The sequence below is a fragment of the Thalia democratica genome, chromosome 2 (genome assembly GCF_965202585.1).
Source record: "Thalia democratica chromosome 2, ktThaDemo2.hap1.1, whole genome shotgun sequence".
NCBI lineage: Eukaryota > Metazoa > Chordata > Thaliacea > Salpida > Salpidae > Thalia > Thalia democratica.
The window spans coordinates 31,053,348-31,196,899 of NC_139166.1; the positions used below are offsets into that span (position 1 = coordinate 31,053,348).

A 143,552-nucleotide genomic window follows, 5' to 3' on the forward strand; every position below is an offset into this window, starting at 1 on the left:
AATCTTGAGCGTTATAAAATCAAGTTTTTCAATAGAATCTTGAGTTTAAACTAACTCAAGTTTTAAATAGTAGCTACTTTTATGGATGAAAAAAGTTATTGGTGTGCTTTAAATTCGATGGTTTATTTTTAATCCTACGCAAAAAAATAAATTTTTCTGTATATAAAAACATTAAGTTCAGTACACAAGAAAAGTTCAAATATCAATTTTTTGATTTTTAGTTTAGCATGACTATTCAGATATTTATTTAATAAAAACTGTATTTTGTCATAACATAAAAGTTTTTTTTAGTAATAAAATTAAATATTTTATTTAAACAATTAGTACGTTTTATTTTATTCTAATATAAACTATATAGAAAAATTATAAATCGAACCGTTTTAATACAAATTTTTTTTTTATTATAATGTTTTGGCGATTGCTTTTAAGTATTACAATCCTAGTTTTAGAATGTAGTTATTATTGATGTAAACTTTACAAATTATTTCAATTTAAAACTATAAAAATTTTTATACTTGTCTTGCAAAATATTTTAAAATTTGTCTTGCAAAACAATTTAACGTTAAATTTTTCATTGACGCAAAGTTTTTACTATTGTTTCAATTAAAAACAGCTTTTCATAACTTTTTTAATTCTTTAAAAAAGTTACTTACATTACATGTATCTTTACTTTAAACATTTACCTACTTATCATTGAAATATAACTACTATGGTTTCCAAATTTGTATTCATATCTATGTACCAAAACTTTTTTTCTTTAAAAAACATCAATAAATAAAGTCTTTATATGTACTATTGTAAAAAAACATGCATTGATGAATACAGCTCATTTAGTACAACTGTTATTAAATACCTTGTAAAATGTACAAAAAATACCGGTATTCTAAATTGGTGTAGTTTTTAGATTATTTATAGTCTAAAACCAAAAACAAAAATACAAAAAAAATATTACTTGTAAAAGTTGATTTCTTATTTTTAATACCTTTTTATTTTTTAATTTAAAGTAATGAGTAAATAGTGTTAAGCAAAGCTGTTTAAAAGAACAATTAAAGTATACAAACTTTATAACTTTAAAATATAAAAAGTAAACAAAAACTTTCTGTTGCAATATTTTATCGTGTTTTAAAAATACTTGACAAAATTTCAATTTCAACTTTAGGTTGTAAAGAAAACATTATGTTAAATAAAATTATAATAATTTTAGCCATTTTTTCAAAAGCTCACCAGCTTGACACAGATGGTTTTTATTCAGAACAAGACAGCAACGTAGGAACTAGAAGGATTAGTACGAAAATATCCTATCGACCTACTGCAAATGCTTCAGAAGGTATCAGTCCCGACATTCAACAAGCCATCGTTGATGCTCATAACAAGTTTAGAGCTGAGGTACTTTGTAGCTTATGTTAAGGCCATATAAAGCTGTTAATAAGTTGAACGACTTTTTAAAATATTCATAAAATTTTATAATTTAAAGAGCTACTTTTTATTGTCATAATAACAAAAAAGTTGTTTTTTAGATGAAAAATACAAAACTAAGTTGTTATTTAATTAGAAAAAAACTTGAAACATTCTTAAGTAACATTCAAGCAGAAGTTCATGTTCAACATTCTAAACCAAAAAATACAAGCTAAATATCTAAATAAAATTATTTCTATTTATGTTTATTTCTGGTGTTTAACAACCAGGTGAAACCAGAAGCGGCAAATATTATCAAGATGAAATATGACAAAGAGCTTGAAGGTCTTGCAAGTTTGCGCGCAAGTACATGCTTGTATGGTGTCGACAAACAGAAAGAAACTCCTAAATACAAAACTCAAGGTGAAAACATCTTCTTCAGCAATAACTTCCTGACTGGAAAAGTAATTACAAAGCACCTGTTTTTAAGAACGTAAAAATGACAATACTTTTTTACAATGTACAATTATATCTTATAATTTAATACTTAACTATACAATGTATATTCAAAGTTAGCTGTTTTTTATTAACTTTATAAAATATATAAAATCATGAGTCAATAGCTTAATTTATTTATTACTGTAGATGAGCATTAAAAAAGCTATTCAGGTTTGGGGTGATGAAAATAAATACTATAATTACTACAATATGAAATGCAAACCTGGAAAAAAGTGTTGTCACTATACACAAGTTTGTAAAAAATCTTACTTACTTTTTTTGAACAATGAAAAACAGAGACGTTTTTTTTACAATTTTAAAAACGAGATTTGTTTACTTTTGAATATTCAAATTTGTCATACAATTCTTTAAAACAAATTAAGGTGATTTTTTTTTACATCGAATATAAATATTTTGCCACTTTGAAGTAACGTTAAAACTTAATTTAAAACATACAAGTATATGTAGAAAAAATAGAAATTATTTAATAAAACTGACGTGTATTTTTTTACTTGGCAGATTGTATGGAGTTCTACTGTTGCAGTAGGATGTGCCGTCAAAATGTGCCCAAAGTTGAGAAGTGAAGATGGTGGAATGAATTATAACAATGCCACATACGTCGTTTGTAAGTACGGACCTGCAGGTAACTACGTTGGTCATCGTCCTTATACTTTAGGCATGTCTGGTAGTAAATGTCCCAAGGGTCAGGTCTGTGTCGGCAAATTCGTCAAAAACACAACTCAAGCAACGGTAATTAATAGTCAGATAAACAATGTCAAAAAAAATCAACAAAAAGCTAAATTTCTGCAAAAAAAAGATGAAAAGATAATAAAAGATAAACTATCAAAGGATAAAAAACTAGTAAAAAAATTTAGATTTACGTTGAGCCGTCTGAAAAAGCTCTTAAAGAAAGTCGATTTGAAGCACATATGAGTCTTAATTGGCTTTTACATCAATTTACTCTATTTAAAAAACCTTTATTTTGTTTAAAACTCAAAACTTTTACTTAAAGTCAATTATTTCTTACTGTTAATGTTTAAATAAAATGTTTAAGCAAAAAATTATTGAAAATTTCAAAATAAATTTTGTATAAAAGTAGTTCCGCTAAGGGACGTAGTGTAATTTAAATGTTCAAGAATCTGCGGTTTAATAATAAAATTAAACATACTAAACTACTTAAATTCAATTCTAACATTTTTAGTAAATTTTGAATAGTAAAACACTTGATATATATGCAAATATAGAAATAAGCTGATAAACTTAATAAATTATTTTTTTCAACACGGAGCCCACCTTAGGGGCTTTTTTAATAAAAAAAGTTTATTAAAAGATGAAAAAACTTGCAGAACTCGAGTTTCGTGCCTACGCATTCCTCAACTGCAAAACAAGTTCTAAATAAAGCACAAAACAAAAAACTCATACACATAATTTTAAACTTTCATTTGACTGTTTTGTTTTGTGCTTTATTTAGAACTTGTTTTGCAGTTAAGGAGTGCGTAGGCACGAAACTCGAGTTCTGCAAGTTTTTTGGTTGTGTTTTAATTTTGATGATATACCAGCTGATTCTTATTAATTTCGTGAAAACACTTTCAACAAATGTTAGCTAGATTTGTGCAATTGAAACTAGTAAGAAGTAGCTTTATGACACATCAAAAAAAACTATTGTAATTTAATTCTTACTTTTATTTTTTGGTGTTTTTAAAAACATTTTAAATATAGTCTTGTATTTATACCATACTAAATCATAGTCAAGTTGTTATAAAAAGGTTTGATCATGCCAATTCGATCATCAGACCACAAGTTTCGGTAGACTGAGACCGGTTTCGTCCTTATTAGGACTCATCAGTCAGTCACAACCGAAAAACTTGTAGTCGTCAATCTACATGCTTAAATTTAGTGGTCTGATGATCGAATTGGCATGATCAACCCTTTTATTAAATTTGAGCTTGTCTCACGGCAAACGAAAGTCCGGACTTGTTCTGCAGACTTTCGCCGATTTTGTTCAAGTTGTTATACAGTTTTTATCGAACTTTAGATTGTTAATTCAGTTTGAATTTTGTTTAGCTGTTTTCCACCAACAGCAATGTATTTGTAATATTTTACACTCAAAGTTAAAAAAACAAACTAATAAAAATCGGTTAGCTTTTTTTAATTTGAAAATAAACTTATTTAAACTTACAGATAAAATATATGCTACTATTAAAAAAAATAACTTGTACAAGTTACACTTGTTTTTAAAACCATGCTTTGAAAAGTTTTTAATTTCTTAACTGTTAAAGAATATATTATCTTCAAATTTTGAAAAATTCTTTAACTGAAGAAAAACGAGTTACTAAGTTACCGTTACGTAAAAACACAAGTTTTTTAATAATTATATTTTTGTTTTGCTAGAAATATGTACTTTTTAAACTTAAAATTTAAGATTTGACTGTATAGTTTTATTCACAAATAAACACTTTGTATATTATTCCTCATTTAAAACTAAAAACAGACCTTTATAAAAAATTATTTTAAGCAAACTATTCGTAACCGTGGCCCTAATTTTCTTTAAATAAATTTGTTAACATGTTGGTGAAAGCAAAATTTATGAAGATTTAGTTATATTACTCATAGTTTATTAATTTTTTTTATAATATCTTATAAAAGACACTAAGTTTTAACTTCTAAAATACTAACTAAGATATATAATCAAAGATATTAACCACTGTCAATAGAAAAAATGTATACTAGATAGCTGATATAAATAATATGTTTTGTAAACAAAATTTGTTAATGAGGTTGTTAGTGTACTAACACGACAAAAATAATCTAAAAAAGTGGGTGTCAAAAAAATAAAAGCGCAAAAAGAAGTAACTATACTATGCAGTATTAACGTAATAATTAAAATGTTTACTATTTAAAGAACGTTTTACTTAAAATAAACAGTCCTATACATATAAAAAGAAAAATGCCGCGCTAAAAGTTATGATTTGATCAAAAGTATCGAAAAAACTCTTGATTAATAACATACAGGTATTTTACTAATTGAGATTTTAATTGCTAAAGATTATTTCAAAAATTTTCAAACAACTTCTACCAGCCATACCTTCCAATTTTTATTAAGTATTTCATAAGAGTTAGGTTAAAAAAAACAACAGTTTTCTACTAATGTAAAAGTATACAAATATTTGTTTACCTATATTTTAAAACAATTAAAGAAATGTTGTGTATGAAATTAATACCCTATTTTTAAAAGCTATGGATTGGGTTGCAATAAAGCTTTTAAGAATAGTTTTTTATTGAAAAATATAAAAGATGTAAAAAAGTTTAACTCTTAACTTGATAAAGGAAAAAAAGAAGATTAAATAGATAAAATAATTATGTTTTTCAGTATCACTTTTGGTAACCATACATTTTTTTTTACAGAAGTAAAAAAGTGTTAACTATTTACATAGAATTTTGAGGACATAAACTTATTTTCATTATCACTCAAAAAAACTAAAGTTGCATAGGTTGCTTTATCTAATTGAATAATAATGTGCAAATTAAATGTTTTAATTACTTTTAGGTTTCGATGGCAAAATAATACGATCTTTTCAACTATAATAAAATATTAAACTGCACATAACAACGTTGCTTATCTATAATGTTATTTTGAAACTTATTTATATAGGTTGCTTTATACAGACAAAGTTTATTCAATTTCTTTCACTAGCTTCGAAAGAGTTTGTATTTTTAAGTTTTATGTTTTGAAAAAAAGGAAATTTCAAGACTTTTTCTTAAGTTATTCGTTTATCAGCATCAATTTCTGACATTTTAAAGGTGACTTTTAATAATGAATGAACTTCTTCACAGTTTTTGTTAAAATAAAGTTTTAGTAAGTCGTTTTAATGTTTTACACTAGGGTAGTTTAGTCTGTAGATTTCATGTTCTGATGTTTGAACTTTGCGTAAGTCATCTAACACTTCACTTTTATTTTAATTTAACCATCATAATTCTTCTTCGTAATAAATTCCTTTAAGTAGCTTTTTTTCCAGTGAACAGTTCAAAAAGAGGGCATCCTATCGACCAAAAGTCGCTTGAATAGCTATTCTTAGCCCCCATAATCATTTCAGGTGCTCTATAATAAAGAGTTGTTTTCATTTAGTAGTTAAAATTCTCATCTAAACTAGCTGTCCCAAAGTTTGTAAGAAAAATATGCACATTTTGAAACTTTTTGCTTTTATTATTGAAAAAGTTCCTTTTAAACAAAACGTTTGCTAGTTTGATATCTTTGTGAGTTATTCTGTGGCAGTGAAGATATTTTACAGTTTTAATGAGGTGGTAGCTTATCATTCTAACGTCTTCAATATTAAACTATAATTTTTTTTTATCTTTGTTGCTTTCTCGATGGCAGGCCAAGAATTTCGTTCACAATGCAAAAATAAAAGTCGCTGTCTCTAAAATATTTTAACATGTTTACAAAATTGTTATGAGCAGCACAATTTCGGTCATTGATACTTTTTAGCTTTAAATATTATTTTAATTCACCGGGAAATTTCTTTAAAACTTTTATTGCCACTTTTCTTTTAATTTTGTCAAAACATCTAAAAACATTAGAAAAACCGCCGCTACCCAGCTTTTTTTCTTAATTTTGTACCGGTCTACTATTATTTCTCCTACTTTGTAAGCTGATTTAATTGATGTTGTGTGGAAAGTTCTATTTAAATAGTCAACAATAGAACATTTAGCTGCTTGCTTTTTCGTTTCACTTAATAAAACTTTTTTGAAAATAAAAAGTAGACTTGAAGTATGCTTTAACATTACAATTCGTAATATTCATTCGTATAATCGCAAAACGTAAAAACGATCTGTAATAATTTTTTTTTAAGTTCATTTTATTACAACTAAGTTTTATACATTTAACTCAATTGCAAAGAAACAGTTTTTTTAAACTTTTGGTTTTATAATTAATATCTAAATTAATACCTGGTTTAATCTAAACCTGTATAACATGTCTACTTTTTTAAGTTTCTTTCAAAATCTAAACATAAAATCTGTTCAAAAGTTATTAATATAAGGTCTAATAATACAAGCATTGTTGTTTTTGATAGGACTAACGAAATAGCTTGATTTATGCAACAAAGAAAAGTTTTATAAATTTAGCTTTGAGTCACATTTTATACTTTACTAAGTTTTATCATATCTCAATTTTTTTAAATAACATAAATATTAATTGTTAAATGGTGGTTCAAAGTACATCAACAATTGATTATATAAGTTCATAATTTGACGCAAATTATTACATTTAAGTTAACATAAAAATTACAAAGTACAAAATACATGTAGGTTACAAATTTATACTTTCTACAAACAGTCTGGATTAAGTTAATTAAAAAAAAAATTTTGACCAACCAATATTCTATCAATAAGTTGACAAGAAATGTTTAAGATATGTACTAAAATTAAGGTTACGTTTTATAGCAAAAAAGCTCAACAAACTTTGATTGGTCAAAAAAAAATCCTATTCTATCAGCCGCTGATTTAACAAGGGTTATTCATATTTATTCTTCATCCAATTTAGTATCGTTCAAACATAGCTTAAATCTTTCCACACAAAATGACTATTCTAAAGTTCGTGTAGTTGTTGGAAAATAAAAACTGCATTGAAATATTTTACAAACACAACCTATTAAATATTATCAGGGTGGTCACTGGTTTTTAAAAAAAATTCTTTAAGGTTTTTAACAGTATACTTTTCTGCGTCTATTTTAATTTTAAAATTATTTTAAACTTAAAAACTGTTTTATATACATAGTATAATAACACTAAAAAGATACAGTAAAGCTAATTTAAATGAGTTTTTTTGATGATGACAACTCTTTTTATTTATAAAATAGATTTTTCGTGTCAAATCAAAATTTTACTACTTAACATGTAAAAATAGTTTAAAATTCCAGGTTTTTTAGTGGTTTTAAAATTTCTCAAACTCCAGTTTTTTCCAGATTTCTTTAGCTTAATTTGACAAATTCCAGGATTCCAGGTTTAGTTGGCACCCTGTATTATCTATTCATTTGAGTTTTTATTTCAAAAAATTGAAAGTTAAAAAAATCAGACTAGCAATTTTTTAGGAACATATATCAATTTACAAAATAGATTTACTCAGGTATACCGGGTATTTTTACTTAAGAACAGACTCTTTAGCAAAGCTAAATATTTATTACATTGAGAACGCAGTTATTATTTTACTGTAACTTTAAAACAATATCAAAGTATGTACTTAGAACATAAGATGATTTCTTTTAAGTTTTCCATTACAAGCTAAAAGAAAGTTTTTAATTACATGCTTGTAAGTATTTAAATATAATTCAGAGTTTCAAAAGCAATAAAAATCAAACTCATGCTAATTATCTTTTTTTCTCAATAAAAAAAATTAAAAACTATAATTCAACTAAAATTTACTTTTGATATAAATGAAATATTATATACTGAAATGCTAAAACCTGTTGTTTTATTATCCAGTAGTTTATTATTTATTTCTATATAAAATTAAACACATTTTTGTTTATTTAAAAAAATTGTTTTATTACACACAACAACAATATCACAAAATTTTTCAAAAGCACAGTGTTTAAAATAAAAGGTAAAACTGTAAAATATTGCGTAACAAAATTAAGTTCACAGTCAATAAATAAACTTCAAGTTTAAGCTATACTTATAGAGGCACATTTATTACACAATAATTCTTATAAAAACTATAACGTTTTAATAAAACATAAAACCAATAAAAGCTGTGATAATTTACTAAAGACAATCGCCACTCGTTTGTAAGAACTCTGGAAATTTAACAGCTTGATATACTTAAAACTATTTAAGTGAATCTAATATTTAAATTAATATCATTTAACTTGCTCAAAACACAAAACGTTTGCTTTTTACATACATAAAATCAAAACCAGATAAGTTTTAAAACTTAACAGAAATATTATAATGAAGTATTCATCAAAACTAATAGTTATATTTACTTCTTCTTTTTACCTTTGCTTTTTCTCCTTCCGTCAAGTTTGTCTTCATCGAGCAATTGAGCTTCCTTCTTTTCGAGTTCGTACCTGGCATCATCGATCATCTGCTGCCTGTACTCGTTCCTTGATTGAAGCAGATGCGTCCTATACATGTCCGTTTCCAACTAGAAACATTAAGGTTAGTTAGGAAGTAGTACTTCTGACATTACTGTAACTTAGACCGATTCAGTTAGTAAATACTGCTATGACAAAAGAGATACGAAATCATCTCACTTACTAGTTGTAGCTTTACATTTTTAGTTTCAGCTAAAGTGTTTTTAAAAAATATAATTCGAGGCTAGGAAAACGCAGCAAGAAAAAACTAAAAAACATCTTAAATATCAGTCAACAAATTTACAATCAAATAAGAGCAAAGTAATAAAATAGTTTAAAAAAACAGTTTTAAGCATTTCAATCTAGTCATAACTCCCTAGGAGTATAATTGAATTTTTTGGACCTAAAGCTTGTTTCTACACCAGGAGTTACTTTCGATAAGTAAACGAACAACTTCTCTAGAATAAGAAGGTCGCGGGCCGCTCTCACAAAAAAAATCTTCGGGGGAAAGTTGTTAAATATAGCTGTAGGAATCGATAGAAAAACCTTTAAGCCATAAATGTGATTAAAAATGCAATAACAAAGCACTAGTAATCATTAATTACTAAACTTTTTTCAACTTTACTCACAAACGGTCGTTTCAGTACTTTGTAATTTAAGAAAGATCATACAGCGCTTTATCGCGACTATGCCTGCCGTAGGCTGTTAGTCGTGTGAAGTTTATATTTACTCAGGGTTCGTGCTCAAAATTTTTTTCATTCAGCCTGACTGAGACCAATTTAGCCTGACATTTTTTCAAAGTAAGGAAAATCCTCTTTAGAAGTCATTTTAGGTATTGGGGGTCTTGATTAGTACTATTGTAGTCTCCGAGTTCAACCAGCTTTATCTCGAAAATATTTTGAGCTTTGAAAATCTGCAAAAAGCAACTCATAGCTTAGTTACAACTCAATAAAATAAAACTAAATTGTCAAAAAGGTGGTTGACTCCCCTATGCCCTTAACATAACAAGTTCAGTGATAAGTTTTAAAATAAGTGTTATATCTAATCTATTACTAGTGTAAAAATTTTATATATATTACACAATTGTTCAATTTAATTAGACACTAAGTAAAAATATTATAATCAGAAGATTTACAATAAAACGACGTGCATTGTCGTGTTTTGTTAAAATTTAAAATGAAAGGCTTACACAAGTATGAAATTCAAACAAACAGCTAAGTTGTTGAACTAAACTGTAATACTTAAACTGTATTTTATTTATGTATTTTCATAACTATGATGTATATAAACTACTCATAACAAAATATTGAAGATTCTTAAATTTTTTTTAGAGATTCAACAAAAGGTTTTTTGCATTTATTTTTACAAATAGTGACTGATTTTCCAAGATTTTTTACAAAAGTCCGGTTTTTTTTGCTTAAGTTGTCAAATTCCAGGTTTTTTCAGGATTCCAGATTTTTTGGTCACGCTGTAATAAGCCGCATCTTTAAGATTCTTTAATTCGTAAAAAGATGTAAAAAATTTATAATTTTTTGACTAACAGTTTATCTGAAATGAAATACATCACAAAGAATTGTATAATGGTACACATAAGCAACACATTGTACTTATTTCACAGAAATACAATGCTTTTTAACTCATTTTAACTAATCAAATTAAAACTTTTAAATATTGAAAGAAAAAAAACTTTTAAATCAAAATATTCACAAAAACTGCTTTACGACCGAGCTTTAAATCAATTCAAACACACATATTCTGAATTGAAAAACATACTTGCAACTGCTGAATTTCTTCCATGAGTTTCTCCTTCATCACTTTCCGCTTCTTCTGATCTTCGGCCAGGAACCTTTTCAGTTCGTTGCGATTTTTTTCATCTTGCAACTTCCTCATCTCGTATCTTTCCAGTTCCGCCTGGTTAAGTTCGTCTGGCGTCAGGTAAACTGGTTCCTTTTTCTCAGGTTCAGCTCTGTTGAAAACAACAATTTCAAGTATTGGAACGTATATGAAAGAATAGCGGAAGATAAGAAGGTGTTATAGTTGTTTAGTGTGAGTATATGAGGTTAAAGGGCATTGGGAAGATAAATCCTTTTTTGTCTTACTTTTTACGTAAATAATTAAGCTACCAGTTACTTTTAGTCGTGTATCTCAAGTTTAAGTAGCTTTTGAGATATAAGCAGTCAAATATTGAGAGTTTCATAAATTTCTTTAGGAAGGAGAAAACTGAAAGGCGAAAAATGAGCGATTTTAAAGCAATTTTTAACAATATGTTTTATCTTTAGAAAATTTAGATAATTTTGTTAGAAAAAAAATCTAAATTTTTAACTAAAAATAAATTTTTAACTAAATATTGTTTAATAAACAAAAGAAAACGTGTTTTCTTGGTCCTAATATACTTATTTTTAGTTTGAAAAATAAACTATTTGTTCTAAACATTGTTAGAAACACTACATGGAAATTTAAGATCTTTAACTTAAAGCAGTTATACTTTAAGTGAATTATTAAGCTTCTAAGAAAACTGACAGTGAAAATGCTGTGGTCCAAAAGTTTGTACATCAAAAGTTATTTGAAACTTTTATATTTAGTAAAAATGACATAACTGCAACAAAAATTGACAAATATTTTAAGGTTAAAATAATAATTTTAAAAGTGATTTAAGCATAAATAATTTTTAAATACATTTTATACTCAAATATACTTGTTATGCGTTGTTAAAATGTTTTAATAGATAAACTTAAATCGTTTACTACAATACAGATTAAAAAATTAAACTACTCAAAAATCTGTTCATTGTTTTTTTCACTGTAAAGAAGATGTAATACTTGCGGTTTTAAACTATAGTCACTTATATAGGCTACACATTAACAGTTGATTTTAAGTTTCTTTTATTTAAAAAATAAGCTACACATACATAGAAACTGTATTGTACAAAGTTTTAGCAATCATTAAAGAAAAGATTTAAAATTTTATATTATTAAAAAAAAAATAATTGAAACAAACTAACTCGAAAGGATTTTTAATTCCTAGTGAGGATTCAGGAACTGGTTCCTTTTGACCTAAATACAGATTACTTTACTTTATTATTATAAAGCTTGTCTAAAATTTACATAATTCTCTTTAGATCGTTCAGTACAAGTTTTATTAACTAATGTACTAAATAGATTTATGCAAATTTTATATTTTATTCGCGACCGGTTTCGGTGGCAAGAGATTGCGACCTTTTCAAGCAAAAATAAAATATGAAACTGCATGTTTCATATTTCATTTTTGCTTGAAAGGTCGCAATCTCTTGCCACCGAAACCGGTCGCGAATAAAATATAAAATTTGCATAAATCTATTTATATAAGCTCTTTACATCCCAGTAAATTGAGCATTCTTTTTTAGTTAAGGCAAATAACTATATAACTAATGTACTAAAAATTTTCAATACTTTTTGTTAACTGAAATTTTAGTTAAAATGAACTAAAGTATTGAAAAATAACTTACTACTTTCCTTTTCTTTTTCCTTTGCTTTCACAGAATCTAAATACCTTTGTCTTATTTCTTTTGCCTATAATTTTTATAATAATCTAAATACTGTCCAAAACGTTTAATAAAAATTGTTACAAATTAAAAATTACAAAGATAAACACTAAAAATAAATATATAAACATAGAAGTCAATAAAACAAAACACATTTATTATACAAATCATTAGGTGACTCTGGTAGCCACCGTCTATCAAAAGTCACGAATATCAAAAATATTTGTATTTAAGCATTTTTTTATTATTATACCTTTGTTCCAAAATCTTTGCTTATTTAAGAAAGCAGTGAAGCGTGTAATGCTCCAAATTAACTAATTCTAATGCTATTTTTAAGTTCTTTTTTTCTTGATTCAGAAAAAACAGTTTAGCAATTTTCCAAAATGCTATAAACAACAAGCTTATTTTGAAAACCCTGAGAGCTCTGCCTTCATCCAGTGCCTCCCACGCCATCTTCATCGCTTTCACCTGCTTCTGCCGCGTCGTGTCCCGCTCAACCACGATGTCCTCTCCCCTTTCCTGGTCCACAACCACCCTCATCTGCCACGACGGCTTCGATGGGTCGATCATCACGTTCTGCCACAAAAAAATAGCTTGTATGACAAGCTTAAATAGTATGTTTTTTAAATGTGTTGATATAAACCAGGCAAACACCAAAATTGTAAGACAACTTAAATTATAACAAAAAGTCAACAAATTGTTTTTAATAACTTTTAATAATTTGAATGAGCTATAAGTTTATTTTCCGTACACAGTTGCATAGTTAACCTTCCTCTTAAGTTCGCACTTTGAACAAAACTAAAACACTAGAACCCAAGAAATCATTATAATTTATTTTTATAAAGTGGCTTATTTCAGTATGTTAAAATCCAATAATGTTATTAGGAAATATAAAATGAAATAAAAAACAAAAAATAAATATAAAAAAAAATTCTATTGAAGCTAACAACTAAATATGTTTGAATATTAAACTACATATAAAAAATAAAAGTTTTAAATCTATAAACAAGTTGTAATACATTTTGTAACTGCTAAATTTAAGTTTAGTTAATGACTGTTTGAATAACTAAAAAAAATATACTAGCTATTGATCTATAATAGTAAAGCTTTAAGAACAAGAAAATATCAGTTTAATTCTGAGAAATGCTTAATTTTTTTAACTAATTTATTGAAGACATACTATTAATTATTCATAGTAAACTTATCCTTAATGACTAAGTTATTTTTGATTGCTTAATCACCCTTGATAGCCATTTACATATCAACTATTTAACTCACCCTTGATTTTAAGTTAAATTTTAAAAATACGAATTTGCTCTTTAAACACAACCTTTTTTGGGTAAAATGAGCGAACTCAAGACGAAGATGTCTGTACTTAAAAAAGATAATTACAATAAAATTTGCGCTTAAAAGCCTTAAAAATAGTTTACAATTTACAAAAGTTACGCAGCCAGCCAACATTTACTTTCGAGCATCCTGGCCCGCAAAAGAATTTGTTGTAAAATTTGCGTACAACTAAAAAATTTTCCCATCCCTATGATGAATGTTAAAAAAAGGTTTAGAATTGTAGTTTAACAAATAAGCTTTGAATACTTTTCACTAATATACGGATCCGACCGGATCCTAATTTAGTGGATCCGATAGATTACTAGAAAAGATACAATGATTTTGAGAAAGTTTTAAAGTATGTTATGATAAGATTATAAATAAAACTATTTTATAAATCACCAGAAAAAATTCATGGAATGTTTTATGATATTATACAATTTAAGCTTTATTTTCTAATTAATTTAAATTACATAAGTAGATACCGTAGCCAGAAGAAATATTTTACACAAAAGAGATAAAATTTACTGCCAATAAAAATTTCTAAAGAAATATAAAAATATCAATTAAAGACCACAGTTATCAGAAAAAAAAATAAATTGATTTTCTATTTTATCTTAAATTATTCATAATACTAAGCTTTAAACTTGAGAATAAAATAAAACAAACAAAAACATGCTTGATTGGACAACTACAGTTGGTGCAGTTATATGTCTGGCAAGTATGTCACAAATTTTAATTTTTAGATATTTTTAAAACTAAAAGATTGGGTAAAGTGTAAAAGATTTAAAAAAAACTATTAGGTTATTAAAAAATTTAAATTTAAGCTACTTTTACAGTTGTAAGGTAGATAAAAGATAGCTTAAGATTTTCTATCTAGAAGAAATAGGTCCTAAAAAGAAAAACCAAAAAATAGTTTAAATAATGGAAAACTGACCGAATATATATTCTATTAAATAACCAAATTCGCAACAATATTATCTCTCACCTAGAAAATTAAAGTTATTTCATTTATCTTTTTATACCTCAGTAATACTGGTCTTGCTGTTGGTGTAATTGTCGTAAACTTCTCCCTTCTTCTTATTAGCCGTCTTGCTTCTCCTGTTACTTACTCCTCGTGGAGTGTGAAGAGTGTGCTTCGAAACATTCCCTTCATACGCCGGTGCTGTGTATATAATTCCTTTTTATGTTAAATTTTTGGTTTGAAATAAAAAATATAAAATGTAATTAACAAACATCCAAGTTCTTGTTTAGGCACGAGTCTGAACTCCTCAAGCTCCTGTTCTTTCAGCTTTTCAACGAATTGCTGTTCATCTGCGTTCAACCTCCACGAATAATTGAGAAGTGTCACTTTGATGTAGTACATTCTATTCTCCTGCGTAAAATAAAAGCTGAATATTTTGTCACACGTTGAAAACTTTCATTGGGAGTTTTTCATTTATTTATTTTAAAGGTCTGTAGTTTTTGAATGTTTCGGTTAAAAAAAATATATTTAACTTCAACATAATTGCTTAATATTTAACATAAAACTAAAAACTAGAAACCGTTTACCCTTTACAATAGATATATTTCACTTAAAATATAAATACTGCTAAGTTATTTTATTATGCTTGAAAGGGTTGGCAATAGTTCATTAAAACTAGATAAATAACAAAAAAAGCTTTTATTCAAATATACTTATTACTTGCTTTAAAACTTCTAATAAAAATTTACACAAATGTGCAATAACTTTTAATTTTCATGAGATGAACAAGTAGCCTAAAAATACACAATTAAACAAACAATATCTTCTTCTTCAGTTTCGTGCTTGCTGTCTTTCCTTTTATCGTCTTTCGGTGTTTCCTCTTTTTTTACTTCCTTCTTATTCCTACCTCCCTCTAAAATTTATTTTTAAAAATCTTGTTTAGTCAGCTTCTGTCTTTTAAGTATTCGGTAACAAAAAAAAAACTCAAAGTGTTAATGGTCAGAACCAATTATAAACAGTTTAAATTTTCAATATGAGACAACTGTTTAACAAAGAAGTTGACTTGGAAGTTTTTCTAAACTTGTACTCTTTGATCTTTACAAAAAATTCAAACAGATTTAAGAGCATCTACTTCTTTATTAACATTGAACTATTTTCTGAAATATAACATTTAGAAGGAAATTAAAACAGATTTATTAGACGTAAAACTAACCTTTCATTGTTTAAGATGGGTCAGCAAACTATGGCTGTAAACAACTTGTGAACACCACCTTATTAACTAAGTTTTTCTGATAACATAAATTCAAAAGCATATTTTAAATCAATTTTGAGAAAGCCTTGTTGTTAATTTAACAATATTTTTATTAAACTTTGCTGTTTCGTTTTTTTTTTTAATTTACTGCAAAATTATAGACACCGCGATCCTAGAAGTACTTTGTCTTTATATTCAGTTCATTATTTTTTAAAAAGGCTGCTCATTTTTTTTCTAAACTGTTTAAGTATTTTAATTTTTTATAAATAACGGGTTTTACAATATAATATTATTATATTACAAATACACTATCAATTAATAATAAACTTTTTCAGCCCGTTGTATTATAATATGAAGTCATATTCACAAAATCTAATTTCAAAATTTTATTAAAATTTATTGAAAGCTTACTGTTCTTTCCCTTTTCAGTATCTTTGGTTTCTTTTTCCTGTTCGACTTTTGCGGTAGTTTTTCCCACGAAAAAGCAGTATGGCAAGAACATTTGTCCTCTAGATATCCTACTTGCAACAATTTGCCCTTTGTTGAATATCTGAGGCAAACTGTGTGTTAGTTGACAATAATAGAATTTTTTAAGTGAACTACTAAATATTATAGCAGTAAAACTTAAATCTTAGTTGTACTGAAATTATAAAATCATAAAAGGTAAACACTAATTTCAAAAATTACAAACCTCTAGTTTGAACTGAGCTTGCTTGTTTGACGTTTGTATTTGAATGCTGACCACCTGACTCACTTTACAATGTGCTGTGTATCTGAATTTATAACAATATGGTATTTTTATTATTATTTTATTATATTAGTAGATTTTGTTCATTAAATTTAAAAAGAAAAATTAACAAACATTTCTTAACAACTAAAGTGAAAAATTAAACAATTGAATTACTTTTCTAAAAGAAAAAAAAAACTCACTTAAAAATAGTAAACTTTTCATTGGGTATATAGTAACCCTTGAACTCCTTGATGACAAAGTTTGATTCGATGTGCGTGATTGGCTGCAGCTGAGGAGGCTGTTGTCCAATCAGCTTCAACTTCCATCTACCACCGACCAATGGTATCTCTCCTGTTTTCATCTCGCACACCATTGTGTAACCGTTCTGAAAATGCATAATGTCAGTATAACATTGTAAAGTTAAACAAGCTCAGAGTTTATTTGTTTTTAGCAATCTAAAAGATAAAGATAGACATAATACAGATAAAAGAACATTTTGTAAATATAAACAAGCAATAAACTTTCAATCTAAAAACTTTTTGATTTTGTATAAACAGAAAACAAATATTCAGTTGAACGACTTAAAATATATAAAAATTAATTTCTATATCATAATTGATCTTTGAATTAAAATTATGAGGTATAATAATTGTAAATAAAGCCCTAAAATCTTAAATTAATGTAGTTTTTTAATAGAAACCAAAATTTTAAACCAAGAGATGTATATTAATCAATTATCTTTATATTAACAGTTTATTTAATGACACAAGAATAATTAATAACTGTAAAAAAAATAAATACAACAGTTAACATATTTCTGTAATATTTGTCAAGAATTGTTAAAGGACAGAATCTTCAATATAGTTATTGTTTTTTCAGCTCTACACAAAATTTTTTGCCAATTAGTCACAGATACTACAAATAATTCTACCACTTGGGTTTTTATGGATTTTTTTTAATGATGAGGTAACTGATGCGTTGACACTAGGTTGCGTCATTGCAACCCGGCCATCTCCTTTGTCACAACAAAACCAACTGCCCCGTTTATACTTCTATCCTTTACAATCCTAAAAATTCCTTCAAAATATCCTCATCTGCTAGTCCATACATCGTTTACAATAATTTATGTGAAGTTTACAGCAACCTTTTGGACAAGTACGAGCATGTATCGGCTTTTCTCTTAACACGGGCAGCAAATTATTGAGTATTTTAAGTCAAATTATGTCGTATACTGAGGAAGTCTGAACGTCGGACAATAACCAAAACAGAAATTACTTCAAGCTGCTTTATTCAGCATAAAAAGTCTTGCTCACTAAAATTTACATGCCTGAATGTCCCTTTAGGATATTATCACCCAAATCGGTAGTCTTAAAGCTGATCAAAATATGTGCACCCCGAATAGTAATTTAGTGAGGCGCTAATTTTAGGACAACGTGAATTTTTTTTTTACTTTTCGTTACAAAACCCCAGAATATCTGATGTGAATTTCAAAAATTCAAAACACGAAGATATATAGCAGGGTTTCCCAAAATTATTTTTATAAAACCCTCTGTAAAAAATAGAAAAAACTATGGTCAATTTTTAATTCATATATTCCATACCACTCCATTATAAGCTCTCCCTATTTAAAGTAGATTAATTTTTAAATGTTTTGTTTTGAAAAACTAAAACTTGCATTTATATTGATTTTATTTCAGAGGATAATCAGAGATGCAGCTACATCTGGTGTTGAATATGTAGAACTATTAAATGGCCATTTATTAAGAGACACCGTCAATATGATTCTCTCCAAATATACTAATAGGTTTCTTTCTTAATAACAGTTTATTTAACTAATAAAAGAATGATTAGTACCGTAAACAAAATAACTACAACCAAAAACCTTATGTATAAACGTAACATTAAACGTAAACATAAAAGTATATACAGCTAGGCTAATACTCATTTTATTATATTTACTCAAACTATAAATATATTTTTTCAAGTAAATACAACATATTAAAAACAAAACAAATTGAAAACACATAAAACTACGTATTCAAATTGACTAGTACTTTAGTTTATTTAAACCTGGTTCTTTGTGTAGAGATGCGGTATATTTTTATTGAAAATTCTTCTGACTTCTTTACCAGTATCATTGTCAACAACGTGCAACAAGTAGTTAGTTGGGGTGATCCCCTGAACTGTGGGAACCAGCCACGTATTTTCTTCGCAGCTAAAAACTCCCCTGGCGCAAAATATTAATGTGAATAATTTTCAAAATAAATATAGCAGTACGGTAAGAACTAAATACGTGTTTTAATTATTTTAGCTAGCAGTTTATATACATATAAAAATAGAAATAGTAACATTAAAACTAATTAGAAAAAAATGTTTATCATTATTTAGCTTTTTTTTTATAAATAACAAAATCTGTTATTAAACTTAATTAAACCGAAGTGTCCAAAGTAATTTAGACTGTTAATTAAATTTAAGAATAGGAAATATTTATAGTCAGTAGTGCAAGTATTTACTTGATATATACATATTTACAAGATTTTAAAATTGTGTAAAAGGTTTACTATTCTTATCAACTTAAAAACAATTTAAAAACACAAAAACAATACATTTTTACAAACCTAAACACAAGGAACCAGTGATGGCTGGGTTGTTCAGGAAAGTTTTCCTGATGTTCCGCGTAACAGCACTTCTTCAATTCATCGTCTTTGAAATCGTACTTGTCTATCAATGACGGCTCTAACTTCAAAATTTTCCTGAAATTGTCAAGTATTAGGAATTGTATTATATTTCTACTGTCGTTACCTCAAAAGCACTGTGTTGAATCAACTAGGTATATAAAAAATAACTTCAACCCATTTACATGTTATACATTTAATGTTTTTCAGAACATCGTAATAGTATTTAATTTTTATAGTTATCTAACTCACAAAACTATGTGAGAACATTTACTTAAGATACGATATTTTGAAAATATGTTTCATATAAATAAAATTAAATTAAATTTTGAGGAAGGATAACGGAAAACTTGACATCTGTTTCTGTGATCAGGTAGTTATCAAACTTTAGAAAAATTGTTTATAGCAAGTGCTGATATTTTATTTATTACTTGTCTGTTTAAAATGATCTTTAAACTTTAGTATTTTACTATTAACAGCGAATTTATAACAAAAAATCTTAAGAAGAAATTGTATAACAGTAACAGTTTAGTATAGTTTAAAACTACCTTATTAAGAATATTCCATGTGAAAGTTGATTTATTTTCAATGCAGATTTGAGTTGGGCCATTAGTGGTGACTCTCTGAACTGCACACTAAAAAAATCTTTCATTGTTTTTCTAACAATGTAACCTCTAAGAAACTTCTGAATTACGACGCTTGATTCCAACTGTGTATCGCTAACTTCTGTTATTAAAATGAATATAGTCATGCTTTAACTATTAATTAAATTAAAATTGTAGCAAAAGTTTCTGTATTTTTATAAACCTATTTATAAAAATGTTTTTTCTTATTAAAAATAAAGTATATTTATTAACTTAGATAATATAATTTCCGAAGAGATTTTGTAGGTGTTATGACAAAGCTTAAACTTGTTTTAAAAAATATTCTGTCGTCATTTAAAAATAATTATTTACAATTTACTATTAAAAAGTCATTATTAATAGTTACATAAAAATATTTAGATATATAAACTAGCTGAGTGATTTAAATAAAAAATAAATTATAAAGGTAATTTTTACGCAGAAAACTAATTTGAAAACTACACTGACCGATAGATTTAAGTTGAGTTTTTCTGTTGTCCACTAAACCCTTCATAGGTGTAAAATTTCCCGTTAAAACTCTACAAATATGTTTCACGTCTGTTGTGCTAGTGTCTATCAGTAATCTTTCAATTAAAGCAAAAAATGCCTTTTGAAATGCCTAAAATTTACGTTTCAATAAAATTTTTATGCTTCAAAATAAACTACTGGTGTTAACATTTGTTAGTGTTACAATGCACAAAAATTGAATTATTTGTTTCCCTTACAACCTTAATTAAAAAAAATAAATAAAATACAATTTTATGCAGCTGGAAAGTTTCTTCATCTTCAGTAGTTCTGATATATGCTTTAGTGAGATTTTTCATGCATTTTTTCCAACTTCTGATGTTACCAACCGAACTCACTAACTGATCAATGCAACTAGTAACTTCTCGAGCGACCAATTTGAACCTTTCACTCTCCTGCAAATCAAATAAACATTGTATTGATGTAAACTTTTTAGCATACTCAATAAATACAAACACAATTAGTGTTTCTTTTTTGTGATTAAGTTAATAACTCATAAAAAACATATTAAATATTTTTGTCGTTTAACTACGTACAACTTAAATTTTTTAAGTATAACAATTTTACACGACAATTCAAATTCATATAGAAATGTTTTAGAGGTCACATCTAAAAAAGTAGCTTAAAATTCAAGAAAACAAAAACTTTTCTAAAGGTCTAATCAATAAGATTATGATGTTATAAAAGAAAAAAATAACTATCTATTACAAGATAAAACTCATAATTACTAAAAATAGCAATATTAAATAAAAACACCGTTTAGCCACATCCCAAAAAATAGCTTAAATATTGAAAAATAAAAATTTTTCATGTAAGTTTAGTTATTTAGATTATAATATTATATTTTTAAAATATTAATTAAAATAGATAATTCACAACAGATCAGAGTTTTTATAAACAAAAACGTGGGAACTTGAATAGTCGTGCACCCTAAACATTCGACAATAAAAACTTAAAAAAATAATTTTGATTATGTATCAATATAGGTAAACCGCAACGACTATCAAAAATTATCTTTTACAATACTTAACTTTCTAGTAAAAGTAATTTTAGTATGATTGACAATACATGTACGAGTAAACAATCGTCAAAAAAGTAAAGTTAAAACTTAAAATTGAAGAAGCAAAATATTTATTAACTGTTTTAAGCTAAGTAGTATTCCAAAAGGATAGTACTACTCTTAATAAATTTTAATTTGAATAAAACTATTTTAAAAACATAAGGATGTTGTTAGCGTCGCTTAAAAATCTACACTGTAAGTTATATATAAATGTGAACAAACTTCTTTAAGAGGATTCATGACTACATTTTCATCACCATAAGTAAAAGGTGTAGTTGAACACAAATGCATGTAATGACCGAAATTCCAGTTTATGTTCAGCTTCAACAAATTTCTTCCGGCCGGAAGCTGCAAGCACAACGCTTTTGTACCTGTTATAACGTCAATAAACTAAAATTAAATGTTTTACCGTTAAGACTGAAAACATTGAATTACAATATCGAACCTCATTGGAATAAAAATTAAAACTATTTATTTAACATAGTGAAAACATATATTTTATTGTTATAATATTGGTACTTTAATGCTAAAAAAAATAAAAAACTAATTTGTTTTTATAATTGTTAATCGAGAAAAAACTGATAAATAAGTAAGAAAACAACTCGAACCACAAGTATCTATGTGCATGCAAGTTTGATAAACTTTGTAGTCCAGCCAAGAAAATGGTTCCACTACAACAGAACTTTTATAATTTCTCCCATTTAATGTTAATCTGCTGTCTTTCTTCTCCAGTACTAAGAGTAATTAAAATTACAAATTAACTGTATTTTAGGTGTGCGTGAAATAGCTTCTACTAAAAAGTAGTACTTTTACTATAACGAAATAAACTAAAATCAACAAAAAATCAGTAAAAACTTACTGAAAAAGATTTTCTGAAACATAAAAAAACTAATAAAGCTTTTTTATAAATAACAATGGAAGCTCTATTAGTATCATTAATAGTTTACAATAAATAAAGCTTCTATGCTCTTTACTTGGCTTTGTACTTCCAACCCAAACATAATTTTCGAATGTATATAGGTTTTAAATTTCTAACACAATACTTAGCGAATCCAAACATTCTCTATTTTAAAAATCCCAACTTGCAACAACAAATCAAAGCGACCAACCGTCTGAATTAGACTCTCCGGGAGAAGTTTGGTCCTGTTTAACGGATGACAAGTATTTGATGTCGGTACCAGGCCAGTACGTGAGAGCTGACAGGCAAACTACAACTTCGCTGGCTTCTGTGCTGTCCACCATCAAGTAAGTTGTCGAGTGGCTCTCCTCCGACTGCTTGTCACACGCCTGTTGTGTTTCGTCTTATTTTGAAAAATTTCAACAATGCAACTCCAACTGCTTTTTAGTGATTAATAGAAATTCCCATAAAGTAAGAAAAGTAATTCAAAAAAGTATATACAGTATTAAAATATTTATTACAAAAGTTTAAATACTGTAACAGTTCTTTTATAACTTTAGAGTAATTCACTATTTGAGCAACTTATTAGCATTAAAAAAATAAGAGTTTACAACTAGCCCCATATAAATTTTTATGATGACTTAGAACAAGCATTCTCATGACACTTTTAATACTTGTAAAATGTAGGAACATATAACAATAGTAATAATTTTTTTACCTCAGGGTTGTAGTTGTTTATGCTGGTCACTGTGTTCTTTTCTGCGTGTTTCGGGTGAATGTTAGTGTTTGATGACTGAATGTTGCTATTTAAATTTTAATAATCTTGAATGCTTTTTAAGCTATTTATATATTAACAGAGATGTCAAAAATAGTTTAAGCAAAACATTTATCCGTATGTGAAAAGGTTGTTAAGATATATTTCTACTTAAGTTAGAAATGATCGTGAAGTATCAGATCAAACTGTTCTGAAATATAAAAGAATCTAATAACTAAAATTGCTTCTAGAAAAAAAGAAATTAGTTTTAAAACTTTTCAATTAATCTATACAGTGTTGTATGGGGTGAACTAACCTCTTTTTACCACTGCTGTTGCCACTACCGGGTACTGGTGTTTGTGATAAAATGACTGTATTGTTGGTTACAGACGGTTTGAATTCGAACGAAGTAGCGTTGTACTTGTAAGTATGGGGTTTGTGAAATATAACTATGTGTCTGTTTTGAAACAATTGATTTTTGCAATATACTTTTCTTTTCTATCAATGCTTACAAATTTAGAAATTATAATATGAACTTTGGAAGTAAATTAAGCTATCTCAATATACAAATGTAAACTGAAAACAGTACAACAAAGTTGTAATACAACTATCCAAATTATTTTTTGTAAAGGTATGTGATAAATAATTTAATTAAATCCGAAAGTAATAAAATTTAATAAAAGCAAGCTTACTTGAAAGTTTTACAGAAATCGTCGAAGTCGATCCAGATATTTTTAATGAAATTGGCATCTTCTTGCATTTTCTGTTATAAGTATTAAATATATTTAAACAAGTGAAACTACTAAATTTTATAAAAACATTCAGTATAAATCAAATTTTTTTCACTGTCATAAATACTTATTTAAAGTATGTTGAACATTTTTCAATCTATACATTAAAATATACAGTTTACTAAAGGAAATTTTACAAATATGATAAATATTCTCATTTTATTAAAAATCAATTCGTTTCTACGATAATTTGCAACTAGAACTTTTTTTAGCTCTATCAAAAACATTAACATAGACACAAGGAAAATGTTCAAGATAATTATAAACAAACAAAAACATACATATTCATTAGATACTCTGTGGACCGCAGGTGCTGCCTGGCTGAAATTAACTTCGCTCTTCTCGCTTTTCTTTCCATCGGCGACACTTTGCAGCAAGAAGTTGCTTTCCTGCCCTCTCTTCTTCAGCGAGACGACGGACGACGGTTTCAGCGACCCCTTCTTCAAATTGTCACCGCCCGCCGACGGTCTCATGCTCGACGGCTGCTTGACGGGAGAAACAGCCGGTGTCATGTCGGCTGTCAGCTGTGCAAATTAGTATTGTTTATTTATGTAAAAAATATTTTCATTTGTGTGTTGTTTAGCTTAATGTTATTGTTATTCATGTGAGCCTTCTACTGCTGCCAATCCTAAAGTCTAAAAGACAATACAAACCGCATATAGGTAACTTTATAACTGGGTAAAGTTGTATATTTATTTTTATAGTTCATGAATATATTATCCAAAATACAAATTGGTTGTTTTTTCATTATACTTTTTAGTTTTAAAATATAAGTTCACCTATAGGCATGAAGTTATATCCAAAAAATACGTTAGTAGTATGTATTTAAAATAAACTTATCAAAATATTTACGTTTTTTTAAATGTATTGTTTGTAAGTATATTTTGCTTTAGAAATCATATTTTTTATATAGGGTGGGCTAATTACAGTCCGCAGACCGGATAAAGCCTATAGAGCAGAGGTATTCGGTACTCAAGTTATAACTAATTTTCTTTAATTATAGCTGTTAAGCAATTAAATAAGATTTTATACTACAGCATGTATATATGCGAAAGCTTTGTCTATAGGTAATTAATATAGAGAGAAAATGGGCAGTGTTTGTAAACAACTAAATTAGATTTTGTGATCTGAAGCGATTTCTATAAAATTCATTGCTTCTCTTTACCTGATTTAAACAACCTAAAACATTATACTAAAAGACTTTAGATCTAATTTTATTAAAATCTGCAAACGTTCTAATAGTTTATTAGATATTAAAATAAAAATAAAAATTTTAGTTTAAAAAAACAAAAAAAAATAATTGGTTTTTTTTTCAAAACTTTAAAAAATCCTGCAATCAATCATTTTAAAATTTAATAATAGATTTTTTGTGAAAATTTGAAGAAATTTGGTTAAAAAATGAAGGAGGAGATCGATTTTAAGTCAAATGGTCTTTTTTCGCGTTTTTGGTTAGCGCCTTCCATAAGGAACCCTATTGACGTCACCGACTTTGATCGCTTATATCTCAAAAAATACTTTGAATTTTTTCAAGCAGTTATATATGTCTGATAGCTCAGACAAAACTCTATAAAATAAGACCATCTTGTAAAAATCAAGGCCTATGCCATTAATAACTTTATTATACTGGGTTGCCAAATGTTTTTGGTAATTTCTTTCGAGTTATCTGAATTTCTTTTAGGTTTTTAAATACCAAGTTATTTGGTTCATTTTTAGTATAAAATTAAACTTAAGTTAAAAAACTGTCTTAAATATTATAAATATACTTTTAAGCTACTTTAAATGTGTATTTTAATGAAAAAAATTAAACCATGTATTTTTTTTAATAATCTTTATGATAGAGTTTCATATCATATCGAAACTTTACTTTACATGTGAAAGTAGTTTAAAATTTCAGGTTTTTTTGTGACTTTTGTTCGAAGTTCCATGTTTTTTTAATTTCACAAGTTCCAGGTTTTTTGGTAACCCTGTATTGTAGATTTAATAACAAACTTAAAAATAACTAGTTTTGCCTTGTTAGGCACGTTAATGAGAGTAATGTGGTCCACAAAAACTAAGTTTGTAAAAATTACTTATAGAAGGCTGCTGACTATAAAGCATAAGTGTTCGGGTAAAAAATATTTTGCAAAAACTAGTTCATTTCAGAAACTTTTATCATTTAATAATAATACTTATAAATTTTTTAGCAAACCTACGAAAAATCACTCATTTGCAGTTCATTTGTTGTAAATTAAACAAGCAGAAGCGTTTTTGGTTGTTTTTATGACATAAAAACCTACTAAAATATTAAACTAAGTAAAAAAAAGATCATAATCTACAGTGCAATTATAGCAAGCAGTTGATTTGTTTTTACTTAGTATATTGTTGTTACTTAGATACTTAGATAAAACTTTCACAATCTTTGTAATTGATCAGCTCTAATAAATCAAAAACAATTCAACTGACAGTGCACACAGGACTTTCTGATTGTACAGCTTTAATTGGTTCGTCTTCGTCAACTTCTCTCAACTGCGACACCGAGTGATGAGTGTTGGGAACAGTAATAAACGGCGAACAAACTTCCAGCCACATATCTGGTTTCGATGGTGGTTTTTCCCCTGTAAGTTTAAATTTTTCATGACAAAATCCTACTTCTACAAGTATTTAAATATTTAAGTGTAGCTGTTAACTTGTTTTCGTTCAATTTTGTATAAGCTCTAACACTAAATAGATACATGTGCTAATTTTTTGAACACATGATAAACTACATAGCTAAAGAAAAATACAGCAAAAATTTGGAGTCATGTACCAAAATAAAATCTTAAACTAAGCTAACAAACTTACATGCGTAAAAAAATATTGACAAAGACTTTGTTACATAATGAAAAATCAACGATGAAATTTGTACATATAAGTAAAACACAATAAACTAAAAAAATAAACCTTCAGTTTTGTTAGGACGAGGCCTGATCAGTTTCCACCTAGGTATGGGTGGGACGACCACTGGAGGCATAAGAGGCAGCGACCTGGTTTTTTTGATGAGTATCGGGTGGTACATGCTCGACGCTAACCCCTGGCTTCTTAGCACTTCACTGCCGTCTGACTATTGTGATGCATTAAACATTACTTTATTAATCATCGTAGCAAGTTAGTGCATTAAATTTTCAAAATTACCGCTTCGTACTAAAGAAGCACAATTTTAATTTTTTTATCAGTTCACAAATCACAGAAAAAATTGTATCGCACATAGAATTACTAAAAAACACAAACATACTATGTTAGAGATGATAATGTTTAGAGTTATTCGTTTTAATTCATTTGTTTATTGACTTTTTATCATTCGTAAACGCTAATACAACTGTTACTATGTAAAATAATGATCACAATATTTTTGTTCTATTCAAACTAATATAATCTTTAATAAAAAATAACAAAAACTAGTTTCCAATACTTTTCGAACAAATCAACTGTTTAAAGTGATCAAAAACCTTACAACTATATTAAAATGGTCTAGACTAAAGTAAAACAAGTTATTTTTAATTCAAAACACCAAATTAAAAACATTCAACAACACAACTACTTTTTACAGAAAATTTGTAACAAACCATATCTTTTATGCAGGACAGGGGTGGTGGTTTGGAACAATTTTGATCAAAAGTAGCGAATATCATGGTCTCTGGCTGAGTGTATTCAAAAGTTTCACTCTTTGTATCTTCTACAGTTACATACAAATTTAAAAGTAAATAAAATTTAAATTTTATTTATTTTTATTTATATTAAAACTTTTAATTCTTAATTTTGTAAAAAATATTAAAAAAAAAGAAAAAACCCTGTTATGATACTATTTTTTAAATTTAGATTTAAGTTATATATCGAAAGTATAATTATATTAAAATTAGTCAAATAGCTAGAGGTCAGATTTAACTAACGCATTTCTTTAGACTGCTCAAAGGACTTTACTTTTTCACGTCGAGCATCTATCAAAAATAGACTATTTTGTTGATCAAACGATACTATATATCTATAATACTTAAAGGTTATTTTTGTGTAAACCGTAAAACTTCATCTTTAAAATGAAAATCAGTAAAAAAAAACATTTAAATAGACAAATAAACTTTATACAATTTCACGTATCATTACTAAGAAATGTCTGTTTATTTTTACGCTTAGCTAATTAAAGGACTTGGAAAATTTTTAAAACAACCTTTTCGAATGTTAGAAGTGCTGCTTTCGCCTTCCTTTTTATTTTTCATTTTCAACTGCGACGGGTTAACTTTGCTTGCTGAACGCTCCTTCACTGCCAGTCCCTGTTGTGGCTGGGCAACTATCGTTGCTTCTTCCGATTCTATTCTACAATTGTATTCCAATTAGTTTTGATTTACAGTAATCTTTACTTTGCGTCTTAAACAGAGTTTTATTATGGAGATACTTAGTATTCAAAATTACTGTACTTTTAAACTATACTAACTAAAATGTAAAAATTTAAAATGAAATAGTAAACGACTATTATAGAACGAGGTCAATCTGGTCTTTAAAATGGTCGAGTTTAGTATGATATTTTATAAACTATATAGAGAAAGTAATTTGAAATATTTTACAGCTTAATTTTAATAACTATAATTTGAATGTAAAAAAAAAACCTAAAAGGTTTAAAACATGTAAAAACCCTTATTCCAGTTCATCTGTGAACTTTAAAATTCACGAAAATGTCACATGTGTGTCAAAAATTGTAAATATCTCATACACTGTTGGTAAAATGATTTAAGTTTGGTAGCTGTTTTTTTTTTATTCCTGGATAACAAATAGATAAACAATAAACAAACCCTTCTTCGTGCTTGACTCGAGCAACCGGGTAGTTCCACTTTGGTAAGAAGTTTTTTAAACACTCCCAAGTCTCGGGTATTGGACTGTTGGAGAACAAAGTATTTTTTCATTTCAAAAGTTCAGATAATACAAAGTTGTTTTAAACTACATTAAAACTTTTGAATAATAAATAAATTTAAGAGACTTGTTAAAAAAATTGGTAGCCCTTAAAAAAATTAATACAGTAGCTTTGATAAAATTTATTAAACTTAAGTGAGAGAGCTTGTAAAAGCAAAAGTATGCTTAAGACTATCTAAACAAAAAAAAATTAGCTTATAAACATATTTTGTTTTATTTTATTTTTATATTCTGCAGACTAAATACAAGACATGGAAGAAATTTTCAAACTCACTATAAAGGTGTAATTTCAGGTATCCATCCTGTTAAGCAATGAATGACAGAAAACTCATTTAATTCCATTTCATTGCTGTTTCCTTGTCGATAACTGTAAAAAGTATTCATATCAAAATTAACTGAATGTATAAAATTTTAAATCTTTACAAAAAGAATTGATACTGCAAAAACGAGTTTCAACAATATTTAACTAACACTATCGTTTCATATAAAATCAATATAATACATTTGGCATAAATCTTTTCTAATATAAAACATACGAAATTAATTTAATTAGATTATTTAAAATGTGCTAACAAACAAACTTTACAGATGCAACTTTCAACAAGGCTTTGGTAAGCAGCATCGGCCACAGTTCATTTTTATAACCGCTAGTGGGCAAAAGTAGCTGCCCATCAGCGTTGTAGGGGACAGTGTCGTCAATTGTTATCTTTCTCCAGCACCCCTTCAACGCAAATTAGTTATCAATGCTGAAGATTTGCAAATCAAGAGTAAGCTATTTTGTAAAAAATAGCTGTAATATCAATAAAATATTCAAGCTACAAGCTCTTAATAATACTCTAACACAAAATAAATTACATAATAGTAAAACTGTAACCGCATTCAAGTTTTTTTATCTAAAAAGTCAACCAGCACTTAAACTTAGTGTGCTTCAAATTATATGTTATAAACTTAGTAATGTGAAGTTCAGGATTCGTGCGCGAATTTTTTTTATTTAGCCTGATTGAGACCGATTTAGCCTGACACTTTTTCAAAGTAGAAAAAATCACCTTCAGAAGGCATTTTGGGTATTGGGGGCTTCAAGTTAGCAAATTAACACTATAAAAATATTCACAAAACTACTTTTAAATAAAATAAAAACTTAAATAAATTATTTTTCAACATCTTTCAATCGCTTACCCAGCAACTTGAATATTTTTAACTGGTCATTGTAATTTCTGCTTCCATGAATTCATATCTTTATCAAATTTTGGGGCTTAGTTGCATCCACCACTTATCACCCATATACAGGGTTCATGTAATAAAACTTGTAAAATATGGTTCTACTACTTATATCTTCAAGCTAAATTTTAGTCTTGTGAATATCTCTAATAACTTTAAATAAACAAAAAATTAAATATATGAATAAACTGCTAAGAGTTTTAATCTAAAAAGTAATTTTTTTTTAAAGATTCAACAAAAGGTTATAAGCATTTATTTTTACTAATACTGACTGATTTTGTCTTTAATAACTAAATCTTTATTAAGAAATAAATTCACATCTCAATTAGATCTTAAAGATTTCTCAATTTTTTTTAATCAAAAATTTTCAAGCATTTGAACTGAGAAAAACTAAGATTCTCAATTTTTTAAATAAAATAACTGACTTAGCCTGACGTTTTTCAACTTAAAAAAAAAACTGATTTAGCCTGACGCGCACGAACCCTGGAAGTTATAGAAAAAATAGCTTTTTCTTTTTAAACCATGTAAAACAGCCGGCATATATACTTTCCGTTGGGGTTATACAGTGGAATGTGTCCTTTATTTGCTTTGCACAGCGAATAAATATGCTCCCATGGCTTCCACCTGGCTTCGAACCCCAGTTCAGGTCTGTTTAAACTATAGGTCTATCGTTATGATATATAAGTTTTACAAAATCTAAAGTGCTTTAAAAAGCATAAAAGACGAATCAGACTTTGGCATCTTTTAAATAAATTTGAACAAGTGACATACGATGAGCTACTCCTGTTGTTGCTGCTTCTTTTCTGCGTTTCATTGTTCCACAGCAAAGTTATTTGACTCATTATCATTCTCAGCAGCTGTGAATATTTAATTCGTCAGATGCTTTAATAATGCTCTACAATGGCAACATTTGAGCAAGTTAAGTTTTAGTATATATATATATATATATATATTTATTTAATTAATTATATAAAAACTATAATTCAAACAGCTGTTTCACACATTGAAATGTAAAATTTCATGTGATCGTCAGTAAGTTACAGTTTATTATGATAGTGAACAGAAATTTCGATTTTAGAATTTTTTATAATAATTATGACGTAGTAATAGTACAGTTTATTGTACGATTAGTTGAATTTGAAATACGCTGTGAATGTTATTCTATGCTTTTTAGGAAAGTTTAAAAAGGTTATTTTGGAAAAATGTTTTAAGCTATTAGAAAAATTTTTTAGGCTGTTGGGCTTAAAACATTTTTCCAAAATAACCTTTTTAAACTTTCCTAAAAAGCATAGAATAACATTCACAGCGTATTTCAAATTCAACTAATCGTACAATAAACTGTACTATTACTACGTCATAATTATTATAAAAAATTCTAAAATCGAAATTTCTGTTCACTATTATAATAAACTGTAACTTACTGACGATCACATGAAATTTTACATTTCAATGTGTGAAACAGCTGTTTGAATTATAGTTTTTATATAATTAAATAAATATTAAGCTCCAATTTGATTTGTCGAGCACTATCGATCAGAACTTTGTATAAAACCTTTAATATATATATATATATATATATATATTGTTTATTACACAAAAAATGCTTTTGTAGAAATACTGAGTACACGTAAATCAGTTTTATATATAAGAAAAAATTTCATTTTCAGGAAAATTGTATTAAATCTATGACTTTATTGCATTTTTTTTTTAAACAATCATCATAACAACTTTTAACTAAATTATTATTATTTAATTAACTATATAATACTGTTTATTCTATTTTACAAAAATAATATTTTCATTTACTAAGTTGTAATTTTTGTTTGGTATTCTATATTTGTCAAAAATTATTTTAGCAAATTTTTACGAGTCTTAAAAAGTTTATAAATTCAAAAACACTTGGACCAGAATTCAAGTCTTATTTTTTAAATAGATACATTCTTGTTAATACATTGTACATATCTTTTTTTTTTTGTTATGAATAACATAGTGCACGTTTTTATAGAAAAACATGTAAAACAGTTTTAAAATAAAAATTTGAAATACTAACAGGGTAGCAACACAAATGTTTGCTGTAGTTAATGATATCGAAATCTTCTTCATTTTCCACAACTACGAATGTTTTAGGAGGGTTTAATTCCTGTAAGAATTTTGTCAAAATTAAAAGGTGCTTAGTTATTTGAAAAACAAATAGTAAATAATTTTAAATCGAATGTTTAAAAGTATTGCTTGTTAATTATGTTATCTAAGAAAAGAAACGAAACAAGCTCTTAGAACATAACGAAAACATTTTATAAGAAATATATAAGTAATAATAGTGAAGATAATTATCCTATAACTAACAATAAAAAGGCAACAAAAGTATATATAGGTTGTTTATAAGATAGTAATTATGCAAGACAAAATTGTTGTAAGTCTAACATAGCAAATTGCCAATTACTTAGTAACTGTATGATAAAAAGTTTTGTGTATAAAAATAATACAAATTTAGTGTGATGGGAAAGATTTACATTAACATAAAAAAATATTAAGCAGCCAAAACTATAGTATAGTATAACCATTAGTCGCAAAATTATTATTATACTGATGCTTTGGTTTTTATTAACACTTCAATTGATTTTATTTTGCTTTTACTGTAACAAACATGTCATAGAACCATTCTAATTTATACCTTTTATACTATTATGAGTTATTCATTTATATTTAAGTATATTTAAACTGTGATATTCAGTCCTCAACAAACGATCAATAAATTAATAGAACTAAAACACATTTATGCAACTAACTAAAAAAATAGTGAAAAAGTATACTATGACGTAGTAATTAAAAACTGTGTATAAAATTAATTTGTAAAAGCTAGAAGATTTTTAATATATTATAACAAAATTTCTGTATGTTAAATTAAATTTAAATGAAATTAAAATAAAAACCAAAACATTTCGGATATAAACCTTAAATTAAAAACTATCTTAGTAAGAAACTGTAGATTTTTCAAATCTATCATTTGTTTTTTTTTCTAATTATAGATGCCATAGAAAAATCACAAAAAAAAAATAGTTAACTTTATCAATTAGTACGTTGTAAATTGATACTCTATGTAAAACGATTTCTATGTATATTTGTAATGTTTATCATTAGTTATTAAATTGCTTACTGTATATACACAGTAAAAATATTAAAATTAAGCTTATAAATCGTTCTTTAAGTATGTCAATTACTATTTGTGATTTTTTTGACTTTAATTTAAATGCTATAAATATAAAATTATTATACTTCAAAAAAAAAATCAACAAAGCTTATATTTTACACTGATTATTATTGCTTGAAGTACTTTCAAGTTCTTTGTCAGCAAGCAATTAGATTTACTTGTACATATAGCTGATATGTTTTCGTGTTTTTATTTATTTAAGAGAGCAGTGTAGCAAAAGTCATCAGAACCAAAGCCTCAAATTCCTTGTGCCTTGGGACAAACTCAAAACTTGCTAACAACAAGATTTTACCAAACCAATTGGATATCAGACCACAATTACTAGATAGACTGAGACAAAGGTTTTGCTAAAAATCACAAAACACTTTAGTGGTTATTACATTATTTTAAGCCTGTTTGAATTTATTCAAACCAATTATATGGAATTTTATAGGATTTATTGTTAACTTTTACCTTTAATTTAAAAAGTAATTATTTCAAGTGGATTTTTTAGAAATAACTTTTTTATTTTATCAGTATAATATTTATGCAAGGTTTATTTTCTTATAAACTACAGATGTTATGTTTTTTAATTACTTATTTGTTTATTAATGAAAAAGATAAGGATATTAAGTAAAGAGGATATCAGTGAAAATAGTAGTGAGGAGCAATAACTAGTAAGGCCGCAACAACTAACTTATAATAAATATTCTGGGATTTATAATATAAAAAAAAAGTTCTGAGGATTAATTGATAGGAAATTCTAAAGTTTGTAATGAAGAGTTACATGAAAATTCAAATTCTAAAAAATATTTCCAAGACCATGTCTCTATATGTAAAGTATATTTTTTTAAATACATATGTAGGTCTTATAAATATCTACAAGCTTTTTTTTTTTCTTTTTGCTAAACTTTATATATTACTTGAGATATTCAAAAATTACTAAAATTTACTATTTTTTAAGACTTGTTAGCTATATCTCAAAAGCATTAAAAGTTTTGCGAAAAAGAAAAATGGCTTGTAGACATAAATAAGGGGTAGGATCAAATATGCACGAAGGGTCACTTTTGAATAAAGATGCTTTTGCACAAGGGGTCTTTTTGCATAAAGACACTTTTACACTGGTTGATTTTTTTTTCTACTAACTTTTTTTTTTCTTATTATATAATTTTTTTTTTTAATTTGTTTATATTTATTTAATTTTCTTGTTTTATTTTAGTAAAAATTTTAATTAGCATGGTTGCCACTGATCAAGCTGAGAAAAATTTCCTGACTTTTTACCAAAATTTTCCTGACTTTTCTAAATCAAACTCTTAAATTAAACTTATTCTAAAATACATAATATAACACTTGAAACTATATAAAGCTTTCAATATTATTTTAATACACGTTAAAAACAACAGTTTTTTGCTGAATTGTATCATCAAACTTCCAGTACATCACTTAAACCATCTGTGTATGATTGATGTTTGTAATAAACAGCTCTATCAGAAAAGTACTTGTATTATTACCTTATAAACACAGCTTGTCTGAAAAAAGACACATTTTTTTAGCATTTCCTAGCATAAATGTATCTAAATATACAATACAACATATAAGGAACTTTTACAATTAAAACCTTTAATCAATAAGGAACTTTCACAACTCAACCTTGAAACAATAACGAACTTTTACAGTTAAAACATTAAAATAATAAGGAATTTAATCAAATACTGTTTTTTTTAATGTTTGTAGGAAAATTTATTTTCTTCGTTTTTTTTCTTAACTCTTCAACCTATTCATCTAATAAAGATATGGTTTCCTTTATTTGGCAGTTAAAATCATTTGCCTCATTTTATTTAAATCGCTCTCATCTGCTTCCCCTACACTAATTGAAGAGAATCTTTTCTCTAAATCAAGCCACAACTTATTGGCTTCATTTCTTTTCTTTTAGCACTCATTTATTTTTACTTTCATTTATAAAATATTTCCTCTTATCATTTAGTATAAAATTTGTAACAAATAAATATACTCTAATTTACTTTAAAAACTCAAGTTACTATACAAAAAAATACAAATAATAAGTAAACTTAATCTTGGCATATACCTCTCTTATAACTTATTTTAAAATTTAAACAACTTTGAAAAAACTATAAAGAATTAAAGTATACACATTAACTTGTTACATAAAATACTAAACTAACAACTTAGTCATAAAGAACTAAATAGAATAAAGAAATTATTTACTTAAACAAAAAACACTTTGATTCTAAAATTATGCTAGATAAACTTTTGTGTATATATCAGTTTCACTATGGAAGTGTCCTTGCTACAGATCATCAATACTAAAAAGCTTACAAAATCTGCTTGTTCAAGTAGGGTACTTGTTCAATATGTTAATAGAAAATTTTTGCACTTTTGTAAAGGATATTTTACTAATTTATACCAGATGAAGGCATTGGAAATAAAATTAAATATATTTGTAAATTTCTAGGAAAATTTTGGAATTTTTTCTGACTTTAATGGACTTTTAATTAATTTTTACCATTTGAAGGCTTTGGAAAACAAGGAATTTAGTAAATTTTAACTGACAAAATCTGATTTTTTTTTTAATTTTTATCAAATTTCCTGACTTTTCCTGACTTTTGTCATTTTTTTAAATTTTTTCTGACTTTTCCTGATTTCCTGACTTTTCCTGACCAAGTGGCATACCTGAATTAGTTATTTTTTATCAGCATTTTTACTATCACTGTACCCCTAAACCTTATCCTAGGTGGGTAACTTTTTTTTTCTTGTTTTTTTTTTATAATGATTTTTATCTTTTTTTACTCTTGTGCAAAATGACCTTCAGTGCAAAAGTGTCTTTGTGCATATCTGACCTGTTCCCACAAATAAGACCTACATATGTTTTTTTTTTCAATTATACACAACTTTTGATTTTTGACCCTTTAACATTCTTTTTAGGAACTTAAATTGTAAAAATTTGAATTGTCTGAATTTGGATAGTCCTGCACCCTTAATGAACAGACAATCATTTTTTATGATTAAAAAAAGGAGAATTATGAAATAAGTTTAGGAAATCCTACTGTACACTTAGATTGTTAAAGTTTATATATAAAAATTTTATTAACTAGAACTTTAACTAAACATTAGATACATTTAGGGTATAGGGGGGTAAACACCCTTTTTTGGTTTTTGATCTTATTTTATATAGTTTTTACTAAGCTACAAGATGCTTTTTACAAACTTTAAAAATTCAAAATAATTTTTGAGATATAGCCGGTCAAAGTCGGAGGCAACAATAGGATCCTTATGGTAGGCACAAACTAAAACGGCAAATAACTAGAAATTACTAAAAATCTATCTTCTCCTACGTTTTTTGAGATAACTACCTCAAATTTTCAGGAAATGTTCCTTGCAATATATAGAAAATTCTGTCGGAACAGATTTTTAAAAAATTAAAAAATAAAAATTTTATAACAAAAAAACTAAAAAAAAAATGTTTTTTAGTTTTTTACTGAAGTAGTCTATTTTTGCCGTTTTAGTTTGCGCCTCCCATAAAGAACCTATTGTTGCCTCCGACTTTGACCGGCTATATCTCAAAAACTATTTTGAATTTTTTAAATCTGTAAAAATCATACTGTAGCTTAGTAAAAACTATATAAAATAAGATCAAATACCAAAAAAGGGTGTTTACCCCCCCTATGCCCTTAATTTTTCATTTTAATATGCAAAACATTACAAGCTTTCTGTGCACAACAAAAAAAAACCTTAAAATTGTTTTACTAAACTTAAATACAAATTTACAACAAACACGCAAAACTAATTTCAACCTGTGGAATTCTAGACCAAGAGTTGACCTGCATGTTAGATGGCATTTCAACTTTTCCTTCTGGATCATCAAAACATTGTTGGTATCCTGCAGGAGTACTTGGACTCTTTCCCCGCTTGTCTACTTTAATAGTTGCTTCCTAAACATTTTATTTACTTCAAAGTTGTACTGTGTAATTAAAATTGTTTATTTAAATATTTAATTTAAAACCAGTTTACTTATTACAATATAAACTTTTAAAACTAATCTAGAGAGAAAATAATGTTAAACAAAGTTGTTGACTTGCTTGGTAAATAGTCCGATAAAGAAAAATTTGTTATCAAAGACCTAAACAATGTATTTTATTTATTTTAGGTAAGTTTGATCAGCATAGAATACTACTATGCAAAACAAAAAAATATTACATTCAAATACAGTAATATAGAGCTAGCAATTAAGTTTGTTTAAATTTTTGGTAATTATAGCAGTTAAAATTCTGATGACTTAAACAACTTAATAACTTCTTTACTATTAGATCTCAAATATTTAAGTTATAATTAAGGGCTAGTCAACTTTAAATCTTAGTTGTTGAAACAAATAGCAAATCTTCAACAACTTTTTAGGGGGATAAGGAGGTCCAACATTTTTTTTTACAAAAAGAAACATTGGCTTTTATATGAAAGCTTAAAGTATAAACTACAAGCCAGTTTTTATACAAACGTATGTAAATATGTAAAAAAAACATACATTAAGTTATAAAGATGGTGAGGCTATCAATTGAAGTTTTAAACCACTATACAACTTATTCAAAAGCTTAACTCACCCATTTTTCAGCATTTATATCATTTTCATTGAACTCTGGCCACAAAGTGTACAATTTACCTTTGAAAGGTGCTGATACTGAGTTTGTTCTGTTGGAAGTGAGTGCAAAATTGCTGTTTGGGTAGAAAATTACATTACAAAAAATTAAAATACATAATCACATCATTATACATACAATAAATACATAATTACAATAAGCTTTTTATAATTTTTTACTTTACTTCATGCAAATTAAACTGTTTATGTTTATTGAACAAGAAAAAAACTATAGACCTTCTAAAATCAAAGTCATGTATGATTTAACTTTATGTATACTTTAACACTTCACTCTATAAAAATAAGAAATTAAATCAAACATGATAGAAATGACTGACTTATCTGCTTTTTATGACATTTAATTAATTTAAATTTTGTAATAACTATTTCTAAATCCATGAGGCTAACTTTTAAAACTTTAATGGTGTGTTTATACGAATTTATTTCTTAAAATAAACATTAGTCTTTTACAAGCATAATTTTTATTTTTACTTTTATGAATTTTGTAAAAATTAACACGAAACGACCTTTAAGAACATTAGAAAGTACACTTATTTTCAAATAACTTATTTAAAAAACAGTTACCAATAAAACTACAGTTTAATATTTACGTTATTTTATAACATTTTTTATTCAGTGTATCTATAATGAAACTAAAAATTGAAAGTGAAGAAGTTCTAAAAAACTTTTTTTTAACAATAAAAATTGGTTTGTAATAATAAAAGCTCAAAATTACTAGGTACTAGCAAGCTGTACTAAGTTTTTAAATTGATTATATTTAACCATTTTTAAAAATAAACTATATTTATACTTTTTTAAGCACATATTTTAGTTTATGCTAAAATTTCACAAAATTAAAAGAAACATCAAAGTTACTTTTAATAGAACAGTATAATGTTTAAGTGGCAAAACTAGTTAATAAAAACAGCACAAAAAAGTTTTTTTTTTTTTTATTTTAGGAGTAGAGGTCATTTTACAGCTGACAGATCCAGCTTGTGAGGTGCACAGCTTCAAAACGTATAGTACAAATCATGTATTATTGAGCTTTTTATTACAAATATTTTAAATTGTACTCCTAGTTAGTTTTTAAAAATATATTACTGCTGTTTTAAATGACTCAAATATTGTAAGTTTGCTTTTAAATAGCTTTTTTTTAGTACCATTTTTCAAAAAAACATGGCTTTATAATACATTTTTAAACAAGTTACTATTATTTAAAAACCTTACTAACTTATAATCTATTTGTTACAATAGAAAATTGTTTTACCTAATATATGAATATTAGTTTATTATAATGTAGTAAGTATTTTAAGTAAATAAAAGATTGAATCAGTGTAAAAGAAAAAAAATAAGTAGAAGTAAAAATTCTAAAATCATCAAGTTGTTAAGTATTTTATATTACTTTAAAGTTGAACAAATGTTTAATAATTAATATATTTAATATTTATTTTAGCTTTAGTAGTTTTAGATTAGAATATTGTAGATGTTTTTATTATAGATAAAAATAATAATAAAACTTTGCAAACTTAAACAATTTAGAATCTCTTTTAGAAAACCTTCCAGACTGTTTCATCTGATTTATCACTAAATTCTACTGATACAGCTACAAAAATAGCTACTTTATAAGTTATACTTTAAAAATATTTTTGTTTACAAACTAAGTTTAGCTGTTTGTTAGAATGGTTTCTGTTTTAAATTTTCTGAAGCAAGGGTTGTTTTTTCTCTACAAGCCTTTGGATTAAAGATTTCTGAATAACATAGTGTAAACTTTAATTTACTGAAAATTTAAAATAGTTTTTCTTTTTTTAAAGTAATAAACTTTTAAACAAATATTTTCAAAATATTTAATTAATAAATACTTTTAATAAGCTGTGCTCATAAAAAATACTGTATAAAATATAATATGATGTTTTAAATTAAATTAAACATTAAATTAGTCAAAAGTATATAAAAATCTAGAAAATTTTGTTGAGCTTTAAAAGATTCAGATACATGTAACTTTTATTTTGATCTTAGTTATTGCAAAACTCTATTAAGTTTTTAGATTTTTAATAACGATTGTTTAAAGTTTGTAAAATAGGGTAGCTAGAATGCTAAATGTTAAATATAATAAATAAACAATAAACTTAACCATTATAAAAAGGATTGTATTATAAAATGAATATATAAAAGTCATTTTAGCGAGAGTTTAAAACTTTAATGGAATGACTATACTACTTTTTTACTGAAAACAAAATTTAGAGAGCAGTTAAAAAGATTTGCTACAAAAATAATTAACTTTATGTTTTCACAAAAGTATATTTCAATCTAAATTATACCTTGCACACTAATATGTTTTTACACTCTATTTAAACTTTATATTACTGAAAATATTTTAAAGAATATATGTTATGAGTTTTTTTTTATAATATAACAGACTTACGAAGAACTGTCTTTATCAAATCTTCCACTTGATCCACTGCGATGACCCTTTTTACTAGCTCTTGACATAGTTCTTTGGTGTTAAATTAGAATTTTAAAACATTTTTTTTGTACATAATTTTTGATAAAACTAAATAAACTATTTCAATTTAAGTATAACTTATGTTTAAAAGTAACAATAAAGGTTAATTTTGTTTTAAAAGTTTTGTGTTTTTTATGAAAAAATAAAAATTATTGTACAAAACTAAACTTAAAAACTTTTATAGTTAACATAGTAAAGTTATTATAATAGACTAAGAATTAAGTATAAAGTTCAAAATACTAAGTAAAAAGCAAAACTTTTTGGTTAATAGTTATTGGTCAACTTTTTTTAATCTTTAAAAAAGCAACAGGTAGTACAATTTTAGTCCAAATAAAAACACATCTTACTTTTCTACTTATCAGCTCTTTGTATAAAAGAAATATATGCTAATTTTAAGTAATATTTTGAAAATTATAAAAACTAAAACTCTAAATTATTTTATAACTAATCTAGATATTAGGAAAACAAGTAAGCCGTATCCAGGGTCAGAACAAAAGCCGATTTACTACTATTTCAGACAGTTATACAGTTTAAAATATCAAATCTGAAAGGTTATAATATAGCTCATAAATAACTGTATAATGAAGTATAAACCAAACTATCTTTTACAAAGCTTTCATCAATTTATTTGACACTTTCAATGCAATAAGGGCTATTAAAAACACAAAACAAAAATTAAACTAAAAACACAAAGTTTAAAAAATATATAGGCAAAACTAATAAACATACAAAAATTAAATATATTAAGCTTTACTTATCAACACAAATATTTTTTTTTATTAAACAACAAAACATTTCACTTAATACTTAAAATAATAACGCATAGCTTATAAAATTAATTAAAGAACAAATGTACAAACAATAAAATAGATAAAATCTAGATATAAAACTTTTATCTATGCAATTTGTTTCTAATAAGTCGAAAAAACTAAACTAATTTAAATTTAAAAAAATATCAAGTTTAAGCATAAAAATTATTTAACATTAATGACTTATTAAAATTAAATTAACTTTAAAACAGAAATAAAATTGCAAATAAAATTATAAGCTTATTTATGCTAGCAATCGGATTTAAAACATTAAATTTTATAACCAATTAAAATTTTTTTGATAAATTACTATTAATCAAGTAACATAAAAAAACACAATCAATTATACAAAAACGAATAATTAAAAAAATTGTTTAAACTAAGACTTGATAAGTTTCAGATAAGTTAAAGTAGCACTTTGGCAATTATAAAAAACAATACTAGAAAAATTACAAAGTAAAACTAAGATAAGTTTAGAAACTGACACTTTAAATATATATACTGAAAGATTAAATTTTTCTTAAAATTTCTCTCAACTTATCTGATTGGTGTAAAACAAAACTAAATTCTACTTACAACATAAAGTTATAGTTTAGTGTATCAATAAAAATGCTTTAATTTAAAGAAAACTTAGTTTGATATAATTTCAAAATGTGTGCAAAATTTTTTGACGAATTGAAAATTAATTTTTTTATTATTTTAACAAAAGTGCAACCGAGATTTAATTCATTTTAAATACTTCTGTTGTCATAGTAATGTAGTAAAGTAATATGGCCTTTTTTTAAATATTCAAAGTAGACAACAGCACACCAGGTCAGCTGCAGTTGTAAGGTTTTGAAATTTATTTAGTTCATAACATTATGCAAATGAGGTGAAGTGATAATACAGCGATATATTTAAAGCATATATACCCTTATTCTTAACCCACCTTATCCAAATGTTTAAAAAATGAATTGAACCTTGAAATAAAAATAAATAAAATATTAGCTAATCAGAAGCGTCTTATATTTGCAGCTTATTCCACCACACCTACTTAAAAAGGTTTTAAAAAAAGGGTGTACAGATTTGATCAAAACAAGTAGAAGTTCAGAAGTAAAACTGATAAGTCAATTTTAAGCAAGTTATAATAAAAGCTTTTTCTATTCAAATAAAATACTTAACTTAATGAATGTTTGTTTTAAACATATTAAGCTATAATTCAAACTAAATTTAACTGAATAAAATCTTGAAATCTTTTTAAATAAATTTATTTCAGATTAAACAAAATGTGCCGTATTGTTTATAAACTTCAAAATTTGACTTATTTTAAAAGCTTCGTTGTTGTAACGCTTTTAAAATAAAGAATATTTCGAGGATTACTTTTAAATAGGACATGCTCAATTCCAACCGACGCACAACTCCCTCCCAAATCAAGTTCCGATCATAATCAAACCCGATCAATTCTGAGAACCGCTTACCGACCAAGAGTAAGGGTTAAGGTAGGTGTATCAATGCTAGTAAAAAGTAATATAAAAAAAATAAATTGAAAAATAAAATTACCGACTAAGGGTAAGGGTTAGGGGTAACAGTGATAGTATATAAATTAAATAAAAGAAAAATAAAAACAAAAAACATCAAAAGAATTGAAAAATATAAAACAATAAGAAAAAAAATACCGACCGAGGGTAAGGGTTAGGGCCTTAGAGGTAACAGTGATAGCAAAAAAAAAAAGTAAAAAGAATATAACAAATTAAAAAAAAGTAAAAAAGTTTCGGATGGGTTTTGATCGGGTGAGAATTGTATGAGTCAGATCTGTGCGCGGGTTAAAATATTAAGTATACATTTGTAATTATAGTGCGCTATTGTGTTTTGTACTAGTTAAACTTTTAGTTTAATACTGCTTGGAAAAGGTTCAACACTACCGACCGAAATATACTAATGAGTTTAAATAAACTTCTGAAGTATTTTGATAGTTACCTTGACTCAGAGAATATTCATAAATTGGTATGTTGACCGGTTTCTTAAAGCTTTAGATTTTGGTCCAATCTAGTTTGTAGAAATTTGTATAATTTTTTTGCCATAACTTAGACTTTTAGTAAAAAAGAAGAGTTATAATTTTTTCTTTAGTTTAGTCTAAGTATTTTATTAGTATAAAAGATTTTGTTTTATTAGTAAGCTCAAAATAGTAATGTAAATATGTGTTTTGTAGATCTATGACTGAGACTCTCTCAGTCTGAGAGGTCTTTTATACATCAGGTCGTTAAACAATTCTTGAGACTTATGAGTGTCAATTATTTATTTTGTGATCAAAAAACGTAACAAAACTTTAGAGTAATTATTTTGAATTTTTAATACCATTTATAAAGGGTAGATGTCAAATATGCACAAAGGGACACTTTTGCACGAAGATACTTATGCACGGGCTGAACTTGCTTTTTTATTAACTCTTTTTTACTATCACTCTTACCCTTGGTCGATAACTTTTATTATCTTCTTCCTCTTTTTTGAATAAATATTTTTTTCTTTTTTCAACTACCTCTGTTACCCCTAACCCTTACCATTGGTCGACATATTTTTTTACTCTCGTGCAAAAATTATCTTTGGTGCAAAAATGACTCTTCGTACAAAAGTGTCTTTGTGCATATTTTATCCGTCCCCCTTTATAGGATAGTTACAAAACACAATGATATTCACAGTTTGATATTAGCCTTATACTTTTGATTAAAAAATTTTTTTGAAAATTTAAAATTTGTCAACTTACAAGAATAGTATTTAAAGGTTTTAACAAATAAACTACTGATCATAAAACATTAAAGTGAAAACTTATAAATATTCAAGTAACTACTAACTATTTTTAACTTTTCTCTAAATAAATAACTTTTAATCAACACTTTTATCTGATTAAATAATTTGAAATTAAAAGAAACATTATAAACTATAGTATTTTTATCTACTTAAGGGACTTAAATAAACATTAATATCATAGTCTTCTAAAAGTTTACTAGTTAAAAAAAAACCTATAAAATATATATGTTTCTACGATTTTAAATTCAAAGTTTTAATTAACTTTTTAGTCAATCACAGACAGTCTACATTTTTCTAATGATAATATTCTGACTAAATTGGTCAGTCAACAAAACTTTTTGTTTTTATGTTATGATTGATATTTACAAAAATACTCTAGGTACTGTATAAATTAAATCAAATTAAATAATTATAACTTACATACATGTTTTTTTAATTGTTATTGTGTTCGAAAACTATTATTTATATCTGTTTTTTTTTTTAATTTCATGCTTTTGAGTATCATTTACTCTTTATTGTTTTTAAAAGTTAAACCCTATTAAAAATTTTTTTTTTTTTCTTTGCTAGTTTTATTCAGTTTTTTTAAAGTATATAGGGTCGTACGTTTCTTTTTAAGTTTTGAAGAAATAAATACTAACTTAAGTTATATTTGAGCTTTTTTATTTATTTATATAATTATTCAACACACTGAGGTTGCACCTCATTAAATTCGATAAATTTAATTTGTGTGTTTTTATATATATAGCATTTGTTTTAAACTTGTCCTAATAAAGCAATTATATTGGCAAAACAAAAGTTGAGTATTTAAATAAAGATTACTGATAACATTTGAAATTAGTAATAGGTTGACATTTTTTATGATTATTTCTGTTTTTTATTTTATTTTTAGCAAAGAAAACTGATTTACTATTTTAAGTGTTTTTTTTTTTGCTTGTTTACATTGTTATTTTGGTTTAGTTAAACTCTTATATTTAGATATCTATTTACTGTAAACTATTCACTAACACTCTAAAAACTGTTAGTTTTAATAAAAAGGATATATTTATTTTATTCTTTTTATTTGGTTTAAGCAAAGTATTTTTTTCAAATACAGCTTCATTTTACTATACATATAATTTTTAATATTGCAGCTTTATTTTGATTTTTATATTTTTTAATGTCATAGCTTTATTTTATTATTACTTATGTTTGATGAGATAAAATAAGTTCATAGTAGAATCCAAATTCTTAAACATACTTTTCAAAACTAACTTAAAGTTAATTTTATTTGTTTAATTTTTTGTAAATCACAAAAATGTATAAAAAGATTAAATTATTTGCTAATATTATTGAAAAATCTTAAATTAAAATTTTTTAGATTAAAAGTTCACCTTTTAAAACAGAGATTTATATTTCATAAGTGTTTGGTGTTAGATGCTATTATATAAAACACTTTTTTTGGATATCTTTGTTTAGGAAAATATTTAATGTTGTAAAGTTTAATAGTCTCATTTTTCATAGGGTTTTTCGTTTTAGAGTTTAATTTTAAAAGTTAAGTTTTTTTTCATGTTTTAGCTTGTTATAATTTTGATTAAAGTTGGGTATGCAACTTGATGACCGAGAGGTCTTTTTGTATACCCAGGTCTTTGAACCGAAAATTTTTGAGCAATTTCTCGTATAAAAAAGTTTTCTATTTTTTTTTTATAAGGTTTTAGAATATACACAAATATACATAAATCTAAAAACATTTTTATCAAACTCTTAAAACCTTTTATTGTTGTATTTTAAAATATTACTATTTCATATCTTACAAATATTCTTTTGACATATTTGGTTACTACTTAACTTTAAAGATAAAGTTTTAAATTATAGTTTTATTAAACCAAATAGATTTCTCCAGATACTACAAATTAAACAATTTTTTGAAATTTTTTTTCAAATTCTATCTAATTAACGATACAAAATTTCCCTTTTAACTTTTTATATTTTCTAGATAATTAATATATTAACCTGGTAGATAAATAAAACAATAAAATTTAGATACAGAATCTATACAGAAAACATCTTAAACTGTTTTTAATGATAAGTTACTAAATTATAAATGAAGAAGACATATTTTAACTAAATGCTTTCTTTCAAAACCAATCTGTCAGTTTTAAAACGAGGTACTTATATTTTAAACTTGTTTATGTATATAATAAAGTCTACAAAAATATTTTCTTGCAGCTTTTTTCAATCTGTAAATATTCGTGGATTAAACTTATTTTAGATCAAACTAACTAATTTTAATATTTAGTCAATATTCATTAAAATACGGAATAAACAAAAAATAATTAAACAAATGTCGTAAACCACTTTAATTTGTATACCGAAACTTTTATTCAAAGAAATCTAATAACTTATTACTAAAAGCACTTTATAAAAAAATGTATCAAAATTTTGTTATGAAGATTGTCTGCGAATCTTTATTATAACATTTGAAAACATAATGGTCTTTTATTTTACATTTGACAATATATGGACCAGCATAGTATAAACAGTAACCTGTCATTTAGGTACGCGTTTTTTGAGTGCGAAATGCCGGTTTGGTACGCACTTTTTAAGCTGAGAAACACTGTGTTCAAAATTCAATTTTTTTTTACTTTCAAATGAAAAAACAAGCCTAAAAGTAATAACATAAAACTACTTTACTATGAAATGCTTTATACTGCACAAGTTTAATTAAATTATAACTGTACGATCCAGAAAAAAGTTACGAGCTTACAAATTGTTTACTTAATTTAATATTTAAGGCAAACGTGTTACATTTTAGACGAAAATAACCAACAGTTCAAATGTAAATTAAAACATAGGAATAAAAAATATTACAGGTTAATTTCATACAAAACCTAGATAATCAAAAGTAATGAACGTGCAATTAACATTTACATACCTCAAATAAAAACATAAATGTACAAAGCGAATAAAAATCTAAATAAATGTTTTGATAAACAAAAGTAATGAACAGTTCAATTGACATTTACATAAATCATAAGTTAAGCATAAATGTAAAAAATTTAAAATGTGATAATAATGAAAATAAAGAACGTTACTATTGAAGTTTATTTAGAACCAGATACTTTTAAAAACATGTTTGTGCAAGTTGTTGTATAGGTTAAGTAGACAATTTATGTTGCTATCAAGTTCTTTACGAAATATTTAAATCTAAGAGCACCACAAAATTTTATCATTTAGTTTCGCGCTTTCTACAAAAACAACCAATTAAAATGAAAAACATTGCTAAGTAGTAGGTAAGCAGGAGTAAGGTTTTATAACCCTAAATTAGCTTTTTTTATGAAAACATATTAATAAATGTTTTCATATATGTTTATTTATTTTAAATTTATAACTGATATACTATGTAATTTTTAAATGTATAAAAAATAAAAATAGATTAAAAAACTTCGTAATTTGAGTACAATTTTAAATATATAATTAAATAATGACATCCATATAAATAGAACATAAAAAAATAATCTAGAGTTCAAACACTTTCAAAAAATATGTTTTGTTTTGGGTTTGTTTTGGTCTGATAGTTATTTGTATATTTTAGTGGCTTTTAACATGTTTTTTCAATATGTATTAGGTTTAATGTATGTAATTAAAGACCAAAATTTCTTGGGTACGCATTGCCGTTTCGGAAAGCATTTTTGCACTGTCTTCAAAAAGCGTACCTGAATGGTAGGTTCTGTAGTAAAGTTTAAAAAATAACTTTACTTACCCAACAGCATTTCTATAGCTTATTAATAACTTTAAAATTCTTGAAACTTTTTTGTAAATTGATAAGAAAAAAAAAAACTAAGTAAAAATTCTTTTTTTTTGTTTATAAAAACTTCAATGTTTTTTACAGTAAGTTTACTTTTAAAATAAAATATTATACTGCTTTTTTAATTAGAGTTCTAAATATGTTCTGTTGACCTTTTCGAAAACTTTTCAATCAGCTTTTCATAGTATTCTTAGGTAAATAAAGCTAGAAATTACAAAAAAAAATTGCGATGGTTTAGTTATTAAAAACCAAATTTAAAAGAACCTATCGGAAAATTGAAATAAATTATAAAACATACTTTTTGTTTATATAGTTGTTTTGTAACCAGCTTTGTTTAAAACTAATTTATACTAATACAAAATAAAAGCTTTACTGAAATATGCTGTGAATATAAAGCTTAAATTATTTCAAACATTTTGTAGCACTGAGTTTAGTTCTAAATAAACTATAAAAATTACTTTTGAATACTAGAATCTAAACTTAAAAATTACTTAAAAATTACTTAAAAATTATAATCAAATTTTTGCTACTCATAATAAAAGCTTGATCGTGACTTTGTAACTTAAAAAATAGTATTTTTAAAATAAATTAATCAAATAATTGGTCTCAAAAATAATAGTCATTAATTTTAAAACTTATTAATAACTGAATAAACTAATTGTTTACTAGGTCCTAGGACCGAGTAAATTGAACACGGTTTTTTGTTGTTCAATAAACAATGTGATCGACTTTTAACCTGAGTCATTTATGATAAAAAACTTTCGTATCAACGATTGAAGTAATAAAGTTTTATTTATAATGAATTACGTAAATATAGAAATGTAAACAGTTATTAACTTCTCAAAGATCGTACATCCATTGTATAAAAATCGTAAAAAAAATGAAGTTATTTGTTTAGATTACGTGAAGTTCAGTATATATAGAAAAAAATACGATTCTTCTATGGAAGTACAAAGTTTTCAAACCAAAATACGCGTAGCAAAGCTAAAGATTTTCTAGTAGTATGGTTTTTAACTGGAAAAATAGACATAAAACACTTTTTATTTCTATTGCTTTTATTTTGAGTAAAATAAAATGTAGTAAAGGTAATTTTTTTACTGTTTAATTGTATGCTAGATGTTTATTCAATAGTTGTTTAACTTAAAATAATAATTTAAAACTCTCACCAATGTGTAAGCGGGTGATAATTAACTAGTATAAAATATTTAATATTTAGTTAAAACTAAGATTTAAAAAAAGTTTTTTAAAAGCTTGTTTTATACAAGATTTTTATTTTTTTTAAACTCGGTTTAACTTTAAAAATCAAAATAATCAAAAGGTTATTAAGTAGATCAATATACTTTAGCATTCTTATTTTAAAAATACTATTACAAAGCGTCTGATTTAAAACTTGTAAGCTTAACTCATAAAAACACTCTTCAAACTTTTTTTAAGTTTAAAACTAATTTTTACAAAAAATAAAACAAACTATCGATTTTATACCAAGTAAAATTAAGCTTAACTGATGATTATAACTTATTGATTTTTTACATGATACGTCTTTAGTAAAACTCTAATAAAATGATTTTTCACTTTAAAGCAGGAAATCGTTAAAGTTTTATTTTTTTATATAGTTAAATAACTTTTTATTCATATTTATAACTTTAAGATGTTTAATTTTTGATAAAAGCGAATATTTTTATACAGACACTCAGATCGATTACATAGAACCTCGTTACGGAAGTACCGGGGGCGCTGTGAAAATTGCTGTTTTCGGAAAAAGTAAGCTTTTGAATAAACTGAAACTATGAAATAAAAATCATAAAAAGTAGTATACAGTAAATAAGATATATAAATAAATCTAGTTAGTGTGACTATTTAGAATAAACTACTTTTATTTAATGATAGCTTTTTAGTTCTCCTAAATCAGGGTATCCTAAACTCATTTTCATAAACGCCTTCTTTGCAGAAAATTTGAAGATAATTGCTCCCATTTACTTTATCACCGCCTTACTAGTTATTAGCCCTTTGTAGCCAAAATCGCCTCTAATAAAACGGTATGGTTACTTTTGAAAACTGTATTATATAAACTGTAATTTTAATAACTAAGTTTTTTGAAATTAGGGAATACTAAAAACTATTCAATATAAAAGAAAACTTAAAATATTTTGCTTGTTTATTTGAAACTTTGATTGTAAATTGTCTATTGTAATTATGCTAACTTTTCAAGTATTTTGGTTTATGTTAATAAAATGTTATTTCAAAAGATATCGTATGTTACTTAGTACATATTTTGTTTTATTTATTTTTTTAACTTTGACTTTTTCTGCTTCTAAAGTTTCTCTCGAACCCTGAACATAAGTAACGAAATCAATCCAGTTTAGCTATGTTTTAAGCTCTATTTTCTCTTAGAACGCCAATTTTGGTCGAATAAATAATTTTAATCAAAAAAGTATTTAAACTACATCTTTTATTTCATAATAAATGTATACTAATTAAAAGAAAATACAGTGAATAACGTTTACAAGTTTTAGAACTTTTTTTAAGCATGAAATTATTTAGCAAGTTGATGCGATTATTGATAGAACAGTAACTTATCGAATAACTTCTAACTAAAAAACCGAAGGTTTAATTAAAATTTTACTTTTCTAGGTAGTTTTAGTACATATTTAAGAAAAAATTTGTAGATGCTTATAAAATCAAAAATATTACCTTGTTTATGTCTTGATTTTATTTGTTTTTCTGGTAATGCTGCTTATGAAAACATATTTGTTACTACTAAATATTATTCTATAACTAAACTTTCTATCTCATCAAGTTTTAATAGTAAATTTGTATGAACTTAAGCTTTATACACAGTAAATGACAGTCAGGACTATTGAATGTCAGTTTAAACAGGGGTTTTCAAACTCTTTTTCATACCTTCTATTGGTAGAAATTGAAAAAATAATCGCCCTTTACTAGTTAGTTACTCGTTTATCTTTTTGCACCATTAATAGTTATTGCCCCCGTATAACAAAAATCGACCACTTTGGGAAACAATGGTTTAAAGCCAAGGTTAACTTCTACCATGGTTCTCCGCATCTGCAGTATACCTTTGCACTTTTTACGAGGGTTCAACACGCGATTTTACAGCAAGTGAACTTGTTTAATGTGGGCAAAAGTATACTTAGGAATTTATAAACTCAACTTTTAGATACTTATACAATATTGTACAGCTTTTCAAAAAACTCTAAAAATGTACGAAGTTTATAAATATCTAAAAGTTGAATTTATCTTACATTGTGTTTATTCCTAAGTATACTAATCTTAGTATGTATTTTGACTCTTAATTAAATCGAACTAAAAAAATGAGTTTTGCAATGTCATGTTGTTTTCAAATATTAGCTTTACATAACCAAAAAACAACATGTTTACAATAAAAAAGTACGTTTTATAAGGTCGCAAGGTACAACGACCACAAACCGAACAATAAGCTCCTTAAAAGCATACGCGGTTACCGTTCGCATTTTATTGCCTTAAACAAACATCTTTTAAGACACCTCAATTGATTTAGCAGTAGTTTTAATCCGTTATACAAATAAAAAGTCGTAAAATTAAATCTAAACTATATTTAACACATGATAAATGTTTTAAGAGCCATAATTAAAAACAACTTTGACTTTACGAGACCAAGTTTTCTATAGAATTGCTTTCTTATACGAAATACTTATAAAAATTTAAACTGTTTTTTTAACGCTGAAGAAAAAAAAAACGCTTAGTTTGATATAATAGTATAATCTAAAACTGATATACACCTTTAAAACTGCTCGTACTTATTTTTTATTTGATTAATTAAAATTAACAAATTTTACAAAAATTTTTAACAAAAATAAAAAAATAAAACAAAAGCTGTTTTTAGTCATGCTTAAGTCATTATAAAAATTTATAAATCTAAAAATAAGATTATGAGTATTTAAGTTACCACTAATAAACTATAGAAAATTGTAGTCCTTGGCCTAAAAGGTATCCGAGTAGTGTGAGACTCGAAAACCGAAAGGTTTTTATGTGCACCAGGTCCTAGGACCAAATATTTTGTGCGCTCCTTTTTTATTGTCGTTCAATAAACTATATATAGTAAGTAAAGTTTAAAAACCTCATATGTACTCTATATAGCATTTAAGAGAGTAAAACTATGATAATACTTTAAGTTTTGAAATAAAATAGAACAACTTGTGATATAAAATCAAAATAAGTATTGAGTTTATTTATTAAGCAAACTTTAGTTTAAGTTTTGATGTTACAAAGATTTATTATCAAGAAGTTATAACATTTTTTATACTACTATATTCTGTTGAATTCAAAGAGTACTGTTTAAGTGTAAATTCTTTTTTTGAACGTCAAATTTTTTTTAGTAGACACTGTTTAAAATGAGGTAAACAAATGATACCTTGAAGCTTATTTATTGAAGTTTTGTATTTTAAATCCCAATCAGAAAATAAAGCTCATAAAACGTTTGTAAAACATAAATTACTTTTGCTACATTCTTACCTGAAGCTTTAAGGAGATAACATATTAGGGTTTAAGGCAATTTTTTAGAATTAAAGTTTTATAGATTTCGACGTCGAGCTGGATTGGAATACTAAAGTAGAAAGAACCCGGATGTTTCTGGCGTCGAATGTTAGAGAGTACGAATGCGATTTTCATCATGCGGAAAGTGATGAACAGCAAACTGTATGTTACACAAAGTGAGATTTTCGTATTAACTTTATTTTTGTTTTAATTAAATCAAAATGAAAATACAACTGCAGTTGTTCTTAAAATATTTCGCTTAATTAATAAGTTTTCCACTTTTGCATTGGTATCGAGAAAAAAATGTAAAAAAAAAGTATACAAGTTGTTAAAAGTTACAATAGATTTTCTTAATTTCTTTTTAACTTTTCTAATTTTCAAAGTTGTTTCTGAGGATCAAACTAGAATAATCTTATACAGAAAATTACAAAAATGATTTTAAAAAATTGACAGACCGATGGAGCCAGGAACGTATCATATTAGAATGCAGATTGCTGGTGAATGGCTAGAAAAGAAGCAATATTGTTGTGGTACTTGGGATTGTGGATCCTGTAGATTTGTTGTAAGATTTCGTTTTGTTGAATTGTTTATAAATCAAGTTTTATTTTATTTATAACAAAAACATCCTTATTGTGACAAAAATAAAGCATTTTTTTTAAATCGCTAAAACAATATTAGTTTATTAGCAACTGCAACAAGCGGTATTTTTATACTTAATAATGCGTTTACTTAAACTTTTTTAAAAGTTAATTTATTTGTTAAAGCCAGTTTTAAATATTAAAGGTTGATGCAAACCGGTCTCCTTCGATTAAGAAAATGGCGACAATTTCAACAACGCCATTCTCTCTACTTACAATAGAAGGCAAAATATTTACTGATATACTAGCGTCATCAAACGCCACAGCAACTAATGGAAACAGCGCAACAATGCGGAGAGTTTATCTGACTTCTGGTGATTGCAATCTGTACAAAAGTGTTGATGAATTGTAAGTTCTCAAATAAAAGATAAAAATTTTACATTAGTTTTAACTAGCACAAAATAAAAACTATAAAAGTTTCTTTTTTCTTTTACAATGAATAAAAACAGAAGCATGAAAAATATTTTGAAGCTGCTAAAACTTCAATAAATTTCTAAAAAAATAAGGTTTGGTTTGAAAGCAAAACATTATGACTCTCCATTTAAATAAGTTTAAGGAAATAATATTCAAAATGTTTATAGAGTCTAATTTTACACTGGGTCACACTCAAATTTAAAATTATGATATCGAATGTCAATATAAATCAAATTTTTAAACAAATTTAACTTATTAGTTACTTCGTGTTAATCCCGATATTGTATTAATTCACAAAATTATTTGTCTTGAAAAAGTTGAACAAATTAGTAAAACAAAAAAAAAAAGAATACTGTATTTAAAAAATAAAAGTTAATTTTAAAACTCAAAAACATAAAATACAATTATGAGCTGAAAGATATTTTTTAAGGTACGGTGTTAGTTTGGATTCGGAGAACAGCAACGATGGACGAATAACTTGCAACATAACGAGCTCTTTTGTTGGAAATCAAAACGCATCCTTTATTGTGGAAGGTGAATACGGAAGGTCTGTAGCTGGTAAAGACATCAGGCATGTTAGTTGGGACCAGCACATCTACATGTTCCAAACTTATGCAGGTTGTTTTGATGTTAATTTTGATAGAAAAATACAAGATTATAAAGTATATGATATTTCATATTTAAAAGTAAATACTTTTACAAAGGCTTGTTTCTTTTCTGTTGTCGTTTGTAACCTAAAATAATTATACTGGGTAAATATTTCGTTAGTCATAATAAAATATGTTTAAAGATAAAACAAGTGTTTAGTTTAAAGTTAAGCATTTTTATACTAATTTAAATAATACTTGCGTAAAAAAGGTTTAAAAAACAGATTAATACTTTACTTGGATCTTAAATTTTTTCTTTCTGTTTAATTTTAATGAAAATGAAAATTTGTCTAAAAGTTAACGTGGTTAATTTTGACAGTGGTCGAAAGTGTCAGTCCAAATATTGGAAGTAATGAAGGAGGTACTGAACTGACTATCAGTGGAAAATATTTTGACAATGGATCAGGCATACCTGCTAAAGTACGTTAAATTAATCGTAAAAACATGAAAACTAAAACGACAAAATTGTTTTAAAACAAGTTATCAACAACACGCTTATGTTTCTTTCTAAATTTAAAGCAGATTTGTTTTAGTTGCTTGTTTTAAAAAATACTTAAAGTACTGTTAACATTTTTTAGTATAAAACCATTAAAAATAAATTTAACTACAACTATAAATTATAAATCATATCACAAACATTAATAAAAATTTAGATAAACATTGGAGATGTGGATTGCAAAATAACGTCATTTAACGATAACGAAATTAAATGCGAAACTAAACAAAAACAATCTGAAACAAAACTACTGAATGCTGGTGGAAGAGGCTCTATTATTGAACTAATCACAAATTCAAGTGTCCAGTTTAATGATACAACATCTCCAGGTTAAAAAAAAGAATTTAATACCGATCTTAATGAGTTTTCGCAAATATTGTACAAGTTTTATCGTAGTAGATTTGGTTTTTAATGATTAGATGATTGCAAAAATATTTATACCGTAATCTGCTGCCTTCGTATAGGTACACGACAGGTTTCTGCGTATATTTTTATTACTAAATTTTTATTGAAACTTAAAATATTGTAGTTTAACTAATAAAAAATCTATATTGACTTTGATAAGGCTAAATAATATATTGAACAATAGTTTGTCGGCAGAAATATACTAAAAAAAAACTTAATTGTGAAGCTAAAAAACTTGTTCAATAAACAAATGAAAAAATTATATAACACAAAACAAGTTTTAATTATTTTTAAATTGAGTATTACATGAACTAAATTTCAGATATTTGGTCAAAGTTCTTCTAAAATAAAAGAAATTAGATAAAAATTAACCTGAGTTGTATATTTTTATATTTTTTATCTAGTCCTAACAGTTATTAAACTCATACACTTAGAACATGTAAACAGTTGTATAAAATGAAGTAAGGTTTGCATTAAAATATTATCTACTAAATCTGTCGATAATCCTACAAGTTATTTAAACTATTACACTTAAATATCGAAACAAACAGATTACCATCGAATGTTTAGTGATACAGTTAACTTGTGTGGTAACGGCAGTTTAGCATCGTATAAGTCTCGCGCATCTGGTTTCTTTAAACCATCAACTACCAGTAATCATCAATTCTATTTCACATCAGATATTGACTGTCGAACTTGTAAATTGTACATGCAAATAAATGACTCCATGGTTTGTGTAATGTCTTTTGAACATTATATGTAACTATTTTGTTAAAATTTTTAGGTGATAAGTTTCTTACCATTACAAAATATCACTTTAGGATGTCAACAAAATTTTTACTTTAGTTTTATTTTTCAGTTATTGCTTTGCTAATATCATTTTTAACATAGATAATTAGCGATATACTTTAAAAAAGAACACATGTTATACTTAACTTTTTTGTACTTATAGATACTGTTATTTAAATCATAAATATAAATGTTAGTAACCACAATAAATAGAAATATTTATTTTAACATAAAAACATACACAAACTTTATACTTAATTATTTCAATAAGTTTTTTTTGCTGATTTTTCAAAACTAATCTTTTTTTTATATTAGTTGTTTTCAAACTGCCCATTAAGAATGCACTGTTTTTTTCTAAGAAATAAAATTAGACTACAAAACTACTGCTAAAACAAAATTTAAATCTAAAGGAGCTTATAGTAGAGGGTACAGTCTGGTCTTCAGCAATAAATTTAACAAAAGATGAATTATACTTTTATGAAGCTTATTCAGAATTTAAAGGAGTGTCTTGTAATAACGTTGTACTTAACTCTTTTGTTGAAAAGACTTCGTTTACTTCTGATGAACTCGGTAAAACTAAAACAATACATACTAAATTATTGTAAACTCACACATCATTTAACTTAAACAGTAAATGTAAATAAGCTTATCTTGAAAAATGTTAAACTGTTATAAATATTATGTATGTATTTATCATGAGTAAGCAAAAATACTGTACTAAATACTTTAAAGGTTTTAATAATAAAAAAACCTTAAAGCTTTATTTATCAACACTGTACATCTATTTTACAGACATATTTGTAAGAATTTATTTAAATAATTAAAGTACTCTAAAACAATACAAGTTATGGTTTGTATTTGTTTCTTATTTTAAAATATTTAGACTCAGTTTTGAGAGATCGGCAGGAATTTAGCACAACGTCTACAGTAGTGTTAGAAAGTCAGGAAATTCAACTTCAGGATTGGCAACATCAGTCATCTCAGAACACCAAGTTCAATATGAGACTTACCTGCAGCAAACAGTGCGACGAAACACACTTGTTCCGCATTCTCATTGGTGGATATCCGACTGGTTAGTCATTCATACTAAGTTACAAGTAAAATTTTGTTTTTAATGAATGTGCCTTTATATTTTGTTGTACACCATATTCTTATTTTTAAAATACGTTTTTTGACAGCTACAAATTACACAAATACTATTAGTTTCATTGTTAAAGCACATTAAAATTTATTTTAGAATGGAGAAGTGTTTTAATCAGTAAAGTTGATTTACAAGAAAACATACAGAATCTTCAGGTTTTTTTGCCGGATGAAAAAGTAACTTTAAGTAAAGTTTCCGATTCTACTAATCAGATAGAATATCAGATCGTCATAAAATCAGAAAGAGGTGAATTTATCATATATGTAATAAAAGTTAATAAAAAAAATAATACTACCCTACATTTAATTTTTGGCTCTTAGTGTGTAAACTTTTTATTTATTAAATTAAAAAAAAAAGTTCTCAAATTATTTTTAGTTCACAAGTTTTAATATTTACAGGAAACTTTTTTCCGTATGTTAAGCTTGAAAAATTAGGAAGTCTAACAACTAAGCTCACTCTTGTTGAAAAGGGTAGTCCAAACTACGAAACAATTACGTTTGAACAAGCAGGGGTGCTATCCGAGCCGATCAGTGTAGAAGCTGACAAGGATAAGTTTATATCTGCAGTAAGGCAAATCTACGAGCCTAAATGTGACAGAAGATTGTCACGAGACCGTGTTACGGCGAACAACAACGCATTCTTGTATTAGTAAGTATCACTCGTTTCATTCAGAATGTTCGTTAGTTATGAATTTTAAAATATAAAATTTCTTTATAAAAGTCGTATAAAAAGTTTTTGTTACTAAAGTTTTTATGCTTATTTGATTTGTTTAAAATATAAAACAACTTAGTTATTTGATTATTTTATCATGTACTTGAAAGTTTTTTACACAACTTATTTCTAAACTGTCAGTTTGTAACATTTTCTTTTCGTTTAATTGAAATTTTTTCACAAGTGATTTTGAGAGCGTGGAAGCAAGACCAACTCGAACTTACTTACTTGTACACGATGATAGTTTTTGCGGTACTTATTCTTCTTATAATCCGCAAGAAATTTATCGCGATACTAAATCTACAATTAGGCTGGACATTTATAATTATGTAAGTTTTTTTTACCATATTTGCAAATACGAAGCAAGTCATAACTTTTAGGAGTGTTTCGAGATGATAACTTGTAGCAAACTAAACAAATTAGAACGTAATAATTAAATAACAAAATAAGAAAATGGTATACATAACTTATTCAGTTTTGTTTCGCTTACATTGGTGGTATGGGAAAAAATATTCGTGTAAGTTATAACTACAAGCAAAAGTCTAATAACAAAGATAAAAGTGAAGATGTGCCTTTAGATGGCATCGAAACAACAGAAGAATGGACTTTTGTTTGTTTCAATATGGACAATATACTCAAGTCAAGTTAGTTATTCTATTTCTTAAATTTATATTTATTAGCCTAAGATTAAGAACATACTTGTACATAATTAGATTATAACTAATTAAAAATTAATTTTAGTCAGAAAGTACCTTTTTTTACACATTTTGCATTCGTAGAACAATAAAAAAGTTAAATGTTTTTCAATTACTAAAAAAAATACCGAAACACTATACTATTTAAAATATTATAACTTTTTCAGGAAATCCATCAGGACGAGATTTCCGAATAACACGTATAGAGTTTCTAAGAAGTTCTAATATGCATGTAGACAACATCTACTTTGGAAAAACTCTTTTTAATGAGAATGAAATTCAAAGTCTGTCTATAAAACAGAACACTTTATTTGTAGTTTTTTTCATCTTGCTTAAAACTATTTTAACTATTTTAGTACGTAGATTAAACTTTAAAAAGTGCTACATTTCATACTTTAATAAAAAAATTTTTTACACTTTTTATCGATACTATATACTTATTAAACAAAAAATTATTTGCTCTATGGACTGCAAACAAGTTATTGAATTATAAAAGTAGTGTAAAAATGTTTCAATTATTTTTGTTATAGTATATAAAGTTTGTACGCATTTTTTAACATAAAAAACTTCTAATACAAATTAAACTTTATAGATATTTTGTACACAAGACTTCCATCTTCAGTTGCTCATATAAAAGTTGAAGATGTTCTAGTGAATGATACACTTTCCTACAACTACCAAGTAACTTTAAAAAGTTTTGACTGTGGCTATGACTATCCTCTTTTCAGTGAGTAAATTGGGGTTTTAAATACATTTCATAATGTTAAATTCATAATTTTTAAAGCTTAGAATATGTTCAAAGTAATTTTTAATACATTAAATGTAAGACGAAGTAAACTGTTTTTACTTTTATTTATATTGTTTATTGAACGATAAAAAAAGCGCTCAAAAAATTTGGTCTAAGGACATGGTGTGCGAAAAAACCTTTCGGTTATCGAGTTGTACACCACATGCTTTAACAACTTCTTGCGAGCTAAAAAATTAAATCTTTTAATCTGAACTTTCAAACCTTAAGAAATAAAACAGTTAATAAAGTGAAAGAAAAGAAAAGTAAGCTAAAACTAACTAAGTTTGTGTCTACTTAAGAAATTTTATTCATAATATACTATATAATATAAAAACTTGTCTATTAGATAAAAATAATACTATTTTCAAAGCCTATAACTCAAAAGAATAAACATAGAGAAGTAAACAACATTTCTAAACTTAAAAAGTTAATTAAAAATTAATTTATAAAACGAGATAAACAATACTAACAGCAGACATGAAAATACTTGATAAATAGGTCACAACTTTTAAATAATGAAAATAATTTTATCAGTATTACAGCTGAATTTTACCAGTATTTTATGCTCAAAGTTTAATCTATTTTTAGTTGATTACTTAAAGTACTTAAAGAAGTTAATACTTGAATAAAAAAATAAAAGTATTAATTAAATTTTATTAGTTTTTAAAAAGTGAATGTAACCTTAAACTCAATTTGACTTTTATAAATAATAATATAAAAATAGGTACTGTAACATTTATACACTATGCACTTATGAGAAAAACACAACAACAATAACAAAAATTTTCTTCTAAAAAGTTAATATTTTTTGAATTCATTTCTAAACCCAAAAATGTAACTATAAAGAAACAAATATGAGTTGCAAAAAGAAAAAATTATTAGGTTTCCTCAGAAAATTTGATTAATTGATTATAAGTTAATTTGAGATAATAATCTCAGCTTACCATTTATTTATATATTTAACTCTCTGTTGAAAAGTACACATATCACTTAATTTTACATAAGCATACTAGAAATGAAAAAAATATATATGTATATATATTTATCTAATTATATAAAAACTACAATTTAAACAGCTGTTTCACACATTGTAATGAAAAATTTCATGTGATCGTCAGTAAGTTACAGTTTATTATAATAGTGAACAGAAATTTCGTTTTTAAAATTTTTATAATAATTGTGACGTAGTAATGGTACAGTTTATTGTACGATTAGCTGAATTTGAAATACGCTGTGAATGTTATTTTATGCTTTTTAGGAAAGTTTAAAAAGGTTATTATGGAAAAATGTTTTAAGCTATTAGAAAAAAAAATTTAGACTGTTGGGAAAAATGTTATAAATACTCGTGTTTACCGCTTCGATTTTATTTTGTTTTAATATTTAGTTGGTTTTAATTTTGTTAAAAAAGTATTTTTGATAATGGATGCATATGTTTTGTCTTTCGCTTTTCTAGTTTAGTGTTACGTTCTTATCTGATTTTTCGATTTCTATTTTTTCTAAGTTACAAAGTTTGCAGCCGAAATTATAGTTTTTATATAATTAGATAAATCTTTTGCTCCAATTTAATTTGTCGAGCACTATCGATCAGAACTTTTTATAAAACCTTTAATATATGTATATATATATATATATATAAAGAAGTTTGTAAAAATTCTAAAATTAGTTCAAAATAGTAGTCTTATTAAATAATCTAAAGAATAGTCAGATAAATGCTGCAAATTAGACTGAATTACTGTTATTGTAACCATACAAATCAACTTTTGAACTTTTTTTTGTGTAATAGGTAACAATTATCATTAATTCCCTAAACAGAAGTACAGTAACCTCTCGGATCTTTACGCACTCGTGATGTTACGCACTCTCGTTTAGTTACGCATTTCAGAATTCTATAAAATTTAAAAAATAAAAACTTTCATTTTTTTTAATATTGCACAAATTAGGTTTAATGTATATTTTTGAATTAAAATATGTTTTTGAATGCTAACACACCTCTCTATATCTTTAGACTTTGTAAATTTATGTTCCTTGACTAATTGATAAACATTTAGTTATACCTCAGTATATCAGAAATTTTGTTAACAATAAGAGATTAAATCAAAATTCTGAAATAAACATGACTGTGTTTAATAATAAAAGTATAATAAATTAATGAGAGTTTAAAACACAAAGAAATAATACAGCAGTCTTGCCCTATATATTAATAAACACCATTTTATAATTGTAAAGAAATGCTTAATTATAAATTGAATTTGCTAAGTAGAAGAGAATATAAATGTCACATATAAATAAAGATAAATATAATTTCTACTTATTATTAAAATAGTAAAACTATTTCTACTCGTATTATTATTTTATAGAAATTCAAATCCTTTTTTTTAACATATGTATAGTTTTATCTGTTGTTTTCATATTTATAAATTAAGTAAACAAATAGTTAAAAGTGGGAAAGTGCCCAGTCTGCTTTTAACTAGAAGCAATATTAAAAAACAGCCATTATAGATGAGTATATTTGGTACCTCTCGTTTCTTTACGATCTCTCATATCTTTACGCACTTTTTCTGTGGACACAATGTGCGTAAATAAGCGAGAGGTTACTGTAAATAATAAGTAGCAATGATCTATTACGACCTTGATAATCACTGCTTAATAAATAATTTTTAAGTTCATCCTGAAACTTTCAAAAATGACTTGGATTTTTTAAACATACTCAGTCCATAATTTGCTACCTTAGTAAACTCGCAATTTGTAACCACTTTTGTTGTTGAATCTAGGTAGGAAATAATTTGTCTCTGAAGACCTCGTATGATAATTATGGATATTTTAACACTTTTAAAGTAATCATTCAATCTAGCTGGTAACAAGTTATTGTTAAATTTAAACATAGAGAGACCTAACTCGTATAAATACAGACTTTCAATATGTTTTTTTTTCGATTTTTAATTTTCTAATATTATCATCATATTTCTTATAATGTATACAACTAAGTGCTCTATAAAAGTTCTCTATAAAAGTAATTTAACTTAAAAACTGAACAGGTTTTGCCTTTCAAGATGGTGTAAGAAAGAATAGTGAAAATGACGTACTTTATAATAAAAATAAAGCTTTCTCAAAGGTTTTTTGTAATTTAACTTTAATGATTAAACGTTACATATAAAAATAGATAGAGTAAAAACAGTAGTATTTAAAAAATTAAATCGTGTTTTATTAAAAGCTATTTGATTTAGTTATTTTTTAACTATTTAATATAAAATATTTGATAAAGTTAAGGTTTTTTTATTCATAATTTTTTTCGAAAAATAACTAAAACTTTAAATCAACAGATATCAGTTAAAAGAAAGAAATCAGCATCGCCACCAGTAGAAGGAACATTTGATATTGAATTTGAAGATGGAATATACAACACGATATATGATGTCCCAGCAAACATTAGCAACTACAACCTCACTTTACTTTTTGAGAATGTGGATGGAATCACAAAAGTTTCTACTGGTAGATGGGGTAGTTGCTCAAGGTTTGCTAAACATCCGTATTAAGAAACTTAATCAACTACTTTTTAGTATATTATGGTGTAGACTTGCACATTATAACTAAACTATTTTTGTATTTTTGTAAACAACAGTTTTTTGTACCACAAAACTAAATATGTCTTTTTACAACAAGTTTTATTTTTAAAAAGCTTGCATTTGTAATACAAGCTCGTCACAGGTATCGAAGGGCAGTAGAAGTTGTGCGACCCGGAGGAGTTTCACCTAAAATCCATATTAATGACGACAAATTGACAGGTGTTGATGCAGCCGGAGAATTTGATTCTCATAGGGTCGGTGGTCTAAAAATGGAACCGATTCCAGGTGACTTTCTTAGAAGTTCCCATGAAAAACAACAGGTTAATTTAATTTTGATTTCCGAACAAAACTATTTTTCTAGTTTATTTTATGGTTCGATTACCACAAAAATGCTATAACCAAGTTACATATAGCTAGAATTTAATACTTATGTTAGCAAAAACGAAACAAGCTTAAAAATTTAACCAGGTTGAAGTATATATAAACAATGTTCCATCTGTGTGCAATGCTGATAAGTTAGCTGGTAAAAGTTGCGACTTTGATTGGTCACAAGATCACACTGCAAATGTAGACTCCATTAGCCCGAGTGAAGGATCAGAAAACACACTTCTAACTGTTACAGGTTCTATTTGAACTTTTTTACCAAAACACGTGTACTTTTAAGTTTATGTAGCAACTGTAGTAGTTTTTGAATTTTTTGCATGAGTTACACCAAACAAGTAATCTATGCATTTTTTTGTTTACCACGAATATTAGTAAAATAGAAGTTTTTTACAAGTTTATTATGATCAATGGTAAAAATATGTATTTATCGTGATTGTAATTGTTTAGGTAGTGGTTTTGATTCTGCTGTAAAGTCAAATAATAAAGTTTATATTGACGGAGTAATCTGTTCTGTAACTCAAGCAACAAAAACAACAGTGAAGTGTAGACTTGGAAAAACTTCAGCTGGATCTAATAAAAACGTCATTGTTAATGTTTACCCAAAAGGTAAAAATAGAATTTGAGATTTTGTCTACTTTTGCATAAACTGTTTTTCAAATTTTTAGATTAAAGACATTCTAGAGATTAGTACTATTAAATTTTTTTAAGTTGCTTATAAATTTAGGTTTAGCAACAATGTCACCAACGTCGAAAATGTTCACTGTGAACGCTGTTATAAACTCAGTAAAACCTTCAAGTGGTAGTAAATCAGGATGTACAAGTGTCATTATTGAGGGCTCAGGTTAGTTTATTCTAATTGATTATTATTCGTGTATTTTATATACATTACAGTTGTGAATATGAGATTAATTTTTTTTCATAAAAATCAATAAGCTATACTTACTTTTAACAAGTTTCATTATAGTTATTCTATTTTTTTTTAGGATTTGATATGGAAATAAAATCAGTTACATTTGGAACTACGGCATGCACTGTTTCTTCGATAACAAGTAATGAAATTCAGTGCGCAACTGAAGATAGATCATCAACTGGACGTGTTGATGTGAATGTTTTGTTTGAAAGTGGACAAAGAGCAGTGAAAACAAACGCGTTTGAATTTACTTCGGCAGCTTCAGTTGAAATAACCTCTGTTTCACCAAAACAAATTTACACTGCTTTAGGTTAGATTCCTTTCCGAGTTGAGTACCTTAAAATACGCACTTTATAATAACTTTGTTAAAAAAATACTGGTTTATGTATTTAGAAAAACTTAAAACTTAAATAAGTTATTGTTTTTAAATAAGAATCATTTATTTTTTGAAGATTAAGTACTCCATAGTTTTTATTGTATATATGTAACTATTTTTTGTAAAATATTATAAAAATAGTTAAACTCTCTCAAAAATGATGAACAAAAATATTAAATCAAACAGCTACAAACATTACAATACTTGGAAATGGTTTTGGAAATGATTTAGGTAGAGTAACCTTAGGAGATTTAGAAGTTATTGTTTATAAGTGGTCTGAAGCAGAAATTCTTGTACAATCTTTACCAATGCCGCCTAAAAACTACAAACTAAAAGTGTTTGTTGGATCACAGACTTGTGGATTTAGTTCTGAGTCATTATTTTTTGCTTGTAAACCTAACTTAACATAGACAAATTAAAATGCTCACTTTTATAAGTAGTTTTAAAGTAGTATATTTACTTCATTAAAAACTTAGTAAGTTGTAAAATTTTCTGACTTCTTTGTACAAAAACAGTTAAAAGCATATAAGTTAAAAATTTTAAATAAATTAAGTTTTAGAAAAAACGCGATTACTTTTAAAATTAGGATGTTGAAACGTTTCATTAACAATAAAGTATTAATGAATAAATTAACAAACATAGTGATGCAACGGTCAGCTATATTTTCTCAATATCTTCTATTTCTCGTACATCCGGGTCCTTGATGGGAGGAACCAAACTAAATATTGATGGTAATGGTCTTCATAATGACGTAATAGTCATGGTTGGTGATTCTCGTTGTGACGTCACACATGCTGATGGAACGAGTTTAGAATGCATAACGTCGCCAATAACAAAACTTCATCATGTCAACAATTCAGGATTGCATACAAGTCAGTTAAGTTTATAAGTTTAGTGTAGTTAAATAGCTTTAAGCTTTTTAATGTCTTATATTTATCATTTGTTTAGTTAGAATATAAAATTTAGTAGTTTCGTCAAAAAATAACTTTAGTAAACTGGTATTGTTTTTTTAAGTGTTTTTTTTTAAATGCTCATAAATTATAAAAGGTTTGAGTCTTAAATTTATAAAAGTTACCTAAAGCTAACATAACTAATAAAAAAAACAAGAATACGGTGTTGGATACGGCTGGACGCCAGATGTCTTGCACGTTCGTGTTGGTGATGAGGTCAACTTCCTGTGGGCCGCTCCTGTTGGTGTGGTAGGAGTCAAGTTCGCACCATTCACTTGCTCCAGCGCCATCAGTAAAGATTATGACGGAAATGGATTTAATATTCCACCCTCTGCTAACGGTTAGATGTCTAATAGTTTCGTTTTATTGCAAGTATTTTTTATAATAGTAGAATAAAATATAAAAGTTTTAGCTGTTTTGTGAATCTTAAAATTAATTTTAAATGACTTTAATTAACGGTCTGTTTTTCTAATTAATATTAATTATGTCATCTAAATCTTTTGTTTTTATATTTTAATTTTAATTTTATTTTAGTAGCTCTTGAAAAGCTTTTACCTTAGCAGCTGTACTGCTTATGTATATGTACTAAAAGTAGCTAAGTTTTACTAACTTTGTCATATTGTAAAACGTTTTTTGAATATAAAACAATTATTCATGTTTACAATAAATAAATTAAATAATTAACCCTTCTAAACCTATTTAAAATTTTAGGTCAGTTTACATATCGGTTTACAAACTCTGGAACTTTTTACTACAAGAGCATAACAAATAACATTGTCATGCCGGGTCGAGTTATTGTGAGCGAATATGAAGAGACTAAATCAAACGTTGAAGTATATTACAAGGACATTCAAGCAGATCATGCGGTAATTCTTATAACTGATTTTTAATTTTTTATTTTCAATTAATTCATAATCAACAACTATGTTTGCAGTCTGATTTAATCTTCACATCTAACACGAAAAAAACTCCAATCGTTACGAGCATAAGTCCTTCCATTCTAAACGTTGAAACTGACCTAACTGTAGCTGGTTAGTAGGATACTAAAGTATAATAATATTTAAAAAAAATATTTTAGATGAAACTAAACCTTTAATGTATTTTTATAGACTATATTCCTATAAAAATAAAAACAAGACTGATTGTAAATTTGTTTTAATTAATTTTCTTGTTTTAAAACTTATCTAACAATCAAATCTAAATTTATCTTAGAACACAAAAAATGGTTGCTTTAATAATTTAGTTGAAAACTTGTCAAAAACACCAAAAGTATTTGTTGGTGGGAAAGAATGTGCAGTCAATAGCGGAACAACAGGTCCTATAATAAAGTGCAAAGTCAACGTTGATCAAGAACTGGCTATTGGTTTATTTATTTAATTTTTTTTTTGTCTAATTGCTTAATGAGTAAAAAAGTGTTACAAATATCAGAAAAGACTGTTTGGTATTGTGAGTATCATTAACTGTTTGGTAGTGTGATAATTTTGTTTCTTGATTAACTTGTTTTTGTCTTCTTGGATACTTTTATGTCTCAATTGTATTTCAAAAATTTAACCTCGTTTTTCTAACTAAAATAAGTTCTTATTAACAGGAAGGCACGATGTCGAGTTGAAAATTTCAAGTGATGGGTCAGCTTTAATGAAGATCGATTCTTTTGAGATGAGGAGTGTTTCTTTTCTCCCAACTTTAGACCAAATAACACCAAAATTCGGATCTTTACAAGGCCTTACACTACTTTCCGTACAAGTTAGCAAAAGTATAGTGTTTGAAATCCTTAAAAAATTCAACTCATTGAAGAATATAAACATTGCAATATATAACAATTTTTAGTTTCTTTAAAACATTTTGTTCCTTTTTTATAGTTTGTCTATACTTGTTAGACTTTTTTTTTAAATTATAATTTAAAATAGTTTGATAGTAACAAGAAAATAAACTATATATTTTTTTGGTTATATTTTTGTTATTCATCTAATTGAAAATAAATAATAGGGTTCAGGTTTTACCAATGAAACAATAATAATGATCGGACCTTATTATCAATGTGAAGTTGTTGAATACTCATATGATCTTATAAAGTGTCGTACTCCAGCTAGTGCTTATGAAGAAACATTACCAGTCCAAGTGTTTGTGAGGTGTGATTCATTAATTTTTTTTTACTTTACTATAAAATTTTCTCTCACTAAGAATAAAAATAGCTACTTAGCACAAATTTACAATTTTTTTGTTTAAAATGAGCAAAGTCCTTTAATGGTTTTCATACGTTTTACTAAAGAGGCAAACTTTAAAATCAAAAATATTAAAAATCTAATACTAAAAAAATTCAGTTGTAACCTTAAGTTAAAAGGCTTAGATTCAAAACAAGTTTTTCAAGTTTAATCAAATTCAAAGCTATATTTTTTTACAGTGGAACCTATGCTAACACGACAAAAGACATAAGTTTCACTTATTCCCAGTCAAAAACACCTCAAATCGAACAAATGACAAGCTCATATTTAAACGGTGTTGGCAGTACTTACTATGATGTTTTCTTCACTGGAAATGGTGAAATTTTTATATATTTAAAAAACTATTTTTTTTAGTTTTTAAAAACAAGCTTTTATCAAAATTGTAGTTTTCAAACTACTTTAAAACAATGCAAATATTCTTATATTTTCTATTAAAATAAATAAAACATTAAATAAGTTTATAAGTTTACAAAAAACAATAATTACTAGGTTTTGGCAATGATGCTTCAGTAGCAACTGTTAGTGTTGGTAACTCTATGTGCCAAGTTGATGCTTCGTCATTCAAAGATAAGTCATTTAAATGCCAAGTACTAAGCAGGCTACCTGTTGGCCGAAATATTGTTTCTGTAAACATTGAAGGAAAAGGTAATTAGTTTTTATAGTATTCTTTTTTAATTTCTTGCTTTAAAAGAAACGTTAAACTAAGTCAGTTTTTAAACCAAAAAAGTAATTTAATAGATTGCATGAAACATTATTTGACGATTTTATTCTTTCGACCAGCTAAACAAATAAATATAAGCGCTTAGTATTTTTATCAGTTTTTGTAACGATATATTTTCGAAACTTACAGGTTTGTCTAAGTTTGTAAATATTCCTAACTATGTTACGAGTGCAGCAGAAATCTATTCGGTTTCACCCAGCAAAGGGAGCTTAAATGGAGGTACCATTATCACTATAATAGGTTTTTGCCGTTTACTTACAATTGAACTATAAAATTACAAGCATTTTTATCAGCAAAAAAATTATAAACTTTGATACTTTTAAATGCAAAACAAATAAACTGTAAAATAAGTTTTGTGTGACTAATCTTAATTTTATAAAACCTACCATTAAAAAATATAAGGAAACGGATTTTGGCCTGGTGAGACAACAGTCAGACTCGGAGGTACATCGTGCATCGTTAAAAACGTTACCATAGAAATATTAACTTGCATTACCCAAGAAAAAATGGAATCGAGCCCAAAAGTACAGGTGAAGTCCAACCACATCGACTACCCCGAAAACTTGAGATATGAATATGTTGACGAGATAACTCCAAAAGTTTACGATGTAACACCTTTAGAAGGTAAGTTGAGAATGCTAGTTAGTTTTGCATATCTAAAAAAAAATTAAAACCAGCACCTTGTGCACATAAATTTTACATAAAAATACTGATTTACTTAAAAAGTATGAAAAAGTATGTAAGTAAGATAAGTTCATCAAATAATTTTTTCCATGAAGCTTACGGGGGGCAGGAAGTAGTTGTCAATGGAACAAACTTCGGAAACCAATCTTTGACACTGTCAGTGATTTCACTTTCAAGCAACTCAACTTTATGTAGCATCACGTCAATAAGTAACAATGAAATTAAATGTTTGTTAGAAGCTCATGAAGGTGGACCTGTTGAACTGCTGGTATGTGTTCTGTAAATAAGCTTTTATAAAGTACAGTTTACTTCTTCTTGGGCTTGATTTTTTTGAGTTCGCACTTCCCGTTAAGTTTGCATTTTTACTCAAAAAGCGTTGTGTTCAAAGTACAAATTTGTGTTTTTTAAATTTATTTTAAAACACTCACTACTCACTAAGTATAAATCAAAATACAATTTTTTATTAGAAGTTTTTCATTTGTTGTGAAAGTAAACGAAAAACTAAGGGAAAACATTCAAAAACTCTAACAAAAATGTAGAAAATTCTAAATAAAAATTAACGAAATCAAAGAACAGTGCTTTTACATCTTAAATTATTTAACTATATATAAATCAAGTAGACAAAGGCCCTTAATAAAACTTATACATTAAAGAAACGAACACGTAATTTAAATAGACATAATTTATTGTTAAAAAAAAACTGTCTAGAAGGCAATGTTTAACAACAATTCTTTACTGAAATTACAAACAGTGAAATTTACTTTGAAATGGATGCTTTAGAAGTTCTTGAGTTCGTACTTATGGAGTTTTTTCAAAGTGCGAACTTAAGAGGAAGTGACTATACTTTTATTACTTTCAGTTTGCACCAGTTTAATTAATATATTTGATGAGCTTATACAATAAGATAATATATATATGGTTTGAAGAAAGTTTTTATAATATATTACCTGAATTGAAAACAACATATTATTCCAAAATATTTGATCTTAATATATAAAATATATGTTGTAGAAACTTCAACTAAACAAGTATATTTAGGCAGTAATATTTCAACATGTTAAATTTTTATTTTAATTCTAGGTACATAAAGAAAATGTTGGTAATTCAAACACATATAGGAATTTTAACTATACGCTTTCAGTTGACTCTATAACTCCAAACTCAGGTATGTTTGTTGTAAACAATTTGCTATTTTTCACTAAGATTTACTTCTTATTGCCAAATATTAACTAGAAATTGTTTTAAAACTAGGCAGCTTTGGTGGAAAACAACAAATAGTCGTCGAGGGTCAGGGTTTTTCTGAGAACTCAGTTGTAAAAATTGGTAGTGAGGTTTGTGAAATAGTCGAGTTTACTTCAACTCAAGTAACTTGCCTGACTCCAATGCAAGTTGGAGATGATACCGTTTGTAAGTTAAACTTAGTTTCCAATAATTTTTACGTAATTGTTTGATTAATATTACTGCAAGAAAATTTTAAAGTAACGGTATAAAAAAAAGGTGTGTGTCAGCAGCTTTAATCATTTAACTCTTCATATTAAAAAATGTAAAGTAGAGTAAAATAAATCAATAAAAAACTAATAAAATAAAGTAGTGAATGAAAATGATATGTTGCAAAGTACAAGTTTAAATATAAAATAGTTTTTTTAAACTAACATGAACTCTTAGAAAATTTTAACATTTAACAAGCTGAAACTACTATGGAAGTTAGAATATCAAACGAAAAACCTGCTTCATTTTTCAACTATTATATTACATCGGCATTATCATCATTTACTTACAAACTTGACGAGACACCAGTCATTAGTGGTGTTTCTCCCGATAGAGGTGGTACAGGAGGTGGTACTAAGATTACCATAAGTGGTAAAAAATTTAGGTAAATTTTTTTTGTTTATCTTTTCCAGTTTAAATTATAATAGATTATTGAATAAATATTTACAATTTTTGAACAAATTCCTTCAAATACGTACTTTAATAGTATAGAATCAAATACATAATAGTAGGCACTTAATTAGCTTAGAACTGTCTTTTTATACTGTTATATTTGAAAAGTAAATTAAATATTGAATTATGTTTTATAACAGTATCGCAGGAGTAGAGCCAACTGTTACGATCGGTGGAGTTTCGTGCATTGTTTCTTCATATAGCAATAATCAAATTGAATGCGAGACAGAGCCAAGGTACAAAGGATCAATTGAAGCTCAAGTAAGAATATTTTTTTACCTTTTAGCCGATTGTTCTGCACCACGTGCTAACTATTACAACCCACTATTTTTTTAATATATACTTATAAGCTTTATTTAAAAATAAATGTTATTTTTGTAAGTTGAAAAATAATAACTAAATAGCTTCATTAGTGTTTAATATAAACAGCGTATACTAAAAAAATCAACAATCTGCTATGTTTGATACAAATAAAGTATTTAGTTAAAATAACTAGGTTGAAGTTCAAGTCGGAGATTTTGGAATTGCGAGACAAGATTCAGCTGATTTCTATTATGTCGATAGGTGGTCTTCTGTTTTTACGTGGGGTGGAAGTCCTGTGCCAACCACTAAAGATTTTGTAATTATACCAAAGGTAAAGTAAACTTGGAGTTTGAGCTGCAGAGTATAAAAATATTTAAAATACTTATACTAAGACTTAATTTATTATAAATTTAAACCGAATTGTATAAAACTCTTCGATTAAGAAAAAATTGATTAATATATTAGAGTCTTTTGTTTTCTTTCTTATAAAATACTGCTGGAACATTTTCCATTTATTAGTTTTAGCTTTTTAGACGGTAAAAGCAAAATATCATAAGTATAATGATAGAATTTTTAATAAATACCACATATATTTATTATTTCAGTAATTACTATCTTTAAATATAAAATTACTTTAATTCAATTAAAATAAACCAGGGAAAAACAGTTTTGCTGGATTGTCACTCGGAAGTTTTAGTAATGTTGCTAATTGACGGTGGTAAACTAATATTTGATAAAACCCAAGACGTATCTCTGCATGCAGAAAACATACTTATTACTAATGGGGGAGCTTTGGAAGTTTGTTACAGTTAACAGCTTATAAATGGCTATAAGTGTTATAAAGCTTAGATATCTATAAAATGAATTGAAATTAAACAAAATAAGCTAGATTAATGATAACTGTTTTTTATTTTTTTGTTTTAATAATCAAAAGAAATCTAAAAGGTCGGTACGGAAGAAGAACCTTACGACAGAAAAGCGGAAATTGTGTTGTATGGGGAGCTAAGGTCTCCTGAACTTCCAATTTATGGAGCTAAGACTTTAGGTGTTCGGGACGGAACACTAAGTTTGCATGGAACACATGTGCCTTATACTTGGTCTAAACTTAGTGAAACTGCTTATATAGGAAGCGATAAGGTTGAATTTTTATTTGCTTGTTATGTAGAATGAGGAGTATTTTATAAAAAAAATACTGTTCAGAAAAAAATTGTATGTAAAGTATAGAGAGTGTTAAGCAGTTTAAAATATGTATAAGTTTTAAAGAAATCCACATATTTTTATTAAACCGTTCTTAAACATGTATATAAAGTTAAACATTTCGAAATTTCTGTGTAGTACAACTTGGTAGTTGAGGAGTTCCACTTTGTTGCAAGTTATAAAAAAATCTTTTAGATCAAGTTAATGGACTCAGTAAACTGGAAAGTTGGTGACGAAGTAGTAATTGCTTCAACAGGACTTCGGCATTCACAAAATGAAAATGAAAAACGTTCTATCACTGCCGTATCTACAAGTAGTTATTATTATTATTTAAACTAACATTATCTTGTTTTTTAAAAGCTCGCAAGACACTTAACTAGCGGTATTTTATTGAAATTAAGTTTAGTTTTTGGTTTTATAAAAAAATACAATTTAGATGGAAAAACTCTTACTTTACACCAGCCTTTAGAGTACGAGCATCTCGGAATAGATGAAAGCTTTGGAAGTCGAAAAGTAGAGTTTAGAGGTATTTTAGAATTTTAGATAGTATGCACAATTGAAGTAGTAAATTACCAAATTAGTATCGCAATTTAGTAAAATAACAATTTTGAAATTTTTTTTTATAAACTTTGCTTAAAAAAACTTTGAAACTGACCTACTGAGAATAACGTTTTAGCGGAAGTTGGGTTGTTGTCAAGGAACATTATTGTAAGGGGGTCAAACGATCCCCAATGGCATGATGACATACCGAAATGCGACGAAGGATTTGATACGGGGGAGTTTGCAACTCAAACTTGTTTTCAGGTTTTTTAATTTGAAATCTAAATACGTCTGTTTAAATTTAAAAAATTAAATAAAGCTAACATAAACTTATTTTTACTTTTAGATTATCAAACTTATATTTTTTAACTTTTGTTTTAACTTTATCTTTTTGGCAATTTTATAGAAGCCGTACAGTTATTAAAAATTTATATACAAAGCTAGTTCAAAGTTCTTCTAGTCTAAAACGAGTGAATATACATTTCCATTTAAATCTTAAAACTAATACAGGGTAGGTTTGGCGAAGAAGTAGGTTCAGATCAGTTTGGAGCTTCTATAATGATTCACGCGGAAATTCAAAATTCTTATAAAGCCATTGCACATATTGAATACGTCGAAATCACTTACGCTGGTCAAGCTTTCAGAAAAGGAAGGTAGGCTTAAAAACATATACAACGTAACCAACTATTTTATGCTGATTTTATGTTCAATAATCAATAAAAGGTTATAAGTACATATAAAATTTTCTATAGAATCTTGCCAAAAAAAAAAATAAAACTAAAACTTAACGCTAACTTTCCTATTAAAAAAATATCTTTTTGCATTCTTTAAAGTTTTTTAAATTTGATTTAACAGTTGTTTTTTTAAATTTAAAAAACCTAACTCTTTAAGTCATTTCCAACTTAGTAATAGGTAATGGTGACTGTATCCGTGGTCACATGACATTTCTAATTTTGAAAAAAAAAATCTTAAAAATTCAAAATTTTTAAAAGGTCATATCTAAAAAATAAATAAAGATCATTTGGACTAATTTAATATTAAAAATTTTTAGAGTTATTAAAAATCTATCAAAGTAAATTTATCTTAAAATGCCGTGCACCCATATTGGCTTAGTTTATTACATTTTCAACTTAACATTTTTCTCTAACATAATTCATACAATCAGGTACCCAATTCACTGGCATTTGATGGGTAATGTAGAAGGAATGTATGTAAGAGGTTGCGCAATCCATAACACTTTTAATCGAGCTATTGCAATCCATGGTAAATGCAGACTAAATTTAAACGTTTATAATCAAGTCAGCATAAAATATAAAAAAATAAAATTCTGCTTTTATTTACATTGCACAAACTAAATCTTTTAAAAATAAAGTAGTACCAAAAATTGTAACAAATAAAACTGTATATATACTTTTGCTTTCAGTAACGTGATATTAAATATTGAATTTATATGTAACTTACTAAGGCACACATAACTTGATGGTGGAAAGAAACGTTGTTTATGACGTAATGGGTGGTGCAATATTCATAGAAGATGGTATCGAAACTGGCATTACACTGCAGTACAATTTAGCAGTTTTTGTCAAGCAGACAACGTCATTGCTAAACGATGACGTCACTCCTGGTATGCTTTCATTTTTTGAAAATATGCTTTAGTCATGAGTGCAATTTTTTATAAAGTTATTTTGTAATTTTTTTGATATAAATAGTTAGTTTTGTTTTAAATTTATCGGTTTAACTCTTTTAAAATTAACTTGGTCAAAATAAATTTTGAAGTAGTTTTGTAACTTAACTAAAATACATACTTGTTAAACTTTCCTATTTCTAAAAGCTGCGTACTGGGTCACCAACCCCAACAACACCGTGCTTCACAACCACGCTGCGGGTGGTACACATTTCGGCTTTTGGTATCGAATGCATGAGCACCCGGATGGTCCGTCTTTCACGCTTGATATCTGTCAGCAGAAGGTCGAACTGGGAAGGTTTGAAAACAACACCGTCCATTCTCAAGGCTGGTTCGGACTGTGGATATTTCAGACATACCGGCCCGTTGAGGGAAGCAGGTATCTGTCTAAAAATGTTTTTTCAAGTTAAAACCAACTTATTTTACATGAATTTTATTATAAATTCGAACAGTATTTTTATTCAAAAGTTTAAAATTTAAAACAAGAAAATCATCAAGTTTGATATTAATAAAACGCTTAATGTTCTTTAAAAATCAATTAGTTGCGACGGAACCGTGCCGAGTCCTGCAAGGTTCCACACACTGACAACATGGAATTGTGAGAAAGGTGCCGAGTGGGTTGAATGTGGGGCCATTCAGTTCCACGACTTTGTCATGGTTAACAACGAGGAGACGGGTATTGAGACTAAGTTTGTCATAGGAACTGAATACGGTTACGAGCATGGAGCTATGATTAAAGGTGCTCTTATTGTGGGCCATTCGTCGATTTCTAAAAACCCTAAACTTGAAACTGAACGTGGAATTGTAAGTTGGATTTTCTTTATTGACTGTATAAAAATCATTTTCTTTATACATTTGCAATTTTTATGTAGTACTTGGTTTTTTTTATATATTTCTACTATAGTTTTAACTATATCATAAAGGTTCAACGAATTTTTCTTTAAAATATAATATTCATTTAAAAATTTTAATTAAAACAACACTTTTATTTTTATTGTTTATAAATAAAAGTAACTATACTGTAGACTCTGGCTTTTGCGCCTGGCCTAACAATAGAAGATGTAGAATTCAGAAATTTCAAGAACAGAGGGGTCGCTTTTATGTTGACTACAATTGATGGAACTTGTACTGAGCTCTGTGGTGGATTTTATTATATTACTAAAGGTTATCAACTTCTTTACAACTAAAAAAACTAAAAAAATAATTTTACAAAGTTTAAAAAAGTAGTGTTGTTACAAAATTATTAATGATAAAATTATTTTATAGCTTAATAACATAAAAAAAAAGTGTCAATTAGAAAAAAAATGTTTATATAGTTTTATTTATGACTTCGTAGGCTTATCATTCCACGACGTAGGCAAGAGAGTCAAATGGAGATGGGAGCACGAGGGAATTATTTTAGACGAAGATGGAAGCTTGACAGGACAAAAAAATTACCAGCTTCTTCCGAACTCGGGAATAGTTAACTCTACTGTTTGTCAGGTCTACGAATGTTTTGTAATACAAATATAAGATAATTAAAACAACTTCAGCCATGGAAGTTTTACATAGTCCAGCTGATACTTTCTAATATCTTTTTAAAAATTTTAAAACTATTAAATTATACAGATAATGAAAGGACCGACGTTCTCTGACGGATACTTTCCTTCAATACTGTGCCCTGCTGATATCAAATTTCACCGTTTTGCCATGAACAACATTCTGCCTTCTTCCCTAGAAATGAAGGACATGGTAATAAGCAACTCGCTTGGTGAAACGAGGATTACGAGTGAAAAAATGAGAATGACTCATGCTAATGGTAGCTTTGTTATGTAACAAAATTGGACAATTATATTTAGTTTTTAAGATATCTAAACTATACACTGAATTAAACATATCCAAACTAATATCTTAATAGATTTTTCTGTATGTAAGTATTTTTTAACATAATTAAAACGTTTTTTAACAAACGAAAGATCTTTTGCTTAGTGTTTTTGTTTTAAATAATTGGGACATGTTTCAATGGTATTTAAACTAATTTTTATTTAAATTTTAAAATAGATACATTTTTTATTAATTAAAATATGATTTTTTTTAACTTTATTTTTTTTATCCAAGTATGTATAATCTGTATAAAATTAATATACCTAAAATAAATGTCTACTTACGTAAGCTGCATATATAAGTTGTAGAAAATAAATCAGCTTTTATGTGCTTAAACTATAAAGTAATGCTACATGATCTTAGGTTGGATGGGACTGCTGATGGGTGGAGAAACACATACAGTGACATGGGAGGATTCTCTTAGATTTACAAACATCACATACTCTTCTAAGATATACGATCTTCACGAAGGAGATTATTTGTATATTAGACATAAACTAGCATCTGCACCTGACGTGTTAGTTTATTGAGCTTTTATATATAAATTGCTAGTTCGTCTTGAATAAGAGTCTTTTATCAATTTTTAAGTAGTATGATATAGTACAAAGCAAAAACTAGCTGTAATACACACTTTTTTTTAATTATAACTTTATAAAAAGTGCTTCATACTATACTTTTTTATCGTAAAACGTTGTTTAGAAACAGTCTAGCTTTCTCATTAAGATACTAAGTTTTTTTTTGTCATTAATACAACTTAAAAATTTTACTTTAATGTTTTTATCTAAGTTTTGTACTAAATAAATTTCATAACCATTCTTAATAGCACACTAAACAATAAAGTTCAAACAACAGAGTTAAAGTCGGTGACAACGAAGGTGAAGTTTCAGAGTCAAAACCCCTGACTCCTGACAGTGGTAATATGGAGTGGTATTTTAATCCAGTAACGAAGAACCTCGATTTTATGGTGAAAAATCCAAGCCTTGGGAGATCGAAACGTTCATTTAGCGGAGAGTTAGCAGTTGTTGACGATCATATTAAACACTTCGACATTTCTCCTGTTGTGTATAGGTTTATAATTATTGATTATTGTTAAAAATATTTTTACTTGGATTTGCTTTCGTCAATTAGAATTCGTTTAGCATAAAACACTTGTTTAAGAAGAGTGAGGTATACTCTAATTAAATTAAAATAAATTTTTAAATTCCAAAAGATGTAAGAATCAGGGCTGTGTGGCCGACTTGAGCCAAGACCAGATCCCGCCTGGGAGAGAAACTCCCGCTAACACTTTCTCCTGGAGTTCATTGTTTGGAGGAGGTGGTAGGAAGAAAAGATCTGCAGAACATCCATGCATTTCAATTACTGTTAGTCTTTTTCTGGTAATTATAAAGTTCTTTTAAGCCGTAAAAATTAAAAACTAACATTTTTTATGCTAAAGCTTTAAAGTTATTTTAATATTACAAATCTCAAACATAAAGTTACAAACATATATTCTTCAAAGATACAAACAGGTTTTTCTTTAATTTTGTTTGATAGGTTCATGACGATGGAACTCAGAGTATAGAAATAAACAATTCAGCTGAAGGGTTCGAAGTTTGCTGGTGCATGATCGACGTTGCTAGGGCTGAAGTGAGACATCTGGTGGTAAGAGGAGTTGTTCAGTTCAGCAATGAAGTTGATTTCGACGAGTATGTGTTCACTGCTAGAACAATACAAGTACTGGTAAGTTTCTCACTAGAATCTCTAAAAATAATAAAAAGTTGTTCTTATTTATTTTAAAACATACCTTACATGATAAATTAATTAGCTGGACTTAATAAAAGCAATTGTAAAAAAAAATGTAGTAAAATTATAAAATAAGTATTATAACTAAATTCATTTATTTTTTTGTACTTTTTAACTAACATTTTTCTAATTTTTACACGATATTTAACAGGGAGGTAGGCTAATTGCAGGTCATCTTCCAGAAGATCCTCTTATTAAAAAGTTAACAATAAACTTAAAAGGGGAAATGCTTGACGGGGATGAAGTGACTGTTGGTGGTCAGTTATTGATGCAAAACTTTTTAAAATAAATTTATATGATAGAGTTTTTAGTATAGTTTAAACATGACTTGCAACACTAAAACATTGACAAAGTTACATAATCTATTTGGAGCTTTTGTAATAATCAAAACGTAGTTTTATTTTCCCCTCGATGTCATTAAAGTCAAAAATTATTTGAAAATGGTTCAAAGCAAGTTGATTCGTATATTTTTATCAATAAACATACTTTTAATAAAGTGACTCAAACTAAATGTGTAGATATGTCGTTGGGAAAAAAGGCTTTAGGTTGTTTTGGAGGATGTGATTTGCATGGAATCAAAAACAACGTGCAATGGACTCAACTAGCATCGACCGTAGATGCTGGTAGCAGTAACATAATTTTAGAAGAAAGCGTTGATTGGAGAGTTGGAGATGAAGTTGTTGTTACGACTACTAGCTACTCGTGAGACGCAGTTTATAATATTAAATTGTTTGTGCGTTTCTAACCTTCAAGCAACATTCTTTTGCTTTAATTGTAGGTCTAAAGTTTTTAGTATTATTTTTACCAAAAAAATCTTTTTATCACTTATTTTGTTAAGTTGACTAACTTAGCACCTTTTAAAAAATTCAGTTCAGAGCAAACAGAAAAACGAGTTATAACTGGTGTTGATGGAAACAAAATCTCATTAAACGAGCCTCTCAAGTACAGGCATTTAGGTGAAAGTTACAACGTCGGAGATAAAAGCTTTGAAATGCGAGCTGAAGTTGGCTTGCTTACTAAAAGCATAAAAATTCAAGGTTATATTGCTATTTATTTCCGTTAAAAGTATAACTAAGGTTTTAAGTTTTTGAAAACTTTTATTTTTCGCTTAGAGGTATACTTTTCTAAATATTAAAAATAATGTTAACAAGGTTGTCGATAAAAAAGGCTCATAATTTATCTTTGTAATATTTGAAAGGTGGAAATTCATTTTAATAAGTTTGTACTGAACACAATAGTTGTTGAGCATTTTACATGCTAGTAAGCAAATTTTTGCATAGTACTGTACACTATAGTTTGAATAAGTTATATAACATTTACTAGGTGAAATATACGATGGAATTGATCACGATGCTTATGGTGCAAGAGTTTTGGTTAGCTACTACACTTTTGAAGATAAAGATATTTACGGTAAGAGTTCAAGTTGTACTATTATAATTTTTTACCTTCTAAAAAGTTTATTTAGCGAACTAAGTTTTGCTCAAAGTGTTCGTAGTGCTAAAAAAATTCTGATAAAATGTATTTAAAAGTCATGAAAAGCTAAATTGTTAATTTAGTTTTTACCATTTGCATTCGAGCAAAAACGAAACTAGACAATACAAACCAAAACAAATTATTATCTTAAGATAGAAGCTAAAAAAATAATTTAGTAACTTATTAAAATTGCTATTTAAATAAAACTATAAGTTAGGAGCTCTAAGACTTTTAAATATACATATGCATACTTACAGTTTAAACATTTCAATATAATTGATCTGCTTAAAGAGCATAAAATAGGTAACTATAAAATAAAAATCTGCTCAATTTTATCAATATAAAAATCAACTGTTTTCTAACAATCAAACCTGTAGTATTTTTATGATTGTGAAATATTCCGACAGTTATTTTAAAAAAACAAATAGTATTTTTGTTCTAACTTTTTAGTAAAGTTTTTTTTTTTTTGACTAAACATTTAAAACTCAATTTCAAATAAGCTACTTGTTATTTGTATTCCTATAAGTTTTTTTTAATTTACAACATAAACAATCTTGAATGATGTTTTTATCTAAATTATTATTTTTGAACCAAATGACCTTCAGTTATTTAAAAATTTTCAAGGCTGGGCAAGATTTTCAAATGTCGAGTTCTTGCGTTGTGGTCAGGAAGGGTTCACGGAGACCTACGACCCACGATTTGCGTTGTCATGGGTGAACACTGGTCCTGTTGTACCGGCTCGTCCGTCATTCCTTCAGGAATGCAGTTTCCATGACACTTACTCAACGGGGATCGGGATTTTTGGCGCAGATGACATTTTAGTGAGAGACAATATTGTGCATCGGCCTATTCATGATGGTAAACAGATTCTAGTTCAAAAAATAACGAATCAATTAGAAGCCAAGTTGGCTAATTGCTGCTCATTGGCCAAATAATATGACCTGCAACTTTTTAATTAGCTTAAATATAAAAAAAGAAAACTTAGTATATCTATAATAAAGTTTTTGAAACTTGTAACTAATAAGTCCTTTTAATTGTAAAAGAGCAGCACAGTTTTTCTACTTACAAGGTAGTTTTACTACAATTTTGTGTCTAAAAAATTTCTTGCTTATACAGCAACTTTTTAAATAACGATGGTCCAAAAAATATTTTTCTAAAAAAATTTGCCTGTGAAAGACACCTCAAAACACATTATATAATAACAAAGATGTTTTCTAGATATTGTTATCTTCGTTATCTTACCAAGAACAAAATTTAAATATATTTTAAATCGAAATATAAATGTACAAAAATGTGTTACCAAAAACAAAAACTGCTTTTGTTTTAGAATTTTTTTTTTGTTGTCATTTTGAAAACAAAAAAATATTTGAAATATATTTTTAACTGATGTATTTAAACAATTAGAAACTACATTTTGTTTTAAACAAAATATTATTAAATTATGTGTAGAAATACCTAAGCGGTTGTTCTGAAATTTAGTAAGTTTAGATTAGTTTTATATAATTTCAAAATACTAGCCACAATACTTTGTGCATTTATAGGAATAAGAATAGGTGGCACGGGCATTATTCTCCAACACAATTTGGTTGCAAAAGCACTTTTCAGAGGCTCTTACGGTGACCGTTTTGATGACAGCAATTATATTGTAAGTTTATATACTGATTGAAAAAAGTTAAAACCGACTTATGCTTTTTTATTTGTATAAGATCAAGCATTACCTCTATAACTCGTAGTTTTAATGATAATTTTAAAAGAAGCATTTTGTAGGACTGGCATGCAAGTTTCAAACTGGTTGAAGGAATAAATATTACTTTGGTCGACAACGCAGCTGCCGGATCTGAACGAATATGCTACCATACCAACGGTGTTGACTGTTTTAACTCTGACGAAATTCTGTGGAAAGGTTATCTTGACTATTTAGTATTTTCGTAAAACGTAATTATTATTATTATTATTATTAAGTTTATTGTCCAACGAAGGACCTAAGCATTAAAACCTAAGCCACTTAAACTGAAAGACACTAACATAAAAGAAAAAAAAACAAATTACAGTGATTAAATAAACATAAACATAAAACTTATACAAGGCACAAACTGAATAAATTAAAACTTTCACAACCAAAATATTCAACGATTCCAAAGTCACCAATCTCCAATTATACATTCCAGAGCAACAAATCCCTGTAACAAGCATCTCCTGTCAAAATTCTTCAGAACCTGTCTTCATCTTTCAGAACATTGATCTCAGCTACTATTTGCCATTTTTCACTACGGCAAATTCAGTCAAAATCAATTAAAAAATTTGGCAGAAACAATTCACAAATCTAGCTTAGGAATCAACTGAGTATCCAATAATTTCAAAATCTAAAGCCCAAAGCACATTAACAATAGCCCTTCCAAAAAATCAAAATTGAAAAGTACCTAAAATCTATAAGGGGAGTAGTAGCTTACAGATTAAACTACCAATAAACTACATACCACACACCAAATCAGTGGCTAAAGAGATGAATAAAACTAATCACTTATAAATTTTACTGGTAAATATTTTATTTAAATCAAATCTTTTTAAGTTTAATCGAAAATGTTTAAGATTTTTGCACGATACTAGTTCATTTGGAAGTTTGTTCCACATTTTTACCGAACGATAGAAAAATGAATTGTGCCAACCAACATAGCTGAAATGATATTTGCATGTATATTTTCTATTATTACCTCTGAGTGAGTAATTATTTTTATAAGGTTTAAAGAAAGTTTGAGAATCAATAGTAGTTTCATTGTTAATCAGTTTAAAAAAAGTAATGAGATCAAATTCAAGTCTTCTGTACTCTAAAGTTTTTATATTAAGCTTTGTTAGTCTGTCTATGTAAGACGTATATGAAATGTTGCACTGATTAAAGATTAATCTCGTAAAATTTCTTTGTATAGATTCTAGTTGGTTGATGTCTTTTATAGAATATGGATACCATAAAGGTGTGTTGTATTCCATCTTAGGACTTATGTAAACTAGGTACAGTTTTTTAAGAATTACCAAATCTGTAGATATAAAGCTTTTTAGAACTTGAAAAGATAAAATTGATGCAGTACGGTAAATATAGTTAATGTGATGGTTCCATTTTAAATTATCTGAAATAAAAAATTATCTATAAAATACTTTGAAATATTAAAAATTTTTATCAAAAATGTAAAACTAAACATGTTTGTGGAACAATAAGTTTTATAAGTAGAATGAAAGCTATGTTTAAATAGTTTTTACGTAGTTAACGTGTAAATAATGATTTTGTTATTTTAAACGATTCGAATACAAACTGTAGTCATAAATACTTTGTTAAGATTTAGTGAAAGAGAAAAATATAAACTACAGATACTGTGTTTGATAAACTATGAAAGTAAATATAATACCTTTATTGTAAATTATTAAATTTTGTTTGATTAATTCGTTTGTTTTTAAAATTGTAAAGTTTTACAAGGTCTTACGATATATACTTGTGTGATAGATTTAAAAAAATAGAATGATTTATATTTTAGTTATAAAAAACTTGAAAAGGGATTTTTTTTTTGCTCAAAACAAAATACTCACAATAGTTTTAATCAAATTCCGTCTTGCTTTTATCAAATAATATTAAATTATACGATTAAGAACACTTTTAGTTTTTTAGTATTTCACTTTAAAGTTTTACATAACCAAAAGGTTTGTAATAAACTAACCTAAGAGTTTAAAGTTATAAAAAGGTTTACTGTAGTTTAAAAAACTACTTATACCAAAAATAACTTTGCTCTAAGTAAATTTGAAAAACAATTTATTTTAATAACTTTATCTTCAAGGAAATAAGGCTCACGGCTGTTTGCATGGAGTCCACGTCTTTCCTGGTAGCCCCGTGGTAACTTGTTCATTACTAGAAGGATTTACAATTTACAAAGCTTGGGACTATGGTATTTACCACCAATCTGAAGCAAGTATAATTATAAAAGAAACCGTAGTGGCTGACTCGCAGGTTTGTTTTGGCTGACAAAAATAGTTTTTAAACAAATTTTATTTCAAAAGTACTGTACCAGCTTTTACATAAAGAACCTCAGAGCAGATTATTGATTTAAGTACTTAAAACAATACAGTACATAATTTTATTTAGGATGTTCTTATGTTTGTCTTAGACGATAAAATTTATAAATAAAGACATTGTTAAGGACTATATTGCTTTACTTTAAGAAATAACCAGACATGTTGTAAAATAATTTATCTAGGTAAATTACGCGCCAATTACGTATGGACCAGGATCTTTGACACACAACGATGAAGAGAAAACAGTTAAAGTGATCAATTCGTTGTTTGTTGGACGAAGTGATCATTTTGATGAAGTTATAGACACTATGGATGAAGCTAATGATAAAAATCTGATCATTAGACAAATTGCTGGGTATTTAAGTGCTTACTTTATTTTGTTACCTGTAGTCGACTGAAATTTATTTTCGTTATAATAAAATCAATTAAAACTTTAAGTTTAGTATAATACTTGTTAGATAAATTTCGAAACAAATGGTATAGATTAAAGTATAAAAATAGTTTGACTTAATATTTGAATTTGGGTTAAAACTGTGAACTAAAATACAAAAGCTAAATTTATACTAACCTACAGAGAACAACCTTTGAAAGCACCAAGTTCTGTATATTACGGAAGTATTGGAATATTACTACCTATGAGAGGTTCTGGTGCTAATGGTGCTCCATTTAAAAGCTGGGTTGGAAACACAAACTATCCTGCAATAAGAGGGCTTTTGAAATTTGAAAGTTTGTGTTTAAGATACTTATTTTTATTTAGTTTTTGGTACAACAAGTTATTTATGAATTATAGTTTTATTTTTAGGTTATAGTTATAATTACGTTCTCTTCTATATCAGTGTATAAATCTTAACCTAAGTTTTAAAAATACGATAACATTCTTAAAATTTAATACGTTTTCTATAAAAACTTAAAGTACGGTATGTATTATATTAAATACTATATAAAGAACAAGTTTAACAATCTAAAAATGTTTTATCATCTATTCATATTTTGGTTATGCAAAATAAAGCTCATAGTAATTTATGCTTAAAGTAAAAAGTGTTAACAAAAAATATTTTTTGTAAACAAAGTCAAATAAAACATTAAAGTTTAAGTTTTATAAAAGTGACTAAGTAATAAATTTTTAATTCAGATACGACATTTTGTAATTACGGAAAGCGATCAAGTGGAAACAGGGATATAATTTTTCACACAAATGAACTAAGTGAAGATGCTTTTGCTCCAACTCACTTATCTGGAACTTCGTTGGTTAACATCGACGAACAAAGTCTCGCTTACTACCATAGACCAAGTCTAGGGTAAAATAATTGCTAACAACTAGTAATCATTGTACTATATTGTTATACTTTCAAATTACATTTAGTTCTAACTGTGTATAAGTAATACTGAAAAAAATTCAAATAAAATTATTAACTGAAAAAAAACAAGCTTGTGTGAAACGAAAAAATTTATTAGGCTACATAAATAATTATTTTTAGAAAAATAAACCCAGCTGATTGCGTTGATATGGAATGTGACGGAATGAAAAATGTTCTAATAAAAGACATGGACGGAGGACTGCTCGGAAATCCTGGGGCGATACTCCCTGATGTCTGTAACACTTTTTTGTTTGGATATATATTTTTTCTTATATCTAGAACATAAGCACAACATAAGAAAAAAAATTCAACTCTATACAACTAACTATATTAAAATTATAACTAATATATAACAAAATAATCAATAAAATGGTTTATCAAAGTATCAAAAAAGAACTAACAACTTGACCAACGGATTACATTTAAAGTTAAAATTGCTGGTTAAAATTTTATTAGGCTGCTTACGGTTGGGACGATGACACCATGAAGGAAAGGGGATTAGGGGATTACCGAATTCCGAAAACAATGTTGACAGAAGTTGATGGAACTAGAATTCCGGTCGAAGACATCATTGATTCCAGAGGTATTGATCGGTTTTTATATTTTTCAAACAATTATTTAAATTCACAAATTAAACATAACAGCTGTGTATAAGAAATTTACTGCTTGTTTTTTTTAAGTAAAAAAAAAACTAAAGGAAACGGTTTTTGATTTTGTTTTATGGAACAGTTTTTTGTTTATATGTAAAAATACATTGTGAAACTTTAGTTTACAAATTTAACTTTGATGTAATTTAAAAACTTTACAGGTATAGTTGGTACTAAGGGTTGTGAGTGGCGTGAAAGTTGGCAGGCATACAGTTGCCATAACAGTCTCGATTACACGATGATGATTATCGAGAGTATGGATGAAGACACGGAGCTGAGGAGACTTTCACCTATCGCTTTACTTAGCAACAGATACGTAGATCTTGAGAATGGTTTCTTGTTTATAGAACTTTCTAAATTTTATATACATTTATTTCGTTACTGATTGAATTACACATTGCAAAGTTTACGAGCAAACTCTTTCCCTTTAACTTATATAGTCTTTCTACTTGTGTTTTCAAAATATGTATATCAATAAAAAAATTACACAGTTTAATTTAAAGGTTTTTTTACCAGGACCTCAAGACCACGGTTGGTGCGCAGGTTACACTTGTCAGAAACGCATATCAACCTTTTTCACATTAGTTGCTACTGGCAATCACTATGACGTGTACTTTACAGGATACCCGCCACTTCATACAAGATTTCACTTGATTAACGTTGAAGACGCTACAACAATCAGACTGGGAATATAGTCAGTATTAGTTTAGTTTTTAAACATTTGTTAAATAAAACTATAAAAATTATCTTAATCTTTAAATCTGTTATTTGAATTTGCTTAGTTAAAACTTGCAAATTTTGATCAGAAGTTTTTAGGTATAAAGTCAAAAGATTAAAAAAGAAACTGCAAGTGTGAGAAAAAAAAATGTTCAAAATATAAATATTAGGTCTATTTATATTTTTTTAACGTATTTGTTACTTTATAAACAAATTTTTACGAAGTTACCCGAAGCCAGAACGTTTAGACATTTACAACAATGGTATCTACATTTACCCACGAAATTACAAGATAAATGAAGAAGGAAATTATGTGGCGTATCCACCAAGCTCTAACAATCCTAAAGAGTATTATCCTCCTATAAACTCAAGTACGTTAAGTTTTGAGAAATATTTAGAAAAAATTATCTTAATTATTATTTTTATTGTTATTTATGATTATTATTATTTATGATTATTTGCTTTTGTATGATAACAACTTAAACCTATTTAAAATAGCTTAAATTTTAAATACTTTTCTACAAACTAAAAATAAAAAGAAAATGAAAACATTTACAAATGTAAGTTTCGTATTTTTATACTTGATCAACTAGCTAAAGTAAGTTGTTTATTGAACTATTATGCAAAACAGTTTGCTTAAAAAATTGCCAATGCTTTAAATACTAATTTTTTTTACATGTCTACAGAATTTCCAATTATTACAGTCCAACCTACATAATTTTCAATATTTTTTAAAACTTATTCCTTTTACTTAAAAACTTAATTTGCGTTTACATTACAAAAACTGCTATATAGTTAATTATAAACTTCAAGCTATCCATGGCGACAACTACATGGATCGGCGCACAGACATGTTATACATCACAATCGTAGGAAGTTCTCCGATTGACATCAAAACTTCCCCTGCGGTCGTCGTCAAAATGGGATTTCCAGCAATTGACGTTGACGATTTCTTCGAAAAAAATTTAGTACAGAACCTTGCAAAGTTGGTAAAAGTGTTAATATTGTGTATACATACTTCTTACATAATTTTTATGCTAAAAAGTTAGGTAAAAAAAATTTTTTAGTACTTTTTTTTCACTCTTATCAATAATGTCATATGTAACAAGTAACACTGCTTTTTAATTACTAAATAACAAACTTATAATTTCATTAGAAGTACTATAACAAATAGGTAAAAAATATTTAGAGGGTGAAATCATATTAAAAAATCAAAAACGAGTAATTTAATAAACTAATAAAAGAAACAGTTATCTGTTACAAATGGTATTTAAAATCGAATTTATCTCTTTCTGTACCACCTTGTTAACAAGTTTTCCATTCTCATTTTCATATGAATTACAAAAAAGACTAAGATTAAATTATAAACAACTTAGATAGATTGTAAATTTAGTTATAAAATACGATGAAAACAAATAAATGGTACAATGTGTTTAAGACTTGAACTAAGCTGTATCTTTTTTTTTTTGCTTTTTAAATTGTTTTAGAAAGTTAAGATTGTTTTTTTGTAATTTCGCTCAACAGTAAACTTTCTTCATCAATAAGTTTTTAGAAAAAAAGTTTCTAGTTGATAATTTATTCTGTTCTACAATTGAAAAAACTCAGAATGCATTAAATAAATGAAATAAAATTTCAGCTACCTCAACGTGCCGCCTGAAAAGATAAAAATTGTGGATATTGTAAGAGAAAAAACTAAAAGAAAAAGGTATATCTGCTATAAAAATGTTTATTAAAACATTAAATACTTTATCCATATTGTAGAAAGGTATTTACAATTGAGTGATACAACTCAATAATAATAAATAATGTATTAACTAAACTATTTAAAAATTAAGTACATATAGCTGTTAAAGTCTACATAAGCATTACTTGAAATATAAATAGTTATTTAACTCATTTCAGTTTACAAGCTATCACAGTTACACTATTTAACTTTAGATATTCTAATACTATAATTTTTGTTATTAGCTTTTAAACTACACTTATTTTAAACAACTGATTACACTTTTTAACATTAAGCAGTGTAATACACAAATCAAAAAAACAAAATTAAAGGTCGATCAACATCCGGAATAGTGACGTCACAACTTACGTGTTTGAATTTGATGACGGGATAATAGAAAAGAAAGTATCTGAAGAAAACAACAGGACTGAAGTAGCGCAAATGATAAACAACAAAACTGATGAGGTTGTAATTTTATACTAATCAGGGGGTGGGCAATGTACGGCCGTGGGTCGGATCCGCCTAGCAAACAGAAAATTCTAGCCAGCGACATAAACTTTAGCTCGAAAAGTTTTTATCAAACCAAATAAAATAGAGCTTTTCAATTCCAAAAATTCTATAAAGTGCTCTAAAATCTAATTTTACTACATGGTAATGCTTATTAAACCAAGAGAATTATTTTTTTTAGAGAGTTTTAAGTTTTATAATACATTTTTCCAAATTAAGCGGCCTGCTAAAACTTTACTTTAACGACTCTAGCCCGTGAAAGATTTTTTCAGATAATTGATCTCAATAGTTTTAAAATTTTCCAAAACCTATACTTATGCAAAGTTATTAAAAACTTCTATAAAATAAGTATTTATTTTTACATATGAGCTTTTATTATATTCAAAAATTAACACACTAACTTGTCATAAGATTAAAAAAACGAAAACTTGTTGCAGATGATTAAAGATTTTCAGTTGGGTCATTTAACGGTCGCCTTGAATGTAACTGATATGCAACTAGATGCTACAGTAGCTACTTCAGATCTACCTCCAAGAAACGGTGAAACTAAAACTTATTAGTTTTTTTTCCTTTTTGTAGTTTATGTTGTACTTTGTTAATGAAACAACTTTTTTAGCATATTTAGTTTTTATTAAGATTCTATTAAGCCTCTATTAAATATTAAACCATTTTGGCCTTAAACGTTTTCATGAAATTTAAAGTTAAATTTGTTTTTCCGTACTGTTTTTAATATATCATTGGTTTTTAATGAATTAATATATAAAGGAACTGAAGATAGCGAAGATCAAACGAACATCATGGTTCCTGACAACCAGAAAGTTTCAATGGTATATACAGAATTTGAGGAACTTTCAGATGTTTGGCAACCTTCTGTATTCCTGATAGATGGATTGGTAACTTTAGTTTAATAAGAATCGAGTTTTTTATAAATAATAAAATTGTGCTAAAATGAGCGACAAAAGTTCTAAAATATTGGCTATCGTTTTATTGCTATTCCTTTATAGTTAGTCGTCATAAGTCTAGTAAATAAGGAGTTTTAAAGCTTCGAGATACTTAGATATTAAGTTCTATCAAAATACAGCACTCAAACTTTTGAGAAATTTACTAATTCTGAAAAATCTGTTTTTTAGGGGTTTGAAATTCGTAGATTAGGTGGAGTATGGAGAACCGAAGTTTCGTTGCAAGGATCATCGGCTCAACTCATTGGTGATTTGGAAGCTAACTTTATTGATGTGAGTTGCTTCATTTGTAACTAAGTTTTAACCGTAAAACAGATACTTTTATAAAATTAGCCTTTTTATACAAGTTCTAACAATGTAACGGTAGCTTTTTATAGGGAATAGCAGTCTTCAACAGTTTAGCAGTGACAAAAATCGGTACCCATAATCTTGTATTCAAGGTAAACTGTTATTAATATAAGAAAAAAACTTCAACTCTAAAGCTCTGTTTATCTTATGTAGGTTATAGAACCAGAAGCTGGAATACCTGATATGACCTCTGAAATAAAAGTGATCAAAAGAACTGTAAGAACAAAAGTTCAAGCTGAAGAAAACTTAGTATATAATCTCACCGAGAGTAGCAATAGTCTTAACTTCACAATACACTTGCTCGACAATCAGGGGTCTAAATTGAAATATATCGGATACAAGGTAAGACAAAGTTAGAGTTATAATAAACAGTTCAATCACGAAACTAGTCAAGTACTACACACTTAGTATCTACCATTTTGGTTTATTACAAAGTGAAATATTTCTGATTCTACACTCTCATCGTTGTCAAGTTTTAAAGTTCCTAAATACCTACGTAAACCTAAATCTATAACAGTATGTACAAAACAAACTATTTTAAATCTCCTTTATTTATGCAAAAACATAGATATCTGAAAATATTAATTACAGCTTGCGTTGAATTTTTAGTTGAGCAGCTGTACATGATTTGTATTCGTATTTTTTATGTTAAGTTTTTATACTTTAGGGAAACCAATGGAAAGCTAAAGTTGAAATAGCTGAAGAGTTCAACCAGAGCCTAAATTTACAGAAAAACTTTGAATACAAATTTAACCAAGACTCAGGATTGGCTTTGACTGAAGATTTGACAATAAATGATGCCAAAAGTTACCATCGGTATATGTTCAAAGTCACTGTTTTTTCAATTCCAGACATTTACGACAGTGTGACTGTTTACACCCCTAGTGTACATGTTAGTTAAATTTATAATTTATTGTTAATTTCTTCATAAAATGATTTAATTTTTGAATTCAGATGTTCAAAAAAAAAGACACTCTCCATGAAAACGTAAACGTTAAGCACTCGTACAGGTATATATTATAAAAATTGTAATTTTGTTTATGTTTACAGACTTTAAAACAAATTTATTTATTGAAATATATTTTTAGTATGGAGCTTCGAGAAATTGAACAGAAAAAAATATTTGAAACTAAGAGCATAGATAAAAAATCTCACGATGACATGTTTGCATCTGTTTTCAATAATTTTTTAGTGAACGAAATTAATTGCTCATATATTGAAAAAGTTACTGTAACTGAAGCAAGTTAGTTATTACAGTGATGTAGTTTGAATTTTTAGGATCATATTTAAAATATTAAATTGTTTGAAAGTGTTTGATTTTAATTTATTGTGATATCTAATACAACTAAGATTATTTTACTAATTTAAACGACTGTTTTTCAGTTCATAGTGTTTTTTTTTATAACACCAATCAAACAAATATTTCAGTAAAATTTAGTTTTTGAGCGCAATAAACATCATACTATTACAACGTAGTTTTAAAAAATCTAAGAAGATAAAAATAAGGTTTTCGTTACAAATTTGTGTAAGTAAATTAAGAAATCTAAAATATATTATTAATAAAAACTATTTTATTTAAGGAAAAATAAAACTTTTAGGAGAAACCACGATAGTCTCTTTCAACATTGGTTCGAGTGACAACGAAACTGCTCAGCATGCAGAAGAAACACTCAGGGAAGTTTTCCTGCATCAAAATTTTGTGTTCCAAGACAAATCGTACTTAATTGTGAATGACGACTGTTACGTCGTAGTAGACGGAAAATGTCAGTCGTTGAGAATAGAAGTTCAAGGTTCAAATGTAAGTTTTTGTTTATTGTTAAAGTTGTACCTAGTTAAACCAACTTTAGATAACATTTTTGATACAAGGTAGTAAAGTAGGCATTTCTAACTCTAAAATTATAATCAAGTAAAGCTGCAAAGTCTCTTTTAATTAACTACACGAACAAAAATTAAAAACATCATTTTTAAAGTGCAGTTAACTATTTTGATAATTCTTTTACAAAGTAAGTTTTTTTATACTACCGAAACTAGTCATAATTAAAATAATTAGTTAGAATACATAGTTAAATAAGCTCTTTACTTATTAAATTAGACAATTTTTATATTCAAAACAAATAATTGTATAGATGGAATGGTGGGAAATATTTTTGATTGTAATTGCAAGTCTCATTGTTCTGTTGGTTGGAACGTACATTTTACTGAGATACAAAACAGAAAATCAAACGCTAATTAAAAGTTTGTTTTAACACAAACCTTAACTTGAAACAATAATTATAACTAATTAATATAATTAAAATGTTATTTATAATTTACAGAGCTTAACAGAGGTTTGGTAACACCAAGCGAAAACTCTTCTATGAGTTCTTTTGGAAATGTTGCCTTCGATAAGTAAGTATTTTAGATTATGTTTTTAATAAAAATCTTATGACAAAAATTATTATTTCATAGGTCTTGTGGTTCAGTTGGTTAGTTATTATTTGTTAAATTTTTTTAAAAGCTTATTTTCTTATAGTTTTTTTCTTAAATGAGCAATAAAAATGCAGTTTTTCTTTATTTTATTGTTTGTTGACAAAAGCTATAGAGTTTTTCATCGGTAATCTATTTATTTATGTTTCAATCATAAGTCGGCAAATTACAGTCTTTAAGCCGGTTTTTTTTTTTTTGACTCGATAAAAATAAATATAATTTGATATTATATCCAAGTTTATTTTTAACTAAGTTTCAACTAAGTTATTAAAAAAAAAAGCAAACTGAATTATCTTTTTATTTGCATTTTCCAACTATTTTTTTTAATTTGTTAAAATTAAAAAAACAGGTTGTTGACGCTTTTTTTCATAAATTAGTTCGATTGTTAAATTAAACTTTTAAAAAAAGTAAGTTTTGATTTAAAAACTGTAAAATACTTATTAGAAAAAATTAAATTAATGTATTTTATTTTACTACCAAACATAATAAACGTAGAAAAGACATGGTTGAATGTTCTACATAAAACTTAAATTTTAATACTTAAAGAAAAGTATCTGTCTATGAAAAATATTAAACTTTTAAAATCATAACTTAGGTGAATCTAAATGGGCAATGAAGACAAGAAACGCTCCTTCTGCTTAAACACACAGAAAATTATTCTTTCACCTGAATTTAATTTACTTACATGTTTTTATTTTTTAAGTCATATTTAGTTTTTTTCATGGTTAACACCAATTTTTAACTTTTAATTTTCTCTTTGAGTTTACTTTCAATAAAACATGCATATTTTACATAGTTATACTGTATTTATACAAGCGTATTATCGATTATTTTAATTTCATTTAAAAAATAAATAAAAACGTTTTTTGCTTAAGTTTTATACAACAAAAGCTAGTTACTCAAAAGAAATTAAAAATATTCTATTTTTATTTTGTAATTGACGCGCATACTAAAGTAAACAAATGTGTTAAACAAGTGTTGTCAAGTATCAAAAACTTGATTGAACATTTACTATACATACTTAAAAAGAACTTAATGTTCAATTATTACTTTTAATATAACTTATTAATTTATAATGTATATACTACTATTTATAAAACGATAAAAAAACGGTAAAAAAGTTTGGTATAAGGACTTGGTATACAAAGGAACCTTTCGGTTATCGAGTCATACACCACTTAACACGTACATATCAGGGGCGTAGCTTGGGGAGGGACACTGGCGCATGCGTGCCACCCAAAAAAAGAAAAATGTAAAAAAAATAATGTAATTTCTTTATCATTTATAGTTTATTTTTTCTGCTTAATTTGCCTTTTTTCAACTATGTTTATCGAGTATTCAAAAAGTTAAACGAAATTTTGAATACCAATTAGTGACAAGTTAGGAAAGTATATGTTATTACTCAATATACTGATTCGGTGCGTACTTGCAAATGCGCGCCGATGTTGATGAAAAACTCCATAAGGATAAATTTTATAAGTTCATTAACTTTATAAGAATTTAGACTCAAAAAGCACGCAATTATTATAGCGCACCGCTGTAGTACAACCTTATGGCAGATTATTTTTCTACAAAAAGTTTACAAAAATACGTCACGCTTAAAGAAAAATTAAACAATTTTACAAATTTTTTTTTATGCTACATTGTTAAGACTACTGCTAGTTTTCTGAACTTTATTTTTGTAAACATCAAGAAAAAGCGTGTCGGCTTATGTGAAATAAACTTTGTTTTTGATTTTTATTATAAACAAATACAATCAAATGAACTAAATTTAAAAAGTATACTTTTAACTATTTTACAAAGTTGTAATAAGCTGTGATAACAGTTAAAAAGTTGGTCTATTTTAACTTCTGTGTAACTTTATTAAAATTATGTGCAATGAGGTGTTGTTATCACTGTTGTATTGTATATTAAAGAGATTGATATTTTTTTCGTAAATAAAACAGATACTTTCGTTTTATTGAATATATTAATTTTTAAAGATATAAAGTTTACTGTAAGTAATAAAAACAATTTTATTTAGTAAGTTTACATTTTTGCAAGTATAAGTAATTCTAATGAAATTTATACTTTTATTAAATTGTTTAATTTTGTAATATATAAATATTTTTTAAAACAGTTAACAAACTTAATTTACTTAACAAATTTATTTCAATTATATTACTTATAAAAAGTTTTTTTATAGCCAATTACAAAAGTTTTAATTTGGAGGATTTTTTGAGAAAAAAAATTTGCGCACCCCCTGACCAAAATACCACGCTACGCCACTGGTACATATACTTAACTTGATCATCTTTTTTTTAATGTTTTTGGTTATATATTTAAACGAACTATTTTTATCAACACATTTTATTAATCAATTTACATTTCGCTTCCCAAATAGTATAAACAGCTCTACTAAGTCTGTAGAGATTTTAACGTACTGCATAAGAAAAAAACATGCAAATTTATGTATAATATAAATAGTTTAAAAATAACAATTGCTCTAAAATAGTTTTAAACATGGGCGTAAAATAGTTTACTATCTGAACAATTACTTCACATTTTTTTGGACACTGGCTTTTAAAAAACAATAAAAGTATACTAAATTATTTTATTTATTTTTTGTCCTACTTGCTATCATCTAAGATTTTTAATTCGTTTAACAAAAACATTTATATCTTACAAATAGTGTTGCTGTATTTCTTTTATTTTTTTAATGATTTTGCTTAATTAAAACATTTTATCTTTTTTTTTTACTGTTACCTATGTAGTTTGCAAGACTTTCGCTGATGTTTTCTTTGAGCATTATTAAAAAAGCAAATGGTTATTTTCCTAACCTGATATAGTTAAGACCACAGAAACTTAAAACTAACGTTAAATACATTGAGTGAGCTTGAGATTTTCAAAAAACAAAAAATTTAAAGTTTCTTCTGTTTTTAATTTTTTTTTATCTCAATTTAGGTAGGTGTAGTTATAGCGAGCAATGAAAAAAAGTTTACAGGGTTGACCAAAGTGGTTAAGTAAATCGAACAAAATAAAACACCGTTGACGTTTATACTTTAATGCAGACCATCTCAAAAAAGTAGCTTTTAATGAATATTCTCGTTATAATTCTTAAATATACTTTAATTTTTGGCCGTAAATTATTTGCTTTAAAATCTTTTTTAAACATCAAAATCTTAAATTGTAATCTTTAAAATTTAATTTTTCTTCAAGTACCTTTATTTTGATTTATTTGCAGACCTTTATGTTATGTATTCTCTTTTTGTATGTGTATTTTTAAATTATTGGTTTAATCTGTAATACAGTATTGGCAAATTTATAGTATCATTTACTTTGTTTGTGAACAAAAATCTTTTTTCTATAAATTATGATATAAAACTGCTTTGCTAATATATTTAAGATAAAATTATATATTTTAACAAACGTTTAACTGATCGTAGATATACAAAACTGGCATTTTATCATATTTATAACTTTATAGATGTTTATCTTTTTTTTAAATTAAAATAGTACGTATCATATTCATATCCTAATCAAAATAGATACTTAACGTGTTAGACAAGTTTGAATTAACTATTTGAAAGCAGTTTAAGAATGTATATATTTTTATATTTAAGTTAGGATAGCATTACAGTCAGTTATAAATCTGATTAAGTATAAAAGTTATGTTAATTAGGTATTTTACTAGGTTTTAGGCAGCTCTTTCACTATCTATTAAAAACAACCTGTTAGGCTCAATTTCGTTTTAAATGCACTCAAATCAACATCTTTAAGATTATTAAACTCAAAATAAGATTATTAATTTCAGCTGTACAATAAAATAATTTTCAAGAAAAAACTTTTTATTTTTACAGGGCTGTTAGACAACGGCATTTACTTTTATTTTCTATAGTCTGTTCTTAACTCAAGATAAAAGTTTTATATAATAAATTTTTATATTTAAACGTTTATATAAAAAGTTCATGTTATTTAGCAAAAATTTTGTGCTAAAGTAATATGTGTTTAAAAGTCACAACATCGTTAAAACTAACACCCCTTAAAAATTTCTAAAAAATATAGATATTTGAAATTTGTTCGTTAAACAATTTTGCATGTTTTCAAATATATAATGTGATATTTTTGTGTATAACACGTCAGTATTTCTTGTATCAAAGTTTTTATAGGTATTCTTTTCAGTGAGCTCTTAAGTATCTAGTTACTGCTTTATATTAATAATAATCTAATGAAAACCTAAAATATTTTATCAGAGCTAGCAAGAAGTTCAAAATGATCGAAGGAATTTACAACATAAACTTATGAAAAAGGTTTTCAATTAAGAGTTTTTATGTTTCTTAGATTATAAGTTATTTATTTAAGGCTATAATTGTTAAAACAATAATTAAGTTCAAAATTTTAACTTGAATAATCTTTCAATTATTTTTTAGACCGGACACACAGTTTTTCAAACTTAAATTCACGAAGACAAATTAATAAGTATTTTAAAATCTGTAATGCTGGCACATATTAGCATTAGTGTACAGTACACTTAAAATTAGGTTCCGTATCCGGCCCCGGAGCGAAAACCTGCTTGCTAATGTTTGAAAAGTTTAAATTAAATCTGGCAAGCAAAAGATAAAACTGCTGCCCGCGAGCATACAAATTTGGCCATCTAAACCACGTTTTGAAACCTACACTAGATACTCTGGGATTTGAAATGAAGAGCAAAAAAAAGTCTTAGGTAGAATTAACAAGGTTACATATAACTAGTATTTTGTGAAAATAAACTAGATGATTGAGTAATTTTAATGAATTAAACAAAATAAAAATACTTCAGCCAGCTGACTAAAAAACGTTCTCACCCCTTATATAGAGCTTCAAAATCCGTTCATTCCAAAGTACAATTTTACAAGTATTTATTACACTATTTTCAAAGCTCTACACACTAAAAGTGTTATATGTATATCCATAAAATATAAAACGTTGTTAAACACTTATACTTTTATTTGAATTTTTATTATTCTTTGTAAGCATGTTCTTGTATGACGATAAGTACCTAAGCATTCTAATACTTAACCAAACTACGCTTTATTTAAGCAATAAATATACGATAAGTTATCAGTAACTTATAAGCTAATAAAAAATTAAAGTTTATTAATTTTTCTGGTATTCATTGTTTGAAGAGGTATAACCAAATTACATGCTAACTGTTTATTATTTGTTTTATCTTGTTCATTACACACAATCTATATAGTAATTAAATTAATTGTTTTTTCCTTATAAAACATAAAGTTTACATTGTTTGTTTATATTTAAATTTTTATTGATTAAACATTGAATAATTATAATTATGTAGGATTTCATAAAAAAAAACATGCATTTTTTTCAAGCTAAAATCATTTTGCGGGTCAGAGATTTCTGTTTGGCAAGCTAGATTTAATCCAAAAGTTGTAGTTTGATTATATTTGGATTAATGATTCTGTTTTGTCAGACAAATATACATGATTAGTTTACAATTATTATTTTTAGATTATAGATGTTTTATTTCTACAACATGCTCAGTTCTGTCAGTTTTCTTCGGCATGCTCGGATTTCGGCCTTACTATAAATAAGCCTTAAGAAGACTAAAATTCTAAGTCAAGGAACAAATATTTTACCATCAATCAAGATCAATTGTAAGGATATCGAGAATGTAGATAACTTTGTATACCTTGGCTCAAATGTTGCGTCAAACGCATCATTGGACAAAGAAATAAATAGTCGCTATGGCAAAGCATCAGGCACTTTCGCTCGCTTGACTGCAAGAGTTTGGGATAACCAAAAGCTAAGCATTCGAAAAAAGGCTAACGTTTACCGTTCCTGTGTCTGCAGTACTCTGCTTTACGGTAGCGAGACATGGACGTTACCTAGCGTACAGGAGAAGAAAATCAATACCTTCCACCTACGATGCCTTCGTCGCATCCTTGGAATTACTTGGCAGCAAAAGATCACCAATGAGGAAGTATTGAGACGTACTGGTCTTACCACTATGTACTTTACCCTCAGTCAGTGCAGGCTTCGCTGACTCGGTCATATCCTGAGAATGAATACTGAGCGGATCCCAAAGTTTCTATTGTATGGCGAGTTGGTCGTTGGTAAACGAAACCGAGGACGTCCAAAATTACGTTTTAAGGATGTATGCAAGCGCGACCTAAAAAGCTTGAACATTGGAACTGATGATTGGGAGTTGCTTGCAAATGACCGTGCCAAATGGAGATCAACTATACACAAAAGACTGCAAGAAAGAGAAAAGGAATATTTTAGAAAAACGAAGAAGAAGATGAAAAAATAAGAAGCAGAATGAATTTAATTGTTTTTTTTTAAACATGTAATTTTTTTTTTTTTTTCTCTGTGCACAACACGCATAGCCGATCTCGGCTGATAGCGGGCCTTATATATATATATTTCTACAACAAAAAAACTTGACTAATAAGCTTATTAATAAGTTTAGTCCTTAATAACTTAATAATGATAGTTATTTGTATTTCTTACAGTTGTATCCAAAATTTAAAAAAAAAATTTAATCGACAGGCATGAAAATATTATGAAAACAAATATGTCAGTCTACGAAATAGCTGACCTACATTAACGGTCTCGGAACTCAGTAAAAGATAAATTTTATCAAATGTAAAACAAGTTTTAAGTAATGAAGATTATCTTGCTCTAAACAAAGTAAACAAAAAGAAACTTTAAAATATGTGAACAGTTGGCTAACTACTTATGAAACATTTAGTATGAAAATATAAATTATGGTCCTTCTTTGTTAGTTATCTACAAATTTCACAAGGCCACTAAATGTTAGTATAATTATTTTTTATTGTATTTTTTTTTTTTTTTTTTTTAGTTTTAAGATTGTATAATTTTAAGTAACGTGCATTTTCCTAAATTTAGCCTAACAACATTAAAATCATCATATGCTAGTAACTTTAAACTATAGGTTTTAATTAGATTTTACTCAGTTTTTTGTTATACATTTTTCTTTTTAACTTCTTTTATTTCAAGTTTAGCCTGATGCCTTCCTACTTGTTATCACATAAATTTTTACAGATTTAAAACAACTGAAGATCTCGTTTTTTTAAACGAGTGAAACATTGTATTGTATTAAAATTTTAAAAAATTATCATTGAATTAAAGTTAAATTTAACAAAATCTATACTATCAGTAATCATCAACTTGACAAAATGACAATATGGAATAAATTTTAAGGTAAATAACATATACATCTTATTTCACTTAACTTAAATAATATCAAATATATACGTTTATGAAAAAAAATTAATTCATTAAACATTATGCATAAACTATAATACTTCTTAGTTCTCATTTATATTTTTCAGTAAAACTTGATTAGTTTAAAAATACTCACATGCTGGAAAAAATGATATATTTTAATGCACAAATCAACTAAAAATTTTATAAGTTTAAACACTCATTGCGTCAATCTTAGTCAAAAATTGCAATACTTGAGTAACAGTAAGTAAACAAATGTGTTAAACAATATTATGAACAGTGGTATGTAAAGTTAGAGAAGCTTTAAAGATACCTTAGTTTAGTTGAACGACATGAGAATAATGTTTTAAAAAGTATTTTTTACAGAACAGCATAAAATTATGTTCACTAGCTTTATAATTAACTTCATATGAAAAAAGAAAGAAAGTTATAAGCAAAAAACAAAAAGTAAATGTAAAATAATGGCTGAAAAATATAGAAAAACATGTTTTAAGCAGTCTGAAATAGTACAGCTTTTAAAAAGAAGGCAACAAAAACTTAAAAGTAATCAATCTAATATATATATATAAAACAGTCCATAAAAATATATAGTGACCAAAGGACCTTCAAAATTTTGTTTAATTTAATTTATTATTTACTGCTTGGTAACTAGAAACTGTAAATCATTTATTTTGAGCATCATTTATCCATTGACTTATTATTTTCTTTTCTTCTTCACGAGCATCTATGACTGTTTGCGGGTCATTTGCATGTGGTCCTCTGTTTTTGTGATAAAACAACTTATGTTTATTCGGTTTTGAATAAACAAACTTACTTAAAAGTAAAAAGAACAAATTCGACATCATTGTAATGAAAAAATTAGAAATTTCTTATACTAAATTAAGTACTTTATAAACGGGATATCGGATTAAAATCATTAGTAAAAATCACTCACAATGAAATGTATATATTTTATTACCAACGAAAAAAATATAAAACTAAACCTTAAATCGAAATGATGAGCTCCTCCCTTGACGAAGACGTATGGAAGATTTTTGCTGAGATCTTTATTGACACCTCCTGGACCCCATGGGTCCAAATCCCCATTTGAAAAAATTATGTTGCTCGCTAATACTAGTTTGTCTGTCCAAAACTGATGAAAAAGTTTTTATCAAAAAAAAGTTAAGGATTTTAAAGGCCTATTGTTTTTTAACTAGTTTGTTTATCATATTTTTTATTGGCTTTTAATTTACCAACATCGACTAAACTAAATTGAAAAACATCTTCTATTATAAATATAACAAAATAATTGAAATAAGCCTATCTTAAATTTTGTTCAACTAATTTTTTAAATTTGCTGATAGTTCGCTTTGAAACTTTACTTAATTCAAAAAATATATAGAGCTCAATATAAAAATACTATATAAAAGTTTATCTAAAGTAACTCTTTGATAACTTATGTCTTTAATTATGCATTTGTAAAAAAAATTGTTAATTTTTAAAAGTTAAAATTTTACAAAACTTTTAATTTACCAAAAATTATAAAACATCTAAGCTTTTTTAGACATTGGAAACAAAGCTTAAAATTTTTTATAAAACTATATTTCAAATACTTAGGCTAACAACTGCTGGAATTGATTTTAAAATATTGAAAACTAGTCAACAGCTTAATCAAAATAAAATAAAATTTGCAATATTTTGATACATTCAACTAACATCCATATGGATCCAGTTCTTTCTGGGTTGTACTTTGTATTTTTTCTGACAATAATCGACACGATCCTGGTCGTCGAACTTGATAACAGGGAACATGTCGTCCACACCAGTTGTACCACCTGGGAGAATTATCTCCGTACAAGCCTGAACATTATTGTTTGTTTACAAATAAAGTTTGCATTTTCATTTGAAATATTACTTATAAATAAAACTTATTGTTTTAATTATAATAAATGAAATAAGAAAACTTTATGATTAGATTTTGAAAAAGGAAACTGACGAAAGCTTATATATAAAGTAAAGGAGTTGTTATTAGTATTTTTCAAGCACTTTTGTTATCTTCGAATAACGGCAAAGTCTGTAAATCATGTAGCAAAATTAACGGGGTCAATTTTTAATTTTTAACTTTTATTTTAAAAACTTATGCAGTTTATACTAATTTACTTTTTAAAACAAATGAAGCAAATATTTATTTTTTATTTAGCTACCAAGTGTACTATAGGTTTGGTTGTTAGAAAACATACAAAGTATGTTTTGTCAAGTTTTTGTTTTTAATATTAACTAATTGCTCAATTAACTATCTACTTTCCATGACTTTTACAAGTTTTACTTTAGAATATCATTTTACTGTACTGACGAGCTCTGTTAGCGAAATTTAGTTTGCTAAATTAATTTTTGAAAAAAAAAAATTATAACAATAAACATGTTAACTAAACGATTTTAGCTAATATGTAATTAATGTGGGCATAAAAGTTAATACTTTATTGTAAAAAAAAAACATTAAAAGTCGTTAAATTGTTTGCATAATGCTTACAACATTACTAGTGATTCTGTGAAAAACAAATACTTTTTTGTTCAGTTAAACACAAATGTGTTAATAAAAAAAGTTTCTTTAAATCATGTGCTTGGTAGTACTCTGCTTAAAAGTTTCTGGATTTTGTAGGTTTTTTGTTATTAATTAAACAAATTTTGTAAAACTAGAACGAAAAAAGATTATAAATACCTAATTTGAGTTTTAATTTTTATAGCAATTAAAAAGAAATAAACGATTAGTTAACCTAGAGCTATGTAGTATTCGTTTTTTTTTTCATTCTAGAACAAAAATAATAAACATAACCTTACTTAAAGTAAGCATAAAAAAAAAGTTATCATTAAAGAAAATCACCTATTTACAGTATGCATGTAAAATGAAATTCCAATTAAAATTCAAGTAAAACCTGATAATCCCATGCAATAGCGTCGCTACCCAAACCGCAACCAGTAGGATCGCTGCAGTGCACATACTCCTGCATGATGTCGTGACACTGCGTCGTGTTACCGTAGTTCAACCCGGTTATTTGTGCCAAACCTTCCAGTGATGTTGCCGCTCCTACTGCATTGTAGCATGCTTCCTGTTTTCATATATTTTGATATTTGCTGAAATGTAAATGGCAAAAAATGTATTGTGAAATAATTATGTGTTCAAAACAGCCATTTTTCAATAATAAAAAATTGTTTGTGTAGCACAGGGTCACCCCTTTTGGGCGTTTTTAGTTAGGGAAAATAAGTAGTAAGGGGGAATATAAAAAATGAGTAATTAACTAGTAAACGGGCAATATCTAGTAAAGGGTGTGATTGTGAAAGGGAGTTTCAAAAACCGTGTTGTAGCATCTGTTTTGTTTTTAAACATTGTGTTTACAATTTTTTAACTTAGAGAAGTATACATTTTATAACCTCCCAACTATTATTGTATTCACATTAAGCTTTATAAAATAAAAGGACTGCGTCAAAAACTAACTATTTCAAACACAGTTTTTACTAAATATGTTATAGAATTTAATAATTACCGCTTAAAAAATAAGTTCAAAACTTTAATATTTATTTAAATTAAAAATTTAAACACTCAACTCGTTTAATAACGTAATTGATGTGATAATTACATTTCTACTAATAAACATTAAAACATTTAAAGCAACAGAAGTATTTTATTTAAAAAAAAGATAAGATAAACAAATAAGTTAACGCGTGAATCATAACTAAAAATTAACAACTTAGTAATATTAAATGAGTAATAAAAAAAAACTAACATGACCTTCATCACATCAGTTGTAAATTAATCAAACTAACGTAATTGAAAACAATTTTAACGGTATCGTATTTAAAACAATTTTAACGGTATCGTATTTGAAAAAAAAACTTATTAATAAAAATACGAATTTGGACAAAAAGTTGAATCTTTGGAACAATTGATTCTTATTAAATATACCAAAATAAAAATTAAGGCTAGGAAACGCATTAAATGGCAGTAAGTTTTAAAGAAAACAGAAGATGACAAGCTGCCTTGGCAACTAACCTTTACAGGGTGGCCAGGTAATGGTGCGAGGAAGTTTGTGGGATATGGGTAGTTCATCATGGCAAGAATGGTGAAAGCGTTGCGAATCCATTCAAGCAGGTGCGAGTAATTTTCCTTTGTTATTTGCTGGCAAGTGTTGAACATACTGCTTATTTCATCATAGTTTCCCGAATCTGCTTTGCTGTTTTGTTGATTGTTTGACATACTATTGGCATATTATTCACTTACTTTTAATACTAGCAAAATCCTTTTTAGGATTAAAACTTAGATATTTAAAACATAACTGTTTAACATACTTAGTTATTGTATAGCCCGTAAGATTAAAAACAAATTTTGTATACTTTACGAGTTCAAACATCTCCCTAAAAAACTGTGTGGCTGTAAAAACATTTATCAAAATATAATTTAAAGACCTTTCAACTTGTAGCTACTTTTTACACAAATGCTCATAGTAAAGTAAAGCTTGCGTAAAGTTGTAATAAATGCCTAAAATCTATATGCAATTAAATAAGCAATTAATTATCATAAAAACTATTGTATGATTTTTTAAAATTCTATAAATAATTAAATTAAGTAAAAAACTGATTAAAATATATTCTTTTTTAACATTTACCAAAAAAAAACCTTTGAAGCTGTTGAAATCCGTCAATAACAGATTGCTTGCAACCTTCAGCTGATGCGGCAAAGGTGTCGGTTACAGATTTCCAAAATCCATGAGAGTCGCCTTCGCCAGTGATCCAGTAGAGAGGTGCTGATGCCGACAGCGCACCTTCAACCAGGTTCGGATATCTTATTCTCATGTAAGCTGCTAGCTGGCCCCCGTAGCTATATATTGCCAAAAGGGTGAAAAGTTAAGAACAAACTAACAAAATAACAAAAGTCTAAATCAAATTAATAAATATTTAAATCAAAACAACTTTGTTGAAATAACTAACAGTTATTTTTTTTTCGTAATTTACTCAAAATATTTTTTAAGGGATTTATGAAAAGTTAAATTTTGTTTTTAAGTAAAATAAAGTAATTATTTGCGTAACTTATTATTAATAAATATCCTCAAGAAAAGCTTTGAATCACAAAATGCCTAAACTTTTTCTTATTTTAACTGATATTATATAAACTTATTGAATAACTTTATCATTATCTTATTTAATTATGATTACTGTTTTCAAACTTTGATGACTAACCTAGATTGTTGGAATATATTTTAAACTATAGACAGTTACAGATGTTTTGGCGCAAAGATTTTAGACTTATTAAAATAAATTTTTCTGTTTAACTTTTAATAAATGAACGAATCAGAATTTTATTTTATCAAATACTTAACAAACCTTCCACCAAACGTGATAACAGGTGACTTTTCGCAATCGTACTCCTTTTTTAGGTGTTGGATCAACGTAGCGAAATCGGCCATTGCTTGCTCCATCGTTAGCAATCCGATGTTGCCCTCATCAAATGACTTGTCACCGAATGGTAGTGATTTACCATAATATCTCTGTTAAGTAAAATCAGCTTTTGACAAAAGTTATTTACTTGCACTAAAACCGCTGCTTACTAACTTCTAAGTTGCTTAGCTAGAACGGGTAATACAAATTTGGATCAGCTCTTCAAACAAAGCTAATTATTTTATTTTATGTAAACTTTTTATGTGCCTTTAAATCAACGATAAAATCAGTTCTATATAAAAAATATAAAAATTTTATTGTTATTAACAAGTACAAACGTGTTCAGCAAAAACAATCATAGCTTTGCTATCTTTTCCAAACCAATTAACAAAACCGGAAGCTTGCTTGAAACTTTCAATGTCTCCTTCATTCCCAGTATAAAAAAATATAGGAGAAGGACTTTTATCCCAGTAATCAGCTGTTGAAATATAATTACTATATAAAATTTAGAATAGTAAAAACTTCAACACTCACTAAGTAACAGTATATTTTGACAAAATTATACTCAAAAATAAAATTTACTTTTGCTTGAATTCTAAGAAACACTCTATTTGACCTTATGCTTTACCTGATTTTATATATGTTTTTTTAAATACTTAACATTTTATGCAAAAATCAAATAACTTGAACATAACTTTTAAACTTAAATTTTTGTTTTGTATCATGAAGCTCAGTATTACAACAAATAAATAAACTTATAGAAATGTTTTAGAAAAAAAAACTGTTATTAAACTGTATAACAGCTTGTAGTTATATATAAACTCGTTTTAAATCATAATTAAGAAAATTTAAAATTGTGTTTATGGGCATATTTTTAAGACCTTTTTTTACAAAAACTAACATTGGCATTATTTAAAAGCTTGAGAATACATACTACAACAGGGGTTGGCAGCCTTTTATGAGTCACAGACTAAATTTTACAAATAAATTGGCTTGTGGGCCCTGTATTAAAAAGGCTTTAGTGGGTCATTAAATGTTATTTGAAAATATTTGTAGTGTTCAACATAAACATACTATTTTAACCAAAAATTTGATAAAATAAGCAACAGTAGAGCGCTTAGTAATGAGTAGTTATTGAATAAAAAGTTAAATTTTAATATTTTATCACAAAAACTTTTTGCATTTATGTTTTAAAAAGGTGTGCTTGAAGCTGAAAAAAGATTTTGGCTTTGGAGGTCGCATTTGGCCCGCAGATCACAGTTTGCCAAACCCTGTACTATAAGATACTTTTTATAGAACAAAAAAATTTAAACAAATATTTAAGATATAACCAGTTTTGAAAAAAAATTGGATACAACCTACGGAGTCAAAAATTTTCAAGGTCAATTTTCAGAGAACTTTAAAAATCATTAAAAATCTATCTTCTCCTTTATTTTTTACGCTATTGACCTCAAATTTTTATGAAATGTTCCTTGTATTATAAGAAAATATTCGATTGTAATAGTTTTATAAAAATAAAAAAAAATTGACCAAAAAAAAAAAAAACTTTTTTTTTTGATAAAAAACTTATTTTTAGAATTTTTATTTTAATTCCTTGAATGGGATTATTCATTATTATCTTAAGATTAAACTGAAAAAGTTCGAGAAAGATTGCTTATATTGAGTAAATAAAAAAAGTTTTTTTTTATCTTTATGACTTTGTTGTTCCATAATGATCCTATTGAACTCTCCTACTTTGTCCCCTAATACCTCAAAAACTAAATGTCATTGAAAAAATAGTAAAAAGCTACTTTTAGTTAAGATAAAGATCTTTAAAACAAAATCAGCATGTAAAAAAAGTCCCTTACTCCCCTATGCCCTTAATTTAGCCATCAACAAAAGAATACCTATAAAAACTTTTATTTATTATTTTTTGAACTAATTTAAAGCAACATATTTTAACTAAAACGACATAAAAACTTTAGAAGAACCAAACAATAAAGTTATGGAGATGTTGCAATGAGAACAATGCTATCATTATACATTAAACAACTATATACTTATTAATTAATTTAAACTTAAGTTTTGTTTATACTAACGTTAATTAAAATAATCATTGTAAAATAATTGAAACAAATAATTTTATATAATATAACTAATATTTAGATCAAAGTCTTTTGAATATTTAAGAGTTTTGTAAAATTATATTCAACTTACTTCTTTATAACTAAAATTATTGTACTCATAAAACTTTATTTAATATTTAACTTAAGGTTACCTAAACCTTCTTTTAAATTTTAAATAAATATTAAAAATCGGTTTTAACTTTTTATTTTATTTTTAGGATTAATTGTTAATAGAAAAATAATTAGTAAAAACTACAAGCTAAGTAAAAAAAATATGAAAAAAAGTCTAAAACATTAAAATCTATTCGAAAAATATATTTAATTATCAGCAAGTTAACTTTTTTATCACTTTTATCTTGTGATAAATATCTATTCCAGATTGCATCACTTAAAAATTTATAACTAAATATGTTGTAAGGTTAAAAAAAAGAAGAAAACTATTACTAATAATATGAAGTACTACAAAATAAAATAGTAAAAGTTAACTATTCAAACACATAATTCTGTAAGGAAATAGTTAAGTTGAAAATAAAAACATTTTTTTAATCTGATTTTTTATATATTTACGTTATAAGTGTTTATTTTGGATAAAAATATTACACTATTCATTGGATAAAGTAAACGAAAATTTTTCAGTTTACTATAGCAAAAAAAACGTGAACAAGTCTATTGCGGAAAGAAAAGCAGAAAAATTTCAAAGCTTATACATACAATTTATTAGACTAAAATTATAAAAACCAACCAACAAAGACTTCAAGTGATACAAAAATTACTAAACAAACGATTATCGAATCTAGATAAAAATGTATAGGTTTTGCTATCTATAGTTTACAAAGAAACTTAAAAGGAGTCGAAAAAAGAAATTAATCCACAAACAACTTTTTGTAGTAAAAACATATTAAATACTTACTGTTGATCAAATAGCGCTGTTCATAGGTATTTTCTCCGTTTGACTGAAAATTAAAATGGTCTAGTACTTGTGTAAAGTATTCCGTTTTAAAACCATCATCATTGATTTGTTTTTTTAAGTTCGGTTTTTTGAAACGTAGCACATTACTCTTGTTTCGAAAAATTTTTGAACTAAAAAATGTTCCGGAAACACCAATGGCAAGGCACAAAACAAGTATTAAAAAATTTAATTTTTCATTCATATTCTTTACTAAATAATTAAAAAAGGTTTAATTTAACAATAAATTTCAGCTAATTATGTTAAAGAGTTCACTAATTACCTAGGAAAAAAGTTTTGATTTACTTAAGATATACCTACTAAAATTATATGCTCAGTTTTTAAAAAAAAGTGAGACATTTTTAACAATTATTATATTATCAAAAAGTAAAACCTTTTTACTAAAACAATTTAAAATTTTAATAGGTGCTAATAAAAACGTATGAAACTATAGATATCTTAAAACAATAAGTTATCTAACTCTATGTTTGCAAACTTAAACAAATATACTATTATACAGCGTATGGACTGCTAATTACAAAATATTTTTGTTTCAAAACTTAGTACAACTAATTATCAAATAAAGTTTTAGTATTACATAAACATTAATATTGTAAAATCGAAAAATAGAACTAGAAGTAAAATGAATTTTTAATTTATAAAACACAGTTTTCTAAGGGAATTTACAAGCTAAATACTATACAATAGCTTTTCAAATAAAAATTTCAAAACACTTTAGTGTATAGATACAGGGTTGTCACTCGTACATGTAAAAAAATATTATGAGTAACTAAAAACTAGCCTAAACTAGGTTAATATTTATTTTTTAATATTTACTTTTACTTTAGGTCTTTATAAGGACAAAACTGATTTGGTAACTGCATTTGCAATGCAGCAAAAAGTTGATATGAATAGAGTGCAAAAATCTGAGATTTTAAAAGTGAGTAAATAAAGAATGTTTTAAATAAATTTTACCTTGTTATCTTTAAATAAGACATTATATACTACTTTTTTTAAATATTTGTTTGTCAATGTAATGTTAACTTTATGTTAAACATTCAAACTAAGGGATTAGTATTAAAGTAACTTGTTCCTTTTGTTCAAAAAATTAACTTATTTTGAACTACAAAACAAAATGGGTTTTTAAAACATTAGTAGCTACAAGGTGAAAAATTTACGGATATTTGATATTATTTTAAAAAAAAACACTGAAAATAAAACCAAGTAAACTTAGAAAATGACATAATATTGAAGATAAGCTTGTCAACTCTGTAAATAGTATAATATATATATACTTTTGAATATTTTAACTTTTTACAATTTTTTTAGTAGTAACAACTTAAAAATCAAATATAGGCAAACAAAACCAAAGGATCTTTTGTATTACTATTTATTATAAATCTAATTCATATAAAAACAAATATATTAAACACTAATCAAAATTTATAAATTGTTAATTTAGTATAATAAAATAATTAGCATTGAGTTAGTAGTTTAAATCTATTCAGACATAAAGAAACTTAATAAAATAATTTTAAATTTTAAAAGTAGTTTTAAAAATTGGAAACATTTTTATTTTATCTTCTTCTATAATGTTTTCTTTCCTGGCGGCGTGAATTACTTTCAGATCTTCTGTGAAGGTTTGACCAAGACCTACTTCTTGACCTTCTAGTTCTAATATCTGGCGATTCAGACGAACTAGTTGATCTTTTTCTTTTAATTTTTTTAATATATTTGACAGACTTTTTACTTTTCTTGCTCTTTTTAACTTTTTTAGGTTGAGTTTCAATAGTGTCTTTTTCTTTAAGAATCTTGTTTTTGTTCTTGTATTTTTCCTCAAGCTTTCTCTTTAAAATTCTGCTCTTAATCTCATATTCTTGGCGCTCTTTTTCTCTTTCTTCTTCGAGTTTTTTTTGCTCTTGAAGAAGCTCTACTCTTCTGTGTCTTTCTTTTTCTTGAGCTTCTTTTACTTCTTGTTCAAGTCTGCACATTAAAGTAGTCACAAGCCTGGTTGCTTTCAGTCTGTTCATTGCTTTTTCCAATTTTATTTCATCGCGAGCCAACTGCATCATAGCTTTAGCTTGAGCTTTTCTTCTGTCTTTTTCTTCCTGTTTCTTCTTTCTCTTTTCCTCTTTTTTGAGCCTCTTCAATTCAACCTGTCTTTCTTCTTCTGCTATCCTTTTCCTTTCTTTTTCTTCAGCTCTTTCTTTTTCTTTTCTTTTCTGTTCTTCTCGCCTTTTCTGCAACATCAGTATGTTTTCTTTTTCAATTTTTCTGTTTTCAATTGATGAATTTGAAAGGTGTTTTGTCTTATCAAAGTCCACTTTAATGTTCACAGCAACTGCTTTTTCTTCATTCTCCTTCATCAGCAGCTTCATGTTCTTAAAAGACGACATGCAGTTTGCAAAGGACATGTAATTTTCATACTGAATGTAAACATCAAACAGCAGCTGCTGATCATAAGTAAAATTTGTGAAGCTTTTCTTGCTACTGTTTAGGCCCTGTTGCATATCAGCTTGGTACGGGTCAAGCATGGGCACATCAACATTTCGTACTTTGCCATAGGCAGAAAATAACTTTTTTATTTTTTCTGGGTTAACTGTACCAGCCTTGTCTGTGGAGAAGAACTGGCAGGGGACTTGGCTCAAGTAAACAGTATCAGGCCTCTCACCAGGCTGAGTCTCATCAAATTTGTTTGAATCTCCAAAAAACTCATCCCATTCCTGTCTTGTGGGATAGTGATACAAACTTTTTGCTTCTACACAAGAAACTTTGAGCACTTCTGAGTAGCCAGGTAACTTAATAGCTTTTGAATTCAGCGCCTTTATATAGGACCTAATAAGAGTCTTGTTTCCTATTTCCACATCAAACTTAATGTATTCGTTTGTGCTTCTTGCAAGTGAAAAGCTTTTCAAAATTAATGGAGTGCAAAGGTCTTTTAATTTGACTTGAAGTTCCCAGTTGGAAATAGTTTGACCAGCAACTTTAACTTTAGGTAAATTCACTGTAATGTTGATCCTTGCTATTGGTTTAAGAAACAAATCCAATTCAGGATGTATTTTCCTGACATCAGTAAAATCCTGCACTACTGTTTGATTCATTAGTTTTTATAATTTAGTCTGTAGAAAGATAAATAATTTAACAAACTTTAAAATTTTACAGTAACAATCAAAAAGTTTAAACTTAAAAAGTAAAATAAAAGTTTTACAGCGAAGCAACAGTATGATTCAAATTGTGTTGAACTACAGAATAAAATACATATCAAATCAGTATTAGTGCTTTTTAACTCAAAATTACTATCTTAAGATTATATCAATTGAATCTTTAAACTAAAAAATAATTTTTTTAATCATTCGAATTTTATCAGACTTACAGTAGTAGCTTTATAAAATAATTTTATATTATGCTTTTAAATTTGAAAACTAGGTTTACGTTAAATTAAAATAGGGCACATTATTTTTGTTGTTTTTTTTCTTGACAGCTTTCAAATGTTTAGTAGTTGTTAAAAAATTATTTCAACAATAAAACAAATACATCCTACTGAATTATTCTATTAAAGTTAAAACTAAAAAGTTAAAAACCCAACTAAGTTCCATAGGGCATTTTTAATATATAAACTAACTAAAAGCTTTAACAACATTATATAAACATATTTTGAGTATTTGCAAACTAACATTTTAAGGGCATAGGGGTGGTAAACACCCTTTTTTGGTTTTTGATCTTATTTAATATAGTTTTTACTAAGCTACAAGATGCTTTTTACATATTTTAAAAACTCAAAACAATTTTTGAAATATAGCCGGTCAAATTTGGAGGCAACATTATGATCCTTATGGGAGGCGCAAACTAAAACAGCATATAACTAGAAATCACTAAAAATCTTCCTTCTCCTACGTTTTTTGTGATAACTACCTCAAATTTTCAGGAAATGTTCCTTGCAATATTAAAAAAATTCTGTTGGTACAGAAATTTAAAAAAATCAAAATTAAAATTTTGTAACAAAAAAACTAAAAAAAACTTTTTTTTTGTTTATTTTTTATATAAAATTTTTATTTTTTTATTTTTAAATTTCTGTTCCAACAGAATTTTTTGAATATTGCAAGGAACATTTCCTGAAAATTTGAGGTAGTTATCAAATCATTAAAGATAGATTTTTAGTGAAATAGTCTATTTTTGCCGTTTTAGTTTGAGCCTCCCATAAGGAACCTATTGTTGCCACCGACTTTGACTGGCTATATCTCAAAATTTATTTTGAATTTTTTAAATCTGTAAAAAGCATTTTGTAGCTTAATAAAAACTATATAAAATAAGATCAGAAACCAAAAAAGGGTGTTTACCCCCCCCCCCCCTATGCCCTTAATACTTAACTAACTGTAAATAAAAAATATAATATCTTAATACATGTATACACTCTCATAACTACTAAAATTATCATAATATTTGAGCTTTTCTAAATGGAGGACAAAAATTGTGCATTTTTATACTGATTTTTTAAGTAGTACTTTAAGTACTTTTTTTAACTAATAATATGTTAATAATATTATTAATATCTAATTACTTAAAAGAAAAACTAAAAATACTTTATGTAAAATGTGAAATAGATTTGTTAATATAGTTTTTTAATTGTTTTTATTTTGATAGCTGATTTTATATTTTAAGAGATATCAAACTCTGATCTAAGCAAAACCCTTCAAATGGCTTCACTCCTAGTGTATTAAAGTGCATTTAAAAAAAAAGAATATTAATTTAAATAGATTCTTTTTTTCATTAAGTGTTGCAGTGAAGAAGGTAGGGAAAAAAAATAAATAAAATATCAAAAAAAAACTTTAAAAAGTATATGAGTTTGTACAACTTTGACTTTTTGGTGTGATTTAATAATTTAATAATGTATTAAACCTTATTTTTTTTAAATAGTATAATATAAAGGTCATCAATTACACATATACAAATTTCAATAAGCAAATAAACAAATTTTCCAAAAACTTTTCATTTGTTTTTAACTAATACAATTTGAATTCTGATCAGTAGTATTTCTGGTCATACTTCTTAATGGCTTAAAAAACAATCTCTGAGTTTCTTCTTATACTGGAAATTATACAACAAGAATTTCAAAATATAATAAGCAATAATGCAGTAAATTAAAAAAATATATAAAATATATAAGGAATAAAATGCAATATGGAAGTTTTCTTTAAGCATTTATTATGCGTTAGCTTGTCATTGAATACTAAATCAGTATATCCAAAACTTTAATCTTTAAAAACTAACCTCAAAAACAACTGATCATAACTTTTAAAGTTTGACTATTAAAAGAACAAATACTATCAAAACCACAACTTTTAGGCAAAAAGCTAACCTAGGCTTGCCTTAGTTTATGATAAAACTGAAAAAATACTGTTAAGCAACCTTAAATACAAAAATTTTATTAAAAGTACTTTTTTAAAATACGGTTCAAAAATATAGAATAAAAATTAAAAAAAACTAACCTGAGTTAAGAAAAATATTTGAAGTAACATCAGTTTTGCAAAAAAATAAATAAGTCTGAATCAGTCTTTGCTTATTTTATCATTCAAACTAGCTTGAGTTGTCTTGAGTTAGCTTAAGTTTTTCAAAATTTTAAACTAGCCTGAGTTACCCTGTGCGTGTGTGGCAACCCGTGACAGAGAGTTCTGAAAACACAATTTTAAATAAAATTAGCCTAATAATTTTTTTAAATATGAAATTATACCAACTAGTCTGAGATTCAGCAAAATATAAATAACCTTGTTTTTATATTTTAAACATGAACTAGCTTGTGTTTTTAAAACATTTTAAGCTAGCCTGGGTGTGTGGCAACCTTTATACTAAATTTCATATCAACAAGACAGTATAATTACTCTTTTTAGGGCAATAAAACAGCCTGAATTGTTCTTTTTGAAAAAAAAATAAAGTAATCTCTAAAGCTTAACCTTGAAAATAACAACAAATACAAAAAGAGTTGACATATAATATATATATATATATATATATATATATATATAATTAAGTTATTTAACTTTATAAATTAAATTTTTCACACTGAGCCCACCTTAAGGGCTTTATTAATAAAAAGGTTTATTTAAAGATGTAAAACTCAAATAACACAGTTAACACTGGCGTTGAGACGAGGTTCTATGTCGGCTTGTGCTCGACTCAAATTAGATTCAGGTATGCCAATCATAAAAACCTTTTAAAGGCAGAATATATGAAAATGACACTGAACTTTCAAGTATGTTTGTGGCTTAAAGCGCAGCGGCATTGACTTTGAAATATCCTGGGAAATTATAAAAAGAGCACAGCCTATAGCTGACAGCAATAGCCCAATATGTAGGCTGTGTCTCAAAGAAGCAACAGCCGTTGTATATGCACTGAAAGACAAGAGATGCCTAAATAAAAGAAGCGAGTTTGTATCGTCTTGTAGACATGTAAAAAAATTGCTTTTAAAGTTTAACAAGTTTTAATTTCACCTTAAAATAATCTAAATTTCAATTTGTATCTTAATTTTATCTTTATCTCTTTCAATTATCTGTCCTAATATATAGTTACTCACTGAAGTTTTATGAATTTTTGCCAGTTTATTGTCGATTGGTAAATTTATTTTTTCACAAGCCGTTTTGCATGATTTTTAGTGGTTCCAAAATTACGTCATAATCTATTTATGCTAAATTTTTTAACTATCATTGGTGTATTTTGTTTTGTGCTTTATTTTAAACTTGTTTTGAAGCTGATGAGTGCATAGGCACAAAACTCAAGTCCTTTGAGTTTTACATCTTTAAATAAACCTTTATATAAATATATATAAGATGTAACGTTATAAGGCGTTAAATCCTGGAGATCCTGATAAGCTAAGCTTATCGGAATGTGTATCACAGATGTTCTTGTGCTAAAACTTTACTTCAACTAACGGCGTTTCACTGCTCTCAAATAAATTTAAGAACAGATCTACGGAGTCTCAAAAAGGAGTCTCAACAGCTTTTTGAGACTCCGTAGATCTGTTCTTAAATTTATTTGAGAGCAGTGAAACGCCGTTAGTTGAAATAAAGTTTTAGCACAAGAACATCTGTGATATATAAATATATATATATATATATAGATGAAAAAAAATTTCAAAAAATGATAGTTACTATGTAGTGGCAGCAGATGTTTCACAGAAAATTATTATCTTGTAGATTAAAGATCAAGTACAGATTTCTGCTTAAATAAAACAACATAGAGTAGAGGATGGTATCACTTAAATACTTTTACCTGTTGAGTTAAAGAAGGATTTTTTTTACTAATAATTTTTGCTACAGATACAAATTAGTGGTTAATAATAACAGTATATTAGATGGTTTTGTAGTTTACTTAATAAACTAAATAAGTTTTTTTTATTTTACTACACTTTTATGCTACTTTTGTTGATAAAAATGTATTAGTTGAACATATTTTTTTATTTTATGTGCAGTAAAAAAATATATATAACAAATAATTATCTAGTTTTATAACATAAAATTTAATTTATAAAAAACTTTGATAGAACTTAAAATATCATTAAAAGTAACTATTAAATAGATATCAATAATAACAGTCAAAAGGAGATTATTTTAGCCTTAATATGAAAATTAAATTAAATATAAAACTGATAGTGTTTGTTCTTGTGACAACCAGTAGAGTTGAAAAATTCACTAATTTCTGAAACTTTGAGTCCAATTCTAATGTTTATTTTTTATTTTTAAAACACTCTTCAAAGACTTTGAGTCCAATTCTAATGTTTTTTTTATTATTTAAACAATCTTCAAAGACTTGTATTTTGCAGCAATTAGCTTTTAAAAGGTTTTAATTTATCTTTTTTTTTTAAACCGAAATTTTAAACTTAATATGAAGCTTATCTAAAAATGTAGTATATAAGCAACCAGTAAATAGCATATTTTTGAACCCTTTCTTAACACTTAATACAAAGTTGAACATTTTGTCTACTTTAAATTTTGTTTACTTTCATTATAAAATTATTTAATTTTTTCAAGCTTTAGTTTTAACACAACTTGTTTTTTTTACCAATACTGTGTATACTTTTAAACTAGAGCTAAAAAGTTAGTCAACTTAAGACAAAAACAATCGATTTAAAAATTAAAAAGAAAAGTTTTCTTTGAAGATAGTTTTAAAAATTAAATAAATGGACTAATTGGCTTTAAAAGTTGGTGCTAAAAGTGAAGCAAAATAAATGTTTAATTTTTATTTTAGTTGCCAAAGCTTTTTTCAAATTTTTCTAGGTTTTCTTAATACCTTCAAGGTTTTTAAAACACAAGTTTTTTTGTACATTTTTAGTTAAAAATTAAACTTTAGTTAAAAATACTGTCTTAAATAGCATGACTACATTGAAAAGACACTATAAAGCTACTTTAAAGGTGTTTTTTTTTTTAACTTTAGTCATCACACTTTTTTTATTGATATTTTTTTCTTATCTAATCAAAATTTTGTTACTTTACACGTAAAAATAGCTTGTACTTCTAGATTTTTGAGATATTATAGTGATTTTTATTCAAATTTCCAGATTTTTTTTAAATTTCTTAAAATCTAGTATATTTCCTAAATTGTTAAATTTCAGGTTTTTTGGCAACTTTGTTTTGTTTATATACATTTGTGCTAATTAAAACAGTAACCATTTACTAAATTTATCTTAAAATCTTACAAACTTACCTGAGAACTAGAAAAAAGCTCATCTGAGTTTTGAAAACCTTTTTTAAGTAGTCTGAGTAGCCTTAACTTGTGACAACCCTGCTAACAGTTTTTTTCAGTAAAAACAGTTTTGATTTATTTAAAATTTAAAATTTATTGTTAAAGGGGCAGGTATAATTACACCTGATGTAACTTATTTGTTTGAACTTAAAAAAATATTTATCATGTAGAGGAAAGAATCTACAAGTTTATTGCACACTTTAGTTTGCACATCAATACTAATGATGCAGGGAAAAAAATCACAAGTAAAAACAACTGACTGTGTCCTGGACCAATTTGAGAAATATATATAAGTCTTGTATAGAGGAAAGAGAAAGACTTTAAGTTTTCTACATCAGAAGAAAGTTTTAACATTAAGCAAAATGGTGGTGTAATGATTCAGCTGTCCTTATATCATAAATAGTAAAATTATAAGTTGTAAGTCAGAAAACCAGAACCAGACAAATAAACAAATCTAAAATAGTTTTATAAAAACTATAAATAGGCTAAAAGAAATAAACCATACTTATTTAATTTAACTTATTTATCTTTTTAAGCTTTATTCATAAAAATCAGAGCTCAATAGCTATATTAAAAAAAAATTCATGCAAGGTAAATAAATGACATAGTAAAGAATTTACATGTTTTTAATGGTAAATATTTTTTATCTTTTGAAAAATTGTCTTTGTTGAATTATAATGTAAATAAATCATATACCTGAGTGTTCATACTAATATTATGGTGTAATATATAAATAAAATAAATAAATCTTATCCTTCAAAGCTCATTTAATTTAATTTATGCAGTACTGCTTTAAATCATGTGATCAAGTTTTTCTTGCTTTGAAATATCTATATACAAATAAATACAGATGTTATTCTTCCAGCTTGAGGTTTGTATTCTGCAAAGTGGCTATTAAAACAGGTCTAAAATATAGAAAAAAATCAAGTCATCAAGCTCACTAGAAATAAGTTTTTCTCTTTTTATTTATAATATTCTTTATTGTTTTAGATGTGTTAGTTTATTTCAAGGGCGTGTTAAGCGTGGAGCATGTTCTACCCCTGAAAATATTAAAAAGGAAAGAAGTCAATAAAAACGTTGTTTTTAATCAGATTTTTTTTAGTTTAGTAGATTTATTTATGGTTTGTTATTCAATTTTTAATAAGTAGGTAAAAATAAATATAAAAAACAAATTCCTATGATAGTATGAGGAAATTTCTTATAATTTATACAGAACACAAATTAATTTAAATTTACCTTAAATCTTTCCTTTCAGCACAGTATATTTTACTCTATTGGATTTATTTTTCTTAATCGTAATTAATTCTTATAATTTTTAAAAAAATTCACTTTTGTGCTGTGCGGCGTGCGCTACTCAAAAACAGCTGAAACTCTTACTATATAAATTTATTTTAAAAATGCGATAATATATTTAGAGCTTTTGAGAACCTGTTTGTAAAAGGAAACTTGTTATTTACTTGAAAATTGTTTAAAATTTTGAAATAAAATGCTAGTACTAGTAAATAATTTAAGACTGTGCAGTGCAGTATTTAAAAGTTGTGATTTGTAGTTTTATAAAAAAAAATGTGTGATTGCTGCAGATTTTAAATAATAATATTATCCTTTTTAAATTAGTTTTTTTAATAGTTTTTCCAGTTTTTGTTCTTATATTATACAAATCAACTGACATTGTAAGTTTGATTTCTCGAGCACGACATCGATTAAAATTTACATTTAAATATTTTCCTTATTTGGCATTTAACATTGAATACTTTTTGATCTCTTATCTTTTAGAGAAACTTTAATAATGTTAATGCTAAAAAAGTTAGTTTTCGAAGTTCCATTTCATATTTTGATAAACTAAATTAGTTTAAACACTTTTAGTTTTTATTGTGTAAATTTTTAATTTGCATATCTCTATTTAACTTATTTTACAAAGTTATTTTTTTACTAACTTGTGATAAATTAGGGTTTTTTATTTATCAATAACTTTTGTTTTAAGTTTTTCTAAATTACTAATATCTGCTAATGCTTTTTTCAAATTTATTATGTATTAGTTATTTAGTATTACAAATGTTTAATTGTTGTCAATAATTTTTAATTTAATTTTCCTCAAAGTTTCAGAGAACAGTTAATATCTATTGATAACATCTGCTTACTTTAAAATGTTAAATAAATAAAACTTGATAAGTTATTGTTGTTAACTTATAATCTAAATTATCGTATTTTTAATGTTATGACTTTTTTACTTTTATCTAAATTGTTATTTACAAACTTATTATTAACTAGCATTATTAATTCTTTTTAAGATTAATTAATTGTTTTTTTTTAATAACTAATATCTACAAGTGCTATCTAAAAATTCAATTAATATTAGTTGTTTTGTATTTAAATTCTTTAGTTTATGTCTTAATTTTCATTTCTTTTGTTTTAAAGTTTCAGTCAATAGTTAATGTCTATTAAAAATATTTGCTTACTTAGTAATACTAAGTAATTAAAGCTTGATAAGCAATTGTTTATAACATAAATTTAATTTTCCCTTTTTAAAAAAATTAATATCTACTTCTTATTTATTCTTTTTGTCAAATATACTTCTATATACTAATGAGTTCAATTAATTAATAAACTGTTTTTGATTTTGTTTTTGTAAAATTAAAGTTTAAATAAAAATAAATGAGGGAGAACATTTATTGTTATTTTATTACTAATATTATAAATAATTAAATTATAACAAACAATTGTTTTTTTAACATTTTATTAGACACTTACATCATTTATAAAAATGTTATATTGAACCTATTATAGAAAAAACATTATTATTTAACAAATAAAAAGTGTTACCCCAAATAAAAACGCCTAGACACGCTCCTGGTTTTATTTTCTGTACATAACTTATAATTATAAACTGGATTTTTTATTAAGATTTTGAGTTCTGTTTAATTGGTCTTTTAAAATTGATTGAAGTTTAAAAATTATTGTGTACCTGAGAAAAAAATTAAAAGTTATGTAGTAGACAGCTTTGTAAATTTCTAAAGTGTATTATTAAAAGCTACTACAGAAAATACTCCATAGTTGAACAAAAATATTGTGCTACCTAACTGAAAAAAGTATATAAACGGCCCTAATCTAGACTCTTATTACTTTTATAAATTACTAGCTCTGAATAAAATTGATGAAAAGTGTATTAGTTGTATACTAAAAACTTTTTTTTTTACTTTTGTTAATATATTTACTTGCTTGTTTTTATCTACTACTTTTTAAGTTGTTTAGCATCAAGCTTTTCAAATTAAAGCTTTAGATAAGAAGAGCACTATGTAGCACATTAATGAAATAACGCCTTTTAAGCAGCTATTACTTTTCTTAAGTTAGAGATTAATTATGATGTTAGGGATTTTTTTTAATTAGTGAAAGCCTTATTAAAAAAGTAGACCTCACAAAACTTAACACAATGTTTTCAATTGAAAATGCTTATATAAGTAAGTAAACTAAAGTACGAACCATTTCAAAACTATAAACTGCATTTTTATTTAAGAAATGTTCACAGTTATGTAGCCAATAGTAAAATATATATGTTTAAGTTTATAAAATAAATTATTTTTTGTAAACTTTTGTTAGTTTTAGAAATATTAACTTTTTAATATTTGGCTATATTTACGCGGTTTTCGCATATTTTTTATCACAATGTTTTTAATTTTTTTTTCTGATTATTGCAGTTTATTATAAACTGAGTATGACATTTAAATTATTTCACGACGAAACTACATAAGTGACGTTTTATAATCTTATGACGAGCATAAAGTTAATTTTAAAAGGCAAATTTATTATTTTTTCAAAAAACATAAAACTTTAATGTCAATTATTTTCCTTATCTTAAAAGCTATCTAAAATTTTTATTTTATTTTAGAGAACGCACCTTTGTCTTTAATTAAAAAAAATTGGTTTGGGGTTTGAATTATTTCATGGGGTCCCTCCAAAAATAAAGGTTTTTTTTTTTTATTATTATTGTTTTAGAACCAAAAATTTTTTTTTTTTTTTCCTTAATTTGCATGTTATTTAAACTCTTAAATGTTTTTTTTATAAATAATGTTAATATCTTTAACGATTTGGCCCCAAAGCAAAATGTATATTACACTATCATTTGCCTTGGCCATTTCCTAGATAAAAATTGATAAAAGGAAAAAAAAATAATAAGAATGTGAATTACAACAAATTTAATCAAACTAAAATAATTTTATTAAATTTGTTGTAATTCACATTCTTATTAATTTTTTTTATAACCCTCGCCTCTTACAATATCTTCTCTTTTCTTAATTGGCTCAAGGTTTATAGTTGGTTTGTGGTAATCAGCGTCCATACCTTCTTCAGCATCAGTAACTAACCTCGAGCGGTTGTATACTGACACAGGTATGGATTTCTTGCTGCTAGTGCTCATACTCAAATTAGTGCTACTAATCGTGTTAGTGAGAGTATGCTACAATTAAACGTATTCTACAGAAGGTCTAATATAATCTAGCCTATAAATAAATACTATATATATAAGTTAAGATTAACTAATTTAAATTCTAAATAGTAAACGAATATGAATTAACACTCAACGTTTATTGTACGATGTAAAATTCTACGATCTTGGAAAACAAACTAAGTGACTCGCTATATGAGAATTAAGAATATTAGCAAGAGTATGAACCAATTCCCAATAACAAAATAATGCTTAGTAAACGACTCAAAAGTACGTCTTAAACATAATCAAAATAGTGCTAAAAAAATAAACACATACGCTTACCCCTACGAGAACATAAATTGATGCCAATTAATATTAATGCTAACGCAACCACGTTACGGCCATCACGACTACAACGACTCAACTACCACGCTTGATCCCTCTCGCGTTGATTTTTATACCGTTTTCGCGTTTTTTTGCGTTTTTTATACTCTCTTCAGAACGATGTGTGCAGCTATCGTTACATTTTTCCTTTTATCAATTTTTTATCTAGGAAATGGACAAGGCAAATGATAGTGTAATATACATCATTTTGCTTTGGGGCCAAATCGTAAAAAGATATAAACATTATTTATAAAAAAAACATTTAAGAGTTTAAACAACATGCAAATTAAGGGAAATTAAAAAAAAAATATTTATTTTTGGTTCTAAAACAATAATAATGAAAAAAAAAAAACCTTTATTTTTGGAGGGACCCCATGAAATAATTCAAATCCCAAACCAAATTTTTTTTAAATTAAAGACAAAGGTGCGTTCTCTAAATTAAAAAAAAATTTAGATAGCTTTAAGATAAGGAAAATAATTGACATTAAAGTTTAATTTTTTTTCGAAAAATTAATAAATTTGCCTATAAAATTAACTTTATGCTCGTAATTTTATGAACATGTCATATAACTATAAGCCAGTGTTGCCTATACGTTTATATATACTTTCATACTATCACGGCTAAAATCAGCAAGCTTTACTCTATTGAAGATTTGAGTGTTATCAAATAAATTAACACCTAACATAAAATTATAAACTAATTTTTTATACCTAAATAAAATATTATAAGTTTTAACTTAAGGGAAAATTTTTAAATATCACTACAGAACAATGTTTACAAAATGTTAATATTCATGTTTACATAACCAGTATTTAGTAAAGTAAAAGAAAGAGAACTTTAAACTGAATTTTAAATTATACGATGTTTTTAAAAAGTGAACTTAAATTTAAATAATAAATACTTGTGACTTACTAGCTTTATTGATACTTTACTATGTTTATAGTAAACTAAAAAATACTTTAACATAACATATATATTTAGTTAATTTTACGAAGTGTGTTTTAAAAAGTTAGTAAATTTTCATAACAAATCAATTAATGTCTTTGCTTTCCTTTTAAAACATCTAAAGCAGCTTTTTTAGTATCCTGTACAAAATAAACTTTTACATAAATGTTAACAAAGCAAACAAGTAATGTTTTTGAACAAAAAAGAAAAGAAAATATACTATTTTAACTTATTAGTTACGAATAAATACATAAGAACTAAATAAATAAAGCCAAACAATCAGTTATTTTTTACCTCAATGTTAAAATATAACTGTATTAAATGCTAAGTTTAACTTAAACTGAAAGTTTTATAAAGATTAAATCTAATAGAAAAAAAACAATAAAGCAAAAGAAAATGGAAAGTAGGCATTTTACTTTTTTGTTTTGTATTATTTGCGGTTCTGTGATGCTTTTTTTATTATGATAAAAAGTTAAATTTAAAATAAGAGATCATAAATATTCACAAAATAATTTTAGCTAAAACTATAATTACCAAAGGTTTAAGTAATCATAAAACTATAAGTGCTGCTAAACGTTTATACAGTTTTTTTTTTACCGCAGGGGCGCGTCTTGAGTTTATTCAGTGGGGTTGCACAATTTTTTCGTTCCATAATAGAGTATTTTGTTAAATAACCTTTAATACTATGCTTTATAAAACTACATAACTGTTTACTACGTATCTGTCTAAAATGTCTAATGTACATAAAAGTGTTTAAACTTTAAACAACTTTAAAATACCAGTAAAACAGAATGCAAAATCTTTTTTAATAATCAAGCTCTCAGACTATTGGTAATACAGTTTAAATATAAACTTAAGTCCTGTTTCAATAAAAAGTGTATAAGCTTTGTTTTACATTGTGAGGCTAACATGAATAACAAAATGTTTATTACATAAGAAACTAAAGACGAGGTACTAATCAAAATTAGTAAATAACTTTCTTAATAATAAAGTAACATACTTAATGACATGTAAATAAATTACTTATTCAGACAGTTCAAGCTTATATTGATTAGCTGAAAGAAAAATTTAAATCATAACAAATTCTAATTTAAAAAATAAACTAACAGCAGACGCGAACTGCTTTATAAATAAATAAAATACAGTTTTTTTATAAAAACAATAATTGTAAAACTAACGTTTTTCTAATATTGTAAAAATAAAAACAATATGTGATTTGGTAAAAAGTTTCCAAAGTTAAAAATGAAAACTTCCGAGTTTTAAAATCATTCTAAAATAGTATTTTAAAACACTTATGATTGACTAATTTTAAATAAAAAGTTTTATTTTTTAAATATGAATTTTTCAAAACTGTACAAATTTTTTATAATTTATACATTTTTTTCTAGAAAATAATTGTAAAACTACGTATTTTTGACGATCTCTCAAGATTTCTAACTAAGTTTTACTTGATATCAAAAAAATAACATATAGATATGAATTTGTAGTAAATTTTTTTTAAATAAACCATATTCAATTTGTTTATATACGATTATTCTAGTTTTTTCAGGGGTCATACAGGAAACAGGAAACCAGTAAAAACACACTGCTGGTATAAACCTAAGTCTTGTATTATCGACAATGTAAACAATTTCCTAACATTGTGAAGCGAACATGTATAACAAAAACTTTTATACATAAAAAACTAAGAACAAAGTACTTATTAAAATTGCTAATTAACTTTTCTTAATAAAAGCAAAGCGTAATCGATGATATGTAAGTAAATTACTTATTCAAACCGTTTCGCTCAAAGTTTAGTTAAACTAATTAAAAATAAATTATACTTTTGAATATAAAATAATAGGAGCAATCATTAATAATTATTTTATAATTTAAAGAAAAAAAAGAAAAACTATGGTTTTGTAAAAAAAAAAAACAATACGAAAATTAGTAAATAGTATTCTATATAAAAAAAGAAACCCTTGAAAGTGTAAAAACAATCAAAACTAGTCTTTTTAAATACTTTAGATTGGTCAATTTTGAATCAAAAATCTTATTTTTCAAATGTGCTCGCGTCGTAATTATAATTTTTTTATAAGATTTAAAAACTTTTTCTAAACAGAAAAATTTATTAAACGAGGTTATTTTTGCACAAATAAAGGCTAAACTTTACTTAAAAGCAGTGGCGTAGGAATTTTTTTTTAGGGGGTGCGCAAAATATACTCATTTCAAAAAACAAATCCCCTAACTTAAAACTTTTGTCTTAGGCTACATAAAAACCTTATTCTGAGTACTAAAACTAAAACTATTTTACTATAAAAAAAAGACAAGTTTAATGTTCAAAAAAATACTTATTTATTTCAAAATTGTACATTAAAAAAAAAAAACTACAGCTAACTTTTTTTGATTAAAATTCAGTCATAGTTTTCTGTATCTGGAAAAAAAGTAAAGTAATCAACATAAAATTAATACTTTACTTCTTATTAATAAACAACAACTTTTATTTTGGAATGAAATCTTTAGCAAGTAACTAGGAAAGCATTAACAAAGTTATTTATATCTAATAAAAAATATATATAAAATAGGTAAACAACATCAGAATATAAAAAGCAAAATAATAAATAAAGTTTAGTCAGGCTTAGCAAAAATATTTAAAACAAACTACAGGTAATAACAATACATAAAAACAAAAAATATTTATCTAAAACATGTAATAATATTTAAAAAGTCAAAAATTTTCTCATTACAAGTAAAAAATAGAAGGCAGAGTTTAATAAGACTTTGCTTCGAATAGACACAATTAAAAAACATAGTAAAATCTTTCTAATATTTCACTAATTGCAAATTAAGAAAAGTTAAGTTTTCAAATTAAGAAGCACTTTTTTCAAAAAGTGCTTCTTAATTTTTCAAAAAAGTTCATGAAGAACTTTTCAAAAAAGTTAAAGAAGTATTCAAAAAGTTCATGAAATCCTGAGTCATCCTGAGTGTGTAGAAAAAGTTTACTAAAAGTTTCTGATACAGAACAAAATGTTTAAAAGATAAAGCTTTAAAGGTCAAGATTTTTTAAGTAATTTTAAAATTTACACAACATATATTTTTTCCCTTATCTTAAAATCAGTTTATCTAAGATCTTTAGGGAATGGCATTTCTTAAATGTTACAAACAATTAGTAGAAAGCAGATTTTAAAAAATACTATTTTTAATAGTAATTTAAAATTAAATAAGTTTAAGTTTAAAATTGATCACAAGTCTTTTAGATTAAAAATTATTTAAAAAAGATCTGTTTCTACAAGTTTCAACAAAGAAATTTTAAAATAACTTGCGACAAAAACTGTTTAAATTTTTAACTGTATGCCTGATAAAATAACAATCTTTGATTTTTTCATTATCTTAATAAAAAAATAAACTACTTTTACTAAAAACTTTAAGTTAACTGAATCAACACTGTAATCACAGTATGAACTGCTAATTTATTATTTCTTTTATTTTATTTGTTAATTTTTTTTTATAAATATTTTATGTTGTTTGTTTATTTTATTAAGTTGTTTTTAATATTTTTGTTTTTTATAGTTTTATTTTTTACTTTATTAGCATTTATTTATTGCTATTTTTGTTACAACTTGTTTCTTCTTGAATTATTATCACCATAAGATAGATTTAGCTTTAAGGTTTGTCTACAAAATGTTAGCATTTGTCTTTGTAGAAAAGTTTATGATAAGTGTTATACTACTGCGATGCACTACATTTAGTGCGTTCTTTTTGAGTCTAAACTCTTATGAAGTTTATAAACTTTAAGAATTTTCTTTATGGAGTTTTTCATCAAAGCCGGTGCAAAATGATCTCCACACACCGGAACCCGGCTGTGTATATTTGGTATTCGAAAATTCCTTCAACTTTTTAAACACTACATAAACATAGTTTTAAAAACAACAAATTAAGAAAGAGAATTTAATAATTCAAGGATAAAGATAAAAAAATCTTTTTATTTTTTATTTTTTGGTGGCACGCATTCGCCAGTGTCTTTCCCCACGCTACGCCCCTGCTTGAAAGCAAAATTTAACAAATAGAGATAAATCTTTATTAAGCTTTTAAAAAGTATTCTCTATCATTTTTATAATACCGTTATTCCAGCTTTTTCGAGTACGCACAAATAAAAAATATTTAAAACACACCCTGCTCCAAGGTAATGTTTTTATAAGCACAATTATTTTACAGTACAGCTTTAGAATTAAATAAAATACTGAAACCAAGTTTTTTTTAAGTAAAAAAACATACTTCAACCCAAAGTTACAAGGATGTGGTGAAGCGTAGTTGACAGAATTTGAGTTATGCATAAAACTAGAGTTATAAGTAGTAATTACTAATTAGTGAGTATTGCACAAATGCTATATCTTCTTATCTTATGCTATATATCTTTTAGCCTATAGTTTTGACGAACTAAGGTCAAAAATGTAGAAGTGTTAGCACAGCTAGATTAAATAGAACTTAATTTATAACAGCTTTATCATAAAAAAGCAATAAGTAGAATATCAGTTTGTTTTGGCAAGTGTGGTGCTGTATTGCAAAGTTATTTGATAACAAAATTTATTCTTGTTCGAAGTCTTAGCTTTTTTAAAAAAGGGTAAATCCCTTTATTGTAACTCTTTTAAATTTATTTAAACTAAACTGTAGCATATTTAAAGATGGTTAAAATAAGTAACTATTTTAAAAAATCTAACAAGAAAGACTTTTTACAACCAGTAAACAAAAGTATAGTTTGGATTCCACCTAAGTCACCTTACAATTTAATCCAGGAAAAGCTTTTTTATGACCCATGGATGCTTTTGGTTGCAACAATATTCTTAAACAAAACTCACAATGAAGTTGCCTTTCCAATTTTATGGAAGTTTTTTGAAAATTATCCCACACCACAGGCAACATGTGAAGCCAAGGAAAAAGAACTATCCGATCTACTTCAAAAAATGGGCCTAAACAAAACAAGGTCGAAAACGTTGAAGATTTTTTCAGAGGAGTATCTCAATAAAAACTGGAGGTACCCTATTGAACTATATGGAATTGGTAAATATGGCAATGATTCTTATAGAATATTTTGTGTAAATGAATGGAAGTTTGTGAAACCTCAAGACAATAAGCTAAATTTGTATTGGAACTGGATTAGTGAGAAATCTAAAAAAAAACCATGACTATGTATATTAATTACCTTCTGCCATATCAAGTATGTGATGACTGCCATAATTTTAAAATAATTTATGTCTAACACTCAAAATATTTGTTTTAAAGTCTTAATAGACAACAGAAAATAAATTAATATAGATTTGTTTACATTATTAGTTAATGTTATTTATATATATATAAATAAAATTCTTAGTTTTCTAATATTTTGGTTTTCGATTTTTCTTCTTGATTAATACTTAAATATTAAAAATAAAAAAAGTATTGTAGCCGCAAACTTGTACTTTTTTTTTCTTACGGTTAACAATATAAAAGTTTTTTTTTTTATATATAAAATCTAAACATGTAAACATTCTAGAACTAATGTTTAGCTTAAAACAACTATAAAGTTAATCTTACAATATATGTAAAAAACACAAAATATTTTTGAATTAAAATAACACTTATTTATAAATTAAAACTATTATAAAATAATGTAATGGATTGAATTAATTGTTATATTGTCATTGGAAAATAAAACTAATAAGAGTTTGAAAAAAGTTTTAATTTACTACCATATCAATTTGATTACGTTTTCAGTGAAACTAAAACACTAAAATGAAAAGCTTTTGAATAAAATCTAAATAAAAGTTATGTTTATAGAAATTCTAAAGGTTAAGAACCAGAACCAGAAGTAGTTTTTTAAAAAGTTTGTGTACTGATCAGGGTTGCCACAAAACCTGGAACTTGAAAATTTTGGCTAAATAAACGTGAGACTTGAAGAAAAAGACTATTATTAATTTTTTAAACATATTTTATATTTTTAGTATAAAAATTTAGATTTCACAAAAAAAAACTATCATATATATAAATTTTTTCTATCATCATTATTATTTTTTTTAATATATTTCAAGTAGCTTTACAGTATGTTTTCAAAGTTGTTATATTACTTAACACAAAAACGTGTCCTTTTAAAAAACCTGGAAGAAATTTTTCAATTGCCAGTGGCAACCCTGTTTGATAGAGGATTGAATCGTCGATGGCAATATATTATTTTCTTTATTTATATTATGTGCTTGCTTCTGAGAATGTAAAAATAGTTGTCTCTGAAAAAATCTACAAGCTTTAAAAAAATTAAGCATTTTTTGTGTATGTTTAGTCTTTTTTTATTTATAACTTATCTTTTTTTTGTATTAAAATAAGATTTAAAAAGTCAATTTGTTATTTGGAAGTTCTATGAATAAAGTTATTAAAACAATTTTGTTCAAAAATATATGCTATTCATTTATAAACTGTTTTTAACTGTTTACAAACAGTTTTTGGTTTTTATTATAAAGTCTGTAGTTGTAATCAAAAATACTTTTTAACCTAATAAAATGTAATTGTTAAACAAAACTTTCTAACTTGGTTCTAGCTAAAGTCAAGTTTTTGAACTCTATAGTAGATTCAGTAATAAATTGTTATCTAAGTACACAACGTATTATTTATTTAAGATACTGCAAAAATGAGACAATCAAACTTTGATAACACTAGAGTTGCAAGTATTAAGGCAAACAATCCAGCCCGAGTGACAAAAAACTTGTTTGAGTTAAATCAAGCGAGCCTGAATTCATGAGAAAAAATAAGTAATATTAACCATAAACTGAACACAATTACTGTTAATAAAGCCTAAATACCTCAAAGTTCCAAAGTAGTAGTCTTAATGACTGAATGATAAATGACCTAATAAAACATTGATTAAACATTTAAAAAACATTAATTTGTATATATATATATATATATATATATATAAGTTAAACTAATAGTCAAAAAACTAACCTGAATTGGAAGCCGATCATTTCTAACCCGCAATCATTTCTAACCAGATCATTTCTACCCCGATCATTTCTAACCCGATCGTTTCTAACCCGATCACTTCTAACTCAGTCAGTAATTTTTTTAGATTTCTTTAATCAGAATTTTTTTTTAAAACAAACTAAACAAATCCAAGTTTTCTGTCTTAAACAAAACTTAATGTTTATTATGTTTATTAGTTTCAATTTATTATACTTAAAATTTTTCCTTTATTTTGACTTTTTTCTTATTATCAATCTGCTCGTATCGAACTTTTGTTTTTGAATAAATAAGATTTACGACAATCATTCTAATATAAAAAGAAATCAGGGTCTCCTTGCTTAACCATTTTAACCTTTAACTAAATTTACTAACAAATAATAATAATAGCTGTGCTAAAGATAAAAAAATGTAGAACCATTTTTTTTTTGATATTCTGCGCAAGCTATGAACCACAAAAGGGTCTATAAATATTTTCAAGTTTCCGTAACTTTAAAAAAAAAAATTTTTAGATTTTTTTTTTAATTTTTAACAAAAATATCATTATTCGTCTGTGAAGTTAGATTTTCTTAGTTTTTTAATGACTGAGTAAGAAGACCCTAAATATAGACAAAAACTGAAAAAACCAAAACATCCCAATACATATAAGTTTATATAAATGCAAAAATACTGACTATTTTAGTTACCACACTGAAACATATTGCAAGGAAAGATGGTAAAAATGTATATGTATTTATTTAGATATGCTACGTAGAAAAATTAAATTGCAGGCGATAATAAAACTGATATTTATCATGTGAGTATTTATCATGATAGGGAAATAGTTTGTATGTATGGGTATGTTGAGAAGAAGCCAGTTTTACTGCAGTGAGCCTTAAGAAAAGCAGTTTTTTTAAACTAAATAATAACTAACAACTAAAATTTATCAAAAAAAGATGTGCTTTCAAAAACCTAGAAGAAAATCTTGAAGAAATTTAGAAAACCTGGAAGAAATTTGGAAAACCAGGAGAAATTTGGAAAAAACGAGAGGCAACCTTGTTATAGATTGTAATATGATTTTTTTTAATCTGAATATTACATTTGTAGCAGTTAAATTTTTTTAATTTACTTGTGTTAAAATAATATTCTAGTTATCTAAATGGTGAAAATATATAACTATTGTGTAGTAAAATTAGCTTACTTTAAGAATTCAACAAAGCATAATTTAAAAGAAAAAAAAAGAAATCTAGTAAATATTATTTAATCTGAAAAATAAGTTCGAATTAATCAGGTTGATATAAAAAAAATCAAAATAAGTAAAACAATTTGAAACTAAAAAATGTTCTAACTAAAGCTTTATAAACATTAAGTTTTTCATAAGACAAAAAAAACTATACTCTAATAACAATTTTGTTAAGAATAGTTTAATTTCAAAATATACACTGATTAAAAAAATCTAAAAAACAATATTTTTTTACTGATCGGTTAAAAACGATAGGGTTAGATATGATCAGGTAAGATCGGGTTAGAAGTAATCGGGTAGGAAGTGATTGAGTTAAAAATGATCGGGTTAGAAATAATCGTGTTAGATATGATCAGGTTAGAAATGAACGAGTTAGAAATGATCGGGTTAGAAATGATAGTAAACCCCTGAGATTAAGGAATAGCATCCAAACTAGCCAGAATTATGCAAAAACTTCTAATTAGCCGTAGTTTTTCAAAAATTAACCTGAGTGTGTGGTAACCTGTATCACATTTTTGACATATTTTTATTTGAAGAAACAATTTACTATTATTTATTTAAACGAATCTATTCAAATTGATCTTAACCAACCTTGAAAAAACCTAATACAAAGAAAGATAAGGTTATCAAACTACTAAAAAACAACAAACTATGTTTAGCTTAAGGACAATATTGCCAAATAGACAAATTGGGATCATAACAAGGTCCTGCCTTACTAAAGTTTTGTAAGTTTCTTAGAATACAAAACTAAATAATTTAAACAAAAGAATAGTTTTTTGTCTTAAAGAGGGGCAGCCGTAGTATTATTAAAGTTTAGTTGTCTTTTGATGTGTATTTGGATTAATAAGTTATTACTTGATTTTTATTACTGTTAATAGAGCTTAAATATCTCAAAGTACCAAAATAGTGGTCTTAATAATTAAATTATAAATGAAATAAAAAGTTTTTCTTCAGTTAAAATGGATGCAATTCATATACATACATTTAAACAAGTCTCAATTTTAAAAAAATATTTTGGGTAATTATTTTCTTTATTTAATTGAAATACCGTTTTGTTATATCAAAAGTTTACATTCTTTGCTAATTCTATGTTGATATTTTTGTTGATGAATTAAAACGTTTTTTTTTGTATTTACAGAAAAAAAAAACACCAGTTTTCTATAGCACTGTTATTAGTTTTCGAATATTCTTAAAGTTTAAAAAAGTGTAAAAACCAGTAAGTACTTCAAAAAACTCCTTTTTTTTAGATTGAGTTTTTAGCTAAAAATTTTCTACTAAAAGTGTTAGGGTTGTAGGGTATAAGCGACTCTAATTTTAAATATTGAAAATAAAAATGTAAACCAAATTTAATAGCGAAAATATAAAAATCTCATTTTATTTTAGACGCTAGTGAAAACACTGAGTATTTTTTACGTTATTATTAGCGTCTTTAAAGTTTCGTAAACGGATAAAAATTATTGTTGAAATAAAAAACAATTCTGTACGTAAAAAAAAAAGAAATCTTCTTTGCTATCTATATAAAGTAAACAACGTTTTGTAAGTAGTGGAATTTGCTAGTCAGGTGGTGCGTTGAGCGTACCAAGTTAAGGTTTTAATTGGTCTGAACGTTTTATAGCTTTAATATGTAGTCCATTCGTGCTTAAGGTTTAAGTATGTTCTTATTAGTTATCAAACTGTATATTGTATTCATTTGTATTGTCAATAGTTTTAGTCTAGCTTCTGTTGTGTGCTTTTGTATTTTAGTTTTTTGGGTTGTAAAGAAATTATAAAATTTATCTATTTTTACTAATAATTTCAATGTTTATTATCCATTTCTAATCTCTATTACCCCTAAGGAACCTCTTTATTTCGATAAGATAAGACTTTTCCAAAAGTTAGGATAAATGTTTAAATAACTAGAGTATAAATCGCTAGTTAACTGTTTTACATGTTAATTTTTTAACTCAGAAAAATGAAAGAGTAATCGGAACATTTAAAAACACGAAACAGAATAAGGTTAAATAAATATTTTCTACAAAGGTTAAACTTTGTTTTTGTTTTTACCTCGTATTAAATGCACGGCTTAAATAAAAAAAACTGTTAAGATGATTGTTCATGTCGTCCTAAATGCTTTTACAACTAATGTTAAATAATTTTGAAAAAAGGATATCATAAAGTTTTCAGAACTTTGCACTCTGAAAATAAGACTATAGCACAGTACGTACTTCAATTATTTAATGATTAAACACTTTTTTTTTAGTAATGAAGGAGCTTTTTTTATAGAAAATGTTCTTATTAAATATTTAGTTTGGCATTTTAAAGAAGCTAAATACGATAAATTACTATCTTTGAAATATTACAATAAAATGTTTTGTAAAGTTAAGAAAATAGCTCTTTTTTTGTGTGTAATACATTATTATGTATACAATATATAACAACAAAAACAAAAGTAAGTGTTTCAAACAAAACTTTTTATTTTACAGAGTTGTAAATTATGTCTGTCTATCTAAGTTATATCAGTGGTAAAGCTTTAAAAAGATCTTTTGACAAGACTTTGAAGATTATAATGTAAAAATTTATAACTGGTAGTAAAGAAAAGCATTTATGTGGAAAAAAATTTCTTTTAGTTGTTGTTTTACTTTACTGTTGTAATTTAAATGAATAATTAAGTTTATACTTTTGAAAACCTTATAGAAAATTCCTTAGAACAAGTGGAAAACCTGCGTATCTTAAGTCTGACATTTTTCTTATACCTTACCAGGACTACCTATATTATATTTAATAAATATACGTCTATAATAGTTCATATTATAGTTACTTAAAAAAATAACTGTGTTGTTTTTGATTATTCATTTTTTCGCTCTTTTAATATTTTTTTTGATTTTGATATCACTCATTTTAAATATTAAGCTTGTATCTTAATCATATATAACTCTGAAAGTGCGTACCTTACCGATATCCTTTCTGTAAAACTAATTAAAAACTAAGTTTACTACTATCTAAGTATCAGGGTTCGTGCGCGAAATTTTTTTTATTTAGCCTGACATTTTTTCAAAGTAAGGAAAATCACCTTTAGATGTTATTTTAGGTATTAGGGTAGGGGTGGGCAACGTAAATATTTGACGGGCCGGATCGAGAAAAATATAGTCCTCAGCGGGCCGGATCATTTTAAGTTAGTGATCTTTTGCAGCCAGCTGGATCCTTTTTTTAGATCCGGATCCGGCTAAATACTAATTATAGACTTATAGACAAAGATCTAGATCCGAATGGAAGCTAATTTCAAAAAGATTTGGATCCGGTTAGATGCTTATTGATCGGGTATTTCAGAATTTTGAATCAATATATTAATTACTAAGGTTCTTAAGTATGATATTTTATGTTAAATTTAGTTAAGTATTCGTAATTCTATATATATTATAACTCTACACCGAATTAATACTAGTTAGTCCTGAAAAAATTATAACTTGGTTACTAAAAGTTACTCAAGCCTAGCATTTCAAGCTAAAACATGAAAAAATTGCTAACTATTCGAAATTAATTAATTTTGGAAATCCTTACCTGGAGTTTATATTGATAATATTTGTTCAAAAATTAACAAACAATACAATATTAAACTACTCAATTTTTTTTTAGTTAAGCTAAAGAAGATTTATTACATTTTTTGCATGTATAAAAGAAACAAGACAAAAATAATTCTGATATAATAAACAGTTTTACCATAAAAATCAAAAAAAAATAAAAGATCTCGATGAAACATTTAAGGTTGATCATGTATAAGAGTTGTTTAAATCTAGTTGCATGACAGTTTTGGAAAACCTGCAAGTGCACTGATATACCGATTAGGTTTGAAGTTAGCTTATCCTTGTTAATATTTATGGTCGGAAATGTTTGTTTTCAAATGTATGAAGTATCGAACAACACAACTAGTTACATGGTCATCTTTAGAAGTTGACGAACTTTGGTTCGATCAATTATACATAAAATCTATCTAAAAATCTTATAAAAGCAACAAAAATTATATGTTTGATTTCAAATTTTCTTATTGATTTATTTAAAAACAGTTAAGCCTAGAAAACAAATTACTTTAGCTTGAAATTTTAACACTTTTACTTTCAAAATATCAAATGTTATAATTAACTTACGAAATTTAACTAAGTTCTGTAGTTTAAAACTTTTATTATCAAACAGTGCACTTAAAATACTTTAATAAGAGTACTAACATAAAATAACGAAATATTGAAACAAAAAATAAATTAACATGTATTTTTAGCATAACAAACATTTTAGTTTAATAGACTTTTAGGTTAAGATCGATTTCACTAGTGAAAATATTACTAAACGAAAAACTAAAATATAAAACTGTCATACTATAATTAAAATGTTAAGTTTAAAGAATTTAGCAAGAGTAATTACACTAAAAAGAAGTCAATGAGACATTTTTGGATCATAATAGTTTTTAACAAGTTGTTTAAAATCTGGAAGTTTATTTGAAGTGTAGATATTCTCAGTAATGACTGCAAATTGGTATCAGTAAGATTTGAACGCAGCTTACTTTTTTTTATATACATGGTTAAGAATGTTTGATTGCATAAATATGGAGACCAAAAAACAAAACAAATAACTTCATTGTCATCTTTTTTATATTAACAAACTTTGACTTGTTGAGTAAGTCATGAAATCTGTCAATTTTTCAGTTTTGAAGTATTCTTTTTGTGTACTGCCACATTGAAGTTCAACAGTTCTAACAATATTACTAAGTACATTTTCGGTGTCAAACGTCGACGGTGATGAAATAGTGTCGAATTCTTCACTTAATTGTTAAAAGTCTGCAAAACGACGACCAAACATATTATCATGTGAAACTATTGTCATCAATTGGTCATCACTGAACTTAACCATATATTTAACCAACAAGTCCTTAATGAAAAAACAATGGCAGAACAAGTGCAAATTTTAGTCTAAACTTAAAACATTTGACAAAAATTCAAATTTTAGCAGTTTGACTTAAAAAATTTGTCGATGTCTAAAAAGATATTTTTTATTTAATTTTTTAAACATTTAAAAAACAACTCAATACTTATCTGGAAAAGACAGAAATTTTTTACACGTCTATTTTTTATGAAAACATTATGGTAGGTAAGATCATAAAAGTTACTTCAGCAAACAATTGCTTTTGGATAGTTTAAGAAAGGATTACTTCAACTGACTTGAAACAGAACAAGATACTATGACAAAACAAAGTTTTATCACCACAAAATAATAAGCCATTTCAACAAACGTTTTCAAGGTCAAAGTCTTACAGTTTTGTTTAATGAAATAGTTCAAAAAAGGTTTTGTACAAGTTTTGTGATAACTGAATTGGCTGGCCGGATTTTATATAAATTTTGAAAACGCTTAGCGGGCCGGATCATCCACTTGCGGGCCGGATCAATGTTGTCCGCGGGCCGGATTCCATTTAAAATTAAAAAAGGTTTGGGGGCCGGTCATTTTCACTCTGCGGGCCGGATCCGGCCCGCGGGCCGTACGTTGCCCACCCCTATATTAGGGGGTCTTGATTAGTACTATTGTAGTCTCTGACTTCAACCAGCTTTATCTCAAAAATATTTTGAGCTATAAAAATCTGCAAAAAGCAACTAATAGCTTAGTTACAACTCAATAAAATAAGACTAAATTGTGAAAAAGGTGATTGACCCCCCTATGCCCTTAACATAGCAAATTCTGTGATAAGTTTTAAAATAAGTACTATATCTAATATATTTCTAGTGTAAAAATTTAATGTATATTATTAACACAATTGTTTGATTTAATTGAGCACTAAGTAAAAACATTATAACCATAAGATTTATATTAAAATGAAGTGCATTGTTGTGTTTTATTAAAATTTAAAATAAAACGCTTACACTAGTATTAAAATTTAAACAAACAGCAAATTTGTTGAACTAAACTGTAATGTTTAAACTGTATTTTTTTAATGAATTTTCATAATTATGACGTAAATAATTTACTTAAAACAAATAATGAAAATTCTTAAAATTTTTGAGAGATTCTACTTAAGGTTTTAAGCATTTATTTTTACAAATACTGACTGAGTTTGTCTTTAATAACTAAATCTTTATTTAAAATAAATTCACACCTCAATTTGATCTTAAAAAGGTTTCTCTTTTTTTTTTATCAAAAATATTCTAGCATTTGAACTGAGAAAAACTGAGGTTCTCAAATTTTAAAATAAAAAAACTGATTTAGCCTGACGTTTTTCAACTTTTTTCAAAAAAACTAATTTAGCCTGACTTAGCCTGATTTAGCCTGACGCGCACGAACCCTGAGTATAATCTTCTATTTTAAAGTTTAAAAGTAACAAAATAAAAGTTTCTTTAATTCTTTCATTAATACTAGATTTTTAAAAATAAGTTCTGATTTAAGTTTAAGTAGTAGTTATAATAAATGTCTCTAAAGAAATAAGTTTAGTTTTACTTGAATTATCAAACTGAACTGTAATTTACGCTACTAAGTTGAATAACACTGTTACTAAGTAGCTTTTTGAACGTAAATAGGACGTTGTAAAATTTGGGAGCCGATCATTTCTAACCCGCTATCATTTCTAACCCGATCACATCTAACCCGATCACTTCTAACCCGATCACTTCTAACCCAATCATTTCTAACCCGATCACTTCTAACTCGATCATTTCTAACCCGATCACTTCTAACCCGATCACTTCTAACCCGATTATTTCTAACCTAATCACTTCTAACCCGATCACTTCAAACCCGATCATTTCTAACCCGATCACTTCTAACCCGATCATTTCTAACCCGATCATTTCTAACCCGATCATTTCTAACCCAATCACTTCTAACCCGTTCATTTCTAACCCGATCACTTCTAACCCATTTTACTTATGTTACGTTTTTATTTTTAATCTAGATTTCATGCAAAAACAAACTAGTCTTAATAAAGTTATTAAAATAATAAAAGAAATTAAACTTTTAGTTACTTAAAAACATAATGATTTTAATGTGTTACGTAAAAATATTTTGAGTATAAAATTTAATATTAGTATCAACTTAACATAATCTTAATATATTTTATTACCTCATTTTTGATTTTTTATGCTACACATAATTTTAGTTTTTTCTATTATTTTTTTTTGCTTTTCAATACACTTTAAGAGAAATTTTTCGTTAATCATATACAATTTACTAAATTGTTTAATTCAAGGTATTTTGAACTCTTCTTTGTATGATTTTAAAATAAGCAGTGATAATTATATTTTAGTTGGATCTTATTGTAATTAACGTGACTACAATAGTTTTAACATAAGAAAATTTTGTTTAAATGTTTAAAAAGTAAACTCTACTATAGTAATATTCAGATACAAAACTTTTGTTTTACGGTTTAAAAACTACATTGAAAGTCTGACGTAAATATTTTATTATTGCTTACCAATGTTTTAACTTTTTATAGTAGGGTAGTTTTAAAATTTCATCTTAATAACTTATACAAATTGTTATGCAACTTGCATAGGCCTATTAAGATAATTGAATTCAAACAAACATGAGGAGAAGTTAAAATCTTTTGTTATATTAAGTAAAAAAGCATGGTTTTAAATAGAAACTAGCTATTAAAATAGTTATGTCATATAACTAAACCGCAAAAGTTTTTATGTCGATTGACCGTCTAGATTTCACATCATTAATAAATATTCCTACTAAGTTTTAGAGCAAAAATATTGTTTAACATTAACAGTTAAACAGACAATTTATTTGTATAACAAGTTTGAGGGTAATTAAATCTCGCCTATGTTTTAATTGCGACTTAAATTAGTACTTTAATTGACAAACATTTCTTTAAAATTACTTTATTATGAGCAGTTGAAATAACGTAAGTAAAATAAAATAAGTATTAAAAATAAAACATTTTGAAGTAGAATATTAAATTAATTATAGTTAAATTAAGTATAATTAGGAGCAAAATTTTATAAAAACTCCATTAAGTTCTTTGTTTCTTTTAATCAAATATTTTTCCAGACGATTATTACACAAAAAATATACATTTTTTATTCATTACAGTAAAGCCAGCTTGCAGTCTAATGACTTTATTCTCGGTGGTTTTTTGCACCTCTAAATTTCTATAAATGTCTCGAGTTTTTTTTCATTATAAATTTAAACCTATATAATAGGTTTCACAATACAAACTGGTTTAATTACTCTGTTATAAGTTTTTAAGTTATTAGTTTAATCTAATAATTTAGTATTTACATTTCATATTTAATGATCGCTAAATAGTCTAAAGTTTTTGTGTTTTGTTGTGTGTTGAAACCTGTAAAACAATAACTTTCAAAAGAAATCAAGAAAATTATTTTAGAAATATCTACTATTAATCGTGAGAATAATGGTGTTTTTCCATTTTTAAATTTTGAAAACTTTTAAATAATATGAAAAATGTAAATTTATTTTGCCCTACATAAATTTTATTTCAAAAGAAAAAGAAAAAATGCGTAATAATAAATCTTCGACAATTACACTTTCAGAGTTAAGTTTATTATAATTAATAATAACTTAATTACAGTTAATCTTTATATACAATTTACCAGTTTATTTAAGAATTAAAATTAAATTAAAGTTCGAGTAAATGACAAGTTTTGAATATTTAAAAAACCTTCTACCTCTACTTTTGGCTTTGTATTAAACAGTATACACTTTCGTTTAAAGAACTTAGCATTTAACTATATTAATTTTAAATGAAACCACCATTATAATTACTAATTTTTATTAACTGTTTTATTTAAAGTTTCATAAACGCTGATATTAATATTTTTAAAAAGTTTTACTTCATATAAATTCTCCCTGAGTTTGAAGGCAAATTCGTAATCTGGTTTCTAAACTTAAAAATATATATAAACCATATAAAATTATTTCAAAAGAAATTACAGAATAGACTTTAACCGCTGCGATACTGATTATATTTTTTACATTGACGACTATCAAAACTTAATATTTAATCTTTAGAATACAAAAGACTTATACTTTTTCTAATGCTTTTTAAAACTAATTAACTACACTTAAACTATAATCCAACTTTAAACTTTACTGTCAAAACAATAAGTGAACCAATTAATATCAACAATTAAATTTTAACGGAAGCTATCTGAACATTAGGTTTTATTTTAAACAAAATAAACTAAATTTCGAAAAAAAAAAACAATTTTTTTGAGGTTAATTTGATTTTAAAACAAATCCTTATCTTAAAAAAATAATAAATTAATATATTAATACAGATCGGCTAAATAAATTTCGGGTTACATATGATCGGGTTAGAAACGATCGGGTTAGAAATGATCGGGTTAGAAATGATCGGGTTAGAAATGATCGGGTTAGAAATGATTGGGTTTAATTGGGTTAGAAGTGATTAAGTTAGAAATGATCTTGTTAGAAATGATCGGGTTAGAAGTGATCGGGTTAGAAATGATCGGGTTAGAAGTGATCGGGTTAGAATTGATCGGGTTAGAAATGATCGGGTTAGAAGTGATCGGGTTAGAAGTGATCGGGTTAGAAATGATCGGGTTAGAAATGATCGGGGTAGAAGTGATCGGGTTAGAAATGATCGGGATAGAAGTGATCGGGTTAGAAGTGATCGGGTTAGAAGTGATCGGGTTACAAGTGATCGGGTTAGAAGTGATCGGGTTAGAAATGATCGGGTTAGAAGTGATCGTGTTAGAAGTGATCGGGTTAGAAGTGATCGGGTTAGAAGTGATCGGGTTAGAAGTGATCGGGTTAGAAGTGATCGGGTTAGAAATGATCGGGTTAGAAGTGATCGAGTTAGAAGTGATCGGGTTAGAAATGATAGCGAGTTAGAAATGATAGTAAACCGTAATATTTAGTACAAGTTTATTAATTATAGTAGCGAAAGTAGTAATTTTGTTATTAAAATTACGCTGTAGTTTCTTTTTCAATATAATAGCGTTCAGGAAAAAAGAAACTTTAATAAGTTTTTTAAGGACTGATCTAACTAAGGACATTTTATACAAAAAAAACACTAGTTAATATTATTTATATATATTTTTTTATGGTATAATTGTTAAAAGTTTTTGTCCTATGATGGACCCAGTCATCAAAACCTGGGCCTTAAACTAAAAGACACAATAGAAGGAGACGAAAAAGAAAATTTAACCAAAAGTTCATATTGCTAAAAACCAGAAAATATAATACAATTTATAACATAAAACTTATACTAATTGCTTATTTACGTTTTCGAATAAAAAGTTTTCCGAATACCTTACCTACCTTGTCTTTTCACCTCCTTTTAAGCAACTTCATCATCAACATTATTCAGTAATCTGTGAGTCCCAACCACAGCAAATACAGTTGCACCATCTTCCATTTTATCTTAAATTTCAAGCTTTTTGCCAACAAAAAATTTTCTCTACAAAGTTAGGCAAAGTATTCTGAGATATTTTTAAAACGGTCTGATAATGAGTGAACTTTTATCATTTCAACAACTTTTACCAAATGATGGATTTTTAAATATATACAATAAAAACTGAAGCATAAACTCATTTTATTCTTGCATTCATGCTGTTGAACATTTGTGAATTTAAATACTTTTTAAGCTTTTTTTTTTACAAAATAATATTCTATATAACTAGATAAATATGTGCAACGTGGTGCAAAAAAAGTTCATTTCTGAAGTTTGAATATATTTTAAAGATTTTTCATGTTACTACAAAATTTTATTTTTGCTAGAGCTCAAAAAACGTGCTTAAATGAGCGTCGTTGTGCTGTATGTATTGCTATCCGAGCTATTTACGTCTCCAGTTTTTTAGTAAAATTTTCTCTGTCACAGGTTAGGCAGCTTCGACAGAATTAAGACCCGTAGTAGTTTCGGACAATTTTGATTTTTACTTGATCCCGAAATGGTTAAAAAGTTAGGATCATTTTTGTAGGTTTTAAAGTTTCTTTTAGAGACATTTAACATAAAATTCCTACAAAAATATAGAAAAATAAAGATTTTTAAAGATATATGCTTAATATAAAAACGTTTTTACATATTAATGTTAAAGAGTTTTATTTTAGCAACTCAATTTCTCATTCATTGACAGTTTTAAGCTATCTTAGTACAAACTAATAATTTATCATTCAAGTTCAGGTTTTATTTTAATTTTTAAAAACAGGAACTATTATGTAGAAACTAGTTTAATTAAATGTTAATTTTTCTTATAACTATTACAAAATTAACTTTATAGTTTTCAATAGTATTAATAATGAAATTAATTTTGTATTTTTAAAAATTTTTAACTTTGATATTAAATATTTCTCTGGCTCTTTTTGGTAAAAAAATAATTTTGTTCTTAATTTAACTTAATATTTTTGCCTTAAAATATAGATAAAATACTACAAATACTAGGATTTATTATGGAAGCTAGGCTAGTTTTTATAATTAGGACGTTATGTTTTTTTTTTCATTTGAAGCACTTAAAAAAGTATAAGAACAAGGAAGATACTAAATGTTTCAAGTTAGACAATTTTAAACAGCTTTTGTTATATTATCGGTTATTAGATAAGACGACTATCGTGTTCAATAGTTCTAATTAAGCAAATATAACCATACTAATAAACCTTATGTTATCGCTTTGTGAGGAGCTTCTTTTATTTTTGTCAAATAAAACTTTTATATTGCCATTTTAGAGGAACTTTTATTTTCAAAACTTGTTTTGTATGTGAATTTAAATGATTTTAGAGAAAAAAGATATTTTTAATGTAAGAACTGAAATTTATATATAAAAAAATATTTTATTCACTTACTTGTATGATCTTTTACGAAAAAAACATAATATATATTTAATTCCTAATAAATTACTGCCTAGCAAGAAGCACTGGGTGTAAATCATTTGCATGTTTCATATACAGTTAATTACCTTTGATAATTTGTTTTTTAGGTATTCTGTAAAATATTTACTTTATCAAATCTTATTGTGAAAAAAAAAATCGCCCAACAACGTTCTTTGGTTACAAAAAAAATCTTCTTGAAAATAAATTATACAAAAGTTAGAGTTTATTGACTGACGATGTCGGGCGAGTGCAGCTTAACAATTTATTATATAAAATAATTCTTGTACATTTATCGTCTTAATAGTGTTTCAAGTTGAGAACTGTAATAGTTTGGTTTTTAGAACTAAAAATTAATGGTAAAAACTATTTTCATTGTTAATATTAAAAAGTTGATAATAAATATTTATTAATTAGTGTATGTTTTCTACCTATCACGAAAAACTTTGAGCAAGTATTAGTCAACCTTTTCTTGATTAAATAAAACTTAAGATAACATTTGATCTTTATTATAACTTGGTGTAAGTATACATAAAAAAAAACATTCACTTGGTAGCATAAACTATTCAAAACTTAACTAATTTATAAAAACGAAAAAAATTAGTCATAAAACTTGCGTGCTAAAAATTATACTTGAACATCTAAACTATTTATAGTAGACTAGAATGAAGTTAAGCAGTTAATGAACTGTAAATAGTTTTTTTAACCAATTAGTCAGTTTTAATAATGATTCTTGTATAGTTAATCTCTGAATTTTGAAAACTTTAGATAAATGACATATGTAGTAAAAAGTAATGACCCGGTAAGTAATAAACTTCTCGTTATAGT

At 26.2% G+C, this 143,552-nt stretch overlaps 5 protein-coding genes across 6 annotated transcripts; 2 read left to right on the forward strand and 3 right to left on the reverse strand.

The window, feature by feature from the left end:
• Positions 1-1,006: 1,006 nt before the first annotated feature.
• Positions 1,007-2,946, forward strand: LOC145828541 (cysteine-rich venom protein VAR8-like). Its single transcript, XM_082936297.1, has 5 exons — positions 1,007-1,010; positions 1,205-1,386; positions 1,686-1,859; positions 2,041-2,145; positions 2,413-2,946. The coding sequence occupies exons 1-5, from the start codon at positions 1,007-1,009 to the stop codon at positions 2,824-2,826; spliced, it is 879 nt and encodes a 292-aa protein (XP_082792423.1). The 3' UTR covers positions 2,827-2,946.
• Positions 2,947-8,420: 5,474 nt separating this feature from the next.
• On the reverse strand, positions 8,421-40,611 carry LOC145849876 (androglobin-like). Of its 2 annotated transcripts, none has more exons than XM_082954970.1 (37): positions 40,477-40,611; positions 38,020-38,131; positions 37,219-37,356; positions 32,270-32,359; positions 30,991-31,076; positions 30,741-30,867; positions 29,583-29,722; positions 29,276-29,368; positions 28,884-28,967; positions 28,265-28,410; positions 27,990-28,037; positions 27,666-27,775; positions 27,004-27,163; positions 26,527-26,678; positions 24,366-24,608; positions 23,986-24,056; positions 23,610-23,750; positions 23,258-23,342; positions 22,751-22,928; positions 22,250-22,375; positions 21,864-22,012; positions 20,812-20,976; positions 20,525-20,675; positions 19,982-20,159; positions 19,377-19,511; positions 18,829-18,985; positions 16,959-17,143; positions 16,720-16,801; positions 16,440-16,578; positions 15,595-15,689; positions 15,049-15,187; positions 14,838-14,977; positions 12,901-13,062; positions 12,451-12,514; positions 11,968-12,019; positions 10,740-10,932; positions 8,421-9,037 (listed from the first exon to the last, which is right to left on the reverse strand). In XM_082954970.1, exons 1-37 carry the CDS (start codon positions 40,542-40,544, stop codon positions 8,873-8,875), a joined length of 4,749 nt encoding a protein of 1,582 aa, XP_082811096.1. In that variant the 5' UTR covers positions 40,545-40,611; the 3' UTR covers positions 8,421-8,872. The 2 variants fall into 2 exon arrangements, with proteins under 2 accessions (XP_082811096.1, XP_082811095.1); XM_082954969.1 differs by having other exon boundaries at positions 30,741-30,876.
• Positions 40,612-49,102: 8,491 nt separating this feature from the next.
• On the forward strand, positions 49,103-92,487 carry LOC145828542 (fibrocystin-L-like). Its single transcript, XM_082936298.1, has 83 exons — positions 49,103-49,106; positions 49,621-49,695; positions 52,508-52,640; positions 52,918-53,026; positions 53,248-53,450; positions 53,947-54,134; positions 54,483-54,583; positions 54,817-54,988; positions 56,737-56,925; positions 57,091-57,240; positions 57,393-57,642; positions 57,890-58,034; positions 58,181-58,349; positions 58,568-58,684; positions 58,993-59,081; positions 62,508-62,698; positions 62,893-63,070; positions 63,219-63,372; positions 63,672-63,740; positions 63,859-63,975; positions 64,118-64,354; positions 64,607-64,757; positions 65,063-65,292; positions 65,528-65,710; positions 66,082-66,236; positions 66,305-66,401; positions 66,614-66,733; positions 66,959-67,113; positions 67,357-67,499; positions 67,772-67,908; positions 68,082-68,237; positions 68,716-68,937; positions 69,093-69,265; positions 70,078-70,162; positions 70,249-70,404; positions 70,684-70,870; positions 71,079-71,199; positions 71,435-71,572; positions 71,899-72,039; positions 72,187-72,378; positions 72,634-72,751; positions 72,875-72,964; positions 73,115-73,242; positions 73,489-73,631; positions 74,144-74,241; positions 74,444-74,602; positions 74,810-75,041; positions 75,205-75,466; positions 75,688-75,826; positions 75,999-76,144; positions 76,271-76,460; positions 76,889-77,042; positions 77,378-77,593; positions 77,736-77,886; positions 78,059-78,244; positions 78,459-78,564; positions 78,826-79,009; positions 79,178-79,344; positions 79,631-79,717; positions 80,405-80,638; positions 81,322-81,425; positions 81,548-81,683; positions 83,602-83,771; positions 84,019-84,191; positions 84,411-84,562; positions 84,969-85,134; positions 85,315-85,426; positions 85,651-85,777; positions 86,003-86,173; positions 86,358-86,535; positions 86,784-86,929; positions 87,372-87,543; positions 88,195-88,263; positions 88,614-88,746; positions 89,226-89,328; positions 89,554-89,681; positions 89,919-90,020; positions 90,249-90,437; positions 90,763-90,911; positions 91,184-91,338; positions 91,694-91,893; positions 92,222-92,330; positions 92,411-92,487. The coding sequence occupies exons 1-83, from the start codon at positions 49,103-49,105 to the stop codon at positions 92,485-92,487; spliced, it is 12,393 nt and encodes a 4,130-aa protein (XP_082792424.1).
• Positions 92,488-99,931: 7,444 nt separating this feature from the next.
• LOC145829259 (dipeptidyl peptidase 2-like) lies at positions 99,932-108,484 on the reverse strand. The gene is made up of 9 exons (XM_082937005.1): positions 108,216-108,484; positions 105,539-105,678; positions 105,147-105,310; positions 104,443-104,643; positions 103,819-103,999; positions 102,704-102,877; positions 101,487-101,630; positions 100,775-100,923; positions 99,932-100,550 (listed from the first exon to the last, which is right to left on the reverse strand). The coding sequence occupies exons 1-9, from the start codon at positions 108,454-108,456 to the stop codon at positions 100,454-100,456; spliced, it is 1,491 nt and encodes a 496-aa protein (XP_082793131.1). The 5' UTR covers positions 108,457-108,484; the 3' UTR covers positions 99,932-100,453.
• An 825-nt stretch (positions 108,485-109,309) lies between these two features.
• LOC145829258 (A-kinase anchor protein 17A-like) lies at positions 109,310-111,363 on the reverse strand. The gene has a single exon (XM_082937004.1). It carries the CDS (start codon positions 111,350-111,352, stop codon positions 109,829-109,831), a length of 1,524 nt encoding a protein of 507 aa, XP_082793130.1. The 5' UTR covers positions 111,353-111,363; the 3' UTR covers positions 109,310-109,828.
• Between the last annotated feature and the right edge of the window lie 32,189 nt (positions 111,364-143,552).

What these genes read in the sequence shown, in the direction of transcription:
- LOC145828542 (XM_082936298.1), top strand. An exon ending in TTACACTACTTTCCGTACAA is followed by an intron (nt 67,114 to 67,356) that starts GTTAGCAAAAGT and finishes AATAAATAATAG; the next exon opens with GGTTCAGGTTTTACCAATGA. An exon ending in TTAACTCTACTGTTTGTCAG is followed by an intron (nt 76,145 to 76,270) that starts GTCTACGAATGT and finishes TAAATTATACAG; the next exon opens with ATAATGAAAGGACCGACGTT.
- LOC145849876 (XM_082954969.1), bottom strand. Translation starts at nt 40,544, where the DNA reads ATGTCAAGAGCTAGTAAAAAGGGTCATCGCAGTGGATCAAGTGGAAGA. An exon ending in TAAACAACTACAACCCTGAG is followed by an intron (nt 22,929 to 23,257) that starts GTAAAAAAATTA and finishes GAAACACAACAG; the next exon opens with GCGTGTGACAAGCAGTCGGA. An exon ending in AAGAAATTCAGCAGTTGCAA is followed by an intron (nt 9,038 to 10,739) that starts GTATGTTTTTCA and finishes TAATGTTTCTAG; the next exon opens with TTGGAAACGGACATGTATAG.
- LOC145829259 (XM_082937005.1), bottom strand. Translation starts at nt 108,456, where the DNA reads ATGAATGAAAAATTAAATTTTTTAATACTTGTTTTGTGCCTTGCCATT. An exon ending in GTTATCACGTTTGGTGGAAG is followed by an intron (nt 104,644 to 105,146) that starts GTTTGTTAAGTA and finishes GGCAATATATAG; the next exon opens with CTACGGGGGCCAGCTAGCAG. An exon ending in CTATTGCATGGGATTATCAG is followed by an intron (nt 101,631 to 102,703) that starts GTTTTACTTGAA and finishes AATAATGTTCAG; the next exon opens with GCTTGTACGGAGATAATTCT.
- LOC145829258 (XM_082937004.1), bottom strand. Translation starts at nt 111,352, where the DNA reads ATGAATCAAACAGTAGTGCAGGATTTTACTGATGTCAGGAAAATACAT.
- LOC145828541 (XM_082936297.1), top strand. An exon ending in ATAACAAGTTTAGAGCTGAG is followed by an intron (nt 1,387 to 1,685) that starts GTACTTTGTAGC and finishes TTTAACAACCAG; the next exon opens with GTGAAACCAGAAGCGGCAAA. An exon ending in ATAACTTCCTGACTGGAAAA is followed by an intron (nt 1,860 to 2,040) that starts GTAATTACAAAG and finishes TTATTACTGTAG; the next exon opens with ATGAGCATTAAAAAAGCTAT.